The sequence below is a fragment of the Mya arenaria genome, chromosome 15, assembly GCF_026914265.1.
Source record: "Mya arenaria isolate MELC-2E11 chromosome 15, ASM2691426v1".
Classification (NCBI taxonomy): Eukaryota; Metazoa; Mollusca; class Bivalvia; order Myida; family Myidae; genus Mya; species Mya arenaria.
This window is the reverse complement of record NC_069136.1, coordinates 51,399,365-51,522,772: the sequence shown is the minus strand read 5'-3', so window position 1 is coordinate 51,522,772 and position 123,408 is coordinate 51,399,365. Positions and strand designations below refer to the sequence as shown.

The following is a 123,408-nucleotide window of genomic DNA, read 5'->3' as shown; positions in this document are numbered from 1 at the left end:
ACATCTGTATATAGCGTTCTGAATGATGTGTATACCTACCGAAAGTGTATTCAGTTGTATCGTTAGGCGGTATTTTGATTTCTCTTGGGGTTTCTTCTATCTAATTGTGTCACCGTATTACTCTTATTTATGTAATTATTCAGTAGCATATTTTCTTGCTACTGTGTTTAGTACGCGAAAGCGTGATATTTACACTTAAATATTGAATCTCAAAGTGACATCAAATTAAGATTGTATTGCACGTCAAAGAGATCACGTCGGGTTCGATCTCTTTATGCAAACGCAGTGCAATTAGACATTGTGTCACACGGCATGTGTAACGTTTCGTTCAAAGATTCACAAAATATTGCTTGTGTTTCATGTTTTACATGGTCGTGTTTACTTGGTTGTATATATTTTTCTTTCATTGTATGGTGGTATTCACCCTAATTCAGGTACAAGTTCAAGACATGACACATCCTTTGGTAGTTCATATGATGAAACGTCATATAATCTATCAAATTTTCTGTGTAGTCCCCACTACCTTCCCCTTGTGCACTATAATATTCAAATTATTCTACCGAAACTTGAGAAATTGACTACTTAACTAACTTCCTTCGGTAGTTTTACCTTTTTATGGTGGTGGTGTCGCTTATAACAAAAATGGTATCAATTTTAAAAGACTTAACGATTCGAAGTTAAATGAGTTCGAGTATACTTATTTGGCTGTTCTTTCATCCTCTAAGCTCTGGTAATATTTACAGGAACCTCATTAAAGACTCTATAGGTACGTCGAGAGAAAGCGGCATTGGTGATGTTAGCATTACAGTTGATTACAATCAGAACACTTAAGTTGATAATTCAGCGCGAAAAATCAACTCATAATCGCGACAATTTGCTTAAGAAAAATAAATCTCAGATACACTTAACAGGAACTTCTCAAAAATATCGTCACGTCAAGTAGCGTCAACAACAAGGTTTTTCATGCTTTTCGGTAGTTTGTTGAAAATTAAAGATCGAACATATCCAGAAAAACTCGTCATTTGAAAATAGTGTATTGAATCAGATTCGCACTCTTCTTCGCATTAAGCTAGTTTCACCTTAAAACCCGAACAATTACGCACACTGTGTTTAAAAGAAACATCAAAGACGTGATTTTGAAGTAACGTTATTTTCGTAAAATCTTACACCTTTCTTGTGTGACGAACTAAAGTATCCTTTGTAATTCGATACAGGTTGCGGCGAACAGAAAACGACCATAATTAACAACTATGGAACTGCGGATGACGGAGCAAATATCGACCGGTCCTCAGTATATTAGCTGAGGTCATTGCGATTGTGGGCGTCATTGTAGATATCGTATTCATTGTATGCGTCAGGTAACTAAACGAAGATGTTAGAAATGCTTACATTATTGTTTCGTCAAATGTAGTTCTTCAGCATTTAGTTACAGTTTAACTGTTACAGATGCGCATTTATTTATATATGGAATATTTGAGTACGACGGTGTATGAACGAGAAGGCACAGTTAGTTAAGTCCTATTATTCATGCATTGACCAAATGTTGAAAAGCAAATTTCACTTCATCAATATTTATATTTTAGTCAAAATTTGGGAAACTTTTATAGAGAATCCAATAACAAGCCTGAACTATACCTTTTCGAAGATGATTGAATGGAGTATAAACTCGACTGTTTGAACAGCCGCTTTGCCAATGAAGTCACTTGTGTTATCAACATATTAAACATTTAACTGCAGTAAAATGTCATTTCACCAACCAAAAACATTGTTTTATTGACATATTTTTTTTTCGGGGTATAACTACAATCATGGGAATATGAAAACAATTGAATGAATATGGATTCCTCCGAAAAGCGCAATAGGGTCGTATTTGTATTAAGATAGTTGTAAAATATGATTGACTGAATCTGGGCATACCTTTATTTGTAATGTCTTTTGGTAATGTCTTACTCAATTAAAACAATGAAACAGCGACGGTAGGATATGCATGTTAGTTTCCGGATGCCTAAAGATCCGTTTATTAAAATAGTGTTTGAAATGCAATTTTTAGTTTTTGAAATAATTTAAACCACGTTCATATTTACCCAACCCTGATGTTTGTCTCAAGATATCGGTTGGAATAACATAAGAAAAGAGCTTGTCATTGAGCCTGGTTAATTGACACAACCCAATGAACCAGACCAACCTAAATTTTAAAATGGATTAACATATGGTTAAAGATCAAGAAAGTGTTATAACAGGAACTTTCTTCCATCACTGTGATGAATATTTTTATAGACACTCTACAGCTATGTACTATATTTTGAACAAGTCCTAGCAAATTGCCAAAGCAATCCAGTCAGTTTGAACTGTTCAAGCTCTAAAGGCTCTTCTCAATTTATTAGCATTACCCAAGTATCTTGCCGGTTCCGTCAAGGTTGTATCCAGGTTTTCCTAATAAATAATGAAATGATTGTGCGGATTTGTCTGCAAAGACTGTTGCAATCTTCATATAGACATTCGTGTTTTGGCATGTGATAGAATCGAAGAATTTACAACTCATATTCTAGTAAGATACATGAAGACGGTGGTCTATGACTGCGAACAGTTTTAGAAAAGGGTCTATAAAAGGAACTTTTAACCATCACTGTGATAGATAATCTATTGTTTCCCTTTGGTTGATATTCATGGAATAAAATGAAATTTATAAATGCGTTTTTGTCTTTATTTCCGATGCAGTAGGTCTGAAGATCAGCAAACTTATTCAGTGAGGTAAGACAATAGATAAAATACAGTGCAAAATAGAGCCCCAACCAAATCAGTTAATGAACACGCAATGTCATGAACATTTGAACACGCAAAGGTGATGAACATTTGTCCGATATTATTGAATAAAATGATACATGTACTAGTACTTAAACTCTTCTTCTATATTTCTGGACGAGTCGTCATGAAAATGCGGTATCATCACCACAGATAACTAGTGATATATAAGACAATTAATACAACACAGTGAACAATAGAGTCCCTTCCTTATCACCTAGTGAACACGCAATATTATGGATCAGTTATGTGTCAGTTGATGGTGTCACGAAACGATACGAACACAAATTTATTTAGTTCTTTCAGGTTTTTGAAAAGTTAGATAACGTAACTTTTTCCGATCACGGTGACTAATTTCATTTGTGAACATTTGGCAGATATTTATTGAATAAAATGTTACTAGGACTTAAATGATATTTTTCTTCCATATTTCTGGACGAGTAGGCATGAAAATGAGGTATCATCTACCAAGAAAGCTACTGATAGGCAAGACAATTAATAAAATACAGTGAACACAACTGTTTTAATCTAAAGGTACTGTATAAATCTAGAGTCAAATCCAGAGTCGTCGGTTGTGAACTCTGATGTTAAGCCCCTAGATTGATTTGTACAATATATAAAGAGATAGTTTTGAAGTGCAGAACCATGATGTCTTTTAAAGGAGAAACACAGTACTGGTGCCTACCCAGAAATGCAATCGAGACTGATTTATATCAGCGTAACGCTGTCTTCGCAATCGAGCTATAATAATTTAAATCAACCTTGCCAAACAAGAAATTATGATTCTACGGACCTCGGACCTCGGACACTGTCTTGATGAATTTTCAAATAATGATGCAAAATTATATCATATAGGTTCAATATTGTTTGTACTGTTAAACACAAATCTACAGTAAATGAATCATTTATGCTACTTAAGTGCGATTGGAATATGAATAGAATGGTGATTATCCCACGACAGGAAAACATATCAAAGCTGTATGTGTACAACAAAGGAATATTTCCATTAATTCCCAAAATATCTGTTATATTCCTTAACTGCCTAGCAGCTCCTATTTAGACTTTGTTCGATACGTTCATAAAAGCCTTAACCTATACCCTTCAAATGTTTCGATATCCTACCGTATGTTGTATTTTCAGTGTCGTTAGGGACGGAACAAACCCACTGGAAAATGGAAGCCTTCACGTAATTCGGTATGATACACTGCTTTTTACTCTGTCGTAGGTTTTACAGTAATACAGTATGGTATTGATAAAGTGTATTTTTGCAATAAAAGATAAGATGCGTAACCGTGTTTTGTTATCTCAAAATATATTAAATGGAATTTAGTTGGGTTGAATGTATCGTTGTGTTCGAACACCAAACCTTGTTTAACACGGTAGTTCATCTACTGAATTGATTCGCAGACACTCTACAGCACTAAAAATGTACTATATTTTGAACAAGTCCTAGCAAATTGCCAAAGCAATCCAGTCAGTTTGAACTGTTCAAGCTCTAAAGGCTCTTCTCAATTTATTAGCATTACCCAAGTATCTTACCGGTTCCGTCAGGGTTGTATCCAGGTTTTTCTAATAAATAATGAAATGATTGTGCGGATTTGTCTGCAAAGACTGTTGCAATCTTCATATAGACATTCGTGTTTTGGCATGTGATAGAATCGAAGAATTTACAACTCATATTCTAGTAAGATACATGAAGACTGTGGTCTATGACTGCGAACAGTTTTAGAAAAGGGTCTATAAAAGGAATTTTAAACCATCACTGTGATAGATAATCTATTGTTCCCCTTTGGTTGATATTCATGGAATAAAATGGAATTTATAAATGCTTTTTTGTCTTTATTTCCGATGCAGTAGGTCTGAAGATCAGCAAACTTATTCAGAGAGGTAAGACAATAGATAAAATACAGTGCAAAATAGAGCCCCAACCAAATCAGTTAATGAACACGCAATGTCATGGATCCGTTATGTATCAGGTGATGAACATTTGTCCGATATTATTGAATAAAATGATACATGTACTAGTACTTAAACTCTTCTTCTATATTTCTGGACGAGTCGTCATGAAAATGCGGTATCATCACCACAGATAACTAGTGATATATAAGACAATTAATACAACACAGTGAACAATAGAGTCCCTTCCTTATCACCTAGTGAACACGCCATGTTATGGATCAGTTATGTGTCACTTGATGGTGTCACGAAACGATACGAACACAAATTTATTTAGTTCTTTCAGGTTTTTGAAAAGTTAGATAACGTAACTTTTTCCGATCACGGTGACTAATTTCATTTGTGAACATTTGGCAGATATTTATTGAATAAAATGTTACTAAGACTTAAATGATATTTTTCTTCCATATTTCTGGACGAGTAGGCATGAAAATGAGGTATCATCACCCCAGAAAGCTACTGATAGGTAAGACAATTAATAAAATACAGTGAACGAAAAAACACAACTATTCTAATCTAAAAATACTGTATAAATCTAGAGTCAAATCCAAAATCCTAGGTTGTGAATTCTATTTGCTAAGCCCCATGATTGATTTGTACAACATATAAGGAGAGAGTTCACAGGTCTTGAAGTGCAAAACCATATTGTCATAGGCTTTCAAAGGAGAAACACAGTACTGGTGTCTACCCAGAAATGCAATCGAGACTGATTTATATCAGCGTGACGCTTTTTCGCAATCGAGCTAAAATAATTTAATTCAATCTTGCCGAACCCCGTTTATTAAGAAATTATGATTCTTAGTACCTCGGACACTGTCTTGATGAAATTGCATATTTTTCAATGTTTGTTTTAAGCAATTAAGAGCATGTTTTTATTTGAGTTTTGGTCAAAGACACCTATACCGATGCATACGCTACGCATTTGTCTGTGTTTGTAATTTTCTGAAGCCATTAACAACGTTTATTTTCAGCTAATTTAAACAAAATGTTGCAAAATTATATCAAATTTGTTCAATATTGTTTGTACTGTTTATAATTATTCATTTTCTTATAAAATAAAACACAAATCTACAGTAAATGAATCATTTATGTTACTTAAGTGCGATTGGAATATGAATAGAATGGTGAATATCCCACGACAGGAAAACATATTAAAGATGTATGTGTACAACAAAGGAATAATCCCATTAGTTTCCAAAATAGTTGTTATATTCCTTAACTGCCTAGCAGCTCATATTCAGACTAATTCGATACGTTCTTAAAACTTCAACCTTCAACTATACCCTTAATATGTTTCGATATCCTACCGTATGTTATATTTCCAATGGCGTTAGGGACGAAGCAAAACCACATGATTATGAAAGCCATCATGTAGTTGGGTATGATACACTGCTTTTTACTATGTCATAGGTTTACAGTAATACAGTATGGTATTAGTAAAGTGTATTGATGCAATAAAAGGTAAGATGCGTAACCGTGTTTTAATATCTCAAAATATATCAAATAGAATTTAGTTGAGTTGAATTTATCGTTATGTTTGAACACCAAACCTTGTTTAACACGGTAATTCATCTACGAAATCGATTCGCAGACACTCTAAAGCACTAAAATTGTACTATATTTTGAACAAGTCCTAGCAAACTGCCAAAGCATTCCGGTCAGTTTAAACAGTTCAAAACGCTTAAGGCTGTTCCCAATTTATTAGCATTACCCAAGTATCTTGGCGGTGCCGTCATGACTGTATCCAGGTGTTCTCAATAAATAATGAAATGATGGTGCGGATTTGATGTAAAAATTGGGCCCATTGTAATTATCTAGCCAAATTAAATACCATTTTTACGCTCGGTTAATACGATCAAACGATGCTTTGTACCGTTATATATATAACTTTTATTGTCAACACATACAATAATACCAGCCTTTTTTGCACAAATTGTTTTGAGTATTTGAAATACTGAAACTTTGTTCTAAATAAATCTTACTATTTATATTATTTATTTTATTATATGTCTTTTTCATACATATCCAGAATTATTTTACTGTTCGAAACCTCAAATATTTCGAGATATACTTACAGAGAACATTTTAAACACGTTTTTGCTTCTTCTGTAAAGTTTTGAAAATGTAAGTTCTATGAGATATTATACTCAGGACACGAGATGATAAAGGCATAACATTTGGTGTATGCAAGACATGCTTTAAAACTAAGGAAGATAATACTGGGACAGTATGAAATGATAATGGTAACTGTAAAGAATATTGCCATCATTATATAGACATTCATGTTTTGGGCAAGCGATAGAAACGAAGAAAATCAAACTAACATTCTTGTTAGATACATAAACACTTAAGTCTATGATATATTTTATGCATAAATATATCCATGTAAGTAAGCTTATTTGTTTTGTTTTTGAAACACCGTAAATTAAGATATATATATATATATATATATATATATATATATATATATATATATATATATATATATATATATATATATATATATGTCGTCTAATATTTCAGTGGGCGGCAACAAAAAGATACGTTGGAATGTCCAAATGCAGCGTATGACAGTGACAGTGCAAGTGGAAGGTATAATGCCTTACTTGTAGCATAACTTTGACGTTTTGTAACGTTTTTAAAATTTGTACTCAAAACAAATTGTCCACACTATTTAAACTTTTAAAGGCATGCTACATAAACCTTTTAATATAGATGTTCTGAAATCGACATGATAAAGACACGATCGTGTTCGACCTGTTTAAGGGACATTGTGTAATAAACTACCATGCTGATTTAGTGTCAGTATGCTTGTGTGACTCTGTGCATCAAGGATTTCATGTCATTCCTAGCTTCAATAAGACAAACTTATTTTGAAATGCCTTAACATCGTTTATCGAGAAATTATGTTTCATTTTGTTATGTTAAATTTAATGATTATTATTATCCAAACTGCAATATGGTTTAAATTGAAAATGGCACAGATTAAATAAAGTAATCAAATACATCGTTTTCACGTACCTGGATGTTGTTAGGGTTGGACGTCGGTTATTAATATACAATCTGAATCATTCATACCAACAACTCCTCTGAAACACGGTGTTCATACCAAGTGACACTGACATCAGATGAAATCAATGTTCAGACTAGTATTTCGGACAATGTAGTGCAGAATGATCTCTGTGGTTTGAAAAATATGTTTTTACAAGTATCTTGAGATTTCAGTGTTTAGGCCTTACAAGCGCCATAAATGCGACACACCTCGTTTGGCTATTGATCGAATTTAATAACAGCAAAAATATTATAAACTTAGACAAATTTAATGTCAATTTTAGGTTTCTCTATAAATAATATATACGACAACGCCCTTTATGCTGTACTTGTTTAAAGTTTGTTTTTCGAATTTCAAAATGATACCAATCACATACATATATTGTAACGCAATCGGCCAAATACATATTTTTATACGATATCGACCACATAAATATATTGGAACTTATCAATCAAATATATATTTTAAACGGTGACCCTGACAGGAGATATCTTCGATTAGCACTGAACATTGTTCAAATGAAGAAGACTTCTTACATTTGTAATTTAAAAAAGTTGTTTACCCTCAGGCTACATTTAATTCCTTTTGTTTTAGACAACCGATAAGGTGATTCTTTGATACGAAAAAAATGACGACGTATCGTTGGTGTCGTAAACGTCTTTGAGAGACGAAATTGCAACTTTACTTGAAAACCCTTTATTAAACTGGCCTGTGGTAAAAAGTTCTTACCACTGAGTTATTATTCCTACTATGAATTTTATTATTGTCTAAATCAAGCCCGTCATCACATTTGAAAAACCTTAAACTATACACTTAATTTGTTTCGATATTCTACTGTATGCTATATTTTCAGTGGCGTTTGGGACGAAGGAAACCAACAGGACAATCTAAGCCTTGTTGTAGTTAGGTATGGTACACTGCATTTTACTTTGTTTTTACAGTAATACATGTATTATGGTATTAGACAGTTTATTTATACAATAAAAGATACGATGCGTAACCGTGTTTTGTTATCACATAAAATATTAATTGGAATTTAATTGCGTTGAATTTGTCGTTTTGTTTGAACACCAAACCTTGTTTTACATGTAAAATTCATCTACTGATTCGATTCAAGCAGGATTAACCTGCATGTAAATTATCAGATATATATTGCCGGCACCATGTTCTAAATCAACAGTGTTCTTGAGGATACTCTACTTCTTCTTGAACTTCCTTTTTTATTCTAGGCATTTTATGATGCCTCGTCAAATTGATGTGATATAGCACCTAAACAAATCTAAAGGGATTGGTATTTATTCTCTCCAGTATCCGCGTTGATATCGTCATTGCGATACACAAAAGCAACGATCATCCTGTTAGAATCTTAAGTATAAGCTTTGTAGGAAAGACTATCATGCCTCAGCGAACACATTCGCATCGCAAGCAAACGTCACTGCCGCCCCGACTTATGTACGACCGTGAGATGTATTCGTGCCTGCCCTATAACGTGTTCGTTGAAGGATTAATTAAATAACGTTTGTTGCTTACTGCTATTGAAACCATGGGGCTATCATCAATATAGGTTGGGTTCGAATTAATTCAGCACCATAATCTCCTATAAGCAGAACCGAATATATCTGCCTGCCGCAAATGTGGACTGGTTTTATAATACTCGATAAAACTAATATGTAACATAACTATCATTTTTGTTATTTGACAGATTTGCTGTTGCTAATGGAAATTGCGTGGAATGTGGCTGCGTAGTAGTTGAAGAAGGTAAAATATAAATGCAAACAGAACAATGAATTATATGCTAAAAAATGAAATTGTCTAGAATTATCAAAGTGCCATTTAGTTTCAGAATTATGTAATCATTTTTTAACATATGTATAAGCATTTGAATCGATCTGAAGAAATGAATGAATTTAAGACTATATAAATATACTTTTTTCTTGTATATGTTGTTGTACTCTTCTATTATCTGGAAACAATGGGCATGACGTTTAACGATTACCAGATGTGAATACCCGAGTTTTGTACGGACAGTTTTCAATTTTTAACCATCAACCATTAGCGTTGATGTATTTCTCGTAAAAAAACATATGACAATACTGTCAATATAACCGTAATAGTAATGTTATATAATTTTTAGGTTGCACAGTATTTTCGGGAACATAGAATCAATTTTCAATAGATACTTAAAAATATGAAGTATCTATTACTACTAAAATCTAGATTATCTGGTGAAGCGATCAATTTTGCAGTACATTTAACTTAAAATGTGATTTATATTGTTAGTTTGCATTAAGTGTCTGCATGAATTCAATTGTATAAACCAATTTCAAAACAGTTTGCCAGTACAATAAAATATTTAACTCTAACTAGGACACTGACAATTTCAAAGTGCATATATATATTTAATAGCTTCATGATTATAAATGCTTAAAATATTTTAGAATAATTAATTTTCCTCACATGTATATTATTGAATCAATTAGTCTTTTTTGTTTTCGTTTTAAAAAATGTAATTGAATTATTTCAGTTTTGGGTCGTTTTAGTACATACTGTTATTATGGCACCGCAATGATTTTGCGGTTTCCTATAGTAATTCAATTGTCCTCCGTTGACCCGTCCATATGTTTTATGGTTTTTCTTAATAATCATTAAATCATTAAAGCTATCACCTTCAAACGTCACACAGTTGTTCATAACGACACTAAACTCAATTCATGGAAAGTCAAAATTGAATAAAGTCATTTAAATTGCCCTTCGTAAAGTTGTTAAAATTCAACAAATATATATTCCTTGTTTATCATAACTCAAAAGGTTTTGGAAGGAGTTGACTCCTGAAGCCTTAATACATGTTTATCATATTTGTTACAAAATTACCTCCTTTGATACAAACTAATTCTGCACTAACTGAGGGAAGTTGGTGGAATTTGGAATAAAAATTGATAGCTATTCTATTTTGAACTGAGTCAAATTTTAAGAATCATAAACCTTGACCTAGTTTGCGGCCACACTGGCTCCCTAAGAATTATATGTGTGGAATTAAATTTATTATCATCGACCCTTGATAATTAGTGTAAGAATAACCTGACTGAAGCTTAAAGAACAAGAAAATCATCTTGCAAAATGATATGGTATATTAAACTATAATATGTGACCCAGTGCCATATAAACGACTCCCTTGATATGCCAAAACATGTTCAACTCTAAAATTGTAAAGACATGAATGCAAATTAAAGGGTGGAGAATATATCAAATATGTAGAAGTTATACGCATTTCAGCAAAATAATTTATTATTCACTAAAATTGCCTTGGCAGTCACGATTATTTAAGCCATTGAGAATATTTAAAATTGGTTCATGGCAATTTAAATTTTTGATCCCAATTAAGGCCCATTTAGTATAAACTTATTCAATTTACAACGCTTTTTATGAAAGTTCTGATATTTAACTTTTTCAAATTGTCTCCGGTTGGAACAAAGAAATATGTCAATGTTTGTAACATTTAACTAGGCTGTATAACTCTTTGTAACTTGCTATACCATTGTGTTTAGTTATTGGTATTAATTGACGTTGTTTTGAATTTGACTTTTGTTGTTTTTAATATTTTTTATCTCTGTTTGGTTTACGAGGTTGATGATTCAAATATTGTGTGAGTGATTTAAATATGGGTTGAGTTGTTGGTGACTACTAAGCATGTTTCTGTAGCTTTTTGCATAAATATTAAATGTGAGTTTAGAGGTTGATGATTTAGTTATAGGTTGAGTGGATGGTGATTTAATTTCGGGTTGAGCTGTTGATGATTTAGATAAAGGGAATGTGGTTAACACTTTAGATATAGGTTAGGTTATTGATGATTTCAATAAGGGTTGAGTTGTTGATAAACACGGGATGAGAAGTAAATGGTTAAAATATCGGTTGAGTTGTTGATGATTTAAATATAAGTTGAATAATTGATGATTTAGTTATAGGCTCGGTTGTTGATGATTTAAAAATGGGTTTAGTGGTTGAGGATTGAGTTATGGATAGAGTTCTTATAGAATTAGATATGGGTTGGGGTGTTGATAATTTAAATATAGGTTGGGTTGTTTAAAAATAATATATATTTTGTTGTTGTTTTTATGATATAAATACGGCAGATACGTCACTGAAACTAATATCAATTTTTATAGTTTGAATTTTTATGTCATATAGCATATGGAAATTTTACCATGTAAATACAACGGTTGTACTCCAATAAAACTTTTCGTGAAAATTTGTCAGGACTTGTTATTTGTAAACAACATTTCCGCTTCCGGTATAAATAAAACGCACTTAAAAATGCTCTCACGAATAAGTATTAATTCTGTGTCTTAAAAAGTGAATTTGATTAAAATTGTTGTATAATTAGGACACGTAGTGAGTCAATTATACTACGCCAAAAATATATTTTAATTCATTCATTACTGGACAAGATACACGCATAAGTATATTTTGCTTTGTCTTATTTTTGAACTTCAAGACGGCATCATGCATTAACAATGTATGTTGTACTTAACGGACTGAAAACTGCTCACCACTAGCTTCAGTGGGCGTCGGACCAAATGTGAAATAACGGGACACTTTGCTACTCACCACTCACTACCAATTAACGGTAACAAAGAGCCGTTGAATAAAACACTATGTCACGGCCTGCGGACATCGATGAGACGGACTCTGAAACACTCATCAATGCTTACTTTTTGCGTCTAGAGCGGGAAAAGGTGGACAGCGAACACCTCAACAGTTCGTTTTGCGGCAGTGATGCTGGTATCACTGATGACGATAGCTGCCCTCAGACATTCCTCCCCCAGCGATTCTTTCAAGATATGGACATTAAACTCTCTGGGCTAGCTAAGGACGATAAAATACAGCAGTTACTGAACCTGTGCAATCGTGACCATCGCTGCGTGAACAGTAACAGGCAAAGGCTTGCGGATAGGGGGCGCGAACTTCCCGGTTGTCCAGGTTCCCGGCCAGTAAATTGAAAAAACACATCTCAGACCTTGCGTGAACGAAAATGCGCGATTGACTTTTATACTCTAAATGCCTTTGTATCTGGTGTAAATTCAAAAGAAATAAATGACTTATTTGTTCGATCCGACTATACAGACATTGCAAACAATTATAGAGTAATGAATGGAACCCTAAGGAGCATATTGGCCAGCCTCCCAGAAAGAACAGCCAATTTCCACCTAAGCAAACTTGAAAAAGAAGTACAAGGTCTTAGTTCAGCTATTGCCACGGTAAACCAGCGTCTGGTTGAGGTTAGCCAAACCCCGACCGCACAGCCATCTAGGTCATACTCTGAAATCGTGACCAAAACAGTAACCATTTAAACGATCGTACGACATGTGACACCAATGACTACAGAGATAGTGACTGACGTCGACCGCGACGAACTGATCAATGAAGCGGGAAACGCATATGGGGAAGGTGCAACAACACACTTTTCAAACAACACCGACCCGACCGAAGACCGGACGTCAGAATCGAGGCCCACCTCCACCGGCGACCACCCCAAGCAGATGTCACTAATACCACGGCTGCATCAGGACGGCAACAAAAAGAACCGGTACATGGGCCCGCCGAGTACAAAGGACTCTGCTGGGTTCATATCTGCCAAACGGCTAAAGAATGTTGCCTTTTTCATTGGAAATATTCATCAGAAGACAACCGAGAATGACATGTACGACTTCTTCAAGGACAGTAACGTATATGTTTCTTAATCCGTATTTTTCATGGCCGATATGGGTCATCTGCCAAAATAAACGTTCCCGAAGAAATAGAACACATCCCAACAACGAATATTTCTGGCCGGTCGGCGTAACTTACCGGAAATTGAAGCCGAAAGAGAAACACCTAAAAGAGCGCAAGCCATATCGGCGCTCCAAACACCACGTCCGCTACCAACAGAGAGATCACAACGAAACCTACGACAATTACCACGTAAACGACAGCGCTTCAAATCGGCCACTCACACAGTCGATAATAACAACTTCAACAATAGACGACTCCCGAGCGACCATGGCGGGAGTTACCATGAAAACGCTTACAATGACAACCGTAAATATGAGTCTTACTGGGATAGACTCAGAGAACAAGAAGACGACGCTGACGACTGGGATCCTCAGCGCGACTCATGTTTTTGTGGAATCCTCATCTATTAAAATAGTTTCTAACCTAATCGTGGCAGATAGCTCAGATAGTATTACTTCCGACCACTTACCGATTATCTACAGCATAGTAGCGACGTCCATTCTAAAGCCAGAACCATTGCTTCGCATTAACTTGGCATGCAATAAATGTACAAATGAACATCTCATGTGCTATCAACAAATCCTAGACAATGAATTGAATTGTATATTCTTATGCGACAGTTCGAAATGTTGCCCTAATTTTCTAAACTGGATTATGATACACGCAGTTCGATCAGCAAGTGTAGTAGTGTACTCCCTGTAAGTCGCTTCAATAAAAAGGCTAAACCCTATTGGTGCGATGAAATAAAGGCGGCTCATACCATACGCGACAATTACGCCGGAAATGTATAGACGAGGGTCGTCCTAAGGCCAAATAAAAAATAGGTGTTTCAGGTAACGCTGCCAAAAAAAATAGGGTAGGTAGGTCGGAATATTTAAACAAAATTATATTATTTTTTTTTGATATATTGATTTCAGTAACTGTTGACTCAGAAAGTAACAAAAATAAAAGTCATCAATTTTCAGGTTTATCAGTTGTTTTTAAACATGTTCCATGCTTTAAAGGAAACATTCTTTAACTGTCTGGTTAAATACTTTAACAATGATGGTTGGATTTCAACTAAGTTATGGTACACCACTCTGCTATTATTTAAGACATCCAGGAACGGTTTTACTTTTCTTTATGCACCCTTTTGCTTTCAATCATCCTCTGTAGAATGCTAACCTCCCTGTAACATAATTACACGAAGAGTGGGACAGCAAATTTACCATATAAGCCATTAGCCAAGGAAACCTCAATGCTGTCAAGAGGACCTGGGGGGGGGGGGGGGGTTCAGGTTTGAAGAACAAGTAACATGCAGGTTTTATTGCCAAAATTGCACACTTTTATAAGTGTGACATATCAATCCGAAAGTCAGTAACTGACACATTTGTAACTGACAAAACAAATATAGTTCAAGAATTGAAATATACCTGCAACACAAGCACAAACTACCCGTAATTCACCTTAGAGTTCGGACAATCTAAAAACTCGGACATGCATTAACATTTTCAAAAATAATTTATTTTAGGTACCTAATTTTCAAAGTACATCAATTGTAACTTTTACAGTTACTAAGTCTTAAAGACAAAAAATATTGATCTTTATCGTTACAATCCCTGGCTAGATTACCAAACCGTATACACCACTGTGACAAGTTAATTAGTTACTACAACATCCTAAACGATTCATTGCCTGTTGAAAAGGATGTGTGATATATTTATTGGAGGATTAAAAAAACAACAAGGGCAATCAATAGATTAAGAAAACACAGACATGACATGTTTGTAAAACGATCCGCCAATAAACTTTGAAACTTGTACCACACTTTTAATATAGACTTTATGAAGCAATAATCGTACAGTAATACTCATTGTTACATCAATAGAACAATAAAAGTCAACACATTCAATGCTACAGGTAACTATTTAATGTGATGAATTAAAGTTAGAAATGTAATATTTAAGTTACAATCGAAAACACCACTCAGAAACATTAATCCTGCATTGCAATATCCATGCTCTCCATGAGATCCTCGTGGGTATAACTGAGAGTTATGTGACGTCACACAATGTGACTGTTTGATCTGAAGCCGATAAAAGGTGTTTATTCATTTCAATGCATGTATAAAACGGTGTTGAATGGGATTTTAATTAACTTGATGAAGGAGTTACACTTATAGGCGTAATAAGCATTGATAACTACGGATAAATTAATAAGTGGTAAAATGCAGACATGAAGAAAAAGGCAGGTTTACCATACATGTAGATAAAATGTAAAAATGGTTATTTTCTATGAATTCGGAGAGCGAAAAATTAATTATTTTAAGGTGTCCGAACTCTAATGTGAAGTACGGTAAATACATTCAGAAATCCAACTCTAATATTGTCAACTTTACGTACATACATTTTGCTTTAAGTACATTTCGTAACAAATGCTTTTCGTATCAAAATCACATTTTTTTCAGGGAAAAATAGGTTAGGGTCGGCGAGAAAAAATAGGGTCGGTCGGGTAACCTGAAACAGACCTATTTTTTATTTGGCCTAAGGAAAACTTTCATGACTCCTACCTAGCATAAAAGGAGATCAAACGCACATTCCGAAGAATCCAGCGGACTAAACAATTTAAACAAGAAGAAAATACAATTGATGAGCTCAATAAGGCCGCCGACCTTGACTATAAACTATTTTGGAAACTCTTAAAAAAAAACGGCAGGAAAACAGATGCGTGCAATGAAATCATTCTTGAAAAGCGAGCGTTTATAAACGATCATGTTATTCAAGGCTTCGAGGCATATTTCACAAATGTATTTGCCGATCCCTTTGCACAGATTGACTAATATGTCAATTCAGAATTAAACCAATAAGCGAATAAGAAAGATAATGATCTATCAAAAGAAATAACTAATACTATGCAACATAGTGAATTTGAAAGTGCAATACAATGTCTTAAACTAAGGAAATGCCCCGGAGACGATGATATTTTTAACAAAAATGTAAAACATGGCGGGAAAGTTATTATTAGAGCTCTGACAGTTCTATTTAACTCCATAATGTGCAATGAGAGGACGCCAAACGAATGGAACACTGGTTTGCTGATTCCAATCTACATAGGAAAGGGGAAAGTGAAGACCGATACTAGCAGTTACAGACCAATATCTCTCAGCCCATGTGTCAGCAAAATCTATGGAAAAAATAATTCTGAACAGACTCAATAACTCAATAAAAAATAAACACATCGCGTTTCCATGCGAGCAGCAGCAAGGATTTCGCAAAAACCTTAGTTGTGTTACGACGATGTTCAACCTGCAGGACACTATCTATCAACAAATAGAACATAACAGCAAAGTATTCGTAGGCATGCTCGACCAAAAGGCTGCTTTTGACTATGAATGGCACGAAGACCTTTTTCTTAAGATGGGACGATTTGTAGCTTTTTGCATTAATATTAGTTGGAAAAGTATTACAAACACTAATGTCTTCATATCAAGATTTAAAATAATGAACGGTAACACATCAAAGAACATTTCTATACGGAAATTAGTCCGCCAAGACGGCGTTCTTTCCACGTATTATTATTTACTATACGTGGACCAACTACTAAAAGATCAAGAAAACCGTACCCATGGCTGCACCGTACAATCAAGCAAGGCCGGCAACCCTTCATACGCAGACGACATAGCTCTGATAGCATTGTCTCCCCCCAAACCTATAGCGAATGATGGGTATCGTTTATACATACTGTCAGTCATGAAGAATCGATATAAACGTGAACAAATCTGAAATAATTGTTTACAGCAAGAAACATGAACCTCCAAATGTCGCGATTATGTTTGGAAACAATATTATCACACAGACTAATTCGGCAGCTCACCTGGCCCCCATTTCTCGAAACTTCTTAAGCTTAACAGGCTTAAGTCGCTTATTTCAATTAGCAAAAGTACATACTTATAATGGATTTTGATAACTGAATTAGCAAGCGGTTTTTTCTTATAAAATTTATAAATACTCTTAGTAAGTATTATGCATATTATAGAACAACTAAATAGTGAGTTTAGCTTAATCCTATTATCAGAGATTTAAGTTTCGAGAAATTTTGGCCTGGGTATTAAGCAAACTTCCAACATGAAATGTAAACAAAAAAGTAGAAACGAGATGTCAGAAAACTAAAAATGCATTTTACGCAATGACTGCTCAAGGGGTCCATCTGAATGGGTTTAATCCACTAATGTCTGCTGAACTGTATATCAAAATAATTATGCCAATTCTTCTATATTGTAGCTAATTGTGGAATAATATTACAGCTAGTGACATTACTACAATCAATCGACTCTAACACTTTTTTGTTAAGAAAATCCAAGGATTTCACTTTACAACTTGATCTGAAATGTGTGAGTCCATGCTGGGACTTAACAAGTTATATTCGTCGGTTATAATCAGACAGTGTTGTTTTTACATCTACTTTTATGTCTCGACTCTTAAAGTACTAGTAAAAATATATTTCTAAGATGGTACTTTCAGTACGTCAAAGATGAGAATGTAACTTTTGGTTTTATACCTAATATCTGTAAAATTATATGTGCCTTTGGACTTCATAACGTTATTAACCGTGCTTTAATACACCCTGAACAAATACCATCAAGACACCAATAGAAAACTACAGTGAACTGTCTCGTAGGTTCTAAAGAGACCTTGCTGTGGGCAGATTTCAAAGTGTTACACCCAATTATTTCCAAAGCAACAGTGTATTATATTTTTGACACGAACTATTTCAACACATCCGAATGTTAATTGCTAAGCTTTGGTTCAAAATACCAACGAACTGTCTTCAACGATGCTACAACTGTGGTGAAGACGTTACTAACGTAAACATACACAGCGATTATGAATGCAGTGTACATGAACGGGATGGGTGGTGATTCATCGCTGACGTCACAGAACTTGACGTCAATCTTGACCAAGAACTAGCATTAATGGACGGAAAAATATTTTTCCTCGCACTTCTTGACGCAGTACTCACAGTTCCTGACTACTACCAGTTGACGCGCAAACAGTTCTTGAGGCGATCGTATATGTTTATAAATAATTGTCTCAATGTCTAAGACATAAAGCAGTGTTTTAAAACACGTAAGACACATAATGTCTTTTGCACTGTAAAATTGTATTTATTGCCAAAGTGAAACGCTAATCTGCTTATTTTGTACAGTATTGTCATTTGTAATTACTTTTTGTTCATAATATGAATATCATCACGTGTGGTGGAAATAAAGATAAGTTGAGTTGAGTTGAGTTATAACCTTCATAAACCCACACGCAATACATATGACAAAATACAGAGGTCCGTATTCAATTCCAGAGCAATACGGCCATATTTAACTCCAGAGAAGTCATAGACAAGTGCGCGAACTACTTTCATTACTAGGTCATGCATCTATTTATATAGCATGTACACTGGGCGGTAAATAAATAAATAAAACAACGGGATAAAAAGATTGTAGTTTTGATTTATGTCTAAAAATACCATAAAATCAATAGCTTGGAATTTAATACTTACAACGATTTAATTAATTAACAAAACAATCTAAAATAGCGATTAATATCATTACTGTACAGGTCGTTTGCTAAGACTGCTGTCAAGTTTGTTTACATTTTGATAAGCAGTTTTTAGTAAAGGATTTCGTTTATTCTGCATTCAATGTGGATGGAGACTTTGATTTATTAGATAAGGACAATGAACTTCTGTTTGCGGAGCTTTTTTGTGAGGCTACCGACTGATTCTGAAGAGAAAGGTGAATTAAATTATGCCAAAGTGTCCAAACCATCTGGCTATGCTGAGACTCCTAAAACGGCGCCAACTGTGGTTCTAAACAACCAATTCTCATCAGTGTTGTTGAAAATGATAAGGAAAACATTATTAAAGACATGAGGAATTCGAACACAGTGAAAACTTTAATAGCAATTCGGCAATTCCAAAGGTCTGTATCTTGTTTGCGTTACATCTAATAAATATATGTATTAATCAAAATACAGCGTGAAAAATTGACACTGTGCAAAATGAAAACAAGTTGCACTCAATGCAAATTAGCCAGGGGAAAGAAATGTGATTTTTGGGGGGTTATTATACTTATCCTATTTATAGAGATGATGACATTTTTACAAAAATCATCATTCATGTATATGTTTGTTTTATCTTCAATTTTGACAAGTATTGCTTTCTTTTTTGCAGATGACTGACGGATTTCCCTCGATTTGAGTGTAGGGACATGCTAAAAGTACCGATGGCAGATCTGGATAATAACATCGGATCATTCCTTCATTCTATTCGGAAAAAAGATGGTTTCTATTATGAACTTAACACGCTTACAAGTTACAACAGGCGAATTGACCGGTTTCTTAGGTAAAGTAACTATGAATACAGTATGGTGCAAAACAGGGAATTCAGCACTTCAAGAACGATTCTAACCTGAAAAAGAAAACAGCTGAAAATGAATGGCAAGGGAAATCGACCAAATATCCCTAACCATATCTCTAGATAAGGAGAAAACTCTGCGTGACAATAAGTTTCTGGGGAATAAAATCCCTCAGCAACTACCAAAAGAAACACCAAAACCAAAACAGGTGAGAAAAGCTGTTCTGATCAACGCGCATTCAGACCAAAACAGTATGCCCATGTAAATCCAGAAACCTGTCCGGTTGAAGCATACAAGGAATTTAAAAAAACGACGCCCAAAATAAATGTTCAATCTTGAATCTCCTTTCTATTTGGCGATAAACCACAACAGGAAAATTAAAAATTATGGTATAAGAAGCAACCACTTGGGGAAAACACATGGCAGAAAAAGCCAACTTACCTGGCCGCAAGACCAATTACTCTGCTCGCAAGACTACATACAAGCGACTTCTTCACCATGTTGTAGCGCCTACCACCATTCAGCAACTGGCAGGACATAAAAATCTCGTGGATGTTTGAAGATTCGGATTTCACTCGGCTACGCCTCATGAAAAACAGAATCTACAAAAATCCAGCCGAGTCGAATACAACCTCCCGGATCAAAACGCAGTACCAATAACTCTATTATATCACGCCTCCAACATAAATGACGCAACGCCAGGTCCAGGATTGGTCACGCGGTGACCCTTTTTTCCATATTGGATCACCAAATTTATATCGTACCAAAAGGGCGTATATTTTCCGATTCCTATGAATAAATGAAAAATTTAGACATGTAAACAGGTTGTTTCTCTTACCCGATATGGTTCCTTTTGCTATATCCTATATTGGGTCACCTACTACCCCGTAACTTATAATATGGTCATAATGTAAATTTAATAATGTAAGAGGTGTAAAGCAACAGGTAGATTTTTATGATCATGTTGTACACTTATAAGTATTGTTTGAAACATTTATAATCGTTAATAATTAAAGGTTATTTAACATTTTTTTGTAAAATATGTAGATAACTTTGAACTCGTACACAGCTGGGAAAACCATAATGGACGAGACTTACAATATGGTTTCCCCAGTTGTGTACGAGAGCAAATACATACTATATAGTTCAGAACAATGTTAAATATCTGATTTATACTAAACCGTCATAATTCCGACTGTTTTAATTACAAAGGCGTTGATAACAGAAATTGACAACATTTTGACGTTTTGTTAGTAAACAAACGAGAATTGAATATGGCTATTAAAGAGGATTTATGTCCCTTTTCAGAGCGTATGTCGATCCTGATTGCATAACCGTTCCACGCGTTCAATCGGTCTTAATCATATGTTTAGCATGAAAATTGTGAATCGTGCAGGTGTGTTCCCACTTTCCGTAGGGCTATTTTTCCTATAGAAATTGAGGTCTAATTGGGGAGATGTTTTGTGTGTTGTAACAATAGAGATGATAGGTGATAATTGTCGAAAAGTGCTTTACTGTGCTGAAATAGTTGCGTTTCTAGTTCTGATAAAGTTGTTCTTAAATTCCCTAAAATAACACAAAAATAGACAGTTTTTTATTTGCAATTCATTAAAGTTAAATATATATAATTGCACAGCACATTATAGATGGAATTATATTATTCAATAAAACATTTTAACAGTATAAACAAACAGAACATTCTAGACTGTTTATAATTTATGTATTGATTGATATGAAATTAAAACATATATTAACTCTTAATACAACACTTTTATGCTACCTATTCACATCTACCTATTCTCAACATGATATATAGTGCTTTGACCATCATTGTCGTAACGGTTCGAGACTCGGCGGCCTCCGTCTGCCCACTGCTCAGTTACTTATCTTTAAACCGAGACACCTGCACGGGGTCACTGTCACATTTTTTCAGAGCCTGGAACCACACGTCTTCAACAGACGCTAGGGGGGCAAGTGGCAGTGCCGAACCACATAGAACGAGCTTCTTCACTGCTTCGATGTCCTTGAAAACACATATACCCGTCGATCATAGCGTGAATGGTGTTGAGCTGGTAGTAGTATGACGACGAAGAGTAAACGGTACCGTTCATATACCAGGCCTCGGCTGTAGGCAGTTGGATTCGGTTGTTAGCGGTGGCGAATATGAGCATTCGCTCAATATTATCGTTGTTTGCGATGACGAATGGATTATCGGCTAACGTCTCAGTCCACTTCCCTTCCAAGTTGGCATTCGCTCTGGTCTTTGGCAGCACTGGTCTTGTCTTCGACCGCTATCTGTATAGACTCGAATTGGCTTCGTAAAATGTTGACAATTTAGCCTTTTAGGTGGAATTGTCCCATTCCAGAGATGTTGTGTTTGTCAGCATATCGTTGAATATGGATGATAGGAAGATCATTCGTAGTGTTGTTGCCGCATTGCAGATTTTGTTGACACAGTTCCTGTAGTAATTCTCCCGTTTTCTAGTGTTCAGGCTTTACATGTAGTTATTTCGAACTTGAGTCTTACCTCCTCTTCTGTTCTCTATATTCCGTATATTTACTAGCGCTTTTCCATTTTAGATGGATTATGAATGCTGAGGAAACTGATCCTCTTTTACACTATTTAAACAATGACTTACAGTAAGTAAGTTTTTTTTTTCTGAGTTTCCAACTATTTATTACCAGGAATGAGTCAGTTGCACGAATTAGGACTCATCAGTATTGTTTTCAGAATCATTTGGAATCATTTCTGAATTATTATCGTGACAATTAGTATTTTATCTTTACGCAATTAAAATTATAATTTTGTTTATATAGATATGCTTTGCAAACAAATGACAAAATTATAGTTATAATCTTCAATAAGTATGTATTTCAAACAGAGTTAAACAAGATTTCCGTAATAAAAAAAGCAGTGAAATATTATACTGCAAAAATAATGCAAGTACAAGTTTTTGTGCGAATTTCATATTTTGTTGAACAGTATATAAATAGCACGTAGGTTTGAGGTGGGAAGAGATAATATGTGATGTTTGTAAGTGAGAATTAAAGCGGTTGGGAAAAGGTGAACAAACCATCGTACAATACGGACACAATAAAGGATTTTGATCACGCATGTATGTCCCCGATGTCATGTGCAGATGACACAGTTATAATGGCAGAAACGGTACATGACCTGCAAAATGCTCGCGATGCCTTTTCTAATTACTGCACTGACTGGAAACTTACGATCAATACAACAAAATCAAAAATATTAATATTTTCAAAAGGCCGAAAAACAAATTTAAATTTTTCACTAAACAATCAATCACTTGATATAGTGAATGACATAAATACCTCGGTGTGCTATTTAGTAGAACAGGTTCTTTCTATAAAAACAAAATACATGTTGCATCGCAGGCAACTAGAGCAACTTATAGACTCCTAGGAATTATTCTCTTGTCATTCTGTGTGGTACTGTGTATTTGGCTCTGTTCATTTTTAGGCTTTTTAACGGTGTTTATGATTTTTTTCTAATTTGAAAATTGTACTATTGGATTCACTAAGGTTTTGTATGATTTTCTGGATAGAAATTGAGTAAGTTTGATTTACTACAGATACGTTTATAGAAGTTTGTCTTTTTTCCAATAAACATAATACTTATCAATATGCTCGAGAATTGGTACGCCATTTTTACGGGTGCCTTATAAGCGATCGTCTGCAGAGATTTACAGTAAACACCTGTTACAGTAGATAAATACCTAAATCCCTAAATACCGAGTACCAAATTAACTCGTTATATTTACAAATCTCAAACATTTTAATACACGCAAGGTCTTTGAAACTAGACAAGCTGTAAAGTTGTCTTTCTAGTATTGTTTTCGGTTGATAAATGTTTAATCATCTGGTTAGCATAAAGAGCCAAATAGACACGCTTTTTTATGTAGCATGTATGCCTAATTATACTGTACATTTATCATATGTCGAATTATTGTCCACATACTGTTCTTTCATTCTTATAACTTTTTATGGTTTATCTTGTTGCAAGTTTTGTTCAGGTCTGTCTTTATTAGGTAGGTAACATGGCAACCTCATCAAACAACAAGGGACGGACGACGGCGATGAGGAGGATCCGGTCCGCTCTCAGCTCTGACTCCCCCATTGACGGCTATCGTATCTTGACCTTGATTCGGGACGCGTTAGGACCGCCTTTAAGAAGCCGGAAGGTTAAGGGATCACACTTACGACCCCGCAATATGACTCTATGATGTCTAAACTTTCAGTTCTTGAAAAGGTGCTTAGCAAGTTAGAGAAATTAGACAAGTTTGATGAGATAGAGATAACATTAAACTCTTTATATACAAAAGAAGATGACTTTGAACGACGGCTTTTCACAATCGGGTCTGGCATGAAAGATCTAGAACATTCTGTACAGTTTGTTGGTGATAACTATGATGAAGTGGAGTCGCAACGAAAAGATGAAATTGTGAAAATAAATTTCATTGCAAAACCTTATAGTGATATTCGTCGCGAAAATGGTGAACTGCGGGCAGCCATGAATGACATTAACAGATAAATACTAGTCTGAAAGATAATTTGATCGATTTTAAAAGCAGAAATATTAGAGATACTCTTGTATTTACTAACATTGAGTTTACGCAGGGTGAAGACTGTGAAAATGATCTGTGTTAATTCATATCAGAAAAGTTACAGATCACTGATAAAATTAAGTTTGCACCGCTTCAGACCCAACCCCTCCCGACCGATCCGTTATGGGCAGCCCACTCTAACACCTATTTATGCAAAATTTAGTTTATTCAAGGTCAGGGATCGTGTGCGTAAAAGTTGCTATTTATTAAAGAATACCAACTCCCGGGATCCATGAACAATTTTCTGACCAAATCGAGGCCAGACGCCGCCCACTATATCCGATCCTTCCACAAGCCAAACGCGACAAGAAAGAGACGGTACTGGTCAAAGATAGGCTTTACGTTGATGGTGTGGAGGTCAGAGCTGAGGAACCGCCGGTCGCTGGTGTGGGCCCCCAAAACGGTCATCGGCCGTCCCCACAGCGCCCGGGAAACCAAAGGACTCCCGGCCACTCGCCCGTTTAGGTTAACCGCGGTGACGGATATGGAATTGTTTCTTTCTGTAGCATTAATGTTTGTGGACTTGCGTCAAATTTATTAATTCAGGAATTTATTGATTATGTTTCTAATTTCGATATAGTAACATGTTTTGAAACAAATCTTGATGATTTAGATGTTATTAGTTTGGATAATTTTGAATGTATTTACAAAGTTCGAAGGCAAAAGTATGCGAAAAAATCAGGTGGTATTGCGATTTTAGTTACATCGAATATATCTAAGTACTGTTTAAACATTGATTCTGATTGTGAATAAGGTTTAAGTTATGTAATACTCTTTTCAATACTGACGAATATGTTTTCTAGGGTGCGGTCTATGTTCCCCCAGAAAGTTCGAAATATTTTATGCAAAACCTATACAATCTTTTTTAAGCTAAATACGAACAATTTAGTTACTTTAGATGAAGTTACTTATGTTGATGATTACAATTGTTTTATGTTAACCCCAATACATTATTTGATATCGAGTTAATTAATGAGCTAAAACGCTTGAACGTCTCACTAAAGCGATCATCGATGGGTAAAACAGTAAATAAGGTTGGCAAAGATCTGGTTGATTTTCGCAAAGGCAACGATTCCGTTATATTAAATGGTCGTGCTTTTAATTATAAAGATGTTGGGAATTATACTTGCCAACAAACCTCTGTAATTGATTACACAATATACCAATATATAAAAATAAAGGGGATATTCAATTACCTGAAAAATATCGTCCAATAACCATGTTAAGTTTCATGGGCAAATTGTTCACTTGTATTTTAAATAATAGACTGACTCAGTTTGTAGAAAGTTATGATTTACTGAATGTTACCCAGCAGGTTTCCGGAAACACTATTCTACCATTGATAATATATTTGTCCTGCATATGTTGGCGGAATACCTTAAATTTAAATAGAAGAAATTATTCTGCGCCTTTGTTGACTTCCAAAAAGCTTTTGACTCGGTGTGGAGAAAAGGCTTATGGTCAAAATTGGTAAAATACAATATATCCGGAAACTTCTTGCATGTAACAGAGGACTTCGCCAAGGAGAAAATTTATCTCCGTTACTATTCTCACTTTATCTTAATGATTTAACACTATATGGTAACAAAAAACGACAAAAGTTTAGAAGTAAATGATGTGAACTCAGATATGTTTATAAAACTACTTAGTCTGTACTCAATACATTTTATTCTTATTGCTGTCAGTGGAACCTTAATATTAATTTTGATAAGACAAAAATAATGGTATTTGGCGATAAAATGAGACGAAATAGAGACATTAAAATTAATTATTGTACAATAGGAGTCGTTGATCATTTCAAATATCTAGGAGTTTTGTTCTCGAAAAATAGACATTTTGCATAAGCTAAGAAACATGTCACAGAGTAAGCTCGTAAAGCAATGTTTAGTTTGTATAGAAAAATTAGGAATTTAGGATTCTCCATTGACTGCCAACTTAAACTATTTGACCACACCATTGTATCAATTTAGACATATGGTTGTGAGATCTGGGGCAATGGTGACCTGTCACTTATTGGAAAGGTACACACTGATTTCCTAAAACATATTCTCGGAGTTAAAAAGAGCACGCCTCATGTTATGTTATATGGTGATCTTGGTCGCTATCCATTGTCAAATGTAATTAAGAATCGTATGGTTGGATTTTGGCATAATTTAGTACATCAACTGTCTACAAAGCTTTATAAAATAGTATTTACCCATTTAAATGAAAATGGTACTCATTTTAAGTGGACGCATCATGTTGAACATATTTTCGACGAATGTGGAATTAATTATGTATGGAATAATCAATATTTTAATGGAACAAAACAACTGCTATTAACAAGAATCAATCAAAAACTCTCTGACCAATATATGCAAAGTTGGACATCTCATGTTAATTCCTTCTCCAGGTATTTTAATTATAGAATGTGTCAGGATACATTTGGTTATGTATGCTATTTAGACAATGTTCATGATTTCTATTTGCAATATTTGATAAGATTTCGAATGTGTAATCATCACCTCCCTATTGAAAAGGGGCGATGGTTTAATATTGAACGTAATAGGAAATGTCATCTTTGTCAATCAAACGATGTCGGTGACGAATTTCATAAATCTTTTTAAATGTACTCACTTTGTTGATGCAATGAAACGACTGCTACCGTATATTAAAGGTGATAACTGTAACACAATTATGTATAAAAAAGTGATGAATGAAACAGATGAAAAGATATTAATAAATTTAGCGAAGTTTTTTTAAGATTATACTGGAGTATTTTATAAATACACCAGGCTAATTAGCACTTACCTCAATTTACAATTTTGTATAAATATATTTATTATATGTGTCTTAGTTTACTCCAGAAGATAGAAAATAGCGTTCTTTTTCTTAGTATTTACACAGCTTGACCGATTTAATTTTGTATGTTTATTTGTTGTAAACCTCGTATCACATGAATTATATGTGCAGAGTGTACAATTAACTTTGAAATTTTGAGAAACTCTTATAGACTCAATCTACTCATCGATCTTCTAAAAAACTTATTCAATCAAAACAGTTAAACCAATTTTACTTTACGGCGCAGAAATTTGGGGTTACTGGAATAATGATGTTATAGAAAGAGTTCAGCTGAAATTTTTAAAGTATATTCTCAAGTTAAATACATATACAAAACAGTTCAAACGTTACCTCTAGACATAGTTAAATGACCAATGGTTCTTCAATATAAAGTCAATATTGTGTGCATTTATAGGAACTTGGGAATATCAACAAGATGTTAATCCTAAATGGCTTAAACTTGTAAACTTAAATATTTTTCATAACGCTGCAGATGATTTTGATCTGTGTATGAGTTTCGATAACGATGATGAATTGCATTCGGAATATAGTGCACTACTACACAACAGTGCCCGATCCCTACCTTAACAGTGCCCGACCCCTACCTTACAGTTGGGACATTGGCCTACTAGTCTTCTTCCCCCGTCTTTTGCCCAACAGACTGTTCAAATATTTTTCAAAACTTCATGGAAATGCGTTGTCTTCGTAGTAGGTGTTGAAGACTCAGTTACGTTGTAGTTTGTTATAACTTGAGTTTATGTATTATTAAACGGTTGCTAAGTGAAAATTGTTGCTAAGCATGTAGGAGGAGATTTGTGGTTGCGCACAAGACTACCTTGTGATACGGAATCGGAAAACACATTGTGCAATTCAGAATATTTTACTGGTTTTCATATTTTATTTTAAGATCATGCAATATGTTTGATGAAACATTAATAGTGATTAAGTTACAGATATATGGTGGTGAATATAGAACATTACTGAAAATATGAGTTTATCAATTTTAATTAATATTAAATATATTACCATAGGTTGATTTTGTTATGTTAATGTACTACATTTGTACAAATGTAGCCCAGTTAGATTTTAATGGTTTACAACATATCACTAACCATTGACCAATTAGCTTCCTTATTATAAATTGACCACTTACTCCAAAACCAGTTTTAGTAGGACACAGCTATTTTTAGAAAACCAGTTTGATGAGAGCCTTTTTCCAGAATAGGTCGTTGTGGAAGACATGTTTCTTTTATGAGTCTTTATAAGGATCTTGGATCATTTTATATTTGGTATGTATTCAATTATGATTTGGACATTTCTAAGGAAATTACATATTGTCTTGAGATGGTTAAAATGGCAGGTACTTTGACACTCAGTTTTGTGCATAAATTGCTTATACAATGATTAACTTGCAGAATATAACACCAAGTTAACCGGCCACTTCACACATAAAGACATTCTTATGAGACTATTGAATATAAGGATGTGTAATAACTGTTATCAAATAACGTCAGCAAGATATGTCAAGTATTATAGTTCTTGTTTATTTATTATTGTATAATGTCTTTTTTCAGTGTGTTGACTATTCGACTATTTGATTATGTGACTATTCGAGTGTTCGATTACTCCATGTTCTGTTATAAGATGCACACGTTAATTAGACATTAAATATATGTGAACCCTTAACACCTTGTGTGACTTTTCCCCTTATGAGTAACAATATATAAATAAGTGCGGCGGGCCTTCAAAGGTTATATAAACATTCTTTTAATCTACATTCACTGGTATTTATTGTAGGACTGAACTTGTTCTTTCTACTACGAAAGCGGGACATACAAAGTTCCACCTCGACTGGCACTTTGGTCTTTGGAAAAGCAGGATAATAATTCAACTTTCAATGAAATCCCTATGGTAGAATATTATAAAGTTGAAAAGGCTTACCGTACATACTTCCGCATTAGATTTCAAAAATATTAACTTATAGTTGTTGTCAGTGACATGAAGAAAAATAGCCTTTGTCATTACGCAATATCTATTGAAATCAACAAAATACAACTTTGTTAACATGTTGCCAGAGGAAGTATGTAGATGTGTAGCAGCTACAGCAACTATTGGAATGGTTTTGAATGTCTCAACAGTTTTGTGTATTTCTTGAATTTCATATATCAACGGAGGAGGCTAAATATGACAATTTTTAGTTATTTTTTCGTCAAATTGGAAGATATACAACGCCTGATGCTGCAGAATGTGGAGGGAGGAGGAAGAGCACGTCGCATCTGGAGTTGACCATGGCTGCATCCCATCAGACGGCGCCAAATTTGGAGTCTATGATCAGCTCATGTTTGAGCTCAGAAGAGAAGATCATGGAACCCTCGATACATTCCTTTGCATGCCAACTGAAATGTATGAAGAAATATTCGAAAGGGTCCGCCATCGCCTCAGGGAACAACACACCTGGTACAGGGAGGCCTTGGATCCAGACCTCAAGTTAGCTGCCACTTTACGCCACCTGGTTTCTGATGCTAAGTACTCAGACATGCAGTACTCCCGGCGGGTCGCTGAGAATACCCTCTACGTAGTGGTTAGAAAGGCTGTCAATACCCCCAATTTTACTTAAGAAGTTTGGAGATTTTGGTCTGACCACTAGATGACCCTATCAATTTTAGGAATCATCAAGTCAAAGATGATTCCTATTGATTTTGAGGTCAAAGTTCAAGGTCACAACTTATATAGGTCTTATAATTTACATCATATTTACGAATTCCCTGTTGCTAATTAGCATATGGATTTACTCTCAGGGTATCCGTTTATCAGCACTTTCAGTGCTATGATAAGCCTGTAAGCTTATATTCGTATCTCGGATTTAACGTCGGCAGATCGACATAACAATTTTAACATTTGACGCGCACATGCGTATCAACCGAGGCGCTGTTAGAACTGCGGTGTTCAACGTACTAATTTACATTAACATCTCAAATACCTAGTTACCAATCTGCTCCAAAAACTACAGACTGCCTATAGAACGCATTAAGTAGCATGCTAAAATTAGAGATGTAAGGGGTATTCGTAATATGTTATTATTGTTCGAATAAATTTCGTCTTTGCGTGTAAACGCAATTAAACTCATAGAAAACGTAACTATCATAATATCGACGAGTTACACAAGGCATTATAAAAAGCAAAATACGCGAATAGTTTCAAAATAAACGCGTCCTAAATGAAAGAAAATAAATGTATTTATCTATGTTTAGATTTTGGCCGTGCCGGGGAACTAGATACATGTACTCTCGGTTAAAAATAGAATATTTGTCATTGATTCGGACAGGTTTATTCTCCGGAAATTAACCCGGAAAACACGTTATAACCTGGAAAAACATGGATCGTATTGAAGATGAAAAGAAATTATGTGAAATTATAATATTTCAATTCATCCTATAATCAATTTGTTTGGTAATTGTAATTCATTCAAAAGTTCTTACGCGACGTTTTCTTAATTAAGATTGTATGTACTGTAACAAACTAAATTGTGATGCGGATGAGTTACATCAAACCATTTACTTTTGTAAGTACATACTTACAACCATAAACCATAATATAAACTTGATTACTTAATGCATAGTATACTCTTTGAGTTTTACTATTAAAATGTGTTTGAAGACTTCTCAGTTGTGTCACAGTAATTTCAGTGTATGCATCTGGATTAGCGGTCACCGTGATAGTAAATTTAATACAACTCATTTTGTTTGATGCAATTGATTTAGCGGTCATGCCCTGCTAGTAATTTATTACGACACAATAATGATTACAGTGTATAGATCTTTGAATAAATGGATAACTTGCCGCGAAATAAAACAAATGACGAAGCTAGCAATATTGTTGTCAATTAACAAATTCGATGCAATGAAGCAAGATAGACAAGGCAGAGAGCAAGATTTAAAACGTGCCTCTCGGGAAGATATCTCTTCCTCTTCGTCTTTTATTTGTATTGTTGTATTTTGTTAGCATGCTAATTCTCTCTAGTCAAACGACACATGTTTTGCAGTATTCAGTCGCTGATAGTTTGGTTTAAAAAAAGGAATTTAAGTGCTTCGATAAAGATCGTGATAAGCATGAACTAGAAGGTGAAATATTAGTGTTGGATCGAACATGAAATAATATTTGTGCAACGGTTATGATAAGGATGTTTTTGGGTTATAAAAACCGAAGAATCAATCAATGTTGAAATTCAGAACCTCGACCCTAAAATTTAAAACAACTAATATAATTGAAAATCAATTGCATTCTTTTTTTAAATTGCTCATATAACTGTTGGAAAAAATACTATAAAGTCAATGGTACTCATTTTTGATTCAGTTTGCAATGTTATGCAATATTTGTTTTGAAAGGAAACACAACCATGATACAAGCGCAATGTGATGTGGATTTTATCTACTAGAAGATTGATTTTCACTTTCAAAAGTACAGCATTTTGCTCATATGTGGAATGCTAGAATTACAATAATGCAATATGAATTACACTGAAACTTGAAACATAACGAGCTCTTTTAAACTCATGTCATACTGATCAAAGAAGAAAGCAGAACTCTTCAACTTTCAACAAAGGTACAACACCAGACCTATGTTTTGTTTGTTTTGTGGACAAAACATCCAATTCCTTATCACAAGTGCTATCGGAACAATATTTTCTGAACGAGCTTATGCTGCTAAAATATTTTAGAACCTTGACCGGAGCGAAAGTTGTACAAGAAACCTTACCATTAAGCCAGTGGTTACTATCATGCACTAAGAGGTAGACAGTTTGCCCCTAAATTACGATAATTGTACATTTCGTTACATTAGGAAATGGATACACCGTTCCTTTTTTCGTACTGACTTATATAGGGTGTAGTTTTTCACATATGCATTGAAATCCTAAAATGTGCAAGATATACTATTCTTGTGAATTGAAAACAAAACTTATTTTGGCAAATTGTTTTAAACATTTTTGAGTTTTGTTTCTTCTTTTGTGATCAAACTGACATATTTTCATTAAAACAGAAGTTGGCAATATAAAATTAAAGCCTCAAAAAGGTAAACTTTAGTATTACGAATACTTGAGTAAAATATAGATAACTTTAAAAAATCATCCACAGCAGAGATATAATAAGACTTACTTCCATTGAAATAAAAAAAATCAACAAAGAAAGTGACAATTTCACCGAAATTAAAAATATTTAAAATATGATGTTATATATGTAATGAAACTTGCGGTTCAGCTTTGCAAGCATACAAGTAAATTATTTCAAATGACATTATGTGTGACTGCTTTCCTGCATGTAATTATTTTAACATGTGACAAGTATGGAAAAAAAACTCGTTATAAGTATATACAATTATGTATGTATTACTAAGAACTAAACGATTGCAAATTAAATGATAACTTTAAGAAAATCACAGCCTCCTTGGATGCGAACACTCATTCGTAAACACAAAAGAGCATTTGACAAAACAGAAACTACAATCATTCAAACAGACTTTATAAGAAATATAACACTACATACAATAACAGAAACACGATCTCAGCACACAGATAAATTAGCAAACAAACTCAGAGAACCAAATATCAGAGAAATATTCTCTTTCAAAATATCAAACTACCTCAACCTGTAAATTTCAAACACTCTTATTTGTCAGTCCTGATTCTGATTGTTGTCCGGTTAGCGCAGTGGTTAGCGCACTCGCTTCTCACCAAGGCGACCCGGGTTCGATTCCCAGCCTGGGCGCATGTGAGTTTGTCTTGTGGTCACCAAGCCGGACAAGTGGGTTTCCTCAGGGTTCTCCGGTTTCCCCCACAACACAAGACCACACTCTCGCGTAAAATCGTGCCAACGAGAGTGATTAATATAATGTTGTAATAACTTGTTTCACAATCGTTGTAAAATAAATATGTTTAAACTCATTCTGATTACATTACGAACAGAAACTAATTTCAAGTTCATCTCAGCCCCGTAAAGGTTTTCGTAATTTAATATAAAGACTAACGCGTGATTGTCCACAAAGCATGAGCGCAAGCCAATTCATATGCCCTTCTTCCTACTACATTTTACTCTTCTCCCATCTCCTTTAACGGTGCGACATAATTTCGAACGAAGCACCTTAATACCCTACTCTCGTTCTCCCTTCTTTCATTCCCATCCTTTCATTCCTAATTAATTTAATCTCACTTATAAATAACATTTTTTAAATTGTGTACGCTATTTGTCTACATCACGTTACTTTTGTGACCATTTTCGATAATAATACAACATGTATCTTTATTGTCTGCATTGTTATAAGGTGTCTATACCATATCGATGTATAAATGATATAAATAAGGAGAGAAAATATAATATTAGCTCAAAACTATCTCTTCCATCCTTTTCCTGTATACTTGTAATAGGCTGATATATTAATATCATATGAATAAATACTATTTAAACCAAGTGAGTTAGCATCAATTTACTTGAATCCCATATAATTTACAAGTATGCAATGAGTGTATTTTGCTAAATTAGCCTATATGCTATAATTGAGTTTATATAACGTGTAAGTTATGTTACAGTCTTTAACATATTTCAAAGTAGATCGCCAATGAGATAGAAGATCTATCTCAAACTCACACTATATGCTGATAGATCTATATATATTGTGTAGTTGTATTTGTTGTCGATATTGTAGGGTTTTTGTCCGCTCACATAGTTTATGTTTATTTCTTTATAATTATAGAAATATTTAAGCAATCAAAATCAAACTTTATACATAATTGAACCTTTATGTTTTTGTTCTTAACTACACCTTTTGTTGCACTTATTGACGCGGTGTTATTGTTTTTCAAACAGTAGTATAAAGTCGACAGGTAAGTGCTTTTGCGTTGGTTTTCCTTCTACATGGTTTCTACATGTCTTCGTATTACTCTGGTCAATTCATAAAGTTTCTAAAGCGTAGTTTGATGTTAAAGTAGAAAGAATTTCGTTTCAAACTAAAATCCCTTTTAGCATCTTGGCTTGTTATTGTTGTTTTTGTTACAGATTATATTACTAAGCAAAATTGACATTCTTATTCTGAATGGAAATGAAGCCAATTACACGTGTACATGTTGCAGAAATCAACTCCCAGTTAAATGTCGATATTCTATTAGCACGAACTATAAAGCTATAAAGGCACCTTCATCCAACAAAGTCCTAAGGCTGTTTTGTGATTTTGTTCAAAAAGTACGGTCGTTTAAATACATGAAAATGCAAAGAGTAATTAATTATTAAACATTCCACACAATAATGGCATTATGCTGACAGCCTCATCGAACACACAGGAATTATGCAAATGCGATTTATTTAGTAAATGGCCTGTTATATGAAATGGTTCAAGCAGTGATTACATGGTATAAGGACGTGTCGGGTAAATTTAAACACATTACCAAACAAAACAAGAAGCAATGAATCTAAAAGCCATCACAGATAAGCATATTTAAATCACAGAACGTTTAAGTCTTGTTCACATGTATACTAAAAACGCGTTCATGTTTTGCTTGAAGTGGTAATGGAAATAACAAATGTATGATGAGCATTATTGGTGATTCATGTTGTGGGTTGTGAGAATGAGAAGTGTCTTTCAGTCATATTAAACACTCAAAATATCGAATACGGAACGAATCTGAAGCAATCTTAAGTAACTCATTTACCACTATCAGAACCAGAAACCCCTTTTCTGGCATTTCGTCCAAAACAGCGAAAGAGAAATTCCGACTGCCTATGGTGATTTCTAGAAGAGAGAGGTATTCAATTAAAGTGTAATGAAGAGTTAATTGTATTTAAACGAATGGCCAATAGCGCTCCCTGCTTGGTACCCCTTGCTGGGGATTACGCGATTCTGGCGGGCTTATCAGCGCTCTTGTCCGGCGTGGGCATTCTTCGCGCACCAAGCAGCTAAGCAACTTGAATTTGTATGTAATGGATTATGATTATTTTGGACTATTTTAAGTGATTGTTAGTGAAGATAAAGTGTACAATGGAGGAAGAAAACGTTCCTCAAAGCGGGTTTAACTTTGATACGTGGGCCACAGACATTAAACTATCGAGAAAAGTGATGCAAATCTTACGCCAAGAGGAGTTGGTAACTAAGGAAGCATTGACACTTGTTAGTGAATCGGATTTAAAAACCATAGGATTACCACTTGGCTCAATCAAAGTCCTTCTTCAGGAGGTAAAGTTGTGGAGAAGTGAAAACAGTCAACCCGAACGTCCAATGCGATCACACTAGACAGCGCTGGTAGGTTACTTGATAATTTACTAGCTACTGGCATTCCACAACTGGAGACTGCCCCTCCCCAAAAGAACGCGGAAATCCTTTTCATGGATCCGCGATCAATCCTAACACTGAAGGCTCAGTCGCGAAAAGCTGCTCACATAACACAGTTTTTGTCAGAAAAAAATCAAAACGACGCCGCCAAAACAGACGCAAGGAGTACGTTTTACGGTCCGATGCGGAGGAGACCTTGGTGTTGAAAACCGAGGATGAACATCCTTACCTTGGGATCTTGATTGAAGAGTGGGGTGCAGCCAACATGCGCCTACTAAATCATTTGCTAGTCACCAAGGAAATCGAACGAGAGGAAATTGAGTTTTACCTCGCATACTCAACACGGATATTCGAATTCTCTGCAAACTACGAGTGGAACAGTGTTCTTAATTATGACTTTCACTACCGCGAACTGCAAGCGGAACACCAATTCAAATGGGGTACGTTTTCCCCTCATATGGAAATGCAGATCCTTAAATTCCGACTGACTATGGTGATTTCAAGAAGAGAGAGGTATTCAATTAAAATGTAATCTTTTTTGTTTCTACATTTTTCTTTGCATATTAGACTAATGATAAAAATATTTTAATGAAGCCTAATTAGTATGCAAAGGAACCAAATTCGCATTTGCTCTGAAACATGACACCGCAGGGCACCAAAGGACACAAGCACAATGTTAGTATTAAAGCCCACATTAGTACAGGAACCTAGTCATTTATTGTCCTATAGCCAACCACAGCCTATTCAGCATCGTTCTTCTCTGATTTGCTCAGTTTTCCGTTCCTCAGTTTGTTTTTCTTTCCAGTTTTTGTCTCAGTTTTACCTTCCTCCTCGCCACTTCCTTCTTGGTTTTCCGCTTCCTTCTCCTATCCCTTTCCTCTTGGTTAAGGCTCCATACCAAACACCAAGGGTTGCGCCTTGCGGTTCAGAGAAAATTTCAAAGTTTTCTATATAGAAGTATCAATAAAAGAAGCTGCGACACCCATTGCCTCATGGGGTATTATCTGAATAATGTTGGTGTAAACCCACTTCGTTAGGCTATATACCAAATATCAAACGTCCTGGCAATGCGGTTTCAGAGAAGAAGAGTTTCTATATTGTACTTTATTAGTATATGGAACTCTTGGGACTCCGGGGCGGGGCCAACATTTATCCCAGTGACATAATTTGAAATATTTGGTTAACGACCACTCCATGAGGATACATAACAATTGTCAAAAGATTTGGTCTTGCGGTTTCAGAGAAGAAGATTATCAATATTTTTACTATATAAGTGTAAAGAGAACCTGGTATCCCCGGGGCGGGTCAGCTTCGACCTCAGTGACCTGATTTGGTCAATCTTGGCAAGGGACACTACATGACACTACATACCAATTATCAAAACGTCTGGAATAAGCGGTTTCAGAGCAGAAGATTTCCAAATTGTTTTAGCATAAAGAAATATTGTGACCCCTGGGGCTGGGCCATTTTTGAGCACAGGAATATCATTTTAACAGTGATGGTAAAGATCCACTACTACATAAGGATGTCTACCAATATTTAGGGTATAGGACTTATGGGTTCAGACAGGAATATTTTTTTAAACAAATAAAATGTTCACGATAAACGACGGACGCCGGACAAAGGGCGAATATAATGTATAGGGTCGGAACTTCATTGATAAGAAACAACTTGATCTAATGACGCATTTATTTGTACATAATATATATAACAAATGAAAGCGGTATAAAGCAACATGTACATATTTGCGATCATGTTGTACACATATGACCATCGTTTACAATATTTATAACCGTTAATAACATGTAATACTAATAATTAAACTTATATATTTCGTTTAATGAAAAGCAAAAAGTTATTCAGATTGTAATTATTGCTAGGTTCTTCAAGAACAAGAATTAATATTGAATTCAATCAAGTACTGAACAGATACATGATATATAACTATAACTATATGTGATGTTACTCATGAACAGATATTAAAGAGATGTTGATCCATAGTCTTAACTCTTAACACGGAAAACAGGCACAACATATATTGTCAAGAAATGTGTGATGTTCACACGAACAATATTATCCATAAGCTTACAAAAACTCAAATTGCATTGAATACAGCATACGAAAACGACATAGCAAAGACAGAAATTGTTGGAAGACAGACTTACTCCAGTAATTGCAACCTCTTAATTTTCCAGTGCTGTGCTTGGAAATCCAAAGGACAGTCTCATTAATGTAGCCTAGGGGTGGAGCTGTAGCTAGGGAGGTTTTAGACAGTATTACTGCATTTTCGATAGTATCTCCTATGTACTTAATAGCTCCTAGAATTATTCATGAGATGGCTTCTTGGTTTCTCTTACCTAAATCTGACGTATAGAATAATTTATTTAAAATGGAAAGCAATGGTGACATCCAATTACTATGATTTCAGTTAATACTTATATTTAATTTCTAAATGATCGTATGTCTGTATCAAAAGTAGTTATATTATTTCATCCGAAGACAATAATCCATGTCTTTATGAAAAAAACGACAATAAATCAAAAATTGTTCAAAGAAGCTACAACTGCTGATGTAAAGTCTAAAGCAAAATACTGGCCATTTCTTAAAAAATCGTCAAACAATTGTCTAAACGCAAGGTAGGGGCGCCTGCCAAAACACATTGACACAAACCCAGTCCTTTCTTACTGCCAAAACTGGCATGGTCCCTGTAGTTTTATTAGGTGCTTAGCAAGTAGCTCATTTTTGAATTGGTCAGTGAAGGTAAAAAATATCAAAATGAATCTATACAAAAATCATTTTCTTAAAGGGAGGCTTGGTAGGTGATTTGAAATGGTAGTCTACTAACGTCTTTATAGCATAGCATGACAAGTTATGCTACTGTTTGCAAATCAACGTAGCGTTTCAAGTTTATAATTCATTGAATGTCCGTGCTCATTTCAACAACTGAGTTTCAAAACATGTGGGGTATCTAAAGCCTGTCAAATTCTCACATTAATGAAACCGATTGCCTCCATCTGCCATTTGGCGAACACCTTTACGTACAACGTGGAACTAACTACTGAAGAGGCGGGCTCATACCTCGTAAAGCATTCATATAAGCACAATATGTAATGGTTTTACTTCAATCGAATAATCAATTGTAGCTTTAAATTACGCGTGCATGAACGTTGCAGTGGCAAACGAAACTCTTTGAAGTACTGAAACACATTGCTCGGAGCCATTACTATGGCGGTACAAATATGTCGTACTTTGATGGGGTGTTTGTAAACAGTAGTATAAGTCGACAGCTATGTCTTGTTACAGTTGGTTTTGCTTCAAAATGGTATGTAAATGTCCTATATGATTGAATCGTAAGACAGTCATTGAACATACTATTATATAAGGAATATTCAAGCAAGCAAAAACAATATAATTTAAAAAGTAATGTATAAGAAAGGTTAGCAAAAATGTAATATCAATATGTATATACACAAAAAATATAGATAAAACTGTACAAAAATACAAAACTGTTATTGAAAGCTTGGCTAGAAGAGTAGTACCATGTGATTTGATCACGTGACTCATATAATGACAAACGGAAATGTTTGGCATTGCGTCACGGAAAAAAATCCAATTTCCGTTCAGGAAAATATATTGAGATATACAGCAACTTCTTAATTTATAATAGTATAAATTAATTTTGCGATCATTAGATTTCTTCATCAAAGCTATGTAGGTCATTTCATAAACAGTGTTTCTAAAGCGCAGTACAATGTAAAAGTTAATTAAGTGTTTGGTTCAAAACAAACTATTTTCAATTAAAGCCCTTTTAACATTTCGAATGCTTGGTGAAGTGTTTTCCTTATTTAAGATATTATTTGTGTGCACCAATGATATTGTATATTCTATGAAACCAATTGGGACTAAACTTATTCTAGATGGAAATGAAGCATATCTGCACGTGAAAATGTTGCAAAAATCAGTGATACTGCATTAAATGCTAATTTAGTTTAGATATTCTATTCGCACAAATGTAAAAGCTATGTAGGCACCCTCAGTCGACATGTTCTAAGGCTTTTTTGAGATTTAATTCATAAAGCACGTTGTTTAAATGAATGACAAATGTATGAATACATATTAAAGAAAACATATTCCATGTTTTTACAAAACTCTGTTGTTGTTTTTCAGGGGTACGAAGAAATATGTGTAACATTAATTATGCAATAAGTATTTAATTATCAAAATACCATACAATAATGGCATTAGGCTGACAGCCACATCAAACACGAATAATGCAAATGCGATTTATTAAATAAATGTCCTACACAATAACATAGCAGTCTTATGATTTCATATTCAGTTAAATAACCTGGGCCCTACTCGAAAACATCTTGAATTTATCTAAGAAATATCTAAATGTGTTCATTGGGCTATAACATGGATTGGCCAATACACTGAATAGAATAACAAAAGCATGTCCAAAACAACTATTTGTATATTGAATACAGCCCTAGCTCGGCCCGTATTTGATGCAATATATATCAATATCACTAGACTAGACATACTTTTGTTATTTCATGCAATGTATTAGTCAATTCATTATACAGTCCAGTCAAAGCATTCAAAATTTACTCTTTACAGAAATAAGCCAAAATCTCTGATGATTATTGAGTTGGGCCTAGAGTTATATGAATTGGTTTTAGCAGTGATGACATTGTATAAGGTGGTGTCAGGTAAACATGAACATATTACCAAAAAAAGAAAACGCATCTAAAAGCCGCCACGGAACAACATATTCAAAAACACAAAACCTTTGAATCTTGTTCACATATATACTAAAGACGCGTTCATGTTTTGTTTGGAGTGGGAATGGAAATGGTAAATGTATGATGAACGTTATTGGTGATTTATGTTGTGGGTTGTGAGAATGAGATGTGTCTTTCAGTCATATTAAACACTCAAAATATCGAATACGGAACGAATCTGAAGCAATCTTCAGTAACACATTTACCACCATCAGAACCTCTGCCCCTTTTCTGGCTTTTGGTAAGAAACAACTAATATTTATGAAGTATAATTGTAGATTTCTAGAAGTAAAGGGTATTTAATGTGAATCTAATCTTTGTTGTTTCTACATTTTCCTTTACATTTTTGACCAACGATAACAATGTCTAATGAAGATTATTAAGAATGCAAAGAAAGAAAAATCACATTTTCTCTGAAACTCTCAACATGGCATCACGGGGCACCAAAAGTCACAATCACAATGTTATTAAGTCCTCATAAATACAGAAACCTAGTCATTTACTGTCCTTATGCAAACTATCGCCTATTCAGCATCTTTCTTCTCTTCTTTCTGTTCAGTTTTGGCTTCCTCAGCTGGTTTAGTTTCTCCAGCTTCAGTTTTCTCCTCAGTTTTACCTTCCTCCTTCTCAACTTCCTTATTGTCCTTTTCCTCACCCTTCTCTTCACCCTTTTCCTCTCCCTTCTCCTCCTTCCCTTCTTCCTTCTTTTCCTCAGCTTTTCCCTCCTCTTCCTTCGTTTCACCCTCTACTCCTTCCTTCACTTCACCATTCTCCTTCGGTTTTTCCTCCTCTCCTTCTCCCTCCTTCTTTTCGCCCTCTTCTTCCGCTTCAGGCTCGTTTCCGCCTGGTCCCTGAAAGAAACACATTCGATTTCAGGCACTTGTCATAATGTATACAATATTTATTTGTTATGTTAGTCTAAAACATGATTCGCTAATCATGTTAAATCAATTTTGAGTCCAATCAAAACACATAACTAATTTTATTATAACCATTTGAGAGGTGTGCTTTAACCTTCTTTGACCTCTTACTTATTGGAGTATGACCAATTTGAAGACATCGTTCAAAGCCAATGCCTTAAAACTCTTAGACCTCTTAACAAGGTCTGTCTCTATGACATTGTAGACAATGTCGATGTTGTCCTTGATGTATCGTCTGGGTTAATTCACTTAATTAACAAATGCTAAAAAACGAAACACCTACCCTATATTTCTTGGACTTCTTGATAAGCCCTGCTTCGATGAGGCTGTAGGCCATGTCGATAATGGTGTCCTTGAGATCACGCGGGGTCACGCCGAGTAGTTCCTTCATCTGGAACGACATATTAGGTATAAGGTCAATGCATGTCAAAAACTTTGTTATTCATTTGGGGACATGGATCGATTTACTTTTGTTATAACAGAAGAAGGATAAACTATTGCAGAGAATGTGAACACTCTTTGGTATACAGCCTCATTATAATATTGCTGGCAATAAGATTACACACTTTACGCACTCAATGCATACTTATTTTGACTAATAAGAAGAAAACTATTCACTGAAGAGTTGTGCTCCCGATATATGGCACATAAAGATGCAAAACTAAGTTCACAGCATTCACATATCATTCTAGATTCAGGGTTGTGGTGTGTGGTTAAACATGGTGTGTAGGCCAATATTAATGTAGGTGCGGGGGCATGCCCCCCTGGATTATCTTTTCAGCTAGATTGCTTGTGGTTTTAGTTTTGATGTATATTTCCAACAGCTTGATATAATTACAAATTCACCGAATTCCTTACAGTTGACTTCAGAACATACAAATCATGGTTGTGTGAAGTAACGAACATACGCATTTTACATTCAAAAATAAAAATGACGTGCAGGCTGGTCCAATGTCCTGCCAGCACGATATTCTTTTATTGCATGTCCATTGTGCCAGCACAACATTCAAATATTAATGTCCAATTCCTTATGTCCAATGTTCAGCTAATTTCACACAGCTTAAATGCATACATCTTGCATTTTAAAGAGTTTGCTGCGACCTACATGGAATATGGAAAGCTACACCACTGAGATTAATTGCACTAATGCAATATGCCATAGGTAGCCACTGACCTTGGTGTTGTCGAACTTGACGACTTTGTTGACCTGGGGAATGATCATCTTGACCGACTTGTCGAACACGCCAATGATGCTCAACACCGCGTTCGGGTAGTTGGCCGTGGGAACGTTGTAACCTGTGAAAACAAATGACGTGGTAGATATGAGGTAAGTTCACCTTATAACATGGTAGAGGTAAGGTCCACTTACTGGACTCCGCGACATTTTGATGTATAATTATACTGATGCAAAATTTCGGTGAGAGCTAATTTATTAGGCTCTCTCGTTGAACTGATTATTTCCTCCATTTTCGCCCACATTTACATCAATCAAAGCCATGTTGCGTCCAGGCATGTGTTGGGTTTAACCAGTCAAAAACAAACATAAAGTCCACATACGCCTAGAAATTAACTCTAATTCATGCGACTGTGTTTATAAGACGTAGGCGAGTTTTTCGTGCGTTAATTTAAAAGTTCTGTTTTATGAATGAAAAAGTTCAGCTTCGTTAATTTAAAACTTCTTTTTTCAGAATGAAAGAGTCGCACTGCGTTTATTTAAAAAGACTTTATTATGAAAGAAGCAGTCCAGCTTCTGCATTTGAAGGTTGTTTTTTTTTATTATGGATAAAAGAGTTTAGCTTAAGTAACTGTTACAGACAATAAACTTTGTATAGGTTTTATTCTCATTTGAAAGTGCTAGAAGTCATTGTTTTTTTTCATGAGCACGCCTCGTGCATGTGCACTGGGATATCATGAGCACGCCTCGTGCATGTGCACTGGGATATCATGAGCACGCCTCGTGCATGTTCACTGGGATATCATGAGCACGCCCCGTGCAAGTGCACTGGGATATCATGAGCACGCCTCGGGCATGTTCACTGGGATATCATGAGCACGCCTCGGGCATGTTCACTGGGATATCATGAGCACGCCTCGTGCATGTTCACTGGGATATCATGAGCACGCCTCGTGCATGTTCACTGGGATATCATGAGCACGCCTCGTGCATGTTCACTGGGATATCATGAGTACGCCTCGTGCATGTTCACTGGGATATCATGAGCACGCCTCGGGCATGTGCACTGGGATATCATGAGCACGCCTCGGGCATGTGCACTGGGATATCATGAGCACGCCTCGGGCATGTGCACTGGGATATCATGAGCACGCCTCGTGCATTTTCACTGGAATATCATGAGCACGCCTCGTGCATGTGCACTGGGATATCATGAGCACGCCTCGTGCATGTTCACTGGGATATCATGAGCACGCCTCGTGCAAGTGCACTGGGATATCATGAGCACGCCTCTTGCATGTGCACTGGGATATCATGAGAAATGATGATAACATAATCAAGCGTAAGCGTTTGAAAGTCTCTAGTTGTCCTTCATGTATCGACTTCATGTCAAGTAATACTGTTGTCGTTGTTAAAGTGCATATATAAGTATAATTGAGCCAGGCAAAATGTATTCAAAGGAAACGATCAATCCATCAATAACTGAAGAAATACTCTTAGTAAACTGGCGATATTTCGAGGACGCTCGGGACCGACCTGAAAGCTCGAGCTATCCGATGGTTCGAAAAAACATTTTCATATATTTATGGCGTCAAAAGAATATAAGAAAATCTTTATAATTATCTTAATACAAGTATTAGTACCATTTAAGATTTTAACTTTAAGTCTGTATTATTTTCTAGCATAAAACCAACCTTGGCTTTTAAATTCCTTTGCCAGGATTAAAGCTATCTCCTTCATCCACAGGTTTTCGTTCGTAACAAGGACTCGCTTGCCTGAAACGAAATAATAAGACATACCAATTAATGTATTGATATGTTTATTCTATTAGTGCGTATGATTTACAATTATTGAATCTTTTCTCTCCGCATCAAGAGTCCATTATTCTATTAGTGCGTATGATTTACAATTATTGAATCTTTTCTCTCCGCATCAAGAGTCCTTATCTCGATGACCCATTATCAAGAGGCTAAGAGTGGTCTAGGTTTAGGTGTTCGCTTTTGACCATAAGTTGTTGTGGGTTCGATCCCTACCAGGGGTACCTTTTTATGACCTCTCAAAAAGGACACTGTACCGGTTCCTGCCAAGAAAACGTACTCGAGATTGATCTTATAAGCAAGCAGCTTCCGTCGCAATAGAGCTAAAATATATATTAGTATATACCAAGAAGACGTGTTTCAACGAACTGTGTGCACCATATGTCTTGGACTCTCAGTCATTCGCTCATGAACCATCGTTATGACTACTCTAGTCCATGACATATTTACATCATATTTATAACATATTTCTAAATACAAAATTGCCCCCAAAAATAACTAGTAAATGGTAGACGTTTAAAAATGTATACGTCTGTAAAACGGTCAACCCTTTATATGTGAAATAATAAATATTATGCCATGACCTATGCCAATCTTTTTACTTAGTTATTTATAAATAAAAACAGCAAAATGAACATAATGAACAACAATACAAAGTCAGAACAACTTAAGAAAATGACTAATAGAACATTTATATCGTGTGCGACAGGCAGGCAGATTCGTTGACGGTGGTAAATGTTCTCCAGTTATTGTCAACCTGCCAATTCCCAGTATGATCTATGTAAATATATTTGATTGGTTTTCGTCTCAAGAATACCCAGAACGAAAAAAGAATTGTAGATAGAAATGAATAATAATATGGTTAAAGAATCTGCAAATCTTCACAGACTGCTCAAAACGAATATGTCTTCATCAAACTTTGTAAACAATCACAATAGGAGTACCATCCCGAACAAGTTCGATAATAGCCGGCAGCTAATTGTATAAAAAACTTTTATAAAATGTCGACTTGTCATATTTTGGTTAGTTTGAACATTTCAATGAGTTGGCTAACTATATATATTGGGTAACCAATGACTAATCAATAAACTATTTAGTCCAATTTTGACCACACCCATTAAATGTCCACTTGTCATATTTTGGCTAGATTTAATATTTCAATTATTTAGTTGGTTATTATTTATAAATGGGCAACCTTTGACTAATCAATAAACTATTTTGTCCAACTTTTACCAAATCCCAAAACAACAACCATTTTATACATTTGTCTGCATATCGCTACAGTAACTCCTGGGAAAAACGTGTGTCATTACCGGAAGCCTCCTGTGTGGTCATGGCCTTGATATGCGCAGTGGCGACATCGCGCACGTCCACAACGGAGAAGTTCAGCTTGGGCAGCGCCATGGAGGAATGCTCCAAGAGACGTTTGACAATCTGGTATGTAAATTAGAAGCACATGTTAAACCGAAAAGACACTTCCATGTAAAGATGCACCTACGTAAAGGTCCATTAATATCAACATAAAATGGATATATGTTCACACAAGGTTTTATATTAGTTCTGCACTAGAATGGCCACCAACACGCATTCAAGATCTACATATATATGCAATTTAAAGGCAACCAAAACATATTTCATTTCTGCATTAACACTAGATGGGCAACCGATGTTTCTATACAGTTTCTACATATTCCCTAAAAGAGTAACTAATGCGTCTAAATAGTTTCTACATATGCACTAGAAGGGTAACCAATTCGCAATGCAGTTTCTTCTTATTAGCACTAGAAGTGCACCAACTTGGTCTATACAGTTTCTACATATGCACTAGAAGGGCAACAACTTAGTATATACAGTATCTACATATGCACTAGAAGGGCACCAACTTAGTCTATACAGTTTCTACATATGCACTAGAAGGGCAACAACTTAGTCTATACAGTTTCTACATATGCACTAGAAGGGCAACAACTTAGTCTATACAGTATCTACATATGCACTAGAAGGGCACCAACTTAGTCTATACAGTTTCTACATATGCACTAGAAGGGCAACAACTTAGTCTATACAGTATCTACATATGCACTAGAAGGGCACCAACTTAGTCTATACAGTATCTACATATGCACTAGAAGGGCAACAACTTAGTCTATACAGTTTCTACATATGCACTAGAAGGGCACCAACTTAGTCTATACAGTTTCTACATATGCACTAGAAAGGCAACAACTTAGTCTATACAGTATCTACATATGCACTAGAAGGGCACCAACTTAGTCTATACAGTTTCTACATATGCACTAGAAGGGCAACAGCTTAGTCTATACAGTTTCTACATATGCACTAGAAGGGCAACAACTTAGTCTATACAGTTTCTACGTATGCACTAGAAGGGCAACAACTTAGTCTATACAATTTCTACATATTCACTAGAAGGGCAACCAATGCGTCTATACAGTTTCTATATATTGATTAAAAGGGCCCCTTACGTCCATACTGCTGCACTTGGAGCCGTTCAAGACGGGTCCCATCACGTAGGAAGGGTTCACCACCGCCAATTCAACCTTGTCCTCATCTGTAGGGAAAAAAACGTAATGATTATCACTGAAATAAATGTGATTCTAGAAAACGGCTTAACGCCAAAATTATGATAAAATAAATTTAAAAAGTTCTTAAACAATGAAGTTAATGTTTAGTAATTTGGGTTTTGGGTCATACGATTTTTACTTATGTGTTATATGTAAACATCTAAACTCATGGTTTAGTGTTCAAGTGTATAACCACACATAAATAAACACGAAATTTCCAACCTACATTGTCAAAATTCGATAACTTTCTACCGTTATTATTTTTATATCATTCCCCTTTTCCTTACCTGGCAGTTCCTTGACGTACTCCCAGGCAGCCTTCTCCGCGAGCACCTTGCTCTTCCCGTGGGCGTCCAGCTTCTCCGCTTCCATCCAGTCTTCTTCCGTGTACGTCTTCCCAGGCTCCGCTGTCCCGTCTAAAATGTATATAACGTTATCCTAATAATTCTTCAAGACCAATGAGATTTTCGCAGCTATAGTTTATGGACTACGGGCACGCCCACCTCCAACCAGTCCAACTCCCTTAGCATGTTACCCGCTTCCGCTTATACGGTCATCAACGTGAATCACGTTACTTGATAATTTTGAAACGTTACTTGTTTTACGTTGTACAAAGTGATTGACGTCTGGTCTCTCTGATTACCACTTCCGCCGTCCTGTCTATACCGTATTCCACATTAGCATAATGTATGTCCATGTCGTGTGTTGTATAGAACATATTTAAGAGAAGACTCCATTTGTTACTTGTATACCAGTACGAGTAGTTTCCCTTTGTCTAAGATATACAAATTTAGTCCCATGTTGCAACATAATTTAATCCTAAACAATTCCATACGCACTACTTTTTTGACTAACGTGGCCTAATAACGCGCCTCAAAACATAATTTGCACATTATTTACACAAATTCATACTCAAGTTTTAATCCAAACATTTACAGATTATTGCTATACACACAATTGCAAGGACTACTTTTTTGACGGACTTTGCTTTGCACACTTCATACAGGAAAATCTTCACACTAACTAACAATCAATTTGGATATAATTAAAGTCTGTATTATTGCACTTACCTACTTGAGAATGCAACAGATAAACTTACAAGAACAACTAAACTCTTGACGGACTTGGCCTGGACACACATTTTGCCACTATATAATTTTGTTCATATATATAAACTCCCATTCAAACATAAATCACCACCACAAACTTACTTACAGCAGAATGTTACAGATGAAATTGTATACAGTGATTTCTTTGCGTAATATGTACTTCATAACATCAAGGTCACTAAAGACTTCGCTCTTTTCAAATTTGTCTACTTCACAGGCACACGGTTGCTAACAGCACATTGCTACAAATGAACTTAAGTCCCTAAACTTTATTAATTTTTGGATTTTGGGCTTCTCGGCTTATCCAGTCAGTTGTCAATGTATTATTGTAAGGACTACTTCTTTTGAGTATTGATAAGTTCACAACCACCAGCAGCTTACTTACAGCAGATTGCTACAGATGAACTTGTAAGGACTACTTTCTTCACGGACTTTGCCTGAACACACGCCTTCAAGATGGCCTGTGTTCCCTCCACGGCGGGCGTGACAATCTCACTGTCGTCCTTGGGTGGGGTGACCGGGTACGGGCTTGCCACGTGGATCACGTATTTCATGTCCTTTACCGCCCTGGAGAAAAGAGAATTACACATAAAATAGTGCATAAACACAAATGGGCGTCATTGTCAAATAAATCAAACTATATACATCTGATACAATGTAGACTGCAGGGACAAGCACGGCAGCCAAATAACAAAGACCCTGTTTAAAGCTGCACTCTCATAGATTTATCGTTTTTACAACTTTCTTATTTTTTGTCTTGGAATAAGCCAATTTTTGCTTAAATATCTGCAAACCAGTGATAAAAGACTGATGACAAAAGGTCAGAGTGCAGATTTTCATATTTCCGTTCGAAAGTTAATGTTTTATGCCTAAAAGCGTTACTAACTGTTTAAGAAAACTTATTTGTCAGCAGTCTTATATGACTGATTTCCATGCATGTTCGAATTAATTAGCTCATTCCAAGACAAAAAAGTTGTCAAAACGTTCAATATGTGAGAGTGCAGCTTTAAAGACCTAATGCTATGGCCTAATAAACACGAAATGCATGGAATGTACAAAATAAACAACAAAAAAGTCTTCACATGCATTAACATATGTAACAAATATATAACACGCATTAACATATATCTATGAATGGCTAGGTTACCGCCTAGTAGCAGTCGAGTCGCTAATATACTTTAATTATGAGGGCTGAAAAGTTTCTGTTTGGGAAAGTGTCAAATGTAACTACATAGTAAATGTCCATCGTTTCTATGTGTGGCAAGACACGACAAAGCTCTCGTTATTTCAATTACAAGTTTGCACAGTGAACATTTCACTGAAATAATTTGATGATTTATGGACCTTATTTGCGCACACCACACTGTAGGCATAATAACATAATCACTCACGGTTCCCATGATTCTGGTTTGGTGAGGTCCGCCTCTACTAGTTCTAGCTTGAAGGTTGCTTCCGGGCACAGCGTCTGTAGCTTCTCAACCTGCAAATGGAGATGTTTTATTAGAGTATTAACCGCTTGATGGGTCATAGTAGAATTTATATTTGTCGTTTCTAATTAAATAAAAAGCGCATCATGCAAACGTCCTCACCTATACCGGTCGATGCTTTACCGTTATGTCTTTATTACATGTCTGACGGGGTGATAATGTATAAATATTATATGGTTGAAGAAATTGTAGTAAAATGTCACAGCTAACATTACGAGACTAAATGGCAAAGATAACTATACGAGGATAAAGGAGGACATCACAGCCAGCCAAATAGCCATTAAGGACAAAATATAAATATTCGAATCGTTGAAAGGTTTTCTAGTGGGAGCAATAACTCACAACCATTAAATTAGTGTATGACAGTTTGCTTTTATCTGCATGCAGCAACAATGGCCCGTTCAAAGATTTTATCAAGTGGGATCAAGTTTCATAACTGTTTGTGAGTTCAATGAAATGAATTCCTGTCACCCGAAAGTAGAAAAAGTAAGTTCAATGAAACTTTGTAATACGTGGTACGGATCTATGACGGGAAATTGCTCGATATCGACTTTAAAATTTATACCTTATCCTTGTCCTCGAGTGACCTCAGCGTCCCTCTGACCTGGTAACCCTCTTCTTGCAGCTGACGTATGATGTGTGTGGCTATAAATCCGCTTGCGCCGGTAACCAGCACGCCTATAAATAGAAAAAAAACGAACTTAGAATGGTTATTGAAGTAATATTAAATTACCATATACAATATTCCTACATTTATGTTGTGGCATGAAACAGTACCATGCGAAATAAAGGAACCTTATATACTGATCAATGTTTCAGTTGTATTCCTCTTAAATGGTAAGTAATGATCTATGTCACATTATTCATAACCTTCGATTTCTTTTGTAGATAAAATGTAGGTTCTAGAGCACGTGGTCTGACAACCTTTCATTGTAATCGTTTAGTGTGTTCTTAAAGAAGAACCACCAGGAGCAAATAATTAATTTTGAAGTCAGAAATAGGTGATACTCTTGAATTTCCATATATGGGAAATAAAAGATTTAATGAGAATCCTTTGAACATATTAAAACGTTTAGGTGTTGCTTTTGTTTAATGTATATTTAAATTGAACGTTTGAATTTGGGAGAGTTACCACAAGGCATTTAACTACCCGCCTTAAACGGAAGACGGAAAAAATTCCCACGGGCAATATGCCCCACCAAATTTAGGCAGGTACAATCCCATCTTCCCCAAATTCCGGTATAATATCCAGCCTTTCTTGCAGACTGCTAAGGTAATTTACCATATTCTATTAAATAATGTGTATAATAATTTATTTAAATACATTTCAATTTTTCATTCTACACTTTATTTTGTAGCTTATGCAAAATTTAGTCGGATGGATGTTGTCCGGGCCGGATGTTGTCCGGGGGATGGTGTCCGGGAGGATTTTGAAGGGTGGGATTTGTCCAGGGGATTTTGCCCGAGGGGATTTTGTCCTACACTCTGAATACCCTGCGTTCCGAAAAGGTGAGTTGTTCAAAGTACACGTGTACTCTAATAGAATGCGGTTCCCGCTCTTGCGTGTGAATACAATATTAAACAATAAAACCAAACAAAATATTTTAAGTTTTACGAGTATAATGGCCACAATGTTCGCCCTTGATTTTTGTTTTAATTTTCTATTTCATTGCATGTAATTTGTGGTCTAGTAAAATCTGCAGAATGAGTTTATAAGACCCAGGAATGTTCAGCTGGAAGATCTCATTTTAAATTCTGAGAGACAAACACTGCAATTACACTCGGCTTCTGCAAAGTGCGGGATGAGGGTTTACGGTTTCCAATTTTAAGTAATAATGTTTGTGAGCCATGAAAAGGTATACCCTGCCATGAGTTGGGCAATAACAATGTAAGATTTCAGATTTAGTTTTAAAACTGTTTGAACTTTTAATATGTCTGTTAATGTAATATACATGTATATTCGTCGGTAAAAAAATATTGTTTGTGCACATAACGGTAAATGGAGACCTATTTTTAATGTAGTGCCAAGATAAATTCGAGGGTGGAGGGATGGGGGTCAGATCTACACTCAGCATTATTAACAGGAGTTTTAAAGATTTAGCTGCAGTTTAATTCATTATCTAAGTATAGATGTAGTATTCAAAACGTTGGTACCGTTGCCACACCATTTTTATGTCCCTATTTTTTTCGCCTGTTTCACTGCATGAAGACGTCAGACGTGTGTTAACTCGTCTATTACCTTATTAGGAGGTTTAGTAGACGACACATAAAGTCTAATCAATGTCAACATTATTCTAGCTATACGACTTTCGGACAATTACCGAGTGATCCACGTTCTACAAATAATGAGCTGACAGGGTTTTTCTCTGCTGCCAGCTAGACTTGCTGTGATATTCAAATATTACATACTTTTTTGTTAAGAAAACACAACATTTGTCAAGCAAACTGTTGCTGCTATGTTCTCATTGTTGTTGTTGTTGTTGTTGTTGTTGTTGTTGTTGTTCTTGTTGTTGTTGCTGTTGTCGTCGTTGGTGTTGTTTTTTGTTGTTGAATATGTTTTTGTTGTTGTTGTTGTTGTTGTTGTTGTTGTTGTTGTTGCTGCTGCTGCTGCTGCTGTTTTTGTTGTTGTTTATACTCTTGTAATAGTAGTACTAGGACCAAAAGCTTCATAACTTACAGACAAATAAGAAACACACAAGACACAGCCCAATCAAGTAACCATACTGCATTTAGAATTTACCATGGGAGAGACGGTTATATGCAGTTGTGCATCAATTATACCAGAGAATGTAGATTTGCTAACCTTTTTTACTGTTTTAGTAACAAAGGGCGTCTGATATTGTAGTTAATGTGGAATGCGGTGTCAGACAAAGGCAGTTTCCGCAGAGAAATATATGGCGTACTTATAATGATGCGAACATAGCGTCATATATTTGCTGCATGCGTTACTAATAGCGCCATATATAACCTCAATCGGGGATAAAGCTTTAAAGGACTAGTGTTATTAGGTTTGCAGGAATTCTGTGGATGGATCCCGTTCAGCTAACGATGTAACAAGTGGCAAAAAACATTGCAATGCGCATTAGATGATGCAGCAATGTGGACACAGATCAATATCGAAATGTTCGGCTGCAGACATCCAGGGAGGCATTAAAAATTGCAGAGTTTATGTAAGCCGGCGGGTGTTAGAAATGAGATGATGCATTGCGAGCGAGGGTAAAGGTTTTATTCAATCAATTCTCTAATGCATTGAAGTATTGAGCGAAACAAGTATTGTTAATCATTCCTGTTTTGCCCAGATAACTTCTGAAGAAAAAAACACATAAGAAGAGTTTTCCCATTCCCAATCATGTTTTGTAAAATGATAAAATGATAACTAAAGGTATACAGTTAAACCCCGTTGGCTCGAAGTCCCATGGACCGGCGAAAATACCTCGAGCCTCGGGAAATGCGAGCTAATGGGAATTAAGCAGTTAGTAGAAAGACAATGGTCCTTTACATCCAGTTCGAGCCAACGAGGAAATCAAGCCAAAAGAGTTCGAGCCAACGAGGAAATCAAGCCAAGAGTTCGAGCCAACGAGGAAATCAAGCCAAGAGTTCGAGCCAATGAGGAAATCAAGCCAAGAGAGTTCGAGCCAACGAGGAAATCAAGCCAAGAGTTCGAGCCAACGAGGAAATCAAGCCAAGAGTTCGAGCCAACGAGGAAATCAAGCCAAGAGTTCGAGCCAACGACGAAATCAAGCCAAGAGTTCGAGCCAACGACGAAATCAAGCCAAGAGTTCGAGCCAACGAGGAAATCAAGCCAAGAGAGTTCGAGCCAACGAGGAAATCAAGCCAAGAGAGTTCGAGCCAACGAGGAAATCAAGCCAAGAGAGTTCGAGCCAACGGGGCTCGACTGTACTTTAGCCAATCATATTTTGTGATGCATTGTGGTATAAAATAATATCCCAAATATGAGACCGACAGTAAATAATGGTCAACTGAGTTTTTTGGCAATCGTGTTTGCAGAACATTAAGTTGTTAAAAAAAGACAAATTTATTCTTATTAAAAGTAATTTTTGAATTAATGTCGATAAATTTCAATCAAATCGGACGTGGTTTTTTTCCTCCAAACTTTGGACGTAGTTTATCATTCTGAAGGTTTACCTTTATGCATGTATTGAAATGATATTTAACGTTGTTCATTAAAGCTATCACGCATAAAAGGTTGATAAAATCGCAGAAATAAGTATCACGTTTCATCAAACAGTTTTATTGAAATAATTTCTGGAAAAAAGCGTCATTTTCATTTTCCATACATTTCTGCAGGGTGAATAAAATACAGGTGCAATCCAATTTAAGAATATATAAAGTAATGCAATATTATATTTTGTTTAATGAGGAGCATTATTTCTCAAGTTTTCCAGTCCATTTATTTGAGTAAATCAGCAGTCAACCGTTATTGATATTAATTAGGTGAAGCGGTAAATATAAACAGTGGCTGGCCCTGTTGGTCGGTAGTTGACGAAATATAGTGAAGACCACAAAAAAATGTTTATTCATTTTTAACCTTTTCTTAACTTAAAAAAGAAGATTTTTCAGACTAAGAGAAATCTAATACCAAAATAATATGTTGCCGCTGGAATCTTGTTCTCAAATATATAATAGCATTCATAATGAAACATAATATCTATCTTTAATTACACTTTCTTGATTTGCATCGTCTAGGGTAATATTAAATTGGTTCTGTAAATTTCCAGAGATATATGAACGGCAGTGTTTGCATCTGTTCTCGACAATTTGTACGAGTGAAGGATGCCTATGTACATCTGTGTGATTTCAGTTCGCCTGGTGATCCACATGTTTTTTTATGGTGTTTGAAAGGAATTTAGGAGCAGAAAAAACATATGTAACAATTCTACCGAACAAATAGTTTTGTCTTCAAAGACTGCAAAACTGTTCATTTTTTACCCGATTTAAATTAAAATAAGAGCAATTTTACAAACTGTGATAAATGTATAATGTAATTTTGGTCATTAATTTAACATATCAGTAGACCCAGAATTATATGGGATTACTACACGTCAAAATTAAACATTATAGAAAATAAAGTTACCAGAGAACTAGAACTATTTGTGGGTCGATTTCCTTAGGCTGAAAATGTTTTCCTCGTAATGGACCGGGATGGATAAGTATCACCTTCCCATGTTCAGAGTATTTCAGGAAAATTTCAATAATACATAAAAGGACGGGAACGTTTCACAATCAGATCATGTTCGGTTGTTTCTTGAGCCCGAGCATGCTGAGAATGGCTGGGAATTGACACACTCGGATCATGCTCGGCTGTTTCTTGAGCTCGAGCATGCCGAGAATGGGCGGCGACGTGACACTTTTGATTTGAAACAATGCGTTTGTTATTAAATGCAATATTATCAAGAAATAAGCATACAACTGATGGGATATTCAGCCAACTTGTCAGAATAAAACAACACTCGAATAACAATAACACATTTAGTTTCATGGCCATCACAAAACATCTCTCAAAACATAACTATCAGGCAAAAAACTCCTTATTACGACCAGACAACATAAATATCCTTACAACAAATGTTTCTCTGTGAAACAAATTCCGACAAATTACATGGTATTTACCGAGACTTACACGATGTTTGCAATACTTATCCCAACACTAGCGGGTTGAGACGACGGCTAGATGGGCGCGCGCCCCCTCTAAATTGTTACAGTTCCCTGATTTATGTCAATATCCAAAAAACTGTACGTTAAGAATGCACTTAAACATACAATTCCAGACTAAAATGGTTTAATATTTCTTTAGAAACGATCGTAAGCCTTAAATAACTCAATAAGACCACGTTTTATTCATATTCTTTGAGAAGAAGGCGCACTTTCTTAGTTCGGTCACAGAGTGCGCCACCACTTACTTATGCTGAAATCTAAAACAGCCCTTTCGCAATGTGTTTTTAAACTATAAAAGGCTTGAAATTATGCATATACATACATATATGTAGCTAGAACTAAATCTGGAGAGTTCCGTTAAGTAAATAAAGGTAAAGTAAACTTTGTTAATGTTCTTACTTTAGGTTGCCTCTGTATTTTCTACAATTTGAAAAGTACTATTATACTTATTACAGTGAGCTTAAGTTAATATAAACTGATGATTTTGCGAAAACAAAACATAAAACAATGACTTGAGACATGCATGACCATATAAATTTATCTCTAATTTTAGGACTATTTTTGTAAAATGTACCCATACTGTTAATTACAAAGAATAAGTTGTGTCGTTCATTTTGTCAAATTTACACAATTATGATTGATATTGGAACTGCTGAATGACACATTCATCATTCATTTGATCAAAACAATCAGCTTTCAACGTTACATCAGTCTGTCTACCGGCAGATCAATATCTGCAGTGTATTCACAGTCTGATCAGTTTATGCCAAACCGAATTTATAAGTAATTATTTCAAAAGACACGTGATCTCCTTTATAAGATATTGTCAGGAAAGAGCCTACATCTCTACAGGAAAACGTCTGAGGTTTAATGCCGCGTACTACAGCCTCAAGTCTCGTTAGTTTTCGCCGGCCATAGACTGTCGTCTAATGACATTTGCGTACCGTTGCCATGGAAACGCGACGCTTAATGTTTCCAGAGTTATTGCATCGTTTATTGATGTTAATGATGTGACATTGACTGAAAAAAGATACGATATTTCTTCTACAGTGAGTTGCTCCTTAAGACTTGTAGATTCAACAATCAAGGAGGTAATTTTATCTAGCAGCTTCCTTAAGTTCATGTTTATCTAATTCCGCATCATTGTCATGACAACTACGAATGCATGAAAAATTCACGTGACTGTAAGAGGATATGCCAGGTGGCGCTTATTAGATTCAATTTCATGAACTTCTTGTATTTTTATCCAAAATATAAGAAAACGAGATAAACTTGTTAGAAATACAATCTTCATTGCCTCATCCACATAATAGAGAGCTCTTGTACTTTAAAGGCAAACGTACTTTGTCATTGGTTTTATTCTCCTTCAAGCTAATTTTATGTCGATGTGTGAAATTGAGAAGTGAATGACACCGTTTTGAACGTATTCAAAATATTATTTGGTGGGCTCACTTAATGTCTAATATTAAAGATAAAATTAAAATCGTGAACAGTATTCCTGATAAAGTGGTTGTTGGACAAAGTGTCGTTTGCTTTTCCAGTCACGTGATAATTGTGTTCATCCACAATCATGAACAGGAAATTGTGTGAACAATGGCCATCATTTTAAAACAAAAACAAACTCTTTTTTTCTAATATGATAAGAGCAACGCTGGCATTTCTGAAGTATTTCGCAGAAAAGTATCCATAAATTATAGGCTAAATGCATTAACAACTAGGCTTTAATTTAAACATTGTTTATTTCATGAGCGCCCATGGCAACCACACGCATTATACAGATATATACGTAAGGTTTGTAGAGATAGCTGGAAGATGGTGTTATAACCTCTCTACTTTTCTAATATACTAGGCTTTAATTGTTTGTTTCAAGCCAAAAGACAAAGCCATTATCCCCGGTTCTTTGTTCGTTTTGGCATCTCACCACTCCGGAAAATCGATGACAATTTCGAGCATCCTAATATTTTATACGCGGCAATCTTTGTTACATCATAAAACCGCATGCGAGCGCGATGCCACATTTGGTCTGGAAATCACATGATGGAAAACTCCAGCAACAAGGCGGAAGTTGCAATCGATTCGCCCAGAAAGCCCTGAAACAAGCGCCCAGACGACGCCGATTGATTATCTGAAAATCATGCGCCCAGACGAGATCGGACGTACTTTCATTCGTTGATGGTGCCAATGACCGGATATGACCACGTGTCTTGGTCTGCTTGGGTCAACTGGAGAGTTAGCGTGAAAACCTTGTATCCGCATACGTTAGTAGTAATTCTCATTGGTAATTGGATTCATCAATTTTAATAGTAACGGACCCGAGAAACCGGAATGACCATTAAACTGCATGAGGAGCTTGTTCATAAAGTGGGTCTCGGTCAGCCTAAATCGGTATCTTACTTTAATAAACCTGGTGCAAATACTAATTGCATAGACCGTTGTTGTGTTCCGGAACCCCAGAACAAATCAGGAACATTGAAGGCATTAAAGGTCTCCGACAGTGGAAACGATTGTTGCCTTTTGTCACGCAAACATAACATAAATAGTCTGGAAAGTCTATCAGATAAACTTGAGTACTCCAAGACTGATCAAAGAGCTGCGGTATGTCGGTCATTGCGGTTTCCCATATAATAAACGAAGAGCTGTAAGCAAAAAATGTGTTTGACGTATATTATTCTTATGGCTAAATCACATATGGTTAACCATTATATAACAATATCAAGTTATGATGTACATTAGAATTTCATCTACATTTTTAGCTATTGAAATTGCCATAGAGTATTTCGCTTCATGTCTAGCAGACATGACGTCACATATTTGTTCACCGCCTGCTAAAATAAGTTAAAGATTATAACCTACTCAAACAGTCAATGAGACTCCGTTTATTATATAAAAATACAGTTTTATAACCTAACAAACATGACATCAAAATTTAGTTCTCCGCCTACTAAAAACACGTTCTGATCTAAGTCAGTTAAAACATATTATGCCATGTATCAACTTAACTTTTTTTCTTATGACAAGTAAATTCACTTGTTGCATGATTATGTTATAGTTAGATGACATGAAGTGAATTCTTAATGATTAAGAATGGGCGGATTGAGCGAAGCGGACGAGTCCTTCTTAATCATTAAGAATTCACTTCATGTCATCTAACTCACTTTATAGAATACAACCTTATTGACTGATACATTGTCAACGCAAAATCTGACGCAGAGTGTGTATCGGATAATTGGCAAGTAGGCGGACTTTTTAACACGCCCGAAAGTTGAAATCCTTAATGATTAAGTCTACTACTTAATGGTTGCCTTTCTGTGATTTTATTGGCAGAAAATGTAGGTTGAATTCTAAGAATAAGGTCAGAGCTGTGATGATTAAGTTACCCTCACAGTTGTCCGAGGTCTTACTCGGGAAGTAGTTCTTAATCATTCACAATTCAATAGACAGAGCTTTAACACCCTGACTCTTGTCCTCAAGTAACCCGGCCAGATGAGACAAGGGTTAGATCATATATTATGTATAACGGACAAACTGGTATTCCCAGGAGGAGCATCTGTCTGCGGTTACTGAATTGATTAAACACGCACTTACATATAACGAGGGTTTGACTTACATAATATGCTGGAGTAAATGATACTTTAGTACGAGAATGTGGTTATGGCTTTAATGTGCCGGAGTGAAAACCTGATACAGACAAGTGATGATGCTAATATAATCAATTGTGCATTACTGGCATTCTTGCACGTGGTGTTAACATCAAACGCATTATGATGAATATATTCCAAAGAAACAGATAATTCAGTTCGAATTTCTTTTATAAAGATGCACTCTTACTTCAAAGTATGAGTTACTTCAAGTAAAAATATTGTTTTAATATTCCGAAAAAGATGTCGAAAACAATGTTACTTATGAAGAACACCGAGTTTATTTTGAAAGAAATGAGCTTAAAACATTGTGTTTCTTTCTGACTTTAGTACACCACAGTTAATCGTTTAGTATTCACCAATCATTTAATGTTATTGCGCTTTCTGCTATTAAATACACCGTTACAATATTGTAATAAGTAATTAATATTTTCCATAAATGCATTATTTATTAAGAAGTTAAAGATTCATCAGTCAAAATTCATGTTTGTTATACATGTGTACGTTTTGATTTTGAATGAGAGGATCACTTAACTAAATGAACAACTGTCCCTGTATGGTTGTGTACTCGAAACCTGTTTTAAACACCCCAGTGATTTTCTGACTCGCTGACAACCCCAGCGTGTGTTAGAATACAACCTACATTTTCAGCCATCGAATTCGAAGATTATATCCTAATAATTAAGAAGGGCTTGTTCGCTAAGATCACTCCTCCCATTCTTAATCATTAAGAGTTAACTTCATGTCATCTTACTTTTACTTTATACCGTTATGGTCATGCATATCTAATCTGTCTATGTTGTTTTGTAACGCCATGTGTCCTTTGTGTCTGTGACCTTGACCTTCACCCCGTGTCGCTAAACGAGGACGTTAAATATTTATAGACTGGACAAATAGTTTCCATTGCATTATTGAAATGTCGCCACTATTTCTCATGATATCACTTCCAATTATATACGCAGGATTGGCTGCATTTTCCCCCAGTGTAATAATGATATCAAGCAAAGGCCGAGCGATGTCATGATATCAACACTCGCCATATTTGGTTAAATTGTATCGTCCTCGAAAATCGATTTTGTCTAGTCAAGAAATGTTGATTTAAAGTGATGAACTGGCAGTATTTTGTAATTACCTTATCTAAATTGGTTCACATTCAGTTGTTTTCTATGAAGAATTTCAATGTTTAGGCCCTACCTACGAAATAGACGCTGATCCTACCGCTTTTATAGTCCGTCGGTAGAAAAATATAAATGTATAAAATAAAGTAATGTGATTTATTAAAAATGAACTCTTACTCCCAAATAATATTTACCACAATTATTACAATTGTTTTAATATACCAAAAAGGACCAATAAATGTCGAAAGCAATGGTTCTTATGAAGGATACCAAGTTCTATTTGAAAGAAATGTGCAGAAACACTCAAAATTTATGTGTGTTATACATGTGTACGTATTGATCATAAATAAGAATGCCAAGTTGAAAGTTGAAGTAAATGCAGCTTTGTTTTCTGACATATCATTTCTGCAAGCAGCAGTCCCAGAAAATCATAAATTGTAAAAACAAAAACTTTAATATCATGCATCGGTTCTTGACATAAGGGGGCTGTAAAATCATTTCACTATAACGTGCAAGAAACTCGTAAGACCAGACTCTAAACAGAACGAGGCATGCAATATTCAAAAGATTTATCAAGTCAATATCAGCTCCGATTTCTGATTAATACGCGGACATCAGTGCATTTGCATTGCGGAGAACGCCTGGAATCTTTCCATATCTGGTTATCAAAATCAATAGCAATCTTCGGTAAATTGATGGAATTATATCACATAGTTAATCTAGATCATTCAGCTTAATCCAAAATAAATGAAACGCATACAATTAGAATCGGATGACGCTAGTACCAACCCATTCTACAAAGGCCTAGTTTACGGTTCACAGCCATATGGCCACGGGAAAGGCATGTAACAGATAGACAAAAACATAACTGTTTGTAAATAAATTAGTAGCGTGTAGCCGAACACTATTCGTCTTAATAAACCACCAGTGAACAGTGAGGAACGGTAAGTTACTTCCTCTTTCTGAGGGCCATGGAGTTACACAAATAAACTGATTGGAAATAAATAAGTAGTGGAGCCGAGCACTATTCGTCAAAGTAAACTACCAGTGAACAGTGAGATGTGGTAAGTGACTTCCTCTTTCTGAGGGCCATGCAGGTGACCAGATTAGCTTCAAATATGTCCGGGATAAATCCATCAAAATCCACCAATAGCGAATGCCATGGGGTAACATTCAAATGGAAATTAACGCATTTACATTCTTTTCGAAATAATGCATGGCTCATTTTATTACAGCTATAAAAATGGGAACAATTTCGTTTTTTATGGAAATAATAGTTGTAATATGTAAGCTACTGCAGCGAAACAGCAATGGAAGTAAACTTTCCTGCACTTCTACAAAAAAGATCCAATTTATCTTTAGAGTTAATAGTCAACTATTATGACAGAGGGTCTCATGGGTGTGACTTCTGATTTTTTCTCCTACATCTTCACTGTCTCCATCCCTGCTTCTTAGTTTCCCTTAGAAATAACAAAAATAGACGGACTTGCAAGCAATAATGGCATTTCATGAAGTAAGTTCAAGCCGAGCCATCTATATGATTTGATCAAGTAATTGCTCACTATATGTAACTATTATAGATTCCAAAGGTCGAGGGGTTTCGGATCGTGATGTAATCGGTTAGTATTGATGTTGTTTAATATTTAGATAAGCGCTGTTGTTTGTTCTTGTGTCGTCTATGATTATTTAAAAAAATCTTTAAGAACTTCTTTTGCTTCCTTATCTTATACTGCAGGTCAAGGTCACATATCGCCCCAAGTGCTCATTTGCTTTAACATCGCTTTTTCACATTTTGTATATGGATATGTATGGTTTAATACGATGTTGTATATACTTACACTAAACTCTTCCTGAAAGCACTTCTCAGATTTCAAAGTTTTTTGTTGTATTCGGTGACAGGAAGAACGCAGTTAATGATTCTTAAGATAATAGGAAGAAAAATATCTAATTATAAGACGGCGACATATGTCTAATTTCTTCAAGTGCTCAGCATTTTTCTGGGGGAATATAATGAACAGACTAATTTTAAATCAATAAACTGTCCAAGAATCGGGGCTTTTCTGGAATTAACATTTCTACGTAGACTATAGACACATGGTGACTTCTTGACATACATTTTTGCACAAGGCCCACTTCTCCTAATGTTTTAATGGACGTTTTGTTTTCATTTGTTTCTCCTTCGTCAATTTAGGAAATATATACACTTGAATGTCAAACCATTTGCTACAGTAATATTCAGTACTATTAAGCGAGTCATTCTGTATTACATGCTGTGTCAAGATTTTATACACACACATAACAATGCATGCCAACCAGGCACACGACACACCAAGATTTTATACATACGCATAACAATTCATGCCAACCAGGCACACAACACACCAAGATTTTATACACACACATAACAATTCATGCCAACCAGGCACACGACACACCAAGATTTTATACACACACATAACAATTCATGCCAACCAGGCACACGATACACCAAGATTTTATACACACACATAACAATTTATGCCAACCAGGCACACGATACACCAAGATTTTATACACACACATAACAATTTATGCCAACCAGGCACACGATACACCAAGATTTTATACACACGCATAACAATTCATGCCAACCAGGCACACGATACACCAAGATTTTATACACACGCATAACAATTCATGCCAACCAGGCACACGATACACCAAGATTTTATACACACGCATAACAATTCATGCCAACCAGGCACACGACACACCAAGATTTTATACACACACATAACAATTCATGCCAACCAGGCACACGACACACCAAGATTGTATACACACACATAACAATGCATGCCAACCAGGCACACGATACACCAAGATTGTATACACACACATAACAATGCATGCCAACCAGGCACACGATACACCAAGATTTTATACACACACATAACAATGCATGCCAACCAGGCACACGACGATGAACACGCAACACCACAAGGTGATACACCAAGATTTCACAAGCATTGAATGTCATCAACATATTTGTTGAGATTACAGAAGAAGCAGACCATTGATAGTAGAAAAAGATGTGCTTCTATATGTCGTCAGACTGGAGGTGACAAAGCACACGGTCGGTATGCATGGCCCATCGTGTCTAAGCTCACGTTTTGTTTTATTCAAATATTTGTACTTTTTGTGATATAACTGGTATATGTTAACGCAATACTCTTGCCCGTTTGACGTTGCGATTTTTGTTTTGTTTTATTCTGCGGAAAATGGTCGATTAGCTGCATTTGAAAGGCAAAACTTTACGAATGATATGTAACGGCAAAAAATGTTGATGTGAACAAAGTGCTCTATAAACAAGTATTTTATAAATTCATTTGTAAATATCTTCAATTTTTTACTGCTCTGCTGTTGTAATGCTTTTAAACTACGTGCCAAGGTAATAACTTGGTAATGGAAATAGTTCATCGACAGCAGTGCTAGTGATGGTGTCGGTATGTGGAAATTTGAAAACACATATGAGAATAATGAAACAAACATGATCGTAAATAAAAGGTGCCAAGGTAGATGCATCTTATACTGTAATAAACACTGCTTTATTGTGTGTTTAATATTTTGTATATGTTATTCGTATTTAGTTTATACTACCATACTTTAGCTGGATTGTGAAGAACGATGAAAGCTGAAATGAATTACACCCGAGTTCGTTTCATGGGCAGAAATCAGTCCTCTATCCTTTTTGAGTGAATAAGGGGTCATTTCCCTATTGGGCATCCAACCCACGACCTCTATGGTGGGAGGCAGATACCTTTACCAATTGACCACGCTTACCACTTTCACGAAGTACTCGTAATAGTAATATTTGAGCAAGGCAAACAAGTTTAGAAAAATACTTGCTAATTATTGTGTTAAGTGTGGAAATGTGTAATGGATACGCAAGGGTAATGGAGGAAACACTTTTTCTGACTGCACAAGTGCTGCTGAACTGTCGACTGAGACATGTTCTAGACCTGTCATTTACCGTAGGCGGCAAGTCATTGCCCTTTGCACTACAGTCGAACCCCTTTGGCTCGAACACTCAGGGACCGGCGAAAACACCTCGAGCCTCGGAAAGTTTGAGCCAAACTGGAATGATTACCACCAGTTTGAGCTAACGAGGAGTTCGAGTCAGGCGATTTTCTAGCCAACGGGGTTCGACTGTAATTCTAAAACAATGTTTATGCGTTACTTTACCAGATATAGCATTGCGTTTACGTCCAGAAAGGTAAGTTTTGAGGATGAACTGTCCAAGTATCGTTGACCCTATTCTTCATTACGTAAATGTCACTCAGATGTTATCCATATGTCATGGAGGCCTAACGGAGCCCCATTCTATGAGCACTCTACAGACGAGACACAACGGTACTTGAACACTATCAGAATACAAATTTCCTGCTTGCGGTGTACTTGAACTACAATTTCTTCCAGGCCGCTTCTAATACAATTCCTTTGTTATTACTTCTCTATAATAATGTTTACAGATTGTGTAAATGAAGACGCCTGTATCTGACATGCCTGATACAACAGCATCCTGTCTTGAATGTTTAAAGTGGCCTCACATGTATCTTAAGGTTTTTGAACTGAGGCAAAATGGTTTAAAGTTGGTGCTGCGATTTTGGCTGGTCATGAAATCTTAGCATCTAATCAAAATGGAGTGACAAATAGATGCAAATCAACAGCAGCCAATCGTATACATGTACCTGATTGTTTCGTTTGGTTAAAATTAGCCAAAATATTTATAGATTGGTCAAAATCTATTTTAATATTTATGTTGCCCAATCAGTTTTGTTTTTATTTTAAACAAGTTAAAAGATAACCTGTGCATAATTATCCAGTTTTTTTATACAAATGACGGCAGATGTAATGCGTCAAACATATGCGTATACATGGAATAAAATGAAATGAGGAACGGGGGGGGCACAATGAATGCGAGAACCTACTTAGTTCGTTTGAAGGCACGAGGGAAAATATTAAATTAGAGTGAGGGAAAGAAAAGAACCTACTTAAATCGTTTGAATGAATTAAATAAACTTCTGAAACTGTTGAAAGGAATAAGGGGCCATACTGACAGCCCTACGATAGGTTGATTTCTAGGTCTTAGAGGTTTGCACTCGAAACGAGTATATTAAAGGCATGCTCGTCAAATGGGCTTAGTCTAGACACGAGGGGAAGCGACCTCGATGAGCGACGCGCCATGCACCCATTTGTATGAACATGTCAGAACAAAAGCGAGTATCACTTAACATAATTCAATATCTTTCTTTTTTTCAAAAATAGTTTTATAAAATCTATTAATTAAAAGTTCCATGTGTTAAGACGATTCTACAGGTATTGGTGATTAGATTGTAACTGGTCTAAACAAAAATGTAAGGTATCTTTTTGCACGGGGTTTCATCTAACAGGATTGTTTAAAATCATGTTAATGTCTGTCTCCAGCAGAGCCTGGTATTTGGAATCCGTTTCTTGGAAATTCGAAGAGTGCAAATTTTGTATACGTAACACTTTACGCCTCGAGAGTTGTGGTATGTGGTGCCTCATATACATCAACTATTAAATCTTCTTTGATGTTGAATAAACAAAGGACATCCACAATTCTGCGTAACTTATTAAGTGAATGCTTATTAACTCAAAGTAAATGGTGATAAAGAAACATGAGTATCTACCAAATGTTAATGTCATTGGCATTTTGGAATTTGAAGTATTCTTGCATTTTGGTCACTGGCACACGATGATCTTGGTTGATTGATATTCAATATTCAGCTTGAGTGAATCTTATGGTCATGCATCATTAACTTCATTCACTATATTGGTCAGTTTATAATAACAAGTTATCCCATTAGCTACATCGCCCTTAGATCCATTTAAGACTTATATTAAATACTAGCCTAGTAAGGACATACTAAATTAATTTAAAGTTAATTCTAAATATAATGCATAGTATTGTCCAGTTAAGTTACTCTTTAAATTATACACAATAAGGCAAATATTCATCAACTATTAGACGACATTATAAAATGAATATTTTATTGACGTACAAACATCTAAAACAAGAATTCGAGAGAGAGAGCGATATTTCTAAATGCAAGTTTCCATTATTGTGCGTTTATTGGCAATAAATGCCAGTAAATTGCTTCTATAGACACTCACAGCGCTCCTAATTTAGTAAAAATCATTGCCTAAAAATAAGCCAAGCATCAATAACACTGTGGGCTGTAAATCCTGACGCCTATTCAGATTGGAACAATGGACGTGCATGGCGTCATGGCGTCTTCTATAGAAACCGTTTTGTATAGGTTGATAAACAAGAGCTGGTCTAAGGCACACACTAATATGGGCAAACTTCTTGGAACCTTAATATTCGTGGTCGAAAAATTTATGCTTTCAAGTTTAAGATATATTTACATACCAAAACTCAGTTTTCAATGGCTCCCTAAAAGTAAATTAACTGAGATTACTTCAAAATCGTATGCTACAAATGATATTCAATACTTAAATTTGTCATTTAAGTTCAACAATTATATTCAGATATACTGGACTAAATCACGGTCAATATGAGGATATTTCAAAGAAGTTGATGTTGAAATTAAATTGTTATTCAAGTTTTAAATGAGGTAGTATGTCTCGTATACACTGGCCATCAAAACACGTCCACGAAGAATTAATTAATATAATTGAAGACCACTATAACGATTCTTCACCCTTTAAAATGATTTTGATTACATGAAACATGTATTTTGGGGTTACAACAAAGCGATTTCATGGTACCATATATATGATTGACCTTTGTGTATCTATACACACAGCAAAAGATCATGATCAATAGTCGTTATGTTTATCATTGTATTTGGCCTAGGCAAAACACATCCTTCAGAAAGTGCCGCGTATTGTAATTTTTAATCCTGTATATTTAAAATCAAAGAGATCTACCGTTTTGTACAGCCTATGGCTTCCTGTTTCCTTTCTGCTGAACATACACATGTATATGCTGAACATAAAAATCTCATTCAATTACTGTGTCTAATGGCCAATTTGACATTTATCATATAAATTGCAGTGTCTATCATTCTGAAGAATCTGTAATGATGCTGTTTCGCATATTGATTTTGTAATATTTGAATAGCGCGTTCTTCAATGTATTCATTTGCATAATTCCGGTTCAGACGGCTTGTTATTCGGATCTGTTTTCTTTTATTGAGGTTCGTTTTGTGGAATATTCCCCTCGGGACATGACATATATGTTCCGAGCATTTGTCGGGGCCTTGTTAGCATCAAAATACATGTTGTCATGCATGCCGTTCGAGACGATTCTCTGGGATGTGATAAATGATGTTCCTGATCTATATGAATCTGCAAGGCGGATAGACGTCGGATGGAATTCGTATGATCAATCATTTAAACGGCTTTATTCGCTTGCATAAAGAGGCAGCTTTCTCTTTTTAACTTCTATACGATCGGCATCATAAGAATTCATTCCCAAACAGAAGGCTGCTGCTCATGATGATGATGATGATGATGATGATGATGATGATGATGATGGTGATGATGATTTGGAGGCGGAGGAGGAGGCGGAGAGGAGGAGAAGGAGGAGGAGGAGGAAGAGAGTGCTGCTGTTGCTATACACAATTGCTGCTGCTACTACTACTACTCATACCACAACTAAAGATGATGAGATGGGGGGGGGGGGTGGAGTGAAACTTATTGGAGAAAGGAGGATCGGGGGAAATGCTCCTACTACGAAAAAAGTGTTCAATACATTACACATGTTTATACACGTATTAGAGATAGCCAGCCAAATGCTAAAAATGGAAATTCTCACAAAAACTACGCTTCCCAGAATTAAGGCAATATTTACTGTAAATTACTCTGTTTTAATTCGGAAAAGTCCGTTCCCGGGCAATAACGCGCACATTATTGTCACAAATGACCTCAAATAACATTCCACAAATCACAACCACTTTGTGGAATTAGTTTTCTCCTGTCCGAGATAATGCTTCATTAACCTTTAATGGCAAAATCGTCCCTCCCGCGGACAATATTAACGTCCGCTATCATTGTCTCGTAAGGTTCCAGTAATGGCAGGGGTGGTTAAGCCCAGAGTGCGACCAAAGGGAAGCCAGTGGCAATTGAAACATAGCATCAATACTGTAATGGAATTACAGTCGAACCCCTTGTCTCGAACTCGCTAGGCTCGAACTAGTGGTGGTGTTAGTAGTGTATACTCCGGGTCCCGGCGTGAGCACATTGAAGGGTCCCAGAGTGAGGGCGGTGAACCAGTACTAGGTGCCTTCACTTCTGCAAGGAACTGACAACTTCTGTACATGCCAGGGGCAGTGATACAGTGCGAAAGTATTTCATAACCAATCACAACAGAAGTGACCTGGTCCGCCCGGGAATCGAACCCTGGTTGTCCGATTAACAGTCCAACGCTCTACCGACTGAGCTAACCGGGCGGACTTAGTGTAAAGGACCGAATTATTTATACTGAAGGTACACAATCCCATTTGGCTCGAAGTTTTCGAGGCTCGATGTATTTTTCTCGGTCCCAGGGAGTTCGAGCCATCGGGGTTCGACTTTATATACAAAATAGCATTACAAGTTGTTTGAAATATGTTTTAACATATAATTAACGACTGAGGGCAAAAGTAAACTAGTTAAGTCTTGGGTTTGATAAAATTGGCCAAATATTTTATTGGTCAATATTCATCCAATAATTAATGTTGACCAATCAAATTGCTTTATGTGGAAACGAAGCAAAAGATAAGCTGTGGATAATTAATCCAGTTTTAAAAATTGGCGCTGCTGATAACGATAATGTCAAGTACACAATATAACAATGTTATTTTTTTTTAGAAATTGCAGTATTTGCATGATGAAACATTTCACAAACGAATATTAGTAAGAACGCTTTTACGTGTAACATTTACCTGGCCCAGATTGTATCGCTTCAACACTGTACTTTAGCTATAAATGATTATGAAGGCGATAAGTGTAATAAAATTAACCGGCTCATTAAAAGGTTACTTATCAGTTTAGCGATTTCACCAATTTTATCCAGGTGATCGCTCAAGAATGTAAATATTTACATATTTATCTCTTCATCTGATATTTATATAAGAGTTTTTTTACTCAAATTTTGTTTTTGTTACATGTGACACAAAAATAGATTATGTTCTGCAAATTATATAACTTATAATATAGATATATATATATATGGTATGTCTGGGTTGTTTTGTATGTAGATGTATTATGTCTGTGTTGACAAGGTGTGTAGGTTGGCCATCGGGATTTTCCCTGGGGTTTCAAGGGGCGGACCCTGTAACTGGGGGGCGTAACCTTTTTTGACTTGCGCCCCACCCGCAGAACCTTAATTAATTAGGTTGAAAGTGTTGGTGTTGAAGATTCCCCCAAGAAATTTTTAGCGATTTCTAGACAGGAAATGGTGCATTTTGATTGGTTTGTGTTACTTTGTTTCGCTATATTGATATTAAAATTTAAAAGTGAACTTGGACGATTTAGAGCGGGGGGGGGGCTGCGCCGGATACGCCCCCTCCTGGATCTGCTGGTGGTTTTAACAGTACAAATATTATTAAGAGGTGTCTACAAAGATCATATTACACGAAGAACTAATGTAAATACGTCGAAAACAAGCATGTTAACGTAATACATAGCTCAAGAAACGATGATATGTCTAAATTCATGAAAATTGCTTGTGCAGTGTGTCTATTATATTTCCAATGAAACCGTTTTCCATAGGTCAAATGATTATGGCCAAGTAACACAATACAGCTCATTGAGAGAGCAAATTACAGGAAACATCTATTTACCGTAAATACCGTAAACTTTTTAATACGAGACCACACGATATTATTGTGAGTAAGTCTTCATTTAAATTATCAACAATCATTCATGAAATATAATACAGTCGGACCCCGTTGGCTTGAACTCGCTTGGCTCGAATTCATCGTTGGCTCGAACTGGATGTAAAGCACCGATTTCTATATACTGAAGGCAAACATTCCCGCTTGACTCGAATTTTCCGAGGTTCGATGTTATTTCGCCGGTCCCTAGGACTTCGAGCCAACGGGATTAGACTGTAGTTCTATATACAACTTCAAGTTCTATACATTGGGCTTCAAAATTCGTTTTGACCGTAATAAAAGGAAACAAGGTAGCGTACAAAGGAAAATTCGTATACGAAATATCCAGAGTTGGTGTTGGGTAACATGAAAAATGAGAATATCATTTGAGTGGGGTTTCTTATTTATGTTGATAAATATGAGCTGTTATTGTAACCGGAATGTGACACCGGGTCGTTAATGTCCTGCAATTAGCATACGTTGGAATGTTACTATAATACTACTTGCCTTAAAGCCGCATAAGTATACCTAAGTATATTATGAGCACATTGATATGTTTCAAGTGATGAACACTGCGGGGACACGCGCTATCGGACTGCGGGGACACAGACTTTCGGACTGCGGGGGCAGGAACTATCGGACTGCGGGGACACAGACTACCGGACTTCGGGTACACAGACTACCGGACTTCGGGTACACATATTATCGGACTTCGCGGACAGAGACTATCGGACTGCGGGGACACAGACTTTCGGACTGCAGGGACAAAGAATATCGGACTGCGAGGACAGACACTACCGAACTGCGGGGACACAGACTTTCGGACTGCGGGGACAGGGACTATCGGACTGCGGGAACAGAGACTATCGGACTGCGGGGACACAGATTATCGGACTGCTGGAACACAGACTTTCGGACTGCGAGGACACAGATTATCCGACTGTTAGGACACGAGATTTCGGATTGCGGGGGCACGAACTGCTGTGACACGCGCTTTCGGACCGTGCACATATGGACAATCGGAGCCTACACATCTATTCAAATAGACAATATATTATAGAGGTGGCGAAACCGGTTACTTGTACGAATACGAATTTATGTGCACTACGTTTTTAACGCATGCACGTAAGCAAGCGGAAAGTTATATATGCGAGTATTAGTCAAGTTACACGTACAAGACTTGGGCGAAATGACTTTTAAACTAACCGCAACTTGTACATCTACTTGACGCTACAAGGACACGCTCACACCTTGTATTTGCAACCTTTATTGAACCTGATGGCATCCTCATGCCATCATTGCCATATGCCTTATGATTTTACGGTCAATATGTTATGCACAGAAACTCAGAAACTAAGTTTCAGATGAGTTTTATAGTCTTCAACAGCTGTGTACGCCTACAGTGCACACCAGGGGCGTAGGTTGACGAAACTTTATGTGTAGGCCACTTTCTGAGGAAGGGGGGGGGGGGGGGGTCACGAGGGCAGGCATCCCCGGGATTTCGTTTTAGCTAGGTGGTCTTGGGTGCGTTTTAGCGTATATTTTGTTGTTGTAAAAACATTAATAAGAGTAACGATATCAATACGTTTTACCTTAAATAAATGTTTTATGTAATGAACGGCGTCAAAGCGCAGACTACTGGTATGCAAATTCCGATAAATAATATACATAACATTAATGTCGTATAAATATGTATTTTAGAGAAAAGGAAAACGATAGATTTGAAAAACCTGGTTTCCGATATATTAATTAAGTTTTTATTGCAGATTTGGCATTTTTGTTTTGTTGTTGTTGTTTTCTGAAAATTGTGTAGGCCGTGTAGGCGGCCTACACGGCCTATAGGAAGCTACGCCCCTGCACACATGTATAATGTCAGGGACCTTGGGAGCTCCGAACGCCTGCAAGCTTCATATATCAATGGACTTTTTAAGCATTACATAATTACGGTATAAAAAACGAATATATATATATAATTTAGATTATATACTTATTCCTCGTTCAACCATTTTATGTTGTCATAAAACCTCCAGAACAGTGCCATAAAATATAATATGAAACATTCCCTGTCGGGCGATTGCTGTTTCTGCCATTTCATAGCTCATTATCTTGTTTACATAACATGCTGACATTTACTTCCCACATCACAAGTTTGCCTTGACATGGGAAATTTCGTTTGTTTTGTAAAATATGACGAAATACTAAAATAAACACTGACATACAATCAATAAATCTGACGTTGCACTTATTTATCCCGCCAAACAAACATCAAATATGTATGTCAACCATATAACCTACATCGATTACATACGTTGTCTTCATTGCCTGCATGTATACATGTAAAATGTACACAATGAAATTATATAATTATATATTATATAACTTTATTTTTTTTATTAGTCATTGTGGTAAATAAATAAGGACATTTAAAAAAAAAACATGAAAGTTAGCGAACAAGCTTTAATGCAACCGTTGAACAATTGTTTTAATTCTTTTATTTAGATATAAAGTAATCCAAAATGTTTTTCGATTAGACAATATTAATCCAATAATCGGAATCAAATTAATCAAATCGTTTAAATGAACAAACAACAGCCAAATACACTATCCACTTTATCACCATTCATTGCAGCATCTGGTATGAATTGGCCACGTCTTGTTTGAAAAGCTTTAACCACTGGTAGAGCACCTTTAAACAAAGCTTATCGGTGAATGAACGTAAAGCGCGATGCAATGAAGCGGACACCGAGGTATGCTACTATACTCGCTAGTAGTAATATATTAACCCCAAAATGAATGAAACTGTGTCAGGAATGCCATACATTGCTATGTTTTATGTGTTGTACATGTCAGGGCGACGGGAATGTCAGATATTTGGGTTCATATCGTTTGTTTCAAATAACAAGGGATAGAAAATTGGATACCCGCAAAATTTTATAGTAAGTTTATACCATGCTTGATGAAGTTGATTAACAGGTCATTCAGTGAATAAGAATCCAATCTGAGGCAGCCAGTTATGTGGAATACAATTTTAAGTATGATTCACAGGGGCGGCTCAAGCTTTCACGTTAGAGGGGGGCTTTACTTAGGGGCGTAACCTTTGACTTGCGCCCCTCCCCTAGAAAGTTATATATGGTTTAAAGTAGTGTTGGAAAAGGGGGTTTAAGGCCTCCTCACAAGAAATGGTTAACAATTTCTAGTCCGAAATGGTGCGTATGTTATTTTTTTCTCCTGTATTAAAATAAAAAGTGATCTATGTCTAATACTCGTTGGAGTCCTACGAGTAAAAACAATATAATTATGAAGTTTCAGGCAATATACGAGCTTGAAGTGCAGCCACTTAAATAATGAATGAATTATATCAGGTATTGTGTACGCAAAGATGAAAATCAATCGATGTAACTACAAAACTCTGTTTGAATATGTTGTTTTTTGCTGAATCGGCTGGAATCAAATTTCATAAGCCTCGATTGAAATAAACAGAAAGTCTATTTTTTTCCGCAGAGAAAGTTGTTATCGGTGAAAAATATTTTACAGATAACAAAAAGCAGTTAACATGAGTGCACGTCATTGTTTCGATAAAATAGTTTCAAGAGTTACCAGGTACAATATTTCAACTGGCATTATTTATGGGGCCGATGGCAAAAGTTCTTAACAGCATCAACAAATTAAAACCACTTATGTTTTAGGTTCGACTAGGTTATCGAATGTGCCAACTTTCAAATATGACAAGCTCAATCATTATTGCCGTGTTCGTGTAATTTTTCGTCCTTGGCAAAAGCTCAGAATTTCTTAACAGCATCAACAAATTCAACCAATTCGGTTTCAAGGTCAACTACTAGGTTATCAAATGTGCCAACATTCAAATGTGTCAATGTCAATCATTACTGCCGTGTTCGTGTTATTTTTCGTCCTTTTATTTCGCAAGTATATATTATGAGAATATATACAGGTATAAAGTCCATATTTATGAGAAAAAAATCGATATTTTTCCACATACTTTAGATCGTTATTTATAGTTTGGAATTAATAGATATTTTTAACATTTTAAAAACAAAATAATTAAAATCCGGTGCCAGTGCGTTTGTTTAAAGCTGCACTCTCACAGACTGAAAATGCATGGAAACCAGTTATATAATACTGCTGACAAAACTTTTGATCGCGGATTTTTTTTATTAAAGTTCAAAAAAATGATGTTTTATGCATTTTTCTTAAACCGTCACTTTAAGCCACAAAACAATAATTTTCGAACGGAAATATGAAAACCTGCGATCTGATCTTTTGTCAGCAATCTTTATCATTGGTTATCAGATATTTACGCAAAAATTTCCTCTTTCCAAGACAAAAAATAAAATTGTTGTAAAAACGGAATATCTGTGAGAATGCAACTTTAACAAAAACTCACACTTATTAAAACATCTTCTACATATTTTATCTGCGGCATCACTTACAGACTGTGGCCACAAACTGCAGCATAAATCTGCTTCTAGAGGTTAACGTACATGTTACATCATCAAGATTTTTGACAGATATTTCCTAATGTTTCCTGATAAAACCCACACTGGCACATTTTGACATTGAAACGCCACTCAATGGTTAACATGTATATCCTGAACATCTGGAGACCCCCGACTGCACGAGTGCATGCCGTGATTCATGTGAACATGCCGCTGAAATGCTCCAGCCAGGAGTTTATTTTGGCGTTGGAACACAGTTGCTTGGTGTTTGGTATCTGGTTAAAACTAGTCGGGCGATCTTCTTGTTATATTGACATCTTGGCATCATTTGCCTTAATTATAATTTGGTTAATAAACTGGATAGATCAAAAGGTGTACACTTTGTAGTGCTAATTCCATTAGGCATCAAGCAAAAAACATTAAAATGCAGTTACTATGTCGTTTTACCTCGAAAAATACTTCGATATAACGAACATTCGATATAACCGAAATAAAAACGTGTGTAACTAAACCAAAAACATTCGAAAAAAAGTTAGACATAACCAGAACATCGAGAAAACAGAGTTCGACATAGTGAGTTTCGACTGTATAGAAAGTTTTAATACATTCATGCTTTAAACCTACGAGTTATGTGGTCCAGATACCAAACATTCAGAAAACGAACACTCCTGCACATACACAACATATTTAGTTCTATCTATGATCGAGGACTTACAAAGTTGGTCTTTTTTTTTAAAACTAGCTATCACCTGATTTATCATATATTTATCGCAATATAATTCATTAAGTGATGATAAGTAGAATTTATTATGTGTTCAATTATCACCTCAAGATATATCTTCGGGGAAATGATTGCTTGGCTGACTAAATTGCAGACAACTGTGGTTAGAAGGCAGGGCGGCATACAGCTCCCTAGGGATGCTGGCTACAACATCCTAATCTTATGTACATTTTGACGTTCATGTATTAAATACAGAAAAATGCACAGACACTTTTACATATATTATTATTCCGATTATTTAAAAAAGTGTTAGTGCTTGAGGGAGCACGTGCATCTGTGAAACATTAGTTAATATTTATGTTTTTATTTGCGCCTGTACGTATACGTCTTATATAAAAAAATATGATATTGTATTCAACATTGCATCATAGCAAAACTAACAAACTAGTAACGTGATAGATATTTCTCACGGATGTTCCCAAATTTAGATACTCAATTGCAGGGCTCAACAATTAAGTGTTTAGACTTTGGTCATCATTCTTAACAATGGTTGTTTCAAGTTGCCCATCACCAGTCAGAAAATAATAGCTCATACTTAATGAATCATAAACAATGCATTTTAAGTATCCACATCCGTCGTGTCTTTTTGGTGTTGGTGGTGATGGTGTTGTTGGTGTTGGTGATGGTGTTGGTGATGATGATGATTATCAATTATGCTAGTGTTAGATGTGATCATCAAAATGTCTCTCCGCAACACTGAAACTGTTCTAGATGAGTTGACGTCTATTAGTTTCCTTCCTCTGTCACTGATTTCTTATAAAACTGCATTTCAACATCCAAAAAAACCTGCCATAGAAATGTCAAGCGAGTATTTGGTGACATTTGCAAGCACTGCAACGGACCAGTGGTAGATCTGTATCTTATCGAGATAAGCGAAACAATTCACGTGCAGTATGTTGTTATTCATGGTCACATGAATATCATGAGCATTTCAAGTGTTTTAAGTATACATATATGGCGGTATTTGTCCGCTAGCAGTCGAACCACAATTGCTTTTAATTCAACTTCCTTTGTGATGATGTTTATGTAATTATGAACGTTTTGTAGGTTTAAAATACACATAAGTTTTGCATGTTTGTGCAACAATGACAACAGCCCAATGCTAACCAACACTTAAATGTACGTGTCATATATTTGGTGCTGCGACACAGTATTTTCAGACCCTGTTTTACTATGTCAAGGGCCATAACTCGTGTTTGACCGAGTGAAATGTTAAAAGTGACAGGTGTACAACAGCCTATGCTGACCAACATTATTATAAAGTTTCATGAGTGTACGCGAACTATTGTTTATGTTACATGCAACCTAATATTTTCAGACTTATTGAGTCAAGAGCAATAGCCCTTTATAGCCCAAGATAGTGAATTGTGCCCGAAATGGCAAGCGTACGACAGCCCATGCTGACCAACAGAAGTATGAAGCTTCATGTGTGTACGTCAAATATTATTGGAGCTACATACAACTCGGTCTATTTCGGACGCCACGGGACGGGACGCGACAGGCTGTATAATTATTAACCATATGCCCATATATGAAATACCATTGAAAATGACTCTACATCAATTTCCCATTCTCAGAACGCCTTACCCGGACTTTAAGTGCCCCTTGGGGACCTTGATCAGCCAAGCGTCTTGGGGGACCCGATTTATCAGCCATGCAAATGGACATTAGAAACCGTATATGTTTGTGCACGCGATCGTTAAGCGTCGGGGGACATTTCCGATGCAGAACAAAGATTTTCGATTTATGGCTGGGAGCTAAGATTTTCTCTGATTTTTAATCCTATGCTTGCTAAAACAGTCACATGGCATTAAGGTCGGACTTTGAAATACAGACAATTAAATCGATCAATTGGAGAAAGTCGTAGAAACCTGGTCATAACTAATGACCCGCAAAACATTACCTTAGAATACAGACTTGTTAATAATCACATGTTCACTTGTCGTGTTGTAGCTCAAACTGATATAACCTTTAATTTTTAACGACAACAACGACGAGGCGAGTATGATGATGATGATGATGATGATGATGATGATGATGATGATGATAATGATGATGATGATGATGATGATGATGATGATGATGATGATGATGATGATGATGATGATGCGGAGGAGAAAGAGGACGAGGAGGAGGATGGTGGTGGTGGTGGTGGTAATAAAGGTAGATACAATGGTCATGCTGCTGTTGCTGTTTATTTATTGACGGTGGATGGTGAACCGCGAAACACCTACTTATCTTGTTATTACACATACTGTACCTTAGCGATATTTTAGTCCTGAATGTAATGGTTCATGTAAGGATCAATCAATCGGGAGTGACACCAAAACCACATGTCATAATAAAACACTACAATAAAATGATAACTATCATTTTCTCTCTTTATACCATAATAATAGGCATCTGCCACAAGGAATGTTTGGAATGATATGTGAAACTTTATGAAAACTGTCCCGGTATAGCGAAAACTCGGTCATTTGGAATCAACTACTGTAGTAAAAATCGTTTAAAGGGCTGAACTTGCATGTATTGAGGTAGTAACGCAGAAAATTGAGCAAAACTAACTGTCGGCCGGCTAAGTACTTAAAAATAAAATATTTAGGTCATACAAAACATGTAGGGTACATAGAACAATGTTTTTTTGTTGCAAAGAAATGTTGAATTAATTTTAAAGCAACTACTTCCTCCCTTTAACAATGCCACAGTGAATGTATTATGAGGAAGTTTTCTACGATTAAATTATTTATGTCATGTTTTGTAAAACAGTCTCTCAAAGGCTTAGGCAAATAACAAAAACTCCCGCTGATACCATATATTTTCCTTTTTTTGTTAAAACTTCCCAAACTAAAACATGAATAAGGCAGCGAAAACTATATTAACTAGTAAACAATAACCCGATATACGGCAGGGCAATCAGGAAAAATATCATGGAATCGCATCTCATGCCAAATTTAATTTGTCAATATTGTAATAAAGCTAACCGTATGTTTTGGCAAACATGGGGGCTATTAGTATTCATGTGAATAAATACGTCCCAGACAGAAATACAGCGCAAAAGGGAAATGGGGGGAAACTAGAGAAGTCAATCCTGCGAATCCTTGTGCAAAAATATTCATCAGTCAAAGAAGTATTTTATTTATATGATATAACGGTTTCCAAGGCTGTTACGATCCTTTTCCCAATAAAACTGAACTTTATCTCTTATGATGTTCCTTATTAAGTTATTATAAAACGTATGTATCAAAAAGAAATTTCCACTGTCCTTGACTGATAATGCCACCAATGGAATGTTCGCCATGTCTGACTGAAACTGCCACCTATGAAATGCTCACCGACTGAAACTGCCACCTATGGATTGGTCACCGACTGAAACTGCCACCTATGAATTGCTCACCGACTGAAACTGCCACCTATGAATTGCCCATCGACTGAAACTGCCACCTTTGAATTGCTCACCGACTGAAACTGCCACCTATGGATTGCTCAACGACTGAAACTGCCACCTATGAATTGCCCACCGACTGAAACTGCCACCTTTGAATAGCTCACCGACTGAAACTGCCACCTATGAATTGCCCACCGACTGAAACTGCCACCTTTGAATTGCTCACCGACTGAAACTGCCACCTATGGATTGCTCACCGACTGAAACTGCTACCTATGAATTGCCCACCGACTGAAACTGCCACCTTTGAATAGCTCACCGACTGAAACTGCCACCTATGAATTGCTCACCGACTGAAACTGCCACCTATGGATTGCTCACCGACTGAAACTGCTACCTATGAATTGCCCACCGACTGAAACTGCCACCTTTGAATAGCTCACCGACTGAAACTGCCACCTATGAAGTGCTCACCGACTGAAACTGCCACCTTTGAATTGCTCACCGACTGAAACTGCCACCTTTGAATAGCTCACCGACTGAAACTGCCACCTATGAATTGCTCACCGACTGAAACCGCCACCTATGAATTGCCCACCGACTGAAACTGCCACCTTTGAATAGCTTTCCGACTGAAACTGCCACCTATGAATTGCTCACCGACTGAAACTGCCACCTTTGAATTGCTCACCGACTGAAACTGCCGCCTATGAATTGCTCACCGACTGAAACTGCCACCTATGAATTGCTCACCATATATCTTCACAAAGAGAGAGATTCTGAACACGGCTTTTGTGAATAATTCAGAGTTTCAGATGGGAAAAAAATGAAAGACCTTTGTTAAAAAACGATCCATAATTAATCGAAAAACGGCTTTTTTTTAATTGGAATGTTTGTGGTTTCAACTAATTGTGGTTTTTGCTTCATGGACATATGGTTGAAAAGACGCTATAAATTCGAATACAGATACAATAATAATACACAATAGTTTTTGCACTTCATGTTTGTATAACTTATGTAAGTTATGTTAGGAATTGTTGTTCAATGAACAACAACAATGAATAACATCATGTTAACGTACTTTTTGCCGAATGCTCGTTTTATAACTAAATTATTATTCTCGTTCGGAGAGAGAGAGGGCTGGGGAGAGGGGGATAAGAAGACAAAGGCAATTTACCTATCAACATACTATTATGGATATTGTAAAGAACGTATTTAAAAAACAACAACATTTAATTTAAATTATATGAGTGCAATTATGAAGCCTCGCGCGTTTGATAAGATGCAAAAAACCTGATACTATCAGCACCACTGTATGGTTTGTGGATACATAAGACCGCCATCTAATACCCGATGCTATAGCGCATGTATTTTATTTTCCAATTTCAAGTTCTAAAAGACATGCGGCAAGCGATTATACATGTTTTTCTCTGGTAATAACGACATGCATGTCAGGATGGGGAAATCGATATCGGCTCTGAGAGTTCCCTGTCAGATCAGAAGCCCAAGTCGCTGTGAGTCAGGGAGGGTGGCGTCATCAAGCGTCTGCATGAATCAGCGACACCTTCGCCGGAGAGCGCCGGGGTGATTCATGGGTAATACGAGCGGAGACCAACAGTTCTATACATATCCTTATACGTCCAATTGGCCAAGAAAGAAGTATTTTGTTTACAAGGCATTTTTTAAATGCTAGCGAGGTCGTTTACCACTTCAATTGCGAAGGATTAATTGAGAAAAAAACGTGGGTAAATAATAACATATATGATGAAAAAGCTCCCTCCTTAAAAAAATAGTTCTTTATTTGTTGTGATAAACAGTAATATATAGGGCAAAATGATTGCAGCGGTGTCTGGGAAACTAAGCCTTTTTTATTTGTCCTTGTGGAGCTATTTGAGAGCCATTGAGTGGGGAACTTTTGACACTCGAGCCCTTGACCTTTGATAGGGCGGTGGGAAGATGAAGCTGCGGTCAATAGTCACATATGTCTTAAGTTACAACGCTTATTCAAAATGAGTTTTTCATTGAAATGATGAAAAATCAAACGCGTGGTATTTATGTCCAGCGAAAATGCCCATTTTGTTCATGTACAGAACACTAGTCTGTGTTTATGTAATGGTTACATATTGTTAGTATGAACTTACAAAAGATAATGGTTTAATGCGACAAGTCGCAAAACAATTTATTTTCTTTAAGTACATACGTTTTTAGCGGTCTACATTATATTGTGTAATGTACACACTAACTTGCCAGCCACCAGTTTATGTCTACCGCTTCACCTGATTAAAATTTTTAACAGCTGACGACTGATATACTGATATAAATGTGTAAAAAAAACTTGAGAAATATTGCCTTCTCGTTAGACAAAATATAGAGTGGACCACTTTAACAGATTTATGTACCTGCTTAACAACAATAATGAACAGGTTGATGTATCTGCCTTACAGCAATAATGATGAAACCTTTGATGTTGTGTTGCATGTCAATACGGGCTAGTAATAAAATTTCAGCACTTCAGTGCATCTGATTGTTTATTCATTACTCATCAATAGCGGTATATTACTTTAATTGTAAAGAAGGTTTAAAATCAAAGGCGCTTCTCACATGCCATTCTATCAGTTGCTTTGTATTAGGGATTTATAGCACTCTTAGGAGTTATGATGTAAAATCCAAACTGCATCTTTATATATATACATGTTTATCTCTTGGAAAATCGTTGGCAAGACTAAACACTGTTTTAACTGAATAAAGAGTGTATATCATTTTAGTCAACTATTCTTACTTTTTGTACGACTATTAATGCATAAGGATAGTCCACTTGTAACCCCCGGAATGTGTTGGAGGCATTATATGTCACGCATACTAGGGATGTGAGCATATTTGACAACCCAAGCCAATTTACCTCAGATAAACTGTTTCACTTGTCCGCCACGCCAATACTGACACTTCTCATCATACAGTGGCCATTAAACTGACCACAATGCATAGTTTCAGATTGAGTCTGTTGTCCTCCGCGGTGATAAAATGAAAATATGTCTAAACCAATATTTTATACCCCCGCATTTTGCGACTGACATATAATTATGTAATTTTCAAAAAAAATGCACCTGGGGCTAATAGGTTTTTGTGGATGTGAGTATTGGATCTTTACAATTAAAACTTTTATTGCATAATGAGCGCCGCTGAGCGAACGCGAACGCCTACGTGTTCGTTTTTATTCAATCGAAAAATGGGCTTTACTCTTCATAAGAATAATAGAAGCGCGGGTTATGGGCCTTGTTGTATATGTGCTTAGTGTCACTGTCAAATTGTATAACATTCTTTGAGTCATAGCCACGGTAAAAGTTACACGCCGACAACGACGGCGGTAACAAAATCCGACAACAGCACCTACAACGCAAACAACAACAACACAAAACCCATGACGACTGTCGAACTGATATTGTTTGATGAATTTGACTATTGTTTCAAATATAATCACACCCTCAAGCAAGATGTTGGCTTTTTAATTGTACTTAAGTGTTCAAAATTATATTTTGTCCAATGCGATGACATCATTTTTCAATCTGAGCTATCTTTATTTAAGAAAATCAGGAATCTATTGATTTTAATCAGGTGAATCAGTAAATTTAAACAGAGGTTAGCTCTTTGGACAAAATGTCATCTCGTTAAAGGGTTATAAGTATATATTTCCCAAAATAATTGGTTGTGCGAATTCGACATTACATTTAACCATTTCTTTGTTGTAGAGCATTATCATCACACAAAGCAGAAACAAAGACTTCCTGGATCATAAAAAAACGTTACGGAATATGACATCATTCATGTTTTATGGCTCATCGGTGTAATAACAAAAACATTATTGATTACCATTCTAATTCGAGGAAAAATATGATACAGCAACTTGGCACTATTGATGGGAAGCAGGTGGATATGTTGAACTCTTGATAGTACGTGACTCTATACTGTATGAGTCATCAATTGATCATCAGTACAAAGTCTGTCTTACTTTCTTTGTAAAGATTTCTATCAACGGGGAAGATAAAATAGAACCAGTCATCCTCCTTAAAACATATCTTATAGATTTTCAAAGTCCATAGATCTCATTTATGACTGCATAGCTGCCAGCGATTTTGAATAGCAACAAAACGAGAAAACAAACAACCTACACAACTATCACAATTTCAGCAACAAATATGCTGAAACTGTGTCCCAGCCCTGTGTGCACTGACCTTTTGTTTTTTGGACGAGAGAATGGGCTTAAATTCTCAGTGAAAAATATCAAACGGATGGTCGAATATAAACATTTCTTAAATAACACCGACAACGGCGCCGAAACCGCATACACCGAGGACGACGTTAACACATTTGGGCCATCAGCTGACAGTGTGAACACGTTTTTTTTTTTAAAGCATAACAAACTAAGTAAATATGTTTACTTTTTATTAAGTGCATTGTTTCGTGTCTTGCGTGCCAAGGTCAGTCTTGGCCAAGAACGGCCTGTCAAGACCCCCGTGAAATTGATTTATATGAAGCAATTATTACCCTACCCCAGGGCGTGTCCGAAATGGCCAAATCTGTCAACGTTACGTTACCGGCGTTTGGACGTTGTGTAAACATTAATTATGACGCTAATGGTCAAATATGTGACACTTGCAAAAGATATGCACTGGATAAACATATTGAATAGTGTGACGTTATCTTCAAATCTGATTTGTTTAAGCTGATCAAGAGATTGAAAATAATGTTTTAAACTTGCACTCTCACAGATTGAAAGTTTTTACAACATTTTTCTTTTTTTATCGTCTTTGAACGAGCCATTTTTTTGCGAAAATGCATGGAAACTAGTGATACAAAACTGCTACAAAAGTCAGATCGCAGGTTTTCATATTTATTATCAGAAATTGATGGCTTTTAAACCATAAAACATCGAATTTCGAACGTAAATATGAATAACTGCGATCTGATATTTTGTTAGCAATCTTATATCACTGGTTTGAAGATATTGAGGCAAAAACTAGGGGGAGTGCAGCTTTAAGAGTTTCCCCATGCATGCATCTAGCACACTGTTATATTGTTATAACATACGTAATATCAGTGAAGTTGGTATTGTTTTCCAGTCATCCTAACAACAGTCCTAAAAATAATGCAAGTACTTCACAAACATCAATGCTTCCTTATTGGGAAATGATCTAAGTGCTTGAACTAAAACATATATTTTAAACAATGAAGTGTTCAGAATGCATATGAATAAATAATGTGATTCTATTTTAACTTTACGGTTAGCGATCCCAGGGAGAGTGTGCTTACATTGAAATGCAAATCCGTCAGTGTACATTATATAATTTACAACATAGGAAACAGACATGTTGAATACGTATCTACAATCAGTTTCATAAGGAAACACTGCATAATGTACTTTTATGCATGCATGTTTTATGATAAGGCACTACAGAAATGTAAGTGTTAAACTGAACGTTTTACTATGCTCGTGGTTGGGTCGGGGAGAGGGGTGCTAAATGCTTAGAAAAGAGAGGGAGCTATTAATATGCTAAGAAGGGGAGGGGGGCTAAATGTTAAGATGGGGGAGGGGGCTAAATGCTAAGAAGGAAAGAGGGGGTAAATGCTTAGGAGAGAGAGGGCTCTAAATGCTTAAAAGGAGAGAGGGAGAACTAAATGCTTAGAATGAGAGAGGGGGGACTAAATGATAAGAGGGAAGAGGGGTGCTAAATGCTAATAAGGGAGAGGGGGGCTAAATTCTAAGAAGGGTGAGGGGGGAGGGGCTAAATGCTGAGAAGAGACTGAATGCTTAAAAGAGAAAGGGGGCTGAATGCTTCAAAAACGAGGGAGGACTGAACGCTAAGAAGGGGAGAGGGGGGCTAAGAATGCTAAAAAGGGGTAGAGGGGGGGCTTTATGCTAAGAACAAAGAGCTGAAGATGAACTCAAACTATTCAAAGTAGTTGCAGTTCTCCTCACACTTGCTGCCGCTCAACAGCATAAAAAGCACCGTAACGTCAAATTGCAGTTTTGGCTTACGTTACACTTTATACAGAACGATTGGTGCTGTAACGAGCACTACTAGTCATGTCACAATATATTACGTTGCTTGACATAAAAACTGACAAACATGCGATTTGTGATCCATACACATTCACTGAAGTACAGGTGTTAAGTTGTAAACTGACGATTGATTGGTTATTTACCATTCATGTCATTTTCTGAAATATGAATCTTCTCTCATGATTTGTAAACAGCCATCACTTATTTTTTGCCTCAATGTTTGCCAAAGAACGAACATGCTCCTATAGTTGCACTTTTTCTCCCGAAATATGATATTGTAAATGTAACGCATAAGACTATATAGTATAAATATTTGAAAGATTGCCAGTTATGACAGCTACACTCTCTATGCACTTAAACATTCTTTTTTTTAAAGTGCAACCCTGATAATTACGATGCTGATGATTATGGTGGATGATTGATGGTTGATTGATGATGACTGATGAGGCTGAATGTGAGAATGAGGATGATGATGTCAACCCTACTGCTGCTGCTGCTACCACTGCTGTTGTTGCTTCTGAATGGTGATGATGATTAGGCTGATGTCAAATGTCAACCCTACTGCTGCTGCTGCCACAGCTGATGTTGCTGCTGAATGATGGTGATGATGATGATGCTGATGTCTGGTGTCAACTCTACTGCTAGAAATGCAGCTGCTATTGCTGTTGATGCTGATACTGATGATGGTTATGAGACCTACGTTAACTACTAATATCATGCACTTAAACTTCCTACTAACAATGCAAATGTTCAAGTGCAAACCTCAAATGTACAAAGAAAAAAACAAGCCAGCCCTATACATCAGTTTCTCAAAACTCTTCCTGAACGCAAGCGGAATAGTTTCGAATCGGTTTTTAAAATCAACAAAAACAAAGGTTTCCCACAAAGGAATTGGAGACGCACTCATACCATATACGACTTAAGTTAAGGACTTGTTAACAGGCTCATGTCTTGCTTCCGTATGTAAAGAAAGAACTCACGTATCTATTTAAGATACATATAATTAGTAACTATTACTAAAGTGGTGTAGCATAATTGCCTGTACTTAGATACATGCTTTGTATGGGGATTACTTAGACTGAAGTATTGTTGCATTTCATCATAATGTGAAGTGAATCGTCTTGACAAAATAGCAATCATTTGATTTATAAAATGAATTCATCATCATCAATTCCATCATCATCATCATCATCATCATCATCATCGTCGTCGTCGTCGTCGTCGTTGTCATCGTCGTTGTCGCCGTTGAATGTCGACATCATTACCACCATTATAACCATAATCATCCTTATGTACAACATGTTCATGTTAGATATGAGCGTAGCTTTACCAACATCCTCATCAACAACATCATCATTATTTGTTTTAAGCTAACTGCTCAGTACAATCTGCTTGTTATTCGATTTCACTTCATTGGTTTGAAATCAAAGTTTCTTTTATAAGGGTTTGCCAGATGTTCTAAATGCCGGTCAATCTTAGGTCAGACCGTATCTAATTAAATACTAATTTAACCTCTCAACTTGAAAGGGGTTAGATAAATATTCCTGTCAGTCAAAACTTTAACCCCGGGGCTCGCGAAAAACTTATTTTATTATAACATAAATATCGGGTTGGCTCATTGTAAACAGTGTAGATTTATGTTTATATACATTATTACAGGAATCGCAACAGTTGTTTATAATTTGGTGTCTGTTACAAGACTGGGAAGGTATCATACTTGTATATCATCAGAAAGATGAAATAAATGTGGTTTTGAATTTTAGATGAAGCTGGCATTCCTAATCGATGATGAACAAGTTCCATGCTGGAAATTCATGTATCATGAAACAAAATTTGATATTGCCAAGCTTTGTTGAAAATAAACAAAAGTTATAGTATATATTTTGCTTGACAACATTGCTCTGAGATATTACGTATGCAAAATTGGTTCAGTAATGGTTTCATAATGCCATTACAAGAGAAATTTAAATGAATGAATGGTTGATTAAATCAGATTTCGCCTGCGTGTTCCGGTAAGATTTCTCTGCGGTGCCATTTGGAAATGTCAGTACTGCAGCGTCTGTCTTTTATTTTAATTTTATAGATTTTTGTAAGAAACGCTCACAGCTGCAACCGGAACGTTGCATAATTTGAGGTCTGGTAATTGATTCCATATTTTCTGCAGAAAGTGTGCTTGCTTGACGCCTTGGTTCCAAATCCGCGTGCTTTCATAGTCGGACGACCATATTTTTTGTAAAATTGTCGTCTGCAAGTTTTAATGAATATTGATAAAATTACACGACCTTTAAAATAAGTCGTATTCTTTTCTAACTAACATAAAATATTAACTTACGTGTAGTTTCGTCAGCACCCTCCATTTTTGAGTATTTGTCACTTGATTTTATCAATAAAATCCGAAACGTTCACAAAATATCACTCAGAGTCGCTCAGGCGCTTATTCCCAGACGCTGCAGTCGGAAAATGATGGCTGAATGAAAGCGAGGCTTCAGCTAAATGCGCCACCGTGCGGTTATGACAAATGCATGACACATCACATTGATAAGGGAGATAAACGTGATGGAGCGTATAGAACACACAGCTGTATTACCTTTCGTGAAAGGGACTTGTGTACTACATATAATTCAAATGATCAAGACCGCATAAGTTTGTACATTATTGAGGTGTCTGTATATTATTTTCAATTATTAAATTTAAACAAATGAAAAAAAGTCATATGTAAGTACAATTTTTATTTCAATGTATTAATTTCAATTTTGATTATTCTTTTAGTTTATGAAAAGAGTGTGTCCGCTTTATTTCTTTTTGAGAAGCAAAAACGCTACGTATATTACCATAATATCATATTGATAACACAAATTAAAGTGAAACGTGTATTATCTCGTCCCAATCGACATTCAAATAGTTCCAAATATCTCTCCAGCTGCCGTGTTACGTTAACGGATACGCGACGCCTTCAGAATTATCGTTTCCGTCTGGCCGGCCAGTTTTGGCGGCGCTTTCTTGCGTTTCTGGTCGACAGCGAAGCAGTTCCAGATACGCAGCGTCTCGTCGGCGGCGGCGGAAGCGACCATGGTGCTGTCGGGCGACATAGAGAGGTTCAGAACCCGCGCCTTGTGGCCTGAAAGAACAAAAAGAACCTTTTCTGTACTATGTATTTAAATGAAAGTATGATACAGTCGAGGTTATTTATCATGTGTATTTGATTATAAAATATAAGTTTGATCATTTCATTTCAAAACTCTTTTTTTGCTTATATTTAAAATAAATATAGTAATATATTTTTTAACTTGTTAAACAATGTTTATGTTGCTATTTCGATTAATTGTTTTCTATTGTAATACAGTACTTTTTATACACGTTGTGCTAATTAGATATTGATTCCATATACTGACTTAATGTAACATGTTGCATCTTTGCATTGACATTCACTTGCAGTATATAAGTGTATATTATACTATATAATAAGTATATATGCATATCCCGGAACACGAATGAAAAATATATTGATTGATTGATTGATTGATTGTCAAGGAGTAATGTAAAGTAAATGTGGTATTGTGGTGTGAAGTAAACCTAAGTACCCGGAGATTAAACAGCTTTTCCAGTTTTGTGACATTCAGCCGGACTCATGTACGCCAATAATCGACTCGAGACGCCTTGGTGAGCAGCGAGAACTAACCAGACAGGCGGTTATGTTAACATGCTTTCATACGACTTAACAACAGGGTCAAAAGTCACGTTCCACTTGTTGTAATGCATAAACTGAACTTAGAGGTTCATCTCTATCTTATCTAAAGCTGCATCCCTATTTTTAGAGGGGCAGTTCTTACAATAGATGAGCAGCTCGTATGTTCCAAAAAAAATAGAAATGCATCGCTATATTTTACGGTGGCACAAAGGTGACGTCACACCCGCAACTCTTTATGAAATATTGTGGCCATAACTTAGTATCTTGTGGCCATAACTTAGTAAGTTGTAGCCACAGCCATAACTTAGTAAGTTGTAGCTACAACTGTTTATCTTGTGGCCATAACCTAGTAAGTTGTAGCCACAACTGTTTATCTTGTGGCCATAACTTAGTAAGTTGTAGCCACAACTGTTTTGGCCATAACCTAGTAAGTTGTAGCCACAACTGTTTATCTTGTGGCCATAACCTAGTAAGTTGTAGCCACAACTGTTTATCTTGTGGCCATAACTTAGTAAGTTGTAGCCACAACTGTTTATCTTGTGGCCATAACCTAGTAAGTTGTAGCCACAACTGTTTATCTTGTGGCCATAACTTAGTAAGTTGTAGCCACAACTGTTTATCTTGTGGCCATAACCTAGTAAGTTGTAGCCACAACTGTTTATCTTGTGGCCATAACTTAGTAAGTTGTAGCCACAACTGTTTATCTTGTGGCCATAACCTAGTAAGTTGTAGCCACAACTGTTTATCTTGTGGCCATAACTTAGTAAGTTGTAGCCACAACTGTTTATCTTGTGGCCATAACCTAGTAAGTTGTAGCTACAACTGTTTATCTTGTGGCCATAACTTAGTAAGTTGTAGCTACAACTGTTTATCTTGTGGCCATAACTTAGTAAGTTGTAGCCACAACTGTTTATCTTGTGGCCACAAGTAGCTAGGTTATGGCCACAATATAAATAAAGTGTTGCGGATGTCATCTCAGTACCACCATTATATTTCGATTTGCACCACTATCTAAAAATTAGAGACGCACATCTGCTCTATTTTCGGCTTAAAGCGAATTTGACCCCGATGGTACGCCATACTTTCATCAGTTCAAGCTATTTTTATTGAGCTCATGCTAGTTGTAAGGAATTCGATCCAGATCGTCCCCTGGTATATAAACCTTAAACAAGGTCAAAAGAACATATCTCTGACGGAACTCGAAGTCATGACCTCTTTAGTGATAGACACTGGGTTCCAAACGTACGTTCAAGTCGCACCGTGAAACCCTTAATGCTTAAGAAAATGCAGTTTCAAAGAGATATCTGTCTTGGCGCAGTTCCCATGGGAGTGAGCTTTCATTCAACGTCCTCTGATAATACAGAAAGAGTGTTTTAATCAATTAAAGTGCTCAGTGAAACATGCTACAGAAGTGGTGAAACGAACACATTCGAAAAGTTCCATGATAAGCCCTGCCTAATACCTTCCAGGTCGGCGACCTTGGCGAGGTCCGGGTAGCGCCATATGGACAGCTGGTTCTGGGAGAACCCGTGACCGGAAACTAGTTCATTGTGCTCTTGATTCCACAAAACCGCGCACACCTGAAACACACCACCGGAAGTTCATTTTGGTATTTGCCATATTTGGACTCAGTTGGGAGCACGAGCTTCTTTCTCGACCCCCCCCCCTCCAACGTCTTACTCCGCTCCTCGCTCTAAAGTCGAAACAGGGACTGTGCCTTAGGTGTTAGCATAAGGGATGTTATAGTTCGTACCTATTAATTTTGTCTCGAGTTTGACGGAAGCCCGTTTCATGGGTAGAAACCAGTATTGGTAGCATTTTAAGAGGCAATGAAAAAGTGCTCTATCGAGCATCTATCGTAACAAGCTTCAATTATATTATTCCGATTGATTGAACATACGCACTAAAAATATCGAGGGAATAGTGTCCACCACTACCACCACCTCTCCCCTTGAACAATGTAGACACAAATCAGGTGGTGCTCTTCCACCGCCTAACAACCACCATACCCTGTACCACGTTTCGAGCTTACAACTTTTTGTTTGGAGTCCGGTTGGACGCGGGAGAGGTTTTCATACCTCAAGCCGAAAGTCGCCCCCCCCCCCGATATCTAATTCTGGCCCCTTTGCTAGTCGAACTTATTTTTTTGCGGTAATGATAGCTCCATTTGGTTTTCAAAAAATGAACTACATGTATAACTCAAATGCCACACTTAGTGCATGTCAAAATGTGTATTTAATAACTACGAGATATGTTGAACAACTTTCCTGTGATTTGGCGTCGACAGACGTCAGGGGACATCCGGTATTGACGTTCCACAGTCGGATATGGCGGTCCGCCGTGCCGCCGCCGCTGGCCAGGATGTTTTGTTGCCACGGGCACCAGGACAGCGCCTAAGAAGAGTTTGTCAATTAAAACAAATGAATACAAGTTTCAAACAAAAACAATAAAAGAATTGATCTTAGTAGATCTTCATAAATGTACTGTGAATGTCCAAATGCTTTCATGCCAATAAATGGAACTAATTGCTAAGATGATCAAATGAAATAATTCGACATGTATTAAACACTGGACAAACTAATGTTGGGACAATGTGAAGTGAAAATGTGTTATGCAAATGTTCGAAATGTTTCAAGTCAGCACATTTATTCTTTTAAATAAATTCACCTTGACGGCCGCCTGATGGTGCGTCAACGTAAGTAACGGCGTGACGTCACCACCGAGCGTGTTGGGCCAGACGTTGAGGACGTTATCGTTACCACCGCTTGCGAGGTGGCGGCCGTCAGGGGACCAGGCGAGCCCGCAGACGTCCTGGGTGTGGTTGGCCAGAGTCCCAATGTTGTGATTGGCTACACGAACGTCAGAGTGGTGGATTGCACCAGATCGGGAGCCGCTGAATCAGATAGTTTACCCTTTTTTTGTATTTAAGTTTTCATATTGTGTTGTTGCTGTTGTTGTTTGTTTAAGCGCCTATACGTTTGTTTTCGGTTATATGTTTTGAATGTTGTTTGTTTGCTTTACACGTTTTTAGATTTCAGACCTTTTGTTTGGAACATATCATTCAAAACACAAACATTGACCCCATTTTCACAATCATCATCATCATCATCATCATCATCATCATCATCATCATCATCATCATAATCATCACCACCACCACCACCACCACCACCACCACCACCACCACCACCACCACCACCAACACAACCACCACAGCCGCCCACCACCAACACAACCACCACAGCCGCCGCCAGCGCCGCCGCCGCCACCACCACTAACAACAACAACAACACCGCCACCTCCATGATATGCCTACCTAGAGACGACATGGTTATTCCAGGATAGGGAGCCGACCCGGGCAGCGTGTCCCGTCATACTCCGGATCTTCTTCTGGGTAGGCACGTCCCACAACTAAGAGAAAAACAAAAAGTATGTACAAGAGTGGCGCCCCTTTATTTGTCCCTCGTATGAACGTTTCAAAAAGACGCACTATACAATTAAGGATATAAATATTCACATAATATTATTTATTCATTAACATATTTAAAGTGAAACTCTTATTCAAAAGTCAATACATACAAATGTATAACAAACATCAATTTTGACAAATAAATCTTAAACTACTTACTAAATAAATTATTATAATATGGAAAATATTATTTACTGATAGCAAGATTGTAACTGTGTATTTGATAGCAGAAAGCTCAAAAAATATTAAATGGTTGGTGAATGCTAAAAGATTTACTGTGGTCTACAATAGTCACATAAGATAGATACCGTGTGTTATGCTCATTTCTTTCAATTTAAACTCGGTATCCTTCATAAGAACCATTGTTTTCTATACATTTGTTTTCTATATTTATTTATCCTTTTTGGAATACTAAAACAAAATTATTAATTGTGTTAGATCTTATTTGGGAGTAAGAGTGCATCTTTAAACTTGGGGAAAACTATGCAAATAGACATAGGGATGGAGAAATCATAGAATATAATCATATAGTCATCGTTGGGCAACCAGTATCGGCGAATAATGATTATGATTAACCATCGAACTTATTTCATTTTTCTTCAAAAACATGAAGGCGACGTGTATAATATCATTTTTAGAAGCATTATTAACATCGCATATTCAAAAATAATGTTGTTGTTTTTCTGCCATTCAATATATAGGGTCAATTAATAAGACATAGAAATTGTTGAAATAAATAATAACAAGAGCACCGCGAAACGGAGCATTATACGCCCGAAGAAGATTCGGCTTGAGGTCTTTAATAAACATTTAGGTTATGCTAGTATACTGCTTACTAGGTGTGAAGTGTTTACAACAAAGGCTTAAACTTCCAATATTGAAACTTTAATGATACTTAAGTTAGCAGTGCTAATAAAAACCTTTGTTCAACAGTATTTTTTTACAACATAGAATAATTGTAAAACAACATACATACTGGTAAGTAGTGCAATGAAGGATGTACTAATATGGAATCAGATTTTATGAAATGAAATATTTTTTATAAAATCAGCATACAAACATGGTTGGTACATATCTCCTAAATTACCCGATTACCAGCCAGCCCAGCACAATCTATTGTCTGTGTAATATGTCTCCAACACGCCTGCCTTACAGCCGTCCATGTTTGTGAAGATGAGGTCTATTGTTGAATTAAAGTCATTGGTGGGACATTCTAATATTTGTGAATACGAGTGCTTGTTCATGAATGTTTTCAGGATTAGTTTGTTCTGTGAATGTTCACACCAGTCAATATTAAAATCTCCAAAGTTGTGGCCTGGACACGGAATTGCTAACGCCCCCCAGTGAAATTAGCCTTTGAGGTACGGACGTGGAAAGCATGCTTGACAAATCCTTTTAATGTAGAGATGATTTGTATAAAGTTATTTGAAAATTGCTTTAGTAGTAACCCAGTTATGGCCTGGACATGGAAATGCTAACGTCCCCCCCCCATGGTGATTCTAGTGTTTGAGGTATGGACCTGGAAATTGCGCGCGACACATCCTTTTAATGTAGTGATGATTTGTATAAAGTTATTTGAAAATCGCTTTATTAGTTACCAAGTTATGGCCCCGACACGAAATTGCTAACACCCCCCAGTGAAATTAGCCTTTGAGGTACGGACCTGGAAAGCATGCTTGACAAATCCTTTTAATGTAGAGATGATTTGTATAAAGTTATTTGAAAATTGCTTTAGTAGTAACCCAGTTATGGCCTGGACATGGAAATGCTAACGTCCCCCCATGGTGATTCTAGTGTTTGAGGTATGGACCTGGAAATTGCGCGCGACACATCCTTTTAATGTAATGATGATTTGTATAAAGTTATTTGAAAATCGCTTTATTAGTTACCAAGTTATGGCCCGGACACGGAATTGCTAACGGGCGGACAGACGGACAGACGGACAGACAGACGGACAGACGATGGAGGCCATAACATAATACGACCCTTCGGGCGTATAAAAAACGTTTATTTTCAGTATGTTCATTTCGATTCGATTATGAAATTTGTCCGATTATCCAATATAAGTAGTATTTGCCTGAATGCATACATGTGGCCGAGTGTTCAGCACTTCGTTCAAGTGAACAACGTTGTTAACGCCATCGTTGTTAACTTTCAAACTTTTACTGCTCTGAATATTCAATGGATATACTTGTGATCTAAAGTATTTCTACCACGATTAAAGATAAATTTTTCAGCTGGAAATGTTTTATTTAAATACATCTGAACATCATCAAAGATTTCACGTTCAAAACTTAACAACGATCTCTAAAAATCACGTTGTTAACTTTAACATCGTTCTGAACAGTCGGCCCATGAGTTACATAACTTTGCGCGCAACACTCAAAACACTCCCCCTCTAAATCCCATTTTACCTCGACATGTCCGAGACTATTCCCGACGGCCAGAATGGATCCCTGCGTTATCCACTTTACGGCGGACACGTACTCACTAGGTGTATCCATTTCCGTCAGCTGTACAATGGAGCCGGAAGACGCGTCCCAGATGAAGACGGCTGCTCCGAGCGCTACCGCCACGTGATTGTTGGACGACCAGTCAAGCAGGTTCAGGTCTTGAACCGGAAGTGAAAATAGAATGGGAATGAAGTGGCAGACATCTTTAAATGCACGTGCACACATAAGTACTATACCGGAAGTAGAGGAGAATGCAACAGAAAAACATACATGACTTTAATTTAATGTTAGGGCGGTTCGTCTAGATGTACAGTAGGTTCAGGTGTTGATACCGGAAGTTGAGCAAACCTTAAGATGTATTGACAGACTAAGTCACTCAGTTTTAATCAAAGAGTATGGACCCGAAACCAGTGGAGATCCCAGAACATGTTCGTGACCCCTATACATAAAACAGTCATAATTTAGCTCGGGGCATCTAGGATTCTCTCGAGGATCTAAGGCAGGGGTGGGTCCATGAGTTGACGTTAGAATGTGTGTAACTTAGGGGCGCAACCTTTTGACGTGTGCCCCTACCTGAGAACCGTTAATATATTGCATAAACTATTTGCATGTGGGCTTAGGGTTACTGACTCAAGACCATTGTAACAATTTGTAGTAAAAAAGGTGAATTTTGAGCATGTTTTATAACTCTTGTCACTCCCATATTGATATAAAAGTAAACTTTGACTATTTTAGAGGGGCGCGCGCCGAAAGCGCCCCCCCCCCCCCTAAATCCGCAAGTGTAAGGAATCACACTATTGGCACCCTGGCCCGGCCACTTACCCATGTTCTCGACCCCTACACTTACAATAGTCATCCAATAGTTCAGGGGCGTCCAGGATTCTCTCCGGAACCTTGGGGATTACCCTCTTGGGTCCTTGGCCCGGTCCCCAGGCCTTGTTCTTGCTGTATATCACTTGGAGGTTGTTCGTGTGGCCTGAAATATTGCATAATTATGTGTGCTAAGAACGGTGTTCGAACTTGACGATCTGACAAAATATGTTGTGTTTTTTTTCTTATTATAATAACAGATTGTGTCCTACTATTGGAGCAAGCGCCAATACATAATGCCCCACATTTGCAGTTGCTTGTCCTTTAAATTTAAAACTATACTGTAATATGATTTTATAAATTATGTAACCATGCAGCTTGTAAATGCCTGGGCCGGTATTTATCAAACATCTTAGGTCATTTCCTTACTCAAGTCATTTTCCTAAGTTAACTTTATCACTGGTCATTTGATATGATAACTTAAGAATATATGAAATACTTTTTTTTTCATTGATGCTTATATTGAATAGACATGCTGTTATTTTAAAATCACTTATACTTTTCTTTCAATTTGACAATGAACATTGTAAGGATTCGACTTAAGTTAAGAAATGACTTAAGTCATTACCTATCTTAAGTCATTTTCCTATTTTAGTATCTTACTAATAATATGATAAAATAATTTGAAAATATCTGAAATATTTCATCGACATTGATTTTATTGAATATATTTTACTTTATATAAAAACACATATACTTTCCTTTTAATTTGGCTTTGAAACATTTAAGAAATCGACTTATATGTAACTTATGAAATTACTTAAGATGCTTTATGAATACCGACCCTGGCCTGTTATACGTAATACATATCACACACAAAACGTCCGTATTTTCTAAACAAGAAGGCCATGGCGGCCCATGAACGCTCACCTAAGCAAAGGGCCACAACTCTGTGATAAAGCAATACTATTTTTTTGCAATTTAAACGTATCTTTATTGATGCCGATGCCTTGTTTTATATTTGTAAAGGGTCATGCAATAAAGCTACCTGTAAAGTTTCATTGAATTTTGCCTGGTAGTTTCAGAGATTTTTTAAAGCAAAACAGTAAGTCGGCCATTTTGTTGTTGTTGTTGTTGTTGTTGATCAATCTCAACGCCTTGTTGTATTTTTGTAGAGGAGGAGATGTTTTTAAAGCAAAACAGGAAGTTGGCCATATTGTTGTTGTTGTTGATCAAGTTACCCTAGGAAGCTTCCTATAAGGTTTCATTGAATTCGGACGTGTAGTTTTAGAGGAGATGATTTTTTAAAGCAAACAAGAGCTGTCACAGAGACAGCGCGCTCGACTATTTCGCCGCTTTTCAGTGTAAGGATTGAAAAGTTTTGGCGAAGCATGCATGGGTCACTGTAAGATTAGGTTTCAATGCAATACATGATGTGCTGAGATATTAACATAAATGTGGTTACATGCAAAATTTTAACCAGAAATTTTAAGTCTAATAATAAAGGGCCGTTATTTGCAAAATACAGTTATCTAACTTGGTTATTCAATTACGTTGGGTGATTGAATACCATTGTATAAAGTATCAATGCAATACATCAAGTAGTTGCTGAGATAGTATCCTATGTGTGCTAACATTCAAGACCTTAACCAGAATTTGTAAGTCTCATAATAAAGGGGCAAAAATTATATAATATTAAAGATAGAGTTATCTTACTTGATTAAAGAAGAAGATTAGATGTTGGGAGCCTGTGTGTAAAGTTTCAATGTCATACATGATGTATTCGCTGAGGTATTGACTTAAAAGTGGTTACATGCAAAACCTTAACAAGAAGTTCTATGTCGAATAAAAAGGGGCCATTATTTGAATTTAATGCAAACTAGAGTTATCTAACTTTGTACCATTATATTTAGTCTCAATGCAATACCTCAAGTAGTTGCTGAGATATTAACCTTTGTGTGCTTACACGCAAAACCTTAACCAGAAATTCTAAGTCGAAAAATAAAGGCCAATTATTTGCATTAAATGCAACAAAACGTTATCTAACTTGGTTAATTAAGTAGGTTGGATGGTTGAGTACCATTGTATAAAGTCTCAATGCAATACATCAAGTAGTTGCTGAGATATTAACCTATGTGTACTTACACGCAAAACCTTAACCAGAATTTCTAAGTCGAATAATAAAGGCCTATTTTTTGCATTAAATGCAACAAAAAGTTATCTAACTTGGTTAATTCAGTAGGTTGGATGGTTGAGTACCATTGTATAAAGTCTCAATGCAATACCTCAAGTAGTTGCTGAGATATTAACCTATGTGTGCTTGCATGCAAAACCTTAACCAAGGTGTGACGCCGACGCCTGGGTGAGTAGTATAGCTCTCCATATTCTTCAAATAGTCGAGCTAAAAATGATGTTGGCCATTTTGTTGTTGTTGTTGTTGTTGATCAATCGTGACCCCTTGTTGTATTTTTCAAGAGGGTCACCCAAGGAAGCTTCCTGTAAAGTTTCATTGAATTTGGAGTGGTAGTTTCAGAGGGATGTTTTTTTAAAGCAAAACAGGAACTCAGCCATTTTGTTGTTGTTGCTGTTGTTGTTGTTGTTAATCAATCGTGACCTGTAAAGTTTCATTGAATTTGGAGTGGTAGTTTCAGAGGGATGTTTTTTTTTAAAGCAAAACAGGAAGTCAGCCATTTTGTTGTTGTTGCTGTTGTTGTTGTTGTTGATCAATCGTGACCCCTTGTTGTATTTTTGTAGAGGGTCGCGAAAGGAAGCTTCCTGTAAAGTTTCATTGAAATTGGACTGGTCGTTTCAGAGGAGATATTTTTTAAAGCAAAACAGAAAGTTGCCCACTTTGCTGTTGTTGTTGTTGATCAATCGTGACCCCTTCGTTGTACTTTTGTAGAGGGACGCCCAAGGAAGCTTTCTGTGAAGTTTCATTGAATTTGGCCAGGTAGTTTCAGAGGAGATGTTTTTTTAAGCAATTATTGACGGACGGACGGACTGACGGACAGACGACGGACAAAGACCGATCACAATAGCTCACCTTGAGCACTTCGTGCTCTGGTGAGCTAAATAATAAGGATGTCCTACTTTCATTACTATATCAAAGGGAGATTACTCGTACATAAATAAGGAAAAAACACACTCATTTTAGGTATCGAAACATGGGACACCGGTTAGATATAGTTTAACTATTCCAACCTTCAGCAGGTTTGGGCTTGTTGTCCTTGAAGGATAGTATTCTCTGGTCCTCGGGGATGTTCATGGCGGCACCCAGCTGACGCTGGTACTCGACGCGTGTCGGCGACTGGTTCTCCTCGTCCTCTGCTTCCTGTCGCGGCTTCATCGTGTAGCCGGCAAGGTCGAAGTCAGTGTTGGAGCGGCTTGGTATGAACCTTAAACGAAAATTAATAATCGATATCAAAAAATAATCAAAGATGTGGCTTTGTTATTGTTAGCAAAAAATAACACTAATTTAGCATAGTGTAAGAAAGCGACATCAAATTCCTTTGTTATTCTTTCTACCGAGTTCGTTAAAAATATTTGTTGTCATTACGCTCGGCATAACGCTCGGAAAGAATACGTTATATTTCGAGTTTGCCGGAAATGGACGAGTTGTTACGATCGCCTTTATTGATATCATGCTAGCCATGCAAAGCTGCGTACCTGTCAATCTGGTGCTGGGGACCAGACCCTTTGTTTGGCGTCTTTGAGGGGGTCTTCCAGCGTCCCCGATGCTGGGGGACTGGTAATCTCCCCGGGGATTTCCCGGGGGTACGGGCAGTCTTCGGCGTCTTCACGGACCTTGCTGAGTCCGGAACATTGGGTGTCCGCGCAGACCGAGGGGATCCCAGGCTGACGGCTTTAAGAAGAAGATACGGTAATTTGGTTGTTTCATTTATGTGAATAATACCCGGTATAATTAATTGCTTTACGAAAATTGAATGCTAGTGGTCTTGAGAATTACGAACAAAATTATGAAGCTCCTAGAAACACCGAACTATGACTTTCTAGCATAAATAAAATCAAAATACATGCTGATTAATTGAGTACTATATAGTCAATTTTAAAGTGACACATGCATAATAAACATAAATTTTGAGTGATAAACCTTTAACTACTTACTAAATGATTATTTTATGGAAAATATTAATAACTGATAACAATACTGTAACCTTGTATTTAATAGCTGAAAACGCACAAATATTAAATGATTGGTGGGTCCTGAAAGATTTACAGTGTTTAACTTTCGTCTCATATGGAAAAAATACTGTGTTTTCTGCACTTTTCTTTCAAAATAAACACGGTATCCTTCATCACAACTTTTATTTTCTATATTAATTCAACCTTTTCGGTAAATTAAAACAATTGTTTTATTGTGGAACATCTTTTTTGGAGTAAGAGTGCATCTTTCAACCCTTTTTTGGTATCAAAGGCAAATTATCATGATAAACAGTATACATGTTTATACCAAATAAGAATTCAACAGAGATGCAGATAGACATTTAAACAAAAGACAGGTACGACCGCACCCCAATGCAAACACGTCGGTGCAACACACTATAATTCCGAGAGGGGTTACCTAGGCCGGACGCTGACTTCCGGTTAAATCTCATGGCGGGGCCGGACTGTAGGGGTGCGTCTAGCCGCGTCAGCTCCGTGACCAGATTGTCAAACTTGAAGTGCGACATATCGTCGTTGACAGGTTTCTATATCTTAGAACAAAAAATAAATATCGAGATAAAGTCGTTTACAATGCTGGTGAGCGTTTTCAGGGCGAGGAATCACGTGACTTGAAGGGGTTATAACAGGGGTCACCACGGGTCACAGCCGATATAAACAAACATTTAGGTGACGTTAATTTCTAAATAACTTTTTTGACGCAAGGCTAAAATTTTGGCCAACGATTGCATCATTAAAGTACAAACAAATCTGAAATATCTCACACGTGTAAAAGCAGTATATAGCATAATATGTTATAGGCTAAGAAATATTTTTATATCTTTTAAAAGTTAAAAAAAAAAGTTATTTAGAAATTAACGTCAATTGATTGTTTGTTTACAGGTGATTCCTCACCCTGCTTTTTTGCCAAGGATTACAATATATAGCACTACATTGATACTTTGAGTGATTGTATTAATATAATAAATGTTACTATGCTTAATTTATATTACGAAAGGTCAAGGTCAACTTTAAGCATTTAATGGTCACAAGTCCGGACAAATCAGAGCAAAGTGGCTTGTTGTGTAAACCATCCCAGGTATTATCATACTGTACACACCATTTTACAAAGTTTGGTGACCATAGGCTGAATTTAAAATAGCTTAAATCAGAAAGCGGACGTGGACAATGTGGTCAAAGTTTTACAACTCAAGGGCCATAACTCAAGACTTCACTAAAATAATCTGGTTGTTTATCGAATCGTTCGAGATAGTCAGATACTATCTCTATTGACACTTTACTAAATTTAAAAGTTTTCTTTTTTTATTGTACTCTTCTTTTTACTGTAATATTGTAACCACGCTACGTTGGTATACAGCTGACACGTTTGATACATTTTTTTATCTCGTGGCAATGACTTACTTTCTCGTCGGAACGAGTTAGTAAGTCATGACAATGAGATTACTTAGCCGTGGTCACGATATAACTAAGTCTTAGCAGCGAGCTAGTCAGTTGTGACCATGACAAAACACCACAAATGTCACCTCTATAAAACTATCTCAACATCATAATAAAAAACATATATATTAGCCAAACAGCGGTTGTGGGCACCTTATGGACATCAAAATGTTCACTAAATATAATAAGTTAGGTCGTGACTTACCCGACGTAGTTCACTTATATTCCATTCGTCTACACTTCCAAACTAATTGTGTAATTTCAAAAAGCTCTCTTTGCAGCTTTGTTGTTCGTGTCACGGTCAGCTGACATTTGACCCGATGCAAACCGTCTTAGCATTACAGATTACCGGTTTTGCTAAACATCATGTACATCATGTACATACTACAGGCGGCTAAATTTGCGCTAAAAATAATCAAAGCGCCGGTGGGAATGTTGGGTGGATAAGTGAGAATTAAATGATTTACAATTTGGGTCATTTACATTCAACAAGCGGCAAATCACCAAGATCCCATTGCATATATATTATATATATTGTAGTACTCGAATGTTTCAATGTTCGACTATTTTTAAACGAACGTATATTCTCAATAACAATACTTTTTAAAAAGAAACAGTAATCCAGAGTTTGGAGCATTGAATGATTAAACGATGCAAATAATTGTTATAAATATTTAAGAATTTTATTGAGTTTTAGTATTTGAAACACGCTTTCTAATCATTTACACTTTACATATACTTTTAGTTCTAAACATCAATGTACATGTGCTATAAGTGGATTATTTGAAACATGGTCAAGCGGAGTCTAAAGCAGTTACAAGGCTTGTAAGAGATTCTAAATGTTTCTATTAGTGCTGGTAATGTTGCAGTGTTAGCGAGAGAGAGAGAGAGAGAGAGAGGGGGAGAGGGAGAGGGGGAGAGGGGGAGGGGGAGTTGGAGAGAGAGAGAGAGAGAGAGAGAGAGAGAGAGAGAGAGGGAGGGAGGGAGGGAGGGAGGGAGGGAGGGAGAGGCGAGAATATCGTTTTTGTCCATATTGTGATTGTATTGTGGGGGACGAATTCCATTTTTTACTTGTGTATCCATTGTATACAAGTCTACGGTTTTAGAAAACAGTTTACAATGTGCTATTATGTCAGAACGAATTAATTTAAAAAAAATACAGCTTTATTTGTATACCATGATTTTAACTTGCGAACTGATTATATATCTCGTACTATTGCATTATGTCTATGTATTCTATGTTGTCGTTCATAGTTTTTAAATTGTCGGATTTGTTATAATATAAAAATGACTGGGCCATATCTCAAAACATTAAACTACGTTAGAAAAAATGATACGCTTCTCCTAAGAAAAATAAAATTGGTTGAACTTAACCACAGTGTATTCGGCATTCGGAACTCTTCGGCCATTTTTATCGAAAACAACTTCGGATATATTTGGACGGTTTACATACTCAGAAATTGGTATCTTTAAGTCCGCTGCAAGTAGATCGCGTAGTAATTTAATTTAGCAGTTTTACTTAATGACTTTACTCATGGGAATCTCAATTATGTTTGCAATAATACACTTAACTGGCAATCAATTTAAACTTAGATCAATAAATACAAGCTCAAACACTACATTTAATTGATGATTATAATAAAAAATACGAACTACTTCAACTGATGTACCGGCATACATCAGAGGTTGTTTTCGATAAAAATGGCAGAGGAGATCCGAATGTGTATTCGGTAAAATGACCATATCCGGTGTAGGAGGACAAATACTGCGGTGAACACCTAAACAATAAAAAATCGATCCAGCATGTGAGCCCGTTTTTTAAATCACAAACCATTCAGCTTAAACCCCTTTTATTATGAATGATGGCCAATGGCCTTGGATGGTATACCCATACCCGTGTTTCATAAACGGAATAAGTCATGTTACAATGAGTGAACACAATTGGTGTAACTTAATGGAAAATGGCCGAGAAACTCCGATTGCGTTTAACAATGTGTAGTTTCAAAGAATGTTTGCCTTAGACTTCTTGTGTCCTTTAAAACAAAAACAAAACGATTGGGAGATAAACGCCTTATTCAGTATATTTTGCGCACACAGATTGAAGCTTTGTTATACTTATGTTTTTAAAATACTACTGAATATTTAACTTTGAAACAGTGTTTTTTATATAGCTGAAGGATGGATTTAGCTCGACAACGAGGTATAACATGCCTATATTTGGTATGTATGTTGTACGACATAAAATTGGTGCTGAAAATCAGATGTTTTTCATCGTTATGCTGTTGCACTCAGCAAAATGATATTTTTCATTATTAAATCTATGAAATTGAGGCAATTTTATACGATAAGCTTGTAAATTTCCCTTTCCAAAAAAAGTTTGTGGCCAGTATGTTTTTTATTTTACCAAAATCTGACGATTACTTTTCAAGTAATTTTAATTTATGTAAAACCTGTTCTTTGTTATGCATTTTGCTTTTTTTCACCTTCTTTTGTAAAACATGACATATTTTACATAAACATAATCATAATTTTATCTTAAATATGTTCTAAAGGATGAATATAGCATATGCATTTTGATAAAAACAAAGAATGAGAACAATTGCGGTTGATAAAATGAAGTTCTGTTTTCTTGTTTCTGGTCAGTTCAAACATCCAAAATGTGTAGTGTCCGCAACAGGGCTGTAGACAACACTCTAACAGTTTATTTACAGAGGGCACTTACTGTTCTTCAACAATGGCATAAACACACAAACAAAAATACCAAATATCTTCTCCCTACATTGAATAATTAGGCTACAGCAGATAAATGTCTTTGTCCGCAACGCTGTAGTGTCCGCAACGCAAAGTCCAACTGTATATTTCTATACAATTCAGTGTTAATTAATCATTTGTTTTGCTGTAAATATTTAGAACCAATTCATTTTTATCATAAAACAGCAAACAGAATGAAGTAAACAATTTAAGGCTGATTTGACAGGCCCATAACGCAAAAATTGAATATTTTGTATGTTAATCCTGGAACAATATTTTGGAAATGCTATGTACTCTGAAAGTGTACTGTAGTGAAAAGCTTCATAAGTACTTCCTTTCAAAACAGCAAAATATGTTATAAGAACAATTAATACTATGTACAGCTGTATCTTGTTTTCTGGGCTTGTTGCGGACACTACAGGAACTGTCTAGTGCTTATTATCATGTTTTACATTTCGTTGCAGAACAAAAAATGAAAACTTAACCAATATAGCACTGAAATATGTAGGAAATGCCATGCAAAGTTAAAACAAGACAAAAATAAACATGAACAGTTGAAACAGAAAGATAGAGAAAGAAATAAACGTGAACGGTTGAAACATAAAGAACACGCTAGTAATAATGAAACATTGAAAAGGGAACTGAAGATAAATTTTTTTTAGGAAATACAAAGGTATAGGGCTAAAAAAGAAGCAACAGAAAACACATAAAACAATAAATAACAACAAAAACAGTACAGCCAAAAAGATGGTTATATCACTAAAGGAGAAGCAAGCAGAAAATAGAAAGCAGAGAGCAGTGTTAAGAACACCAAATTGGCGTTTGAGATAAAAGCTTAAAGAAAGTAGCACACAACAAGGAGAACCCATTAGAAATGTATTAACTGAAAATGAAAGCAACATTGATCTTCAATCTAAAAATGAAAACAATTTGGACAATCAAGTAGGAACTCAAAATAACACTAACATTTATGGAGTAAAGGAAACAACAGTAGTGCAAAATTTCCCTTCACATCCAGGTGGTCTGAACACTGTGCTTTGAAACGAGTCAAAGAGACCTTACCAACCACACCGGCAAAAAGAGCAAGACTGGTAGAGAAACTAGCTACATCACCATCAACAAATAAGCTACTCAAAGAGAAAGGAATTCTTACTTCTTCAAAATTAAGAGAAATGGATGCCATTGGAGAATCTGTATTGGAAACTGTATCTAGTCTAAATAGTAGACCAGTAGGTCAAAGTCAAAGTACACAAAAAGGGAAAAGAAACATGCCATTCGAGAAAACACTAGCCTACAATGTGAATGAAAGTGCAACTAAACTGAAAAAGACATTTCAGATGAATATTTATGCGAAAAACTACAGAAACAAGCTCAGTAGCAAATTTTTTAAACATAAACACGGTTTAATGGCACTGGGTTAACGCCAAAGACATAGAACATAAACACAAAAGATCACAAACAAGAAACATAAAAGAACAGCACATAACTCCACAAATAGCACAGTGCATACATACTATATATATATAAAAACTAGGTATGTTTATCAAGGATTGTTAGGTACTGCCTTGGAACGGTCAGTAAAATGTAAATTTACTGGGGCTTTAAACCAGTTTCAGTGCACAAACCTCACTCTTATCCCATCAATGTATGCATTAACTTAAGGAAACTTAACAATAAAACAAATAAAAATAAACTTATAGTTAAACCCCAAGAACTTCTATGATTAGAGATCCCAACTCTATCTGCAGACAGAGGAATACAATTCAAAACTCGCGTTTGGTCAAAAACACTGAAAGACAAATGCTGGTGGAGGAACAGAGTAAGAACAGCAAAAGCAGGCAAGATAACAGCTGAAACAAAAGCTGTGGTAAAAGAGGGTTTTTTTTTCAGGAGAAGTAAGCCGCTGTATTCCAAATAAGAAAGATGTGACAAAAGAATGCCAGCCAAAGTTTATCATGAAAGCAACAATAACTGAAGCCCATCAAGCCTTCTTGCAGAAATATCCAGACAAGAAAATTGGCCGAACAACATTTTATCTGTTAAAGCCAAAAAATGTGAAAAAAGTTAGTGAAAGAAATAAAAGATGCTGCCTCTGCCAGATCTGCTGCAATGCAGCACTAGTCGCTGAAAGTATATCAACAACTTCCTGTGTGGAAAAAAACCTAACACAAAGAAACCAACAAAGACTGACACTGAATCTTTCAAGGAATACTTTAAATTTGTGTCTACAATCTACTCTACAAAATATTCTTTACTGTTTTCTCAATTTTGTTATTAAAGCATGTAAGTACATGTGTTTTGAACTTGTTAAAATAAAGATAAAAGTTATGTACAAGAAATATTGTTATTACTCAAGTTACAAGTTACTTAGCATTAGGCGTTCAAATGTGTAGTGTCCGCAACATGGCATGTATGTTTCTATTACTTTTGTTACAGTTTTACTGTTGAAAGTTGCCTTCTCCACTTTGTTTCTATTTGGTAAATAGGTGTTTGAATTGTCTCTGGAGGAAGCACTTTGGACAGGATGCGATAATTAAGCCATATAAATTTGAATCTGTAAAGAAATATTTCGATCTTTTCATGATACAATATGCATAAATTGATAAACACCAAATGAAAGCTCATGAAATAGGTCTAAAATTTGCTGTGAGTTTAAATGTACTTTAACAAAATTTAACAAAAACATCTCTCAAATACATATTTTACTTCATTTGTAACAAGTACATTTTAGGAGTTCAAACTGTAGTGTCCGCAACAAAATGGTGGTATTGATATTCTTTTAATTTCAAATAAATGCATAGCTTAACACCTCAAATGTTTTGTTTTGTTTTTATAAGTACACCTTTACAGTTGACATCATGAACAGCCCAGGTTTACCTACCTCCTTTTTAAAGAAACAAATAAATGTAGACAAACAACTAAAATAATTCGCAAGAAGTAAATTACATCCAAATAAACAAAATATACACAAGCCATCAATAAACTACCACCAAGTTGGGTTTTATGTTTGGCAAATGAGTTTCTTCAGTGGATTAGACAATTAAAAGTGCTGGTTAATGATTACAGCTGAAAAAAATAGATGCATAACAATGTATGTGTGTAGTGTCCGCAACAGATTGCCCTACTGCGATTGAAAGTATGATAACTTTTTAACTACTCCAGACTGACCAACAAAAATTTAGGAAAATAAGCTCGATACATGTACCAGTTGGCAAATATATAATTTTTTCTATTACGAGATACTTCAATTTTTGCTCTCAAGTGCAACACATCTGCGCAAAATGTACTGAATAAGGCGAAAGGAATTTGGACTAATTCCTTTTTATTTGTAGTTGGTTGCGTTTCAGCCATATAAGAACTTGTGCCTTATGGCACGATGACATCGTTCCGTACACGGTGTATTTCCCGTCAGTGTAGAATACCTGCAACGAACGAATATATATGTAGTGCAATAATAGGTCTCCAGCTTTTGATACATGTTACAAAGCCAAACGATTATATGTATAAACAAGAAAGTATATGTATTAATATGTATGTATTAAGCTTAGTCTTCTGGAAACATGAGCAAAGATTACATTCATTTAGAAATGCCTTATAGCGTACACACGTTGATGACCTTACACGTATTGTTTATTTGAATAACTTTATTTTTTCTGATGCAGCCAATTAACTTGGCCAAAATAAATATTGATTTTTATGCCGACAGCAATTAATATATTTGATTTGAGTAACCTCAGCAGATGCCATCATATAACAGAAATGTGTCATCTCTGTATTACCGGCGTACCAACTTAAGATACCAACTAAACAAATAGTATGCGAATGTCATCAAATCCAGAACATTTGAAAAATACATGGTCCTCGTCTTTTATCACTTTTAAAAGACAGTCTAAACATATGAGAACTGTTTCTACTAATTTCAAGTACTCTACCTGTCTCACATCAGAACTGATATAATAGTGCAGATCATAACCGAAATGTTCGTCAACTGTATGTGTGCCTTCAGTTTTCATTGTATTGTACCAATTATTGTCATGGCATTCAACAGTTTGTTGCGAGATCCCGACGGCCAGCATGTTGCTGTGTATGTCAAAGTTAAATGGGCATTCCCACTTGATCACCAATCGCCGTGGTGGATCGGAGTGTATTTTGTAAGACAGGGTACCAGACGTGCCTGAAAGTAAAGAAGAAGGAAAAAACGAGTAAATACGCAGAGATGGAACTTGCACTGAGGCAGTCTAATCACATGGCAAATAATTTAAGTGTGGGTCGGTGGGGCTTAGACTCTTTTACAAGAAGTTACCCGCACAATTGTCCGAATATTTATCACTTATCGGTATGGGCAATACTCGCCTGTGGCGCAATGGATTGCTTTACGCGTCGCTACGATGTTATTTTTCCACGGATCCGCTAAAGTAGGGGGGACAACGACGTTGCCCCACGTACAGCAGATTCTGCCGTCATCAATCATGTTAGCCGTTCTGTTTTGGACGTTAAAAAAGCATGTCACCCTATAGTTGTCTTGAATTAGCTGGTCAATAATTTTTTCAGTAGTCTGCTCGTCGTAATCTGTAAAATAAACGACGTGATAAGTTTTTAAATTATAAAGTACCCCCGATTTCGGGCTAGAAAATCGGGAGAACGGAAGAATTTTTAAAAGTATGTTTTCCTATGTATTGTTTACTATCCCAGAAATTGTTTGATTTGCAGCATGCGATGCCAATCGATAATAACAAACATTTGATGGCATATACACAATCTTAGAGCATGAACACAATCGGACACAAGACTATTTATTACAAATAATAACAAAAAACAAACTGTACAACTATTCAGTTGAAGTACCCATTGCGGATAGTTGGTTAGACAGTTCCAAAAGATTAGTGGTTTGTTCCAAACCTGTTTCTTTTACCTCTGCTACCTGGAAAATTAAAAGTTGGTTTTGCTTACATAGAAACGAGACAATGCACGTGTTTCATGTATTAAAATGTTTGTGAAATATATCGTTTTAAACAAGTTTTCAAACAACTACAAATGTTTGTTTCAGCATTTACCGGAAATATATTAACTTGCCTGCAAGTGATCATATTCATGAACGATCTTATACTCAGTGGCAGAAATTTCTAATAGCTGACGGCCAGTTACCATAGTCCTGTATGATCTTATATACTCTATGACAGAAATTTTTAATGCTGACTGCCAGTAATCATTTTCATGACTATTCTCATACTCAATGGCAGGAATTCCTATTGACTGACTGCCAGTGATCAGCTCTTATACTCAATAGCAGAAATTCCTATTGATTGACTGCGAGTGACCATATTCATTATTGATCTCCTACTCAATGGCAGGAATTCCTATTGACAGTCTGACATTGACCATATTCAATTTTGATCTTATACTCAATGGCAGGAATTCCTATTGACAGTCTGACATTGACCATATTCAATTTTGACGTTACACTCAATGGCAGGAATTCCTATTGACAGTCTGACATTGACCATATTCAATTTTGATCTTATACTCAATGACAGGAATTCCTATTGACAGTCTGACCTTGACCATATTCAATTTTGATCTTACACTCAATGGCAGGAATTCCTATTGACAGTCTGACAGTGACCATATTCAATTTTGATCTTATACTCAATTGCAGGAATTCCTATTGACAGTCTGACAGTGACCATATTCAATTTTGACGTTACACTCAATGGCAGGAATTCCTATTGACAGTCTGACATTGACCATATTCAATTTTGACGTTACACTCAATGGCAGGAATTCCTATTGACAGTCTGACATTGACCATATTCAATTTTGATCTTACACTCAATGGCAGGAATTCCCATTGACAGTCTGACATTGACCATATTCAATTTTGATCTTATACTCAATTGCAGGAATTCCTATTGACAGTCTGACATTGACTATATTCAATTTTGATCTCACACTCAATGGCAGGAATTCCTATTGACAGCCTGACAGTGACCATATTCAATTTTGATCTTACACTCAATAGCAGGAATTCCTATTGACAGTCTGACATTGACCATATTCAATTTTGACGTTACACTCAATGGCAGGAATTCCTATTGACAGCCTGACATTGACCATATTCAATTTTGATTTTATACTCAATTGCAGGAATTCCTATTGACAGTCTGACATTGACCATATTCAATTTTGATCTCATACTCAATGGCAGGAATTCCTATTGACAGTCTGACATTGACCATATTCAATTCGGATCTCATACTCAATGGCAGGAATTCCTATTGAAAGTCTGACATTGATCATTTTCATACCTGATCTCATACTTAATGGTAGGAATTCCTATTAGCTGACTGCGAGTGACCATATTCATTTTTGATCGCATACTCAAAGGCTTGAATTCCGATGACTGACTGCGAGTGATCATATTCATTTTGGAGCTCATACTCAATGGCGGAAATTCCTATTGACTGACTGACAGTGACCATATTTATTTTTGATCTTATACTCAAAGGTAGGATTTTTTTATTGATTGACTGCCATTAATCATATTCATGTATGCTCGTTTATTCACTGGCAGAAAGTCATATTAACCGAGGCGCAGCCAGTTAATATCAGATCATATGCAATGGCGCTCAGTCAATAATTGTATAATATTTCTTTGCTGTATTCGTGCACTCAACGACGATTACTGTACAAGAACAATTTTACCTGAATATCACCTTCGCTCTCGATAGCCTCTATCATCATGGAAGTCTTTTTCTCCAGACCCAGGTCTGAATATAAACTCCTAGTTATTTTCTCTTAGTTGTTTTATTTGGTGAACATTATGATATTCATTTCTCTGATTTCTGTTTGCATTGCCCAAATTAACATTTATATACTTACAAGTGTACAATGTTGCATGCCATACAAAACAAAGCCTTAAGTTGCCAACATATAATATGAATAATTTCGTATTAAACACACGTTGTGGCTAAAGAGTACCAAGAGTTGTATGACAGGTAAAACGGTCGGTGTCTTGGGTTAAGTTTAGAATATGTTTCATTACAGACATCAACTTATGTAAGACATCATTGAATGAACGCATTACATTTCCTATAGTATAATGGCAACTGCAAGTACCAACAATAGACAACAGTGAATAAACTCATCACATTTCCTGTATTATAATGGCAACTGCAAGTACCAACCATAGACACCATTGACAAATAAACTCATCACATTTTCCATAGTATAATGGCAACTGCAAGTAACAACAATAGACACCATTGAATAAACTCATCACATTTCCTGTATTATAATGGCAACTGCAAGTACCAACAATAGACACCATTGACAAATAAACTCATCACATTTTCCATAGTATAATGGCAACTGCAAGTAACAACAATAGACACCATTGACAAATAAACTCATCTCATTTTCCATAGTATAATGGCAACTGCAAGTAACAACAATAGACACCATTGAATAAACTCATCACATTTCCTATAGTATAATGGCAACTGCAAGTAACAACAATAGACACCATTGAATAAGCTCATCACATTACCTGTAGTATAATGGCACTGCAGGTAACAAGAATAGACAATATCAATAAATACGTTGTGGCTTATTTCTAAGAAAAGTCAGAAAAATCAGGAGTTTACTTGGTGGGGTCGGGGACCCCCACGGATACACAACCTCACACTGGTCCAAATAGTTACCAATTAGAGAAAATTTTAACATATAACCTTCATTTTCTAGATCTGTCTTAATGTCGCGGTCACATGTCTGGGATGATTTTTCAACATGGCGATGAACATTTAGAAAGAAAATTTGCTTATGTCATACAGTTGTTTACAATACTATTGTACACTTTAAAAACGATAATATATTCATGAGGAATAGACTGAACAGAACAGGTCAAATGATCACTTACAGTCAGTCGCAGTATCGCTTTTGATTTCATTGACTAATGCCTTCAATTTCCGCTTTGCTCTTTGCCGTGTGAAAATGAAATGGGTCATATTTCTAGAGATGGGCCATAAAGTTCGGTTTTATTTGAGAAATGTGTCATATAGTTCAGTTTACCTTTGACCTTTTTTAGAAGTTATTTGTTTATAAACGGAATGTTTGTCGTATCTTTATTTTTACAATACCAGAATAAATTATTTCTAAAATGAAATTCATTGGAGTAATGCCTTGTGTCAAATCGAAGCACCTCGGCCATTCTCCATTGAAAACAAACGCGGATGTATGCTAGTGCATAAGTAAAAGTAGTTTGTATAATTAATGATAATAATATTAATTAAGTGAAGGTTTTTAACGTGTAATTTATGTTACTTATTTCGAATTGGTTCCTACTTAAGTGTATAAGTGTAAAAATAATTGAGATTCCTATGGGTAAAGTCATCAGGCTTAAATGCCAAATTGGAACTACTACACGATCTAATGTAAAGAGTTCTTACATTGTAAAACCGTCCACAAACATGTTGTTTTCTATGGGAAATGGCCGAGGTGGTCCGATTGGCCTTGTATCAAGGTTTTCATATACATGAGCATACAATAATATAACATTTTCTTGCACACTGGATATTCCGTCTGGCACACAATACTCCAACCGAGTAACGCGCAACAACGCGCCACTTTTTATTTGTCTTACTAGCACACAAACGCCACCTCCACTACTCATCGGTGGTACAAAGAAAATGAGCTATCGACACTAACGTGGTGCAGCTGTGCCTTTTATTTATTTGTACATTTCCTATGATATTTCTATTAAATGGACAAATTTCGATAATCGGTGAAAGTGGTGCCGAGTAAGAACACTTCCACGATTTGGTTTCAATATATTAAGAATTTGTGGTTCCAGGAGCTTTTCTCCCGATTCGGACTTATACATATTTTTGAGATTTGCCAGTTTTCAGTGCATATAAACATCGTAACAATATGCCATGCATGCAAATATAACTGTTACGTATAGCACTATTAAACGTCGGCACACATCAAAACTTACAAACTCTTCTTAATGGGAAATATACACATATTTAATAAAAGTGGAGGCGCTGTTGCTCTAGTGATGTCTCTTATTTTCAATAAAATCCCATTTCATGCATATAACAATCATCAACAGTTCTAGCACCAAAGTGATGATCAGTATTCAAGTTATTTCTTTTGATGTTAAGATCATCTCACAATAATCTATTTAATGTTTAGCATTATTAAATTCAGTCGCGTCACCCCAATACTCTTCCCCCAGTTTATCAGCACTATCAGTGATTTGATTTTTAGTTCTGAATTATACGATTTTATTTGGGTTCTAAACCATTAATAATTTCAGATTGAATATTCGCTGCCAGTGACACACCATCGTGGGATACTCCCGGAAGTGTAACGGAAAAAGTACCGTGGTTGCCGACGATGGTGACACACAAAGTCACGATACTACGAAGACAGGTAACAATATATAAGTATCATATGGCAGCATGTGTGACATTAATATTGTCAACCCGAGAGCAGAATGTCACCCGAGGCGTTAGCTGCCATATGATATTTATTTAATTATACCGAACAAAATTAAGTACATAAAAGTTTGAAAGTGTTTTTAATTCATTAATTAAACAAGGTAAACAAAATAATTATAACATTATAAAATACTAATATCTAGAACAAAATTCCACCGTCTGATGTTTTTGTGTACACATTGAATAGTGACGTCACTGCTGTATGTGTTTAGGGAGGCAATCACGTCATGATTCAGCTAAAATATTGAATCAGTTATTTGCCCTTATATGACATTCAAATTGTCACTGTGGTCACATGACCTGATAGTGAATTTTCGCTTGGTCACGTGTCAAATGTTGCAAATGTTTCTGACAGTAAAAATATCTCTTTTTCGGGTAATTGGATTTTACCATTGTAGACAGAAGTGAGGTATAATAATAATACTTGTTACAATACTTTTCAAGGGCGTAGCCAGGTTTTACTGAATGTTACGCACGAACGGGGGAGGGTGTGGGTGGAATATCCCTGTAGTCGGTGTGGGTTCGGAGGGCCTCCCCAGGGGAAAAAATGGAAAATGAAACTAACATGTTGAGCTCTGAGGTATATTTGGAGGTATTTATAAATTCGAGGCCGCTGACTTTGTAGTTACCAAGTGATTGATTAATACTCAGTAAGCTATCTAAAACAGAGAAGCAATGCTTACTTTAGCTGATCTTTCTTTTATTCTGATATAAATTTTAAGCTTAGCCCTCGACTTTGATGCCAATTTTGGCCATATTTACTTTTTCATTTTTCAAATTGATGTTACGCACATGCGTAAGAGCGTAACGCTGGCTACGCCCCTGCTTTTACACTTTTACAAGTGTTATAATCAGCGAAAATCAATATACATAAACTATGCTATATAGCAAGCTCATAAATAAGAGTAAACTCACCTTCATCTATAACATACTGAAATATAAAACAAACATTTTTTGCTTAGTGTCTTAAAACATTTTTAAACTTACAAGTACACTTTATTGAATTATCAGCAAAGGGGTGTCATAGTTGAAGCCGTTACCTACGGGGGGAACAGCTGCCGTAATATAACCTGTGAACGTTCGTGGGTTGTTTCTTGTTAACCACTTAATTTTCGCGATAATTATCTAGATATCTAGGTAATATTCGCGAAACTTTTTCGGTAAGATACTGGTTAACTAGATAAGATTCGTGTTACCAGTGGTAGTTGAATTCGCATATCATAACTAGATAACCAGTTACTGCTAAACGCCCAAAATGCATTAATATATAATTGGTAACACGAATCTTATCTAGTTAACCAGTTATTATGTTCCGTATTACGTGGAATTCGCAAACCATAACTAGTAAACCTGTTAATGTTGTACAGCTAAAAAAGGTAACAGGTGGCAGTTCTAGGCACTTTCAAGCAAGGTTTTAGTCTAATGATATATATCTTACCGAAAAAGTTTCACGTATATTAACTAGATAGCTAGATAATTATCAGGAAAATTAAATGGTTAACACGACACAATTCGTGAACGTTCACAGGTTATCTTACGTCAGTTATATGCCACCATACGAACGCTATCAGGTTTTCTCCCATCTCAGATAAGTAGATCCAAACATTTAACCATGCTAAAAAATCTTATCTTGCTCACGGGCAAAGATAAAACAAGTACCCGTATGGAACTCCTTCTAAATCACATTGTAATTACCTCCCTTGTTGAAGACTGTCGTCTGTAGCATCATAGACACATTGTCATGTGGCAATATTAAGAATGCTTATTAATTAGTTCTCCCTTCAAATGTCACCATAAAAACGTTTTAAATTTGGCATTTTTTCAGTCAATGATCTCATTATCAATGGCGGGAATTCCTATTGACTGACAGCCAGTGACCATATTCAATTTTGATCTTATACTCAATGGCAGGAATTCCTATTGACTGACTGCGAGTGACCATATTCATGCAATTCCTATTAGCTGAATGCCAGTGACTATAATTATTCATTTTTGATCGCATACTCAATAGTAGGAATTCCTATTGACTGACTGCCAGTGATCATATTCATGTATGATCTCATACGCAATGGCAGGAATTCCTATAAGCTGACTGCGAGTGATCATATTCATGCCTGATCACATACTCAATGACAGGAATTCCTATTGACTGACTGCGAGTGACCATATTCATGCAATTCCTATTAGCTGAATGCCAGCGATCATATTCATGTATGATCTCATACGCAATGGCAGGAATTCCTATTGACTGACTGCGAGTGACCGTATTCATGCCTAATCTCATACTCAATGGCAGGAATACATATTAGCTGACTGCGAGTGACCATATTCATGCCTGATCTCATACTCAATGGCAGGAATTCCTATTGACTGACTGCGAGTGACCATATTCATGCCTGATCTCATACTCAATGGCAGGAATTCCTATTAGCTGACTGCGAGTGACCATATTCATGCCTGATCTCATACGCAGTGGCAGGAATTCCTATTGACTGACTGCGAGTGACAATATTCATGCCTGATCTCATACTCAATGGCAGGAATTCCTATTAGCTGACTGCGAGTGACCATATTCATGCCTAATCTCATACGCAATGGCAGGAATTCCTATTGACTGACTGCGAGTGACCATATTCATGCCTGATCTCATACTCAATGGCAGGAATTCCTATTGACTGACTGCGAGTGACCATATTCATGCCTGATCTCATACTCAATGGCAGGAATTCCTATTAGCTGACTGCGAGTGACCATATTCATGCCTGATCTCATACTCAATGGCAGGAATTCCTATTAGCTGACTGCGAGTGACCATATTCATGCCTAATCTCATACGCAGTGGCAGGAATTCCTATTAGCTGACTGCGAGTGACCATATTCATGCCTGATCTCATACTCAATGGCACGAATTCCTATAGACTGACTGCGAGTGACCATAGTCATGTATGATCTCATACTCAATGGCAGGAATTCCTATTAGCTGACTGCCAGTGACCATATTCATGCCTGATCTCATACTCAATGGCAAGAATTCCTATAAGCTGACTGCGAGTGACCATATTCATGCCTAATCTCATACGCAATGGCAGGAATTCCTATTAGCTGACTGCGAGTGACCATATTCATGCCTGATCTCATACTCAATGGCACGAATTCCTATAGACTGACTGCGAGTGACCATAGTCATGTATGATCTCATACTCAATGTCAGGAATTCTTATTAGCTGACTGCCAGTGACCATATTCATGCCTGATCTCATACTCAATGGCAGGAATTCCTATTAGCTGACTGCGAGTGACCATATTCATGCCTAATCTCATACGCAATGGCAGGAATTCCTATTAGCTGACTGCGAGTGACCATATTCATGCCTGATCTCATACTCAATGGCAGGAATTCCTATTAGCTGACTGCCAGTGACCATATTCATGCCTGATCTCATACTCAATGGCAGGAACTCCTATTAGCTGACTGCCAGTGCCATATTCATGCCTGATCTCATACTCAATGGCAGGAATTCCTATTAGCTGACTGCGAGTGACCATATTCATTCCTGATCTCATACTCAATGGATGGAATTCCTATTAGCTGACTGCGAGTGACCATATTCATGCCTGATCTCATACTCAATGGCAGGTATTCCTATTGACTGACTGCGAGTGACCAAAGTCATGCCTGATCTCATACTCAATGGATGGAATTTCTATTAGCTGACTGCGAGTGACCATATTCATGCCTGATATCATACTCAATGGATGAAATTCCTATTAGCTGACTGCGAGTGACCATATACATGCCTGATCTCATACTCAATGGCAGGAATTCCTATTAGCTGACTGCCAGTGACCATATTCATTTTTGATCTCATACTCAATGGCAGGAATTCCTATTGACTGACTGCGAGTGACCATATTCATGCCTGATCTCATACTCAATGGATGGAATTCCTATTAGCTGACTGCGAGTGACCATATTCATGCCTGATCTCATACTCAATGGCAGGAATTCCTATTGACTGACTGCTAGTGACCATATTCATGCCTGATCTCATACTCAATGGATGGAATTCCTATTAGCTGACTGCGAGTGACCATATTCATGCCTGATCTCATACTCAATGGATGGAATTCCTATTAGCTGACTGCTAGTGACCATATTCATGCCTGATCTCATACTCAATGGCAGGAATTCCTATTAGCTGACTGCGAGTGACCATATTCATGCCTGATCTCATACTCAATGGATGGAATTCCTATTAGCTGACTGCTAGTGACCATATTCATGCCTGATCTCATACTCAATGGCAGGAATTCCTATTAGCTGACTGCGAGTGACCATATTCATGCCTGATCTCATACTCAATGGCAGGAATTCCTATTAGCTGACTGCGAGTGACCATATTCATGCCTGATCTCATACTCAATGGATGGAATTCCTATTAGCTGACTGCTAGTGACCATATTCATGCCTGATCTCATACTCAATGGCAGGAATTCCTATTAGCTGACTGCGAGTGACCATATTCATGCCTGATCTCATACTCAATCGCAGGAATTCCTATTAGCTGACTGCGAGTGACCATATTCATGCCTGATCTCATACTCAATGGCAGGAATTCCTATTAGCTGACTGCGAGTGACCATATTCATTTTTTATCTTATACTAAATGGCAGAAATTCCTATTGACTGACTGACAGTGACCATATTCATTTTTGATCTTACACTCAAAAGCAGGATATTTTTATTGATTGACTGCTAGTGACCATATTCATGTATGCTCGTTTATTCAATGGCAGAAAGTCATATTAACCGAGGCGCAGCCAGTTAATATCAGATCATATGCAATGGCGCTCAGTCAATAATTGTTTAATATTTCTTTGCTGTACCCGTGCACTCAACGACGATTACTATACAAGTACAGTTTTACCTGAATATCACCTTCGCTCTCGATAGCCTCTATCATCATGGAAGCCCTTCTCTCCAGACCCAGGTCTGAATATAAATTTTACTCCTAGTTATTTTCTCTTAGTTGTTTTATTTGGTGAACATAATAATATTCATTTCTCTGATTTCTGTTTGCATTGTCCAAATTAGCATTTATATATTTAAAAGTGTACAATGTTTCATGTCATACAAAACAAAGCATAAAGTTACCAACATGTAATATGAATAATTTCGTATTAAACATACGTTGTGTCAAAAGAGAGCCCAGAGTGTTGACAAGTAAAACGGTCGGTGTCTTGGGTTAAGATTAGAATATGTTTCATAACAGACACCAACTTATGTAAGACATCAATGAAGAGATCATCACATTTCCTATAGTATAATGGCAACTGCAAGTAACAACAATAGACACCATTGAAGAAATCATCACATTTCCTATAGTATAATGGCAACTGCAAGAAACAACAATAGACACCATTGAAGAAACTCATTACATTTCCTATAGTATAATGGCAACTGCAAGTAACAACAATATACACCATTGAAGAAACTCACCACATTTCCTATAGTATAATGGCAACTGCAAGTAACAACAATATACACCATTGAAGAAATCATCACATTTCCTATAGTATAATGCCGACTGCAAGTAACAACAATAGACATCATTGAAGAAATCATCACATTTCCTATAGTATAATGCCGACTGCAAGTAACAATAATAGACACCATTGAAGAAATCATCACATTTCCTATAGTATAATGGCAACTACAAGTAACAACAATAGACACCATTGAAGAAATCATTTCCTATAGTATAATGGCAACTGCAAGTAACAATAATAGACACCATTGAAGAAACTCATCACATTTCCTATAGTATAATGGCAACTGCAAGTAACAATAATAGACATCATTGAAGAAATCACCACATTTCTTATAGTATAATGGCAACTACAAGTAACAACAATAGACACCATTGAAGAAATCATCACATTTCCTATAGTATAATGGCAACTGCAAGTAACAATAATAGACACCATTGAAGAAATCATCACATTTCCTATAGTATAATGGCAACTACAAGTAACAACAATAGACACCATTGAAGAAATCACCACATTTCCTATAGTATAATGGCAACTGCAAGTAACAATAATAGACACCATTGAAGAAATCATCACATTTCCTATAGTATAATGGCAACTACAAGTAACAACAATAGACACCATTGAAGAAACTCACCAAATTTCCTATAGTATAATGGCAACTGCAAGTAACAACAATAGACATCATTGAAGAAATCATCACATTTTCTATAGTATAATGGCAACTGCAAGTAACAACAATAGACACCATTGAAGAAATCATCACATTTCCTATAGTATAATGGCAACTGCAAGTAACAATAATAGACACCATTGAAGAAATCATCATATTTCCTATAGTATAATGGCAACTGCAAGTAACAATAATAGACACCATTGAAGAAACTCATTACATTTCCTATAGTATAATGGCAACTGCAAGTAACAACAATAGACACCATTGAAGAAATCATCACATTTCCTATAGTATAATGGCAACTGCAAGTACCAACAATAGACACCATTGAAGAAATCATCACATTTCCTATAGTATAATGGCAACTGCAAGTAACAATAATAGACATCATTGAAGAAATCATCACATTTCCTATAGTATAATGGCAACAGCAAGTAACAATAATAGACACCATTGAAGAAACTCACTACATTTCCTATAGTATAATGGCAACTGCAAGTAACAATAATAGACACCATTGAAGAAACTCATCACATTTCCTATAGTATAATGGCAACTGCTAGTAACAACAATAGACAGCATTGAAGAAATCATCACATTTCCTATAGTATAATGGCAACTGCAAGTAACAACAATAGACACCATTGAAGATATCATCACATTTCCTATAGTATAATGGCAACTGCAAGTAACAATAATAGACACCATTGAAGAAATCATCACATTTCCTATAGTATAATGGCAACTGCAAGTAACAACAATAGACAGCATTGAAGAAATCATCACATTTCCTATAGTATAATGGCAACTGCTAGTAACAACAATAGACAGCATTGAAGAAATCATCACATTTCCTATAGTATAATGGCAACTGCAAGTAACAACAATAGACACCATTGAAGAAATCATCACATTTCCTATAGTATAATGGCAACTGCAAGTAACAATAATAGACACCATTGAAGAAATCATCACATTTCCTATAGTATAATGGCAACTGCAAGTAACAACAATAGACACCATTGAAGAAACTCACCACATTTCCTATAGTATAATGGCAACTGCAAGTAACAATAATAGACACAATTGAAGAAACTCATCACATTTTCTATAGTATAATGGCAACTGCAAGTAACAACAATAGACACCATTGAAGAAATCATCACATTTCCTATAGTATAATGGCAACTGCAAGTAACAATAATAGACACCATTGAAGAAATCATCACATTTCCTATAGTATAATGGCAACTGCAAGTACCAACAATAGACACCATTGAAGAAATCATTACATTTCCTATAGTATAATGGCAACTGCAAGTACCAACAATAGACACCATTGAAGAAACTCATCACATTTCCTATAGTATAATGGCAACTGCAAGTAACAACAATAGACACCATTGAAGAAACTCACCACATTTCCTATAGTATAATGGCAACTACAAGTAACAACAATAGACACCATTGAAGAAATCATCACATTTCCTATAGTATATTGGCAACTGCAAGTAACAATAATAGACATCATTGAAGAAATAATCACATTTCCTATAGTATAATGGCAACTGCAAGTAACAATAATAGACACCATTGAAGAAATCATCACATTTCCTATAGTATAATGGCAACTGCAAGTAACAATAATAGACACCATTGAAGAAACTCACCACATTTCCTATAGTATAATGGCAACTGCAAGTAACAACAATAGACACCATTGAAGAAACTCACCACATTTCCTATAGTATAATGGCAACTACAAGTAACAATAATAGACACCATTGAAGAAATCATCACATTTCCTATAGTATAATGGCAACTGCAAGTAACAACAATAGACACCATTGAAGAAATCATCACATTTCCTATAGTATATTGGCAACTGCAAGTAACAATAATAGACATCATTGAAGAAATAATCACATTTCCTATAGTATAATGGCAACTGCAAGTAACAACAATAGACACCATTGACAAATAAACTCATCACATTTCCTATAGTATAATGGCAACTGCAAGTACCAACAATAGACACCATTGAAGAAATCATCACATTTCCTATAGTATAATGGCAACTACAAGTAACAATAATAGACACCATTGAAGAAATCATCACATTTCCATTAGTATAATGGCAACTGCAAGTAACAACAATAGACACCATTGAAGAAACTCATCACATTTCCTATAGTATAATGGCAACTGCAAGTAACAATAATAGACACCATTGAAGAAATCATCACATTTCCTATAGTATAATGGCAACTACAAGTAACAACAATAGACACCATTGAAGAAATCACCACATTTCCTATAGTATAATGGCAACTGCAAGTAACAATAATAGACACCATTGAAGAAATCATCACATTTCCTATAGTATAATGGCAACTGCAAGTAACAACAATATACACCATTGAAGAATCATCACATTTCCTATAGTATAATGGCAACTGCAAGTAACAACAATAGACACCATTGAAGAAATCATCACATTTCCTATAGTATAATGGCAACTGCAAGTAACAATAATAGACATCATTGAAGAAATCATCACATTTCCTATAGTATAATGGCAACTACAAGTAACAAAAATAGACACCATTGAAGAAACTCACCACATTTCCTATAGTATAATGGCAACTGCAAGTAACAACAATAGACACCATTGAAGAAATCATCACATTTCCTATAGTATAATGGCAACTGCAAGTAACAATAATAGACACCATTGAAGAAATCATCACATTTCCTATAGTATAATGGCAACTGCAAGTAACAATAATAGACATCATTGAAGAAATCATCACATTTCCTATAGTATAATGGCAACTGCAAGTAACAACAATAGACACCATTGAAGAATCATCACATTTCCTATAGTATAATGGCAACTACAAGTACCAACAATAGACACCATTGAAGAAATCATCACATTTCCTATAGTATAATGGCAACTGCAAGTAACAATAATAGACATCATTGAAGAAATCATCACATTTCCTATAGTATAATGGCAACTACAAGTACCAACAATAGACACCATTGAAGAAATCACCACATTTCCTATAGTATAATGGCAACTGCAAGTAACAATAATAGACACCATTGAAGAATCATCACATTTCCTATAGTATAATGGCAACTGCAAGTAACAATAATAGACATCATTGACAAATAAACTCACCACATTTCCTATAGTATAATGGCAACTACAAGTACCAACAATAGACACCATTGACAAATAAACTCACCACATTTCCTATAGTATAATGGCAACTACAAGTACCAACAATAGACACCATTGAAGAAATCACCACATTTCCTATAGTATAATGGCAACTGCAAGTAACAATAATAGACACCATTGAAGAATCATCACATTTCCTATAGTATAATGGCAACTGCAAGTAACAATAATAGACATCATTGACAAATAAACTCACCACATTTCCTATAGTATAATGGCAACTGCAAGTACCAACAATAGACACCATTGACAAATAAACTCACCACATTTCCTATAGTATAATGGCAACTACAAGTACCAACAATAGACACCATTGAAGAAATCATCACATTTCCTATAGTATAATGGCAACTGCAAGTAACAACAATAGACACCATTGAAGAAATCATCACATTTCCTATAGTATAATGGCAACTGCAAGTAACAATAATAGACATGATTGAAGAAATCATCACATTTCCTATAGTATAATGGCAACTGCAAGTAACAACAATAGACACCATTGAAGAATCATCACATTTCCTATAGTATAATGGCAACTGCAAGTAACAATAATAGACACCATTGAAGAAATCATCACATTTCCTATAGTATAATGGCAACTGCAAGTAACAATAATAGACACCATTGAAGAAATCATCACATTTCCTATAGTATAATGGCAACTACAAGTACCAACAATCGACACCATTGAAGAATCATCACATTTCCTATAGTATAATGGCAACTGCAAGTAACAATAATAGACACCATTGAAGAAATCATCACATTTCCTATAGTATAATGGCAACTGCAAGTAACAACAATAGACACCATTGAAGAATCATCACATTTCCTATAGTATAATGGCAACTACAAGTACCAACAATAGACACCATTGAAGAAACTCACCACATTTCCTATAGTATAATGGCAACTACAAGTAACAACAATAGACACCATTGAAGAAATCCCCACATTTCCTATAGTATAATGGCAACTGCAAGTAACAATAATAGACACCATTGAAGAAATCATCACATTTCCTATAGTATA

The 123,408-nt window shown here is 36.1% G+C and overlaps 3 protein-coding genes across 3 annotated transcripts; all 3 read right to left on the bottom strand.

Annotated features, from left to right (window-relative positions):
* Positions 1-37,403: 37,403 nt before the first annotated feature.
* Positions 37,404-87,078, bottom strand: LOC128219851 (uncharacterized). The gene is made up of 11 exons (XM_052927970.1): positions 86,934-87,078; positions 50,170-50,282; positions 49,509-49,597; positions 48,503-48,684; positions 47,296-47,424; positions 46,910-46,995; positions 45,737-45,857; positions 44,301-44,381; positions 42,607-42,728; positions 41,716-41,823; positions 37,404-41,363 (listed from the first exon to the last, which is right to left on the bottom strand). The coding sequence occupies exons 1-11, from the start codon at positions 86,956-86,958 to the stop codon at positions 41,037-41,039; spliced, it is 1,383 nt and encodes a 460-aa protein (XP_052783930.1). The 5' UTR covers positions 86,959-87,078; the 3' UTR covers positions 37,404-41,036.
* Positions 87,079-87,397: 319 nt separating this feature from the next.
* On the bottom strand, positions 87,398-99,807 carry LOC128220578 (cell division cycle protein 20 homolog). Its single transcript, XM_052929025.1, has 10 exons — positions 99,604-99,807; positions 98,688-98,883; positions 98,223-98,416; positions 95,059-95,187; positions 94,173-94,369; positions 91,606-91,700; positions 90,957-91,182; positions 90,536-90,682; positions 89,752-89,869; positions 87,398-87,719 (listed from the first exon to the last, which is right to left on the bottom strand). The coding sequence occupies exons 1-10, from the start codon at positions 99,710-99,712 to the stop codon at positions 87,535-87,537; spliced, it is 1,596 nt and encodes a 531-aa protein (XP_052784985.1). The 5' UTR covers positions 99,713-99,807; the 3' UTR covers positions 87,398-87,534.
* Positions 99,808-103,239: 3,432 nt separating this feature from the next.
* LOC128218735 (conoporin-Cn1-like) lies at positions 103,240-117,887 on the bottom strand. Its single transcript, XM_052926419.1, has 7 exons — positions 117,820-117,887; positions 113,807-113,822; positions 110,094-110,158; positions 108,237-108,312; positions 107,745-107,960; positions 107,324-107,565; positions 103,240-106,813 (listed from the first exon to the last, which is right to left on the bottom strand). Exons 1-7 carry the CDS (start codon positions 117,856-117,858, stop codon positions 106,703-106,705), a joined length of 765 nt encoding a protein of 254 aa, XP_052782379.1. The 5' UTR covers positions 117,859-117,887; the 3' UTR covers positions 103,240-106,702.
* Between the last annotated feature and the right edge of the window lie 5,521 nt (positions 117,888-123,408).

Excerpts from the sequence above, each read along its gene's own strand:
- LOC128219851 (XM_052927970.1), bottom strand. The coding sequence starts at position 86,958 with ATGGAGGGTGCTGACGAAACTACAC. Across the intron at positions 50,283-86,933 it reads GGGTGCTGACGAAACTACAC|GCGTGCTGGTTACCGGCGCA; the intron begins GTAAGTTAATAT and ends TTCTATTTATAG. Across the intron at positions 42,729-44,300 it reads AAAGGAATTTAAAAGCCAAG|GTTACAACGTTCCCACGGCC; the intron begins GTTGGTTTTATG and ends TTGTTTTCACAG.
- LOC128220578 (XM_052929025.1), bottom strand. The coding sequence starts at position 99,712 with ATGTCGCACTTCAAGTTTGACAATCTGGTCACGGAGCTGACGCGGCTA. Across the intron at positions 89,870-90,535 it reads AAAGTTGTTCAACATATCTC|GTGTGCGCGGTTTTGTGGAA; the intron begins GTAGTTATTAAA and ends GGTGTGTTTCAG. Across the intron at positions 87,720-89,751 it reads CAAGGTCGCCGACCTGGAAG|GCCACAAGGCGCGGGTTCTG; the intron begins GTATTAGGCAGG and ends TTGTTCTTTCAG.
- LOC128218735 (XM_052926419.1), bottom strand. The coding sequence starts at position 117,858 with ATGATGATAGAGGCTATCGAGAGCGAAGGTGATATTCAG. Across the intron at positions 108,313-110,093 it reads AGAGCGAAGGTGATATTCAG|GTAGCAGAGGTAAAAGAAAC; the intron begins GTAAAATTGTTC and ends TTAATTTTCCAG. Across the intron at positions 107,961-108,236 it reads TAACCAACTATCCGCAATGG|ATTACGACGAGCAGACTACT; the intron begins GTACTTCAACTG and ends TTTATTTTACAG.